A 144,179-nucleotide genomic window follows, 5' to 3' on the forward strand; every position below is an offset into this window, starting at 1 on the left:
GACACCCTTATCCAGAGCAATATACAAAATCGCTTTAAAATCTCTATCAATAAATAAATAAACATCAATTTACTAAGTTGAAAACTTGGCATACCCTCAGCCTAAACTCTGTTTGAAGAAATTACAGCACACTTTTCCTATATCTTTTAAAATACATAAATACAAAAAAACAAACAGGGTCACGTACAAAGTCAGACAAAGTAAGAGTGCAGTGAAATGCATAACATACCCTAATTAAATAATCTGATTAAATAATTATATGAATCCAATTACATAATTTGTAACATGCTGTCAATGTTGTGTGGATACATTTTTCTCCATGGTTTTGGTCCACTTGAACACTTTTAAATACTGGAAAATGTTTTAGACAGGACACTCCACCAGAATTATCAAAACCTCAACTTAAATAGCTATTTTTTCTGAAGAATTGTAAACCAGAACAGTTCTACACACAAAAATCAAGATGTAAACAGGGTACAAATGCCTTGTCGTTACATCTGTACCCAAGCAGTGTAAAGCAATGTACCTCTGAGCATCGATACTTGTTTGTACCTTATTGTTTGTACCTCTAAAATAATATTTATGCATTAAATATGTGTACTCATGCAACCATACTTTTTTTACTCAGATGTACTTTTTTTTTTGACAAATCAGTTCAGCAGAACATCAGTGAAATTCTATGGAACAATATCAGGATGTAATTTTTAACAATACCAGGACACAAAGGTACATTTCTATCACTATAGTTGCATATATATTCTTTTTGAGGTACAAACAAGAAGGTACAAAAATGTACCAATACTCAGAGGTACATCGCTAGCATAAAAGAGTACAAAGCATTTGTTCTCTTTTAGGTACATTCCTGTACCTTGATTTTTCTGTGTATAGATACTTGTAGAATCCTGCAAATGAGCATGATTCTAGCTCATAGTGGTACAGCATTTTACTTAGATACTATTTTGCTACCTGTCTGTACACACAACTGACAGTAAAACATCCCAAGGACTTACACCAAAGTACTAAAAAATTCCAATGCACAATTTCTGAGTCAAAGAAATATATAAAAAAAAAGAATTTTCAAAAAAGAATATTCATGTTAAAGATTTACCCAATACACTTTGCATAAATGTGGTTATAATATTGTATAAACCATAGCGTAACAGTAAACAAAGGGTCTTTTTTCCGCTTCTGAGGACATTATGTGAGCTGTTAATAACCACTAAGTCGAGCAGTGTGAAACTGTAAGCACTTTCTGAGGACATACTTCCACTTTTTTAAACAAAACCTAGCTTAGATATATGAAATCAGTAAGCAATAGGGTAGGCTATCTTAGCCAAAGTAGGTGAAGGTCATTAAGGGTTAACTTTATTCATGTCTCATATTCATTCAGATTTAAAAAGTCCCAAAATACATGATATTAATGAATTAAATCAGAAGGCAAATTGGCTAATACATTTTCAGAACAGATTGTTCTTAGGTCAACGAGTGTCCTTCTCTTCCTGCTCTTTAATATTTTGTCACTAATTAAGGTGTAGTGGTGAATATATTTCATGAATTAAAATAATTACAGAGAATCTGGTTGCCTAAGTCATCGTTGATTTTGATGGTGTCATTTCTGCGATATCAACCTCCATATGTACCTATAATATCAAGTGAGGGCTGTTTTTCAACAAAACACTATAAAATATCAGAATGACTTTGGCTGTGGCACAGTTGTTAGTGCTAACAGGCCAGTTTAGAGTAAATAAAAAACTTGGGGCTATAAAAGCAAAAGCTCATGTGGACCCCAGACAGCCAAGAATAGCAATCTAAGACTTTAGCAGACACAATCAAACAGCCAGACTTTGTAAATATGAAATAATATGACAAAAACAAAAACATCTAATGACTAGATAAAAGAATATTAAAGATACAATATGTCAAATACCACATATGTGGTTATACACTGATTAAGCAGTCAAGAATAAAAAAAATAAAAAATACTAAAAGATTTTTATTTGTTTTAAACATTTTCTATATGCTCAAAAATCTTATAACGTGTGTGATTGTAATATAAAAGTAGTATAATTTCATGGTTTGGTCTCTGTTACAAGACAATTAAATCCAAAGTCATGAAAATTGCAATATACTCATATATGAATGTAGTGTATGAACCCCCACAGTGCAATATACTAAATTACTTAATCACTTAGATTAATTATTAAGCACTAAATTATTGCTGTTGTGTAGGAAATTTAATGCAGCAGGTAAAAGACACATCAAACTAACTTCCCTTTGACATCCGAAGATGTCCAGCAGTGCCATCAGTAAAGAACTGGCAGAAAACCAATGAGCCCCAGATATATATAATATCCAGAAAAGGCAGGCCTGAAGTTTTCTTCATGGAAGAGTTGCTAAGTGACTCAACTATGCACAAAAACATAGGAATTGGGATGCAGAAAAATGGCTGCAATTGCTATGGTCAAAATATAAAAATATTTGGCAGTAGCAAGAAGTTGTTTGCCAAAGATCTGGAGATCGGTGCAATAATGAGTGTCTGCAGGCAACAGTGTACCATGGTGGAGGTTCCTTGAAAGTTGGGGTCTGTATTTCTGCAAATGGAGCTTGATGTTTGGTCAGGATTTAAAGTGTCCTTAATGCTGAGAAATACAGGAAGATACTTATCCATAATGCAACATAATCAGAGAGGCATCTGATTGGTTGCAAATGTATTCTGCAGCATTGCCATTAGGAGCTTATTTTCACTGTAGAGAAGAACAAGGAGTCCTTAAAGTAACAGTTTTGGCTCCCACAGGGTCCTTAGTTTGTCTGGTATTACATAAAGCGACAGAAGGATTTGAGGCAGCCTAAATCCACAAAAGATTTGTGGTTAGATCTCCAAGATGTTTGGAACAACCTACTCACCAGGTTCCTTCAAAAACTGTGTGCCTAGAAGAATTGATGCTGTTTTGTAGGCTGTTTTGTAATCAGAGGTGTAAAGAGTGGCTAAAAATCATACTTGAGTAAAAGTATAGATAACTTACTGCAAAACTTACTTCATTACAAGTTAAAAAATCTATTCAAATATGACTTGAGTAAAAGTCTCATGAGTATCTGATTTGAACAGTACTTGAGTAATTGACTTGTATTGAACGTAGGGTCAAAGATGCACTAGTCCTCAAAACCAAGACATGTGTATGTAAAAAGCCAAAACCTGTTCATTTGTGAGGTTTCATTTACAAAAATAAATTGTACACCTCAACACTTCAGTAAACAAGATCAACACAACATGGAACTCAGTCTCAAAGAGTGGCTATATTTTTATTCAAATGGCTAAAAAGTCGCTCACGGGCAGCAGATGCAGGAAGGGGAGTGTTGAGCCTTAATGACATCTTCAACAGAGGTGCAAAATGTAATTGATATCGCTCATTGTCTATTAAAATATAGTGGAATCAAAAATACATATACTGAATCATAAATGCAGTTAAGTAGAGAGTTGCTCATATATTTGAAACTCAGTCAAACTAGAAAGCAGACAAAAATTACTTTAAGTACAATAACGAAGTATTTTGACTTAAATACTTCACACAACTGTTTTTTAATGATGTTATGTATTTTAGGTTTGTTTTTGCTCAGGAGTGTGTATCATAAAAAATTTAACCTGATAAACATGATTGGACACTAGCCACGCCCCCTCGCTGTTAGGCCCCGCCTCCACCTGTACACGGTGAGCGGAAGCAAAGATGGCGGTGTTTCTGTAACGCAGGGAGACGGAGGATCAACGTCAACACGCAGAAATAACAAGAAAACAGACTTTACAGCTTTCCGTTGAATTAAGGACATATTTAGTTACAGTTATTGAAGTGTATCTGTTTGTAACGCCGTGTATTTCCGATATTGTGTTACATTAATAATGACAGAGCAATAACAACACAGGACAGGAGGAGGGCAGGAAGGCAGGAGTGCCGGAGACGAGATTTGGGTTGTTTTTGGGTTCCCGAAATGTGTTTCAGGTAACGTGACATTATTTGTGGTATTTTTAGTTTTTATAAATATAAAATATCCTTCGAATGCAGAGTGTCATTGTGCTTTTCAACGCTGTTCTCGTGACACTCGTATGCTGACACGTAGGCTGCTGCTTCTGCTGCCGCCTTGAACACTGGACCTACTTTCCTTGAAGGGATTTTTGTCAGATATATTCTTAAAAATAAATATATAAAGATACGAATTATTTATAGAGTCAAACATCAACGTTTCGGTTGCTATTCCGTGTCACTATTTTGGGTTTGTTTATTTTAAAAACCAGGTGGCTTTTCGTACAGTATATGGAGTCTATTATTTGTGACTCAAACGTTATAAAACCTTTTTATAATTCATTATAACGTCGTGTGTGGCATATAACCTTAAATAATAATCTCTAAACCAGTGTAGTGCATTAGGGCCCATTTTAGCCATGCTTTTAACTTGACTAGTCTCATGAGGCGAGATTTATATGGGTCGTGCAGGCAGTGTTTTGCATAAGTGACTTCCTCAGGTCAGGTTTTCAGCCTGAAAATTCCTGTATTCATTTATTAATGTTTGCTAACAAGTTACATCGTTTTGCATTTGTTATCCCATATACAGATCAGACCCCAGACAGATCTTGGACTTGTTTTTAATTCTAAGTCATACCAGACAAAACCTGTAATAAATCAATGTTCCTCTGTTTTCCTATGAAGTGTATTATGCATTGCAATAACAGGACCAGTTAACAGTAAGAAGGTGACGGTGTTGTGTTTGCACAGACGTGCTGATCCGATGGTTCTTCTTGTGATAGAGAGAGTGTGTGCTGTATTTGTATGTGCATGCAAAACCTGGGGTAGGGAGAGTAAGAACGAGTGAAGTACACTCGCACAAGTAACCACAAGGAATACTGGAGCCGACATTCCTATCATGTGCCGAATAGCAGAGTGGCACAGCTGCAGGAGACAGCTGCAGGTTCATACGACAGTATTAGTGCACTGCAGATTTTTCTAGTTTAGGTGTTGCAAGAGCAAAAACAGTGGCGGTCACGAGCGGAACGTGACGCAAGGTGAGGGCTTTGAGACTTTTCTGAAACCACAACAAACAACTAGTCTTTATTTGATCAAAAACAAAGGGATAGATCTTTCTTATATTGAAATTAGATAAATACAAACAGAAGATTTAGTGATTATAAAGATGATGAACTCTCTGGGTTCTTCCACATCCTCAAAATATTCCAGTAGCTGACTTTAAATCGCCTGTAGATATGAAAGTGTGTATTATTGGTTTGTTGCTTATAGATAGGTGTCCCATTTATTTTATTCCCATCTCACATCTAGTGTTCCTGTGGCAGGTTTCAGCCGCTACCCAAGATAAAGCAATTAATAAAGATGAACGAGTAAATGATAAAAAATCTGTTTTAAAAACTCCTATTTGATAATCAGTTATTTGATAAATGAATTTAGTCTGTTAGACGTAGAAACGTAAACATGTGTAATCAGATTAATATTACATTATAACCAGTGAAGGGAATAACACTGATTATCACTTCATCATGACACCTAGTAGTAGTCTGTGAGATATATTAGGCAGCAAGTGAACATTTTCTCCTCAAAGTTGACGTGTTAGAAACAGGAAAAATGGGCAAGCGTAAGGATTTGAAAGAGTTAGACGGCTAGACGACTGCAGCTCTTGTGGGATGTTCCTGGTCTGCAGTAATCAGTATCTATCAAAAGTGTTCCAAGGAAGGAACAGTGGTGAACCGGCGACAGGGTCACGAGCAGCCGAGGCTCATTGATGTAGTGGGAAGCGAAGGCTGAACCATTTTGGACTCAAATTGCTGAAGAACTTAATGCTGGTTCTGATATAAAGGTGTCAGAATACACAGTGCATCGCAGTTTGTTGCATATAGGGCTGCTTAGCCACAGACTGATCAGTATTAAGTATTAGGTGGTCATAATATTTTGTCTGTAAATCTAAATTTGTGTTGTTGCAAATGCAGTCAGTAAATCAAAGCTTTATAAAACTTGGTGAATAAGAAACGATTAGCTCAGAGAACTGTAGCTTGACTGGAAAATGTCATAAATCATAAATTTCTTCCGCACCACAGGTAATCACTTCCTGAGTTCCTTTATTTTCCGTTGCAATGTCGTCCACCGCAACCGTCCCAGCACTCGACAACCTCTCCGTGTCCTCACTGCTGTCTGGGGAGCTGGAGGATGGGAATGAGGGCGAGGACGGTGAGCTGGGTGACCTGGAAGTGAACCCTTACGATAGTTTGCCCTTCTCTTCGCGTTATTACGCGCTGCTGGAGGAACGACGGACTCTGCCCATCTGGGGACTGAAGTATAATTTGCTCGAGCTTCTGGAGACTCATAGCATGGTGGTGTTGAGTGGAGAGGCCGGCCTGGGCAAGAGCACACAAGTAAGAAGCTCTGAACTTCTCTTGACCAAACTTGTTAGGTTATTAATAAATATTTACAGTAATTACAGTAATAGCACTAGAAAACATTTCGACTGTGACCTTTTTTTGAAACTTTAACCCTCATACACGAGTGTGTGTGTGTGTGTGTGTGTGTGTGTGTGTGTGTGTGTAGGTGCCCCAGTGGTGTGTGGAGTATGCTCTCTCTCTGCAGTTTACCCAGGGCCTAGTTTGTTGCTGTCAGCCATACTCAGAAGCAGCTTGCAGCTTAGCCATTCGTGTCGCGGATGAGATGGACCTGAGTCTGGGGCTTGAAGTTGGTTACAGGATCCCTCACGATGACGGCTGCACACCAGACACTTTACTACGGTAGGCTGGGACCCCTACATACGCAGCATACACAACACACACATCCCTATTTTTACATGCCTTTGTACAATGCACATACCATATTTGGTTAATTGTGGGTGTATCCTAATTAAACTAAGTATTAATATGCAAATAAACATGGTTACATGTACATACACTCATAAGCTGCTTCTGCATGTTTGTTGAATTCTATTGAAATGAACACATTGATATTTCCTTTTATTACTATATATATATATATATATATATATATATATATATATATATATATATATATATATATATATGATTTTGTTTGTTTACATATATTTTTCCTTTTTTATGGTAATTTTTTTCAACCCCCAGTTTTGTCACGGACACACTGCTTCTGGAGGAGATGATGTCGGACCCTCTGCTGAGGCGCTATGGAGTTCTGGTGGTGGATGAGGTGCAGGAACGCACCGTGGCCAGTGACGTGCTCCTGGGTCTGCTGCGTGACGTGTGCCGGCAGCGTACAGAGCTCCGCGTGGTGGTTCTCGCAACTCCTCCGGTGGCTAATACCATTGCTGATTTCCTGGGCGAGGAAGTGCCTCACCTCAAAGCCCCCCCTGCACCAGGCCGGGCTGCTGCAGAAACGCTGTACAGAGACCAACCAGCTGGCAGAGAGCCGGCCACAGCTGCATGCCACATGGTCCTGGATCTCCACCGACGAGGAGAGGAAGGAGATATACTTGTCTTCCTGCCCAGTGCACAGGTAATAAATTGACATGTACACATTTATCAATTGCTTAGTTCAGAAGAAAGGTCTTCACTGTAAATCATTTGCTGTTGTATCGCATCTGCCATGGTTTTCAGTGTATTGTGTGTCCTGATTGCTTTTTCTCGCTTACTATGGTTGTAAAGAGTGCTTATTCGAATTAGTACAGCTTTTCTGTACGGTCAGATCAGTCCATTATACTGATATATACTGATAAACCTCTCTCATTATCTAAGCACTTCCAGCCTGCTTCTTCACTTGATGTTCTTTGTTGTTTGCACATTTTGTATAAGCTCTAAAGACTGTTGTAAATAAAAAATTCTATGAGATCAGATCTCTCTCGTGATAATCTTAACATTGCTATTGAGCCAGAGCGCTATGTGTTAGTGTGAGTGAAAGGACTTCCTCCTTCTTGTCTGTTCTGAAATGTATCTGTTATAGTGGCTTGAATTACGTACACTTTTATGTTCTTTGTATGCTATGACAAATGGCTTTGACAAAGAGGCAAATGAACAGTAAAGGAATTTAACGAGCACAGTATTCATAATTTCCACAGGTAAATCATAAAAAAAACTATATATATATATATATATATATATATATATATATATATATATATATATATAGTCAATTGATTAAAATATTGTCATTAGTTAATCGCAACTTAATCGCACATTTTTATCTGCTGTAAATGTACCTCAAATAAATACTTTTCGAGTTTTTAATACTCAAATCAACATGGCAGGATGCTTTATGCAAATGCATGATTATTTGTGAAACCTTGTAGCACATCCTTTCCAGCTCAGTCCCTCTGCCTCGCCATTCGCTACAAATCCTTTTCTCCTTTCTTAGTGTCGAACTTCTCATACAGCTCCTCATATGCCTTTTCCTTTGCTTTAGAAACATCCCGCTTCACCTGCAGTCACATCAACTTGCACTCCTGCCTACTTTTCTCATCTCTCTGCCTATCCAAAGCAGTACAGATTTACTGTCCTCTGAAAAAAACTCAACATACAGCCATTATTGTCAACATAGCTGGCACCAAAAGTGAGTACACCCTAAGTGAACAGGACCGACCTCTATCTCGCACTGCCTAAATCCTCCTGGGTATGGAATTCACCAGAGCTGCATAGGTTGTTGCTGGGATCCTCTTCCACTCCACCATAATGACATAGAGCTGCTGGATGTTAGACACATGGCACGATGTTAATAAACCATGATAAATATCCACTGGTCAGTATGAGAGAATTGTACTCAAAGCACCAAACTGCTTTAATACAAGAGACACAAATTTGTATGGTGCTTTCATGCAGACAAAAACATGAACATGATGAATAGGACATGTGGCTTTGCATGCGACATGCAGCTGTTATCAATTAGGGTGTACTCACTTTTGTTGCCAGCTATTTAGACAATGGCTGTATGTCGAGTTATTTTTAGACGACAGTAAATCTGTACTGCTACATAAGCTGCACATTTAGTACTTTAAAATATATCCAAGTTTTATTTCTATAGTATTGTCCTTTGAGAAGATCTTATAAAATGAAGAATGAAATGTGAGGGGTGTATTTACTTTTGTGAGGTACTGTATATACTGTATAAGATACCAAATGTGTTTGTTTTGGCTCACCTGATCTTATGACATTTTTGGGTCAATTCCTCATTCTTGTTATTACTTATTTAATCACTTATTTAGTCTTTCCTTCTGCCAAGTACATTTTTTCTTTTTCAGCAGCATTGTATCTGCCGAATAGATCAGGTGTCGGACACTAAGATCACTTACGTTTGCTCGAGTTTCTCTGTATTCATAAATGGGTGTATTTCTAGATCACCTGCTTTTCCCAGAGGAATATCAACATGCTCATGCCCAAGAAATCATTACAGCATCTGTTCATGTGACTGGCACACTCATACACATGCACTCGTATAGCTACACCTTTTGTCAATATTTTTTTACAGCACGGCCCTTTTCCTTATCCTAGCTGTCATTTCAGCAATGCCTTGCTGTGAGTTGCTGTATAGACTTCCAGCTTAATCTTTCTAATTTAAAGATGAATTTACGTGTTTGAGGACACATACATTTGAAAGCAAACACTCACGTTTATATTTTGATTAGGGTTACGGTATATCCTAAAGGATTTTGAATCAGTTATCCTAACAGATGTGCCATTCATATGCATTCAGTCATCATTACTTGATTTCTATAGCAAATTGTGTATGTGAAATTAAAATATCTGCTGACATCTTTATTTCTTAATTTTTTTCCCAACATCTGCAGGACATCAGTGATTGTTCGGCTCTGTTGGAGAAGGAGTGTGTAGCTCTGAGCCCACAGCTGGGCGCGCTGCAGGTTCTGCCGCTCCACCTGAGCCTCGATGCAGCCGCTCTGTACGTTTACACGCCAGACGGAGATGACAGCCAAGCTGAAACAAAAGAAGAAAACAAGGCTGGACCGTGTTTAAAACGCAGGGTCATCCTTTCAGACGCTCTGGGAGAAGCCTCGTTCTCTTTGCCCTGCATTCGTTACGTCATCGATACAGGATTGGAACTCAAAACAGTACGCGTTTATTCATACGAGTCTTTGATGGATTTCAAAGCCATTTCAATATTCACTCTGTTTTTATATATCAGTCAATTCATATTTTCTGTTTTCTATCCAAGCATAGTCTACTGTAAATGTTTTTACACACAGTGTTCATATAATATTCACACATGATTATATATACACTAAGATTAAGGCTGCATCTACACTAATCCGGATACATTTATAATGGCGTCTTAAAATTTTTTTTCAAACATGCTTTCTTGTTACAAAAAAATCCAGGTGTACAATCCCCAGATTCGAGCTGACTCCCAAGTCCAGCGGCCAATCAGCAAACACCAAGCTGACGCCCGCTCTCAGAGAGTGAACAGCACATTGCCAGGTGAGGCTTCCTCATAGAAGTACCGCATCCAGAAGTCTAGTAATGATTAACTTATACTCTTTATTGCCTTGCCCAGTGGTAGACTGAGACCTGGGATGCGGTAAATTATTGAATCATATAAAACTCAAAAGGGCGGCACTTGTCTGCACTAAACTCAGAACAATTCATTTACATTGTGTACAGTAGAGCAAAAAGAACAGTATTAACACGAGGCTGAGATTTGTGAACCACCAAGCTGAGTGCACTTAACTCTCTCTTTTAGGAGTATGTTTTCGTCTCTACCCCCAATCCCTTTATGAAGAGGGAATGCCTGAAGCTCGGTGTCCCGGAGTAGCTGAGGCTAACCTGAGCCACCTGGTCCTCTTTCTCAAAAGACTGGACATCGCCGACATGGGCCAGTGCAAGTTCCTGGATCGGCCAGGTCAGACCACTTTACCTTTTTTAGACTGGCAGTTACTCATAGTTATAACTGATAGATCTAATTACTATATAGATTCTTTTTAGTCTTTCCAGGGTTTTCTGCAGGGTCAAAAAAAAAAGTCTCAAATAAAAAAATAGACATTTTAGGCCTTAAAAACTATATAGATCCATGAAACTGATCATTTGATACCTATCTTCATTTTGTTTACAAATCAGTGCATCTATTTTGGGGGGAATTATGTAAGGTAATTAATGCCTATGATAATTGTTTCTTCAGCACCAGAGGCACTGATGCAGGCTCTTGAGGACTTGGATTACCTGGCTGCTCTAGACGATGATGGCAACCTGTCGGAGGTGGGCATCATCATGTCCGAGCTTCCTCTGGAGCCACCACTGGCCAGAGCCCTTATCGCAGCCTGCGAGTTTGACTGCGTCAGTGAACTTTTGACCATCGCTGCGATGCTTACAGGTCAGGAGCAAGTCTTTCCAACTGAATGCATGCATATACATATACATATATATATATACACACAACACAAGTTACATTTAAACCATATTTTCAGCAGTTTTCTGTACTTAAACAGGATTACATGTAATGGCATTTACAACTTCTTATTTTGATTGTTTCATTTCAGTTAAAGAACAATTTAATCTTCTTCACACATTGTTGCTTTGTTTCCTGGATACCACCAGAGTAAACAAACCACTTTTTTCTTTTCACAGCTCCACCATGCTTTGCGACACCTCCAACCAATAAAGAGGAAGCAGCGTTAGCTCATAGACGCACACTTTTGCACCAAGATGGAGACCATTTGACCCTTATTAACATCTACAATGCCTACTTACAGCGTGAGTCATAGCAAAACATCCACAGGTTCATTTCAGTGAAAGTTTCATACAGTATCATAACCAGGGATGATTTCCAGTGAGGGCCCAAGAGAGCCCTTTAGATGTTGGATTTTGGTATTTGACAATCTTTGTCTAAACTTCCAAGGCATAAGCACATTTTTGAAGGTTTGTTGGGCTGTCAGAAAGCTGGCAATCATTATAGATATGGGTCTCAGTACAGTGAACTGTATTTATATACAGATTTATCTTAAATAAAACAAGTTATGCGTCTGTATGTGAACCTATTTAAAGAAAATACTATTTAAAAGTGGTGCCTTATGTTGTGAGCAAATATGTTGATCTGATATCGTTTGCTAATTTAGGACCACCCAAATTTCCAAATAGAAATTCCATATGCAAGTGGTAGTTCTTTAGTTTTTCCGTGTTACGTGCTCTAGTCAAACCCAGCATTAGTGGACAGCTTGGGGCTATACTGGTGTAACAGCTTGCTTTTTTGTGTTTCGTAATAGACAACGAGGACGAAGCCTGGTGTAACACTAACTTCCTGAATGCAACTTCACTGCGATTGGCTGTGGCTATAAGGGCGGAGCTACTCGAGGTGATGCAGCGAATCGAATTGCCTGTTTCACCGCCTGCTTTTGGCTGCCAGGACAATACTACTAATATAAAACGGGCTCTCATCTCCGGGTTCTTCCTTAAGGTAACATGGGTCATTAAAAATGCTTTAAAGCGCTTTAAAGTGCTCTCGTGTTTATTAGTTATAGAGTCTTGAACTTCCGCCTTCTTTAGGTTGCCCATGATGTGGATGGCTCAGGGAATTACTTACTGTTGACACACAGACATGTGGCTCACCTACACCCCTTCTCCTCTTACTTGAGCCGACGGCCACAACCCAATCCCCCCAGCTGGGTCCTCTATCACGACTTCACTATCTCTCATGACAACTGCATCTGCATCGTCACTGCAGTTCATCCGCACATGTAAGTGTTTTAATGGTCTGCTTGGGTCTACTGCACAGGTTCCCAAAGATGGTCTTGGAGAATCCCTCCAGTCCTGCACAGTTTAGGGTCAACCATCAACATATGCAGTGCATCCGAAAAGTACACAGTGCTTTAATTTTTAAACATTTTGTTATGTTATAGCCTTCCCCAAAATCCAATCATTTATTACAAATGAAAAAAATGAAAATAATAACATGTATTCACAGCCTTTGCAAATCATCCCATAGTGTATAATATAGCCCTCTCCGTGCAGCAAGTAGACTTACATGTAAAAAAAAACCACGTGGTGTCAGTGATTTGCCTCTAGAGGCTGCTTTCGTAATGACAGCGAACCGCAAGCCGGAAAAACTATCAATATAGATTTAGTTCCAGCAACTATCTCTGCCATTATCCTCAAAACTGATTAATCCACCGATCTCTATCTGTTATAACTTTAATTCTTACCCTGCAGGTTGGTAGAACTAGCCCCACAGTACTATTTGGAGAACCTTCCCCCCAGCGAAGGCAGAGACCTATTAATGGACATCAGACAGAGTGTTTTCCCACCAGAGGAGCAGGAGAACGGCGAGGCTGAACATGAGCGATCTGGAGAGCATCGAGACCATCACAGTACAGAGATGTGTGTTCTGCAGTGATACACTCAGGGGTACACCAGACCCTCAAGTTGCACTTCGGGATTTTCTGAGCCGAATATTTTACACGTAAAAAAATAAAATAAAATAGATATAGCGGGTTTGGGTTTGGGTTTGGTGTAGCACATAAAAGCAAGCGCTGAGCAGAATTTAACTGTAGCTATAACGAATCAGAAATGCACAATTTCAGCTTTTACACAGCACAGAATCTGCACAGATTCAACTTCAGTTAGTTTCTTTCATTTTTGCTATGACGTGCTTGTCTTAGACCAGACAAGCTCATGTGATGTCTACTTGATCCTGTTTATGCAGGAAAAACGGCACAGATTCAAATACTGGAAACACTCGAGCAATAATAAGCATGATGTCAAGACCTGAGCTCTTTCTACACCTAAATCACAATATTTATAAATCTTCTAATGGATGGTTTAAACTTCGAACACGTTTTACAAACACACTACATTTATTGAGACGAGAATTTCAGCTTAATCAGATCTTATAATGTTTTAATCCAGACTGTATATTTTGCTCTCTATTGTCTTTTTGTGAACAGATGAAACGCAGGTCTTTCCCCTGTCCTCTTTAAATGGATGTATAAAGTATTTTAATTAGAATAATAATTCAGGATAACCTGAGCCTCGAGATCCTTTTCTGGATTCTCCTCAGGGTTGTTTACACAAACCCTTTTGTTGGACGATGCTTCCGTTTTATTGCCGAAGGATGTTTTTTTTTTCTTACTAAGTACTCTTTGTAGTTCGTTTTTATCTTTTTCTGAACAAACCCGCGGCTACTTTAGTTAATTTATCGAGGTTCAGTGTGTAAATTATAGGTGTAAATACTTATTCACTCAAAAAACACAACAAAAATCTGTGCTTTATAGGCAAGCTGTTTCTCTCTCTCTCTCTCTCTCTCTCTCTCTCTCTCCTCTCCCTCAGCATCTTGTACACAAACCTGCTCATGAGATGTAGAAATAAGACTTTTTGGGACATGTAATAAAAACACCACATTTCTGCTGTTCACAGTCGATGGGATTCTTTTGATCTTGCAAAGAACATCATTATTATTGTTTTAATGTAAAGTGAAAATATTTCCAGCCAAAGTAAAATAAAAATCTGAAGTAAATCCAAGTAATCACGGCACTAAGGATTTATTAAACCTCACAACATTAGTTTTATTTTGTTATTTGAAAAGAGTGAATTATAATGCAGCTTTCACATTCAGTGAAGTCCAACAGCAGAATGTCAGTGAAAGAGAGAATCTGTGCACTGGATGGTCAGAGGATTTAATTTTTTTTGTAGTTGAATCTGAATTGTGTTTCTCACAATATTATAATTACTCCAAATACAAAGGCTTAATAATCGAGGCTAGTTTTTCCGGTGAGGTCCAGATTTTCAGCACTGTTGTACTGTTGGCCGAAGGAGGAAAAGAAGAGGAAGAAGACGTCTACAGAGACAGCAGGGAAAGGAGAAGTGTAGGAGACTGGAGGTCGAGTTGGTACTTTAAATGTTGGTACTTGGTGACTGGTAAAGGGAGAGAGGTAGCTGATATGATGGAGAGGAGAAAGGTAGGTTTGTTGTGTGTTCAGGAGACCAAGTGGAAAGGGAGTAAGGCCAGGAACATTGGAGGTGGTTTAAACTGTTCTTTCATGGTGTGAATGGAAAGAGAAATAGTGTAGGGGTGATTCTGAAGGAAGAGTACAGTAAGAGTGTAAAGAGAGTGTAAAGGTGAAGAGAGTTTCTGATAGTGTGATGATAAATGTAATCAGTGCTTAAGCTCCTGGGTTGTGAGATGGAGGAGGAGGAAAACATCTGGAGTGACCAGAGTTTACTTTAATTGCCACTATCCATCCAATCATACATTTCTTAGTGGTCTACAAACTCTTCCACGTCTCCAGGCTGCAGTGACATCCTGAAAGTGTAAAAACGTTATTATCATTAGGGCTGTTAATGCATTATTGGCAAAAGCAATCCAATGACTTTATTTGCTATTCTTAAAAGCAAGAAAAATAATTTAAGCATTTCAAATGGCACCAGACCCACACCATTAAATCTACAGGGTTCAAAACAAAGAGTAGTGGGTAAAACAAAAGTGGCCATTTTAGCATTTTAAAATGACACCTACGTTACTAAATTTTATACATTTAAAAGAATGAATGTATAGGAAATTTTTTACTTGTGTCCTATAATAAACATATTTACAAGGTGAACCTGATGCGCATTTTTTTTTGTTTAACTATTAGCAAAGATGTAACATTTTTTGCAATTCAGAAATGTAAAAAAAAAAAAAAAAAAACTCTTCAGTCCAAATTTTTATCATTATAATCTGGTTGAAATATTCATGAGTTTATTGTTTTACAGTATAAACATTACAAACTGATAAACAATTGTTCTGTGATTTTTTTTTTTTTTAAGAACTGTGGGTTTTGGTCCAATTTGATAACAATACTGGATACTGTATGTTTTAGGATTTGCTGATGGCAATATAAATAATATTATAATATAATATAATGATCGTTTACAGATTGTTTGGTACCCCACAAAAATATTTATACAAGAGCAAAAAAAATACATTTTAGTGCCACCTTATAAAAATACCATCTTAGATTCCGAGTCGTAGCAATAGGAGATTGAAGTGATAATATTTGGAGAAAAATCACAGAATTAAGTGAAACTTTTCTGTTTTGCATAAACGGAATTTTCCGTTCTGTTTACGAGTGACGGGGAAAACCTGTTGGATGATGCATGTTGGTTTATCCAGCGGCGCCCCCTAACGTTTACTCTCAATCATTGCAGCTCTGATAGACAACCGTTCAAATGAGCATTTATCCATTTTCAGGAATCAGCATCCAGAAAATACACCCTGGATTACACTTTAGTCCAATCATAAAATCAATTAATTTCTTCCTTTTTTTATTTGGAAGCTTTCTAAACACCCATTTGCTATCAATTTGCTAAAAATCGCTGCTGTCTATCACTCTAGACCAGGTAGCCCGCAAGGACCACATGAGTAGCCGGCGGGCCTTTTCTAAAAATAGCTGTTTCCTACTTTGTTAAATCATTGTTGATAATTATTATGAGAAAATTTGGATTTGTGTGTGTAACAGTTTGCACTACATTAATCTTAGTATCCCATTGATATACACCATTGATGCTCCACCAGAACAGGTTCATTTTGAGCTACTGTTAGATATTAGTTTTTAGCTCACCAATATATTTGATATCAACAATCACTGTATATGAGTCTTGTTTCATTGTGACGCACCAAGAATTACTGGTACCCTTAACAAACTGTGTTTTCTAATACATATCACATTTACATTTAAGTTTACAGCATTTAGCAGATGCCCTCACCCACAGTGACATACAAACAATGTGCTTTGAGTCACAATGAAGATTCATCAATGAAGATATCAACATTGGTTCGCTAGGTTGCAAATTTAGTATACCAGCCTAAAATCTGTTGGGAGGAATTATAGCACTTTTTTTACATAAAGGGAAAACAACAGGGGAAAAAGTGCTAATTCAAGTGTTTCAGGAAGAGGTAGGTTTTATCTATTTGGACATTGGGGGGATGTTCATTCCACCACCTCGGTGCCATAACAGAAGAGTCTTGATGTATATCTACCTCTTACCCTGGTGGAACCTGTTGAGCAGTGTGAGAATCTGAGGAGGTGTGGTGCAATGGGAGGAATGAGGAGAGCTTTGAAGTCTTTTAAAGACCTTTTTCAGACCATTAAGAATGGAATTTAAGACCTATATCACAACATAAAAAACACACACAAATACATTGTTAGCATTTGCCCTTAACCAGAAACTGACAAGAACCTGTCACATTATCAACATGCGAGTAAAAGGGCAGTTGATTGTCTGTGGTTACGACGAGGTTGTGATCAGTGGCTGAAGGGGAGATCAGAGATCTGGCAAATTCTTTGTTTTTTTTCACACAAGCCTCAAGATTACAAGGGATTTTACCTCTGTGGCATCACTTATAACATCAGCTCAGACACTGGGTAAAGGATGTCTTGTTTGTTTCAGAGAAAGACAGAAAGACACAATGAAGTGTTTTAAATCATTAACTTTATTTCAGCCATCCATGTGGTTCATGAACCAGAGATCAACACAAAATATTTTCCAGAGTGGCCTGTTTTATCCTAAGCAAACAAACATTACCAGATCCACAAAGGAGTAAGGGTTATCAAAAGCTAAACATCTAATAGCATTTTCATTAAGATTCAATGGCCTTGGAATAAACGGATGAATGAATGAATGAATGAATGCTTTGGTCAGGGATATAATCATTTTTGAATTAATACAGCTCAAATATAATATTAACACCTCCCTGGACACTCATATGGATGTTTGTGTTTCTTCTAAAGTTCTGAATGCTCATATATAATACTAAGGAAATGTGTAAACAATGCGAATCAAAGAAATCCGATTTATAATAATAAAAAAAAAATGTAGTAAATTAAATTGAATACTCAGTGGTTTGGTGGTTCTGTGATGTGGTGAAATTCGATTTTCTAGTCATTGTGGAAATCTATCAAGAAAACGTCTTTCTCTAAAACTGTACTAAATTCAGGTAATCATGTAAATATGCTCTATATTGTGAAATACTTTATGGCTTTATGACTATTTAGGATTTTCCAAAAAATCTTTCATGTGGAAAATTGGAATAATAAAGTAAACAATATGTCAGTGCAAAAGTTTTCACAATCCTGAATAAATCATATTCCATTGAAAGGGGAAAAAAATACTACTATCAACTATCATCTGCAGACTCATCAGGGATTCTAAACGTAATTCAAGTGGTCAATAATATAAACAGGGAACATATTTGAAGAAATGTTAAGATTTTTTTTTTTAGTGTTCTCTAATGGTCCTATTTCTCTTATCCTTCCCTACTTATATCTTCGTTCTAAAATTGTCCCTAACCTGAACATTCTAATCTTGCAAAAAGGAAAGTGTTGCTCCCTCTGGTAAGAGGATTGTGTGTGCATAAATTTGCTTATGTCCTAGTATCCTGTGTGTGTCCCAGTGTGTGTTATTGCAATGTCACAGTCCAGTTGGTCCCTGCATTGACGCCGGGTTTTCGCAGTGTTAACACTGATGCAGCAGAATCGAAATCAAACTCCAAAACAGATTCGGCACCATCTAGGAAAAATCATGGACAGTAGTGCATTTTAACAAGCTGGATTTTAGCTGTATATATGTATATATTTTTTACATTAATAAGCCAGTCATTGCATCTTTGGAAATTGATGCTTATGTAAAATATGATCACTAGAGGGCGACCGATTCATCGTTGTTTTTTTTTTTTGCTGATTAATTGGCACCGATAGTTGATTGTTGGAATTATTGGCTATCTGCAAAAATCCATACTGATAGTTTTTCCGGGCTATGTCTATAGGTGGAGTGGCTGAGAACATCTGCTGTCATTATACAGTACAACAGCGGCATCTAGAGGCGAATCACTGACGCTATGTTCTGTTTGTTTTGATACGTGAGACTTCACGATCAGTATCGGTAAAATCCATTATCCACTATCGGTCGCCTTTTAGTAATCACTTACTCTAATGTTAAAAGTCAGTCTTGTCAAACTCTTAACCAGCTGTTGCACTTGGAAGCCCATCATATTATTAACATCATCTAACATAGCCAGTAACTCTTCATCAACATTTCCCAAAACAGTATTTTACTTATCCATGAATGTTAAGTGTAAATCCATTAAAATGTGTCCCGCTTCATTTTCCAGATGTTGTACATTGGAAAATATGTGACCGCATTTCCTAAGGCATATTTTTGAACAAAGCTCTTGATAGGATCATAAAACAACACAAAAAAATGGTTAAAACCCTAAACACACTGACCTGCAGTCTTCAGGGAGGCTGAAGATGGAGGAGTGGCTCCAATTATTATCACCCTCTCGATCCATGCTGCTGTGGTGAAATTTGAGTCTGGAGCCAGATTGCTGAGGAGCAAAAGATTAACTCATAATGGGAGAAAGAAAGAAAGAAAAAAGAAAGAAAGAAAGAAAGAAAGAAAGAAACAAGATCTAAAGCAAACGAAACCCTCCAGATGGGATGGAAGAGTTCAAAGAACAACAAAATGATCAGTCCATAACTCAGGGAACCCACAAACACTGACAAGCGAAAGAGCAAACAAAATGGAAGGAACAAAACTAGAACAATACAACAGTTCCAACTACAACAACGTAAATAGAAAAACAAGTGGAGGAAGGTGCACACAGGTGGATTATGTTTTATGTAGGAGAGGCAACCTGAAGGAGATTGGAGACTGTAAGGTGTTAGCAGGGGACAGTGTAGCTAGGCAGCATCTGATGGTGGTCTGTAGGATGGTTTTGGAGGCGAAGAAGAAGAGAAGGAGAGTGAGGACTGAAAGAAGAATAGGATGGTGGAAACTGATTGAGGAAGACTGCAGTGTGAGATTCAGGGAAGAGGTCAGACAGGGGCTCTGTGGTGGTGAAGAGGTGCTGGAGAGCATGAGGAGAAAGAGGTTGGTGAAACAGAATTGGAATTGGCAGAGTGATAAAAAGAGTAGGCAGGAGAACACGGAGATGCAGCAGCAAAGAGAGATGTGGCTAAAGCCAAGGAAAAGGCGTATGAGGAGCTGTAGGAGAAGTTGAACACTAAGGAAGGAGTAAAGGACTGTGGCAATCCCTAATGGGAGCAGCCAAACGAAGAGGAAGAGGAAGTACTAACAAATACACGTCGACCAATTAATTGGTTTTGCCGATTAATCTGCACTACTAGTTAATTGCTGAACTGCCGCCATCGTCAAAAATCCATACTGATAGTTTTTCCGGCCTCCGCTGTCATTACAAGAGCAGCCTCTAGAGGCGAATCACTGATGCCACATGTTTATTAATTATATAATTAAACTTATATATATAAATATTTATTCCCTTTAGCAAATTTTCATGATTCAGTACTGTTTTCTTTTTATTTATTTTTGTAATAAAGTTCAGTATTATTTTACATTGTTTGTTTTTAATTCAGTATTAATTTAAAAAAATATCAGTTGAATAATCATTTATCAGCAAGTACGATCCAACCTACCTATCGAACCTACCTATCGGTTATATCGAATGTTTGTGGTAAAAAAAATAAAAAAAATGTATGTAATGTTGTGTAATCTCAAAATATCTGCTAATTTATTTCAGCGTAAAAATGACAGCGATCTATAAGTTTGGAGGACATTATATTCGTATGTGGACAAAAAAGAAACACACCTGGAGGTAAGCACATTATCAGCGAAGTGCAGTCGCCTGTGGATAAACTGCTTTTCTTGTTCAAATTTGAAGGTGTGGAAATCATCAATGTAGAGCTCTCCTTCAGCAGTACCCTAGATAGAAACCAAGAGAAAACTTTTTTTTTTGCTTCCATTGGTTATATATGAAGTGATTAAATTTTTACCCTCATATTTCAATCAATCACATATGCAGCAAGCTACAAGTCTGCATCTCTGGAGCCACAGTTTTTTTTATTTAACACTAGAGCACTCTCTCCAGTGAGCCTACCTGAGCACTCAGTGTCACGTAGAGGGTGTAGGGGTCATTCTCCATAGAGGACGAGGATCTCCTGATACGGTCCTTCCTGCAGATGATGGCACCACCACGCTGGAACACAGGGATCTAAGGAAAAGTTCAAAGGTTTCCGGAATACACAAGACACACAATCAGAAAATCTGATTCATTCCAAGAGCGGCCTCTAGAGGCGAGTCACTGATATAACGTGCTGTTTGTTTTTACACTCGAGACTGCGCGCTGCATGGAGAGTGCTATAGTAGATTTATTATTTATTAATTATAAAATCCACTATCGGTCAACCTTTGGTCAACTGACTGTAGTATTATGTTCAAAAGTATTATGGTAAAAAAAAAACTAACAAAGGCACTGCATTGTTCTACTTACAGAGCTCATAGTGACTGGAATGTGGAGATTCTGAGCCCCTGGGTGTTTTTGGAATGTGTGAACATCGTACCAAACCTGTTAAAAAAAAAAAAATAAATAAATAAACAAATAAAAAATGGGAATATTGTTAACAAAAAAAAATTAAGTATAAATACAGGATCATTAGTGGTATTAAACATGAACAGCTGGTAATGGGGGGACTACCCTAATAGAAAAAATAGGCACATTGTTGACTAATCTAGCTCTGTATCCTTTCTAAGTTTTTGTATGCATGCTGTGAGGTCAAAGTCAATTATTCATAAGCTCAATATTCTAATTCATCTAAATACAATTTACAATCCTTTTTATAATTCTCTTCTAGTTGGTTGTGAGATGACATATTATAACAGGACCCACGAGTCAAAATATTAAGTCAAACAAGTGCTAAGTGTTTTAAAAAGATGTTCAACACGGGAAAATTGTAAATAAGTGTCCTAATATGAGCATAATAATATATATATAATTACAGCAGCAATTATTAAGTACAAATCTACAGTATCCAAGTGAGAAGTGAAATCATTCACTGAAGCAAGGGTTAAATTTAGGCATAAAAATGTTGAATTTTAATAAGATTATCATATTAATTCCATGCACCTCTCCTTTCCCAGGCAGGTAGGCTGTGATGCTCTTCGCACCTTCGTCAGTAACAGGATGGACGAGCAGATCTTTACCTGTCAAAAATGACACGTGAGGTCTTTAATAGAAAGATCAATTCTATCACCATAAGTTTTAAATCTGGTACAGTTTGTTTTCACTCACCAATTAAATATTCATCCTCAATGGCAAATGTGGCTTGTTCCTCAGGAAAGTCCACCCACAGGGGCCTGGGTGTGACCGAAGCGATGCAGAGAAAACGTACAAAGATGTATGAAGTTAAACATATATATGTGTTCCAATAAAACATTAGGACTATGTACTTCCATACTACAGAAATACAAAAAAAAAAGAACATTAGTGGTTCTGAGTACCAACAATAAAGATTTCTTAAATACTGTGGCAAATATTGTCCATGTCCAAAGCTGTACTTATGTGTCAGAATAGCATGCCAACCATAACTAGGTCACTATTAGTCTATTATTATTGTCATACTGCAGTGTTTAGTGTTATAGAATAAAATTTGAAATGCCATGCCCATGTGCTAAATAGTGAAACAACTCAGATTTCACGTAGAGAGACCCACCTCATGACAGGCTGTCCGGTTTGATAAGCATGATAGAAGAGCTGGTACCAGTAGGGTAGTAGGGTGTATCTTTGGTGTATCGCTTCTCTGATCAGAGCTGTGTTTTCTGGCCCAAAGAGCCAGGGTTCACGCCGTGGGGTGTCCAAGTGGGCATGACCACGAAAGAACGGTTGATACGCACCGGCCTGGTACCAACGCACCAACAACTCAGCACTCGGATGCTTAAAGAAACCACCGACGTCGGCTAAAGACAGTGATAAGAGCAAGTCATTTAATGTACGGCTAATCATAATTTTCTGTATGTAGACTGGAATTTCGTTAATCCATATGAAAAACAGTAGAGATCGACCGATGGATTTTACAGATCTTGAGAAAAAACTATCGTTATGGATATTTGCATATAGCCGATAGTTCCAGCAATTAACTGTCCGTGCTGATTAATCGGCAAAACCGATGAATCAGTCGACCTCTAAATAACAGTAATACACTATTTATTATCATTATTTGTATTAGAATTATTAAAATGTGCTAAACTAATATGTTGTTCTTTGACGTTTTATAAAATTTACCTGATTCCTAGCACTAATTCATTTGGTAGCACTGATAAACATGCTATCTGTTAAGGACATACGTGATGAGTCGACTTCTATATTTTTTTACCTCCACAAAAGGAAATGCCCACTAATCCCAGACTCAAACACATCGGGATAGATATCTTCAGATGGCCCCATTCAGCTGCATTGTCTCCTGTCCATACTGCCCCTGTAAAGAATAAAAGAGAATAGAAAAAAGTAAAAAAAAAAAAAAAAGTAAATTGAAATACATAGATTAAATAAAAATAAAAAAAAATAAAAAATTTATAAATATACCTGCCAAAACTCACCATAGCGCTGCGATCCTGCAAAAAAGGCTCTGGAGAGAACGAACGGTCTCTCGGTGCTCCCAGAGCGCCGGATCAAACCTTCAGCGGTCGCCATGTGCTATAGGTTAAAGAACACCGCAAACAGAAAGCCAATGAGTCATAAAACCTCATTCTAGCCAACATTGCTTACGACTTTTTTGCTTCATCACAACTTAAAGGATTAATAAAGCACCGTTGCTGTGCTCCAAATGGCTTATTTTATCCTGTCTATACTGCATATGGTATAGTACATAATAATCTGCATTGTTGTATTTAATATGTACAAATTATTATCGAGTCTTAACACACACACACACACACACACACAATCACACACAATCACACACACACACACTCATTTAGATTGGGGAATTTACCTCAGACTGCACCACCAGTATACTTTCACACCTAATGTAACCATAAAGTGCTAATTTTTAACAGGTTAAGTAAAGAAATACTGCTATAAAGTGGATGATAGAGGTTAAAATCAGCTTTAGTCTTCAATTTAGTTTGCGGTGTAAATATAGTACCCAGTGCAGCTAGCATAGATAGCTAAAAAAAAAATAGTATGAAGCTATCCAGCAGTTATATATGTACTGAAGAGCTTCTGAGGAAAAAAAATACTAATCAAATGTTAATTTCTTGGTAATCAATTTAGATAAAAACAGCACACTAGCAAACTATTGACATCTTGCTAATAATTGCTAGTTAGCATGAACTATATTAGCTGAGTGGTTAACTGCACTCGCGCATTGAAAATGTACACAGTAGAGTAGTGTTTTCTTTGTAACCCACATTTTAGAGCAAGTGCAAGAGAGAAGAACATTTATTTGTCATGTACACATTATAGCACAATAAAATTCTTTCTTCGCATATCCAAGCTTGTTAGGAAACTGGGGTCAGAAAACAGGGTCAGCCATGATACAGTGGCCCTGGAGCAGAGGGTCTACAGTGGCAGCTTGGCAGTGAATGGGGTTGAACCCTGACTTTTAATCAATAACCCAAATGATACCATTTTAAACACACCCAGTAATCTGTTTAAAATCAACATGCTTCTTGGATTTCGAACTTTCAAGCTCCAATCACTCACCCTAATATAAATAAATAGGAAGAAGCAATTCTCTCACCACATACAACCCGTAGAGGTTGTGCACGTCTCTGTTCTCCCATCTGCCGAGCAGCATGTCTTTGTGCATGGTCACCTCCGGCCCATTAAACACGGACGGTTCGTTCATATCGTTCCAAGTATACAGGTTCTCCATGGAACCCTGGCCAGTGAAACATTAATCCTTTTCTTCGAGGCTGATATTCCCATTTCATTGCATATAATTATATTCCTGCAGCATGCATTATAATATAGTTTTCAGGAAAGAGGAGCAGAACCAAGCTCAGAATACAAGACCAATGTTAACCCTTAAAGATTGAATATGGCATTCTTACCTCATATTTGTCATAGGCAAACTGGCTGGCCCACCAGGCTCTCATCTCTGGGTTGGTGAAATCAGGATATCCAGCGCTTCCTGGATAAAAAAAAAAAAAAAAAACAGCATTAAAACACACAACAGCCTGAAATGAGCATTGCTACAAAATATAAAATCAAGTAAAAGAAAAAAAGTAAAAATAAATTAGCTTGAAAAGTGTAGCATTCAGCAAGAGTCCCAAGTGTAATTTTTGGCGGGAAATTTTTATTATTATTTTTTTTAATGAGAACTCAAAACATAACACACGTGAGATTAGGCCTCGTTTTTAAAATGTAATAATGACATAAAAAAATTACTATTGCTGTTTTGCACTGTTTTTTGTTCAGCACACTGCACTGTGTAATATACAGCAGGTTTACTGGCGGTGCTATTTTGTGTTTTGTGTATTTGTCCGACACTGTCTTGTGTCGTCTTTGCACTGTCTGTCTCGCACTGTTTGCACCAGGTTGCAAATGATGCACTTTATGTAGCGAGGACACTTACTGGTCCTTAGCCTTGTGTTTTCTGTAGCTTTATGTTGTTAAATGTAGCACCAGGGTTCTGAAGGAACGTTGTCTCATTTCGCTGTGTACTGCGTCAGCTATATATGGTTGAAATGACAATAAAAGCTTCTTGAATTGACTTCTTGACTTAAAAAAAATTAGAAAAATACATAAAGAAAAAAACTAAATCACATGGTCTCCCATTTATACAAAGTACAGCTGCACAAGAGGACACTTCTTTATATTGTGTGTAAACATTCAAGAGAAGACCCTGGTTTGTGCTCTATTTAAGAGAAGAACCATTGACAACACAAATGAAAGTGATCTAACCAACCTGGCCAGCACCAGCCTTCATAATCTGCTCCGTCTTTGTTCTTGACATAAAAGTTCTTGGCGCGTATTTCGTTGTAAATCTGGTAACCACTGTCCACTTTGATGTGAGGGTCTACGATTGTGACCATCTGAGGAAACATCATTTTACATATATTATCCTTCTCTAAAATCTCATTGATCTGATGGCGATGTAATATGAATGTTGATTATATATATACTGCCAAATGTATGTCAGAAATGCACACCAAGGCAAACTCGTGCCCACACACCTTGCGTCTCTTTTCCATGAGCCCTTGGAGCATTTCTTTGGGCTGTGGAAACTTTTGTGGGTCCCAGGTGAAGTAGCGTTTGCCATCGGTGTGCTCAATGTCCAACCAGATGAAGTCATAAGGGATGTCGTGCTCATCGAAGCCTTGATCGACTGCTTTAACATCTTCCTGATCGTTGTAGTTCCAGCGACACTGATGGTATCCAAGAGTGGAAAGAGGAGGGAAGGCCTGAGTGCCTAGAACAGCAAGGAGCAGAGATTACTGTGGGTGTTTTCACTAACAGCTCCATACACACATACGAGAGTATACACACAGGCAGTGTGTGTATTTGTTAGAAATTTGCATGTTGTGTGTGTTTATGGATGTGGGTTTTTAATGTTTTAATGTTATATAATGTATCTACACTATCTGTAGTTCTTCAAATAATCGTATTTGTATCCAGATTAAAATGCAAAGTGGGTGTTAACTGGACTTTTTTTTTTTTTTATAGATGTGTTTTTCCCCCTGCTCTCACAGCTACTATTTCTTCTGTGTGTGTGTATGTTTGTGTACCTGTCAGTGAGGCATATTGCATGAAAACGTCACTTGGGGTCGGTCCAAGCATGATGAAAACATCGATGATGCCACTCTCAGAAATCCAGCGCACATCCGTCTGCGGGACTTCACTCGAACCCGGGACAAAGTCCGCCATCTTACCGAACATCGTCTGCAACATTCACACACACACACACACACACACACACACACACACACACACACACACCAGTATTCAATTGCACATTATATTTACTGTCCTGCATGAGTTTGAAGAAGCACACAGCCCTGGTGTCTCACCAATGTGCTGGAGCTGATGTCCACCCAGGTCTCGGCTGCATTCAGCCAGAAGACACCCATGGTGCGCTGAGCATTGTGGGATATGAGCATGGGCACGGAGCCATACAAGGCCATGGGGTTGTGCAGCTCATACTGGAACACGTCCAGGTTATAAAGCCGATATGGGTCACTCCCGCTGAGACCACACAAAGAAGCGAACACATTTAATCAACCTGAAGATGCTTCGTTCTCTTATACTTGCAGTGTGTAAGACAGACGAACACTTACTCTGTTGGTTTCAGTTTCAGAGTGTCTGCGTGCTCGGGAATGCCGTAAACATGTTCCACACCCGGAAATGAGAAGTCTAGACTAATGGATGTTGGACCTGAACGAGCAGAAAATGAAGAGCTTGTTTGCATTAATGTGTACGATAATAAATGAGTATTTATATTAACTGCATCTGAGCGAGTACCGTTAGGCTTTGAATCAGTGTGGGTTTTAAATGTTTCCTCCCACATGCCAGGCTTCACTTCCTCTTCTCCATCTTCAGCCTGAAATAAATAAACATTAAATAGATGGCTATTTAACAGACTGACATACAGACAGCCAGATACAAAAAGATAGATAGATAGACAGACACATTTATACATGCACAGACAAACTGACATACGGTTTATACATGGATTGATACATAGACAAAAAAAACATAGCGACAGACAGACAGACAGACAGACAGACAGACAGACAGACAGATAGTTCTCTTCCGTCAGGGATAGATAGATAGATAGATAGATAGATAGATAGATAGATAGATAGATAGATAGATAGATAGATAGATAGATAGATAGATAGATAGATAGTTCTCCTTTGTCAGGGATGGATGGATGGATGGATGGATGGATGGATGGATGGATGGATGGATGGATGGATGGATAGATAGATAGATAGATAGATGATAGATAGATAGATAGATAGATAGATAGATAGATAGTTCTCCTTTGTCAGGGATGGATGGATGGATGGATGGATGGATGGATGGATGGATGGATGGATGGATGGATGGATAGATAGATAGATAGATAGATAGATAGATAGATAGATAGATAGATAGATAGATAGATAGATAGATAGATAGATAGACAGTTCTCTTCTGTCAGGGATGGATGGATGGATGGATGGATGGATGGATGGATAAATAGACAGACAGACAGACAGATAGACGGACAGACAGACAGACAGACAGACAGACAGACAGACAGACAGATTTTTGTACCTTATCACCTGCATTCTCTGATCCACCAGCTCTATCTGTGTCTTGTTTACTGAAACACACACTTGTAATGAATGCCATGATAAAAAATAAATAAATAAAAGCTCATATTTTTATTATTAAACTCATACTATTTATACACCAGTGATTACAAACAGCATCATATAATTCAGGCCCCAGTTACACCCTGGATGTGCATGCCATTGTTCCTCTTAATGTCTGATTTGTCCATGTACAACTATGAGGTTTTCAACTATGGAATCTAAATGCACGGTACAAATTGAACAAGTTGAACAGACTGAAAAAGAAATCTTCAGAGATGCACATGATCAGAACACGATCAGAAAAGACACAGGAAAGACTTTACCTAGAGAACGCGCTCTTGATCGAGTCCCACATGCTACCGAATGTGCTTGTTATTTTATGAGAGATGCTGGAGAGAAAGAAAATAGAGAGAGAGAGAAAGAAAGAAAGAATCCAAGAAAGGTATAAAGAAAAAATAACAGAAATGGAGAAAAAAGTGGAGAAAGTTGTTGAAACTTTATATTAAGGCAAATATTTTTTATACCATCAATTCATCAGGAGGATAACAAGAAAAATGCAAGAAACAAAATAGGTTCGAATTACCATTGAAACTTGACTCCCCCCCAGAAAAAAAGTTATGCAAAATAAATTGTGGATATAGAGTGTGATTATGGTGGTAACTCACGTGTCTTTGCGCAGGCGCAGGTGCTCGAAGGCCAGCAGGCCACGGGAATTGAGGGACAGCAGCACCTGAGGACCCTCTACGATGTCGAGGCGGAAGGGCCGTGCGCTGACGATCAGCCGCTGTTCGTCCGCACCCAGAGAGAGCACCACGCCGTTCTCGTCCCGAGTCACCACCGTCATCCTAAAACCAGAAACAGAAGGAGCAGAAAGTCCAACACTGTTCATTAGGATCTTTAGCCACACCTCACTTGACTCACGGTTTGGTCGGAGGATCGGTGATGAGGACGTCCTGGACCTCGTAACGAGGCCTGAGCGGCTTCAGCTCGTTGATTTTAACCCGTGTCATGTTGCCTTGCAGCCTGTACAGCTCCAAGAGCAAACGCACCTACACACACACACACACCAAAATTATTTCTGTTTATATTCACCACCTTCTTTACAATAAAAAAAAAATCTATATAACTGATATAATAGTACAAACTTACTGGCCACTTTAAAAGGAACACCTACAGCAGAGCAACGCAATACTCTAAAAACAGGCCTGTCATTCGTGCTCAAATATCAGAACAATCAAAACCATAAATGTTTGGAGTCAAATGGCTCATACCCTGTGATTTTATTCCATACACATCACTCTTTAGAATTTAAGCAAAATGGTATGGGGAAGAAAACTTCAAAACCCAACTCCCCTCAACCCCTACCTCCTCTAATTTATACAATATCATGTAATACACCTGTAAATTAATTTTCTCCGCCTTCTTAACTAACTAGAAAATCACTGCACTGTATCTAATTCTGTCATGGCCCAATCTGTTTTGTCTTCTATGCTTGGTCATTTAGCTGTAATTGTATTTGTCTATATCATGTTTCAGTCCAGAATTGCTGTGCAGTGCCTCTATATAATTGTACACTGTTGGTTTACTCTAAACCGGAAACAAACGGGTTGGTTGATTGCTGGAACTATCGGCAAAAATCCATACCAATAGTTTTTCCTGTCCGCTGTAATTACAAGAGCGGCCTCTAGAGGCGAATAACTGACACCTAGTGCCGTTTGCTTTGACACGTGAAACTGAGCGCTGCACGGTGAGGGCTATATTATAACTATATTTATAATTTATATCTATAGAATGTGCAGGTGTTGCTAATAAAGTAAAAGCAAATACAGATAATAGGTATTACGGTGTATAAGGAACGTATACGTGCACTGACCTTGTTATTATCGTTAATGAGCTGCAGGGTAATCCTGGAATCGCTGAGCTCTAAGGTATCTAGCAAAGCTCGGTAGGGAGACTGACCAGGCTTCAGCTCCCTTTGACGCCTAGACACACACACACACACACACACACACACACACACGTACCACATCACATGTTTTTACTTTTAGGTTTTCATTTTGACACTTCTTTTTTTCGCACTCACTTGCAGAATGCGCTCTGCTCACATGTCTTGAAGTTGCCACGATCGACGGCCTCGGCACTAAACAGCACCAGCACCAGCAGCACTAGTAGCACTCGTCCCATCCTGTACAACGTGAAAATAAGATTAGATTAGATTAGATTAGATTTAACTTTATTGCCTATGCACGTGTTAAAGTACAAGGCAACGAAATACATCTAACCAGATGTGCATTGGTAGCAGTGTAAAATATTTACACATGTACAGGTTGCTAAGGCTATGATATATGATATATATCAGGAATAATGATAATGAATTAATACTATGATATGAATAAAATGAATATATAAATAAACATTACACAGAAAGGGGATTATAACAGGGTTTCTGCAGGTGTCACCAAGTCGAATTTAAGACATTTTAAGACTATTAAGAATGAAATTAAGACCAATATCACAACATCAGAAACAGACAAATACGCTGTTAACAACTGGCCTTAATCAAGCCCCAAATTAATTTGTTTTTCAAGCCAAGTAAAGTTCCTTATAAGTGAAAAACACAAGACCTGTTAAAAATGATTTAACACATAGAACACCCTAATTTTAAGACTTTTTAAAGCCTCGTATTTAGATTTTTAGATTGTAGACTTTTTTTTTAACTCCACAGAAACCCTGTATATACAGTGAGTACAAGGGTCATGATTAGTGCACATGATGTGATTACAATCACAAAATTGACAGAATTTGGCAATACGTGGTTGAATTTGTCATTTGATGAGACATTTGACAGAAGTAAATGTAACAGTGTCTGCACATTTTTTCCAATGCCATAACCTTAGAACTATTTACTTGTACTTCGAACTCATCACAAACATACAGTTTAGCATCAGTTCAACAGCAAGTAAAACATTTAGAGAGGAATAAATGATGGAAGAAACACCTGACTCGAACATGCCACAACATCAGTGGTCTTATTTGCACTATTTATTTTTAAGTAGGTGAAAAGAAGGTTTTGGGCTTGTGATAATAAATGTTTATTAATAAATATCAATCAGTGTTTGATTTAATATCATTCTATTAATGGATCGCATGCTAAAAGTAAGTCTCTTTACATGAACTGTGTTAATTAAGCAAAGAGACTTGTGACAAAAAAAAGATAATAGGAACATAATAATATCCATAATAAATCCACCATTGGTGGAAACTCCTGACTCGAACTTGCCACAACATCAGTGGTCTTATTTAGGTTTTTTTTAAGTAGTTGAAAAGGTTTAGTGCTCATGATAATAATAATAAAAAATGGATAGTCCCTTAGACCACAATATAAAGTATACATAATAAAGATGATGATGAAGTAAAACAATAACCAACAGTGAAAACCTGCACATACCATAACCAATTGAATCATTTGCATAAACATTTAAATGTCAATTGATGACAGAAGCAACACTACAACTATTTATTTGCATGTTTGCTTAGATCTTCTTTGAATTACTAAGTAAAAAAAATTATCATGTTACAGATGTCTTACTTAGCATTAGCGCAGACAGCTAGCTAGCTCGCTTGACCATCCAGTGTTATTATGCCAACGTCTATTGTTAAACAACCGGAAACAAAACAAGCTATACCTTAACTTTAAAAGCACGTGAAAGAAATAAAGGAGATTTTTTATATATAAATTATATTAAAAGCGGTATAATTTATTATAATTTTTTTTTACTTGTTGACAGATTATAAATATAACCCCACTAAAATGCTCACAATGACAGTACCTGTCAGTGGAAGGCGCCATATTTGTAGCCATGAACTTTGACCCCAGATTATTCAAAAAAAATTTAACAAGCAAGAATTAGACTTTATATATATTTTTAAAACTTTTCTTTAAGGGTCACAATGTGGTTGAAATAAAACCCATTGGAAATGTATAAGGTTTGATTTTTTATATAAATTAATACCAAAAGACGATAGAGGATTGGTTGTTGTGCGTGACGCGAAAATGACGTCAAGGGTTGTATAAATAGTAGAGCCTACTGCTAGCCTCGGTCTTTTCGCATTAGATGTCAGTTGGCAAGCCGTAGGGCTTATTTGCAAGCGTATGTTCCTTTGTTTGACGCGAACGACGTCGATAAAATCCAAACAATATTTGGAAAAATAGTAGACGGTAAGCAGATTTTCTGTTATTTTATTCTAAATAGCTTTGGTTTTGCGCATCTTTAGTGCTTATATTATATACTTGGCAACACGTGTCCTCATGGACGCCATTTTGAACAACCCCTTATTACCCCAGACTTATTAGGAAAAAAATGGCTCAATTGGCTCTTATGTAAGAGTTGTGTAGTTTTATATTAATGTAGAGCTTAGTTTTCTGAAGCCTGCCTATTTTTGTGTCTCATAAGTAAAACTTGCAGTTATATGCCCATTTTCTTGTGCGCATGCTCTTGGACAAACTAGCAGGGGTGTATATACTTTTGGAAAAGCCTTTTTTTTTTTGCATTTAAACCCTCCTTTCTTGGCATGCACGTAGTTTGCTCAGTACTCGTGTGTGTATGTGTGGAGGAATAGAAATTTCCAGTGCTATGTCTTCGGTGCCAGCAAGATCCCATCAGCTGGTTCTATCCTCAATCACTGGTACAGCTGTTGCACTTTGTAGAAAAGGACTTCCTGATGTGTAAAATTGTATTCTCATATTCATTGATTTCTAATCATTTTGTTATTTCCTATTTCAGGTTGATGTTGGTGAATAGACCAGCGTTGGATGATTGACGGACTGTTTGGAAGTGTTCGGAGATTTCATATCTACAATGAACAAAATTATAAACACTTGTTTTTGCCCCCATTTTTCATGAGCTGAATTTATGCACTTCTTCTTTTGCCCAGATGATCCATCCACCTCACAGGTGTGGCAGATCAAGATGCTGATTGAACAGCATAATTATTGCACAGATGTACCTTAGGCTGGCCTTAATAAAAGGCCACTCTAAAATGTGCAGTTTTATCACCATAGGCCTTTTGTGTACACAAAGTCTTAAATCTTTTGAGTTCGGCTCATGAGAAATGGGGACGAAAACAAAAGTGGTTATCATTTTGTTCAGTGTAAATGTGACCTTGTGGGTAATCACAGATTTGCCAATTACATAAGTTTTTGCAATATGTGAAGGTTGAATTCTCCTGTTTCTGTCTAAATGGGGTTTGGGAGCTTCAATGTGCAACACGGATGATTTTCAAGACTTGAAAGAGGATGTGCAGTCTGCAAAGAGATTATGGTGTGTAAAAATTTGCATCAACAAAGAGGGGAAAAAAGTGAAGGTATTCCCCAACTTATGGCGATGCATTGCAATGACTCCGCCGTAACTTAATAATGTAGGTTGTGAATCCAAGAATCTTCAGTCAGTATGGAGTAGTGTACTGTAATGTTATAAATTAAATCATTCAGCAAAACAGCAGTTTATAGTACCGTAATGTATCAACTCTTTGCTGTGTTGGGCGTGTGAATGAGGGGGCGGAGCCCGACACGCAATTTGAATATACTCTCTTCAAAAATCGTACGTTGATCCGACGTAACTTGGGGACTGCCTGTACACCTTTATGTGCACTTATTAGAAAGGGGTGTTTTTGTGTGTTGGCATGTTGGGATTATGTAATACAAAGACTTCGTCTTAGATGTATTTGGTTAGCACTCATTATTACTGAGTTTGTATGTACATGCTACATTTTTTGCCAAATTGATCAACCCTGATAAAGCAATTATTAGTAATGGAGAAAATGTTTGCCTCAAGACTAATTAATATTTGACCAGAATGAAGAGGTGGAGATTAATTGTAAATTGTAGACGAATTAATAATACAATGAGTAAATGTACACTGATGCTATTGGAGATGGGCATTGAGTCAGTGTGGGTTTTAAATGTCTCTTCCCACATGCCAGGCTTTACTTCCTCTTCTCCCTGAAGTAGATACACAGATGGCAAGCAGATTGACTTGACAGAAATGTAGTCAGACAGACTGATGCCTTGTACATGCACAGTTGTAATGTATAGACTGATATGCATAGATTTAGATAGACATTCAGAGATTACCTGTTTGAGATACAGGTCTCAGACACTAATATAGATCACATGCAGAGTTTTTTTTTTTTTGGTTGCATTTTTGTTCAAATTCACCTCCTCATATTGGCACACGCTGTGTTTCCTGTGCCTGTGTGTGTAATCTAAGGAGGTACATTATCTTGTCATTATATAGCTGGCATCAGGAATTGTTTCCTGTGCCAGCTATTGCTTGGCGACAGTTTGATAAGATGCACATGAGCCGTATCTAATGCAGAGTGTTTCTTGCTTTCAGGTCCATATGGAGCTCTTCATTTAGGTTGGTTCTTGTGCTACTGTATATGTTGTACCTGTGCAGGTTTTTTTATGTATTTGGTTGTCTGATGCTATGTACATGCACTTAACAATAAATATTTATTTTTGACTTCCTTTCTGCATTCATGTTTCCTCTGTTTGTTTACAGAAAGTAATTGTACTTGAAATGTAGCCCAGAGTGGCAAACAAACACTCCTGAGGCTTGTGCTGAATTTTGAGACTCTTCAGTTAGACCTTAGCTGTGAGGTCATTTATAGCACAGAGGGAAGTGTCTTGTCTTTCAAATGTTTGAATTTATGCACTTGTGATCTTTGTTGTGAACATACAGAACACATCAATAATGATCCTACTTGACTCTGGAATGATGTCTGGATCAACAATCACTTCCTAAAGATGTTTCAAATGGCAGGGCTTCTGCAGGGTATAAAAAGTAAAAAAATAAAATTTAGTATTTAAATTTAAGCAGGTCTTAATTTTCCAATGTTCATAAAGTTACATCTAGTGCTCCATGAAATGCTTCTGCTGCCTCTGTGACCTCTAATGCTCAATGAAACGAGACCAACAGCCAATCAACTTTTATTAGTGCAAATCTTTTGAATTGTACCACAGACAAAACAGGTTTTATTTTTTTAGCTATGGGGAAGTGCAATTTTAGGGATACTTGGCTTGAAAATGAATGAATTTATGGCTTTTTTAAATCCAGTTGCTAACATTTTTAAAATCTAGAGCTTAAATTTCATAAAGGATTTAAGTTTGCTTTGGTGAAACCTGCAGAAACGCTGAATACATAAGATGCATCAGACCTTCATGTGTGATCTTGTAAGTGAAACTGAAGTGTCAGTGAGGGTGAAACAAAAACCTACAGGATCTTTGTATAAAGTTCATAATTTAATAGTGAGTGTGACACGAACAGAGCAAAAAAATTTCCCGTTAGCTCAGAATCACTTATCTAAACAAGAGATGAATCCTGTACAAACTTGAGCGGCTGCTAAGAAGTCCATATCGTACAGTGTCTCATACATGTTGATCCTTTTGAAAGCAAAGAAAGGAAGGGGGAAAAAAAAGTGCAACCAAGAATGTAATGTGAACGCAATATACCAGATTTCTTAATGTAGAGTAACGCTTTACATTCAGGTTCCCTTCCCTACAATTATTTACTGTTAGTTAAACCATTACATCCTCAAATCTGATTGGTCAAACATTTAGCTGCATTTAAATACCCTAAATGGATAAATGAATTGGTTATATATTAGAAATGTCTGATCAATGGTGTGGCCAACGTTTCTAAAGGTTTATTTTTAACATATATACGAGTCTTCAGTTTTTCCATTACAGGAAAACTTCTCAGTAACATGTCTTATTAGCTACAATACAGAGGAAAATAGGTGGGTGGTGAGGGAACCACTGCTGTAATGTAAATGGTGAATGCAATCTGACTTGCATAATTCTTTATCATTACCAAATTAAATGCATTTAAAAAACATTGCTGCTGTAGTATACATATATATATATATATATATATATATATATATATATATATATATATATATATATAAATAAAGGAATAAATCACTTGAGTTTAATTGCTTTAGTGTTAGTGTAACAACAGGCAACTGACCCCCGAAACCCTCAATTTATGTTTTATTCTTTACCTACCAAACCATGGTACAACTGATTTAGCTGTTCTACTCACTTCATGACTAAAATTCAATTGAAATTGCATTGCAAAATTCCCTGAATTATACCTTGACTATTACAACTACATACTTTTTCAATTACTAACCGCAAGCATATTCATTATTGGCTCATTTTGGTTACGGTGGGATTTAATTAAACGTTATGTACGTTGATGAATACAGGTATTTTGAAGCTTTACAGCTTGTTAAGTACATTAAATAAAACCAGGCGTGTGAACCTTAATGTAAAGCGTGATCAGATATACAACAAAAATTCAAAGCAATCCAGTTCTGTGGACTGTATTCAGTTTTAAAAATACTTTACACAATCAACATTGGAATATACAGAGTGGGCGATGTTTAACCGAGTTATTTAGAACACGGCCATTTTTAAGCCACAAAAATATGGCGTGAACCATATTAACGATTGTACACAAACACTCACACACACACGTCTCTCGTTTCTAGCCGGAGCTACAAAGGGCAGATTGGGGATCTCACACCATGAAACTGCAAAGTGATCTTTTGAAATGAAATTATTCAAATTAGACAATGTTTTTTTTAGAATTTTCTCTTCCTCCCACCAAAAAACAACAACCCCAAAAACACACATACCCATTTCCAGCATTCACATAGACATGAACGCACTGCAAAGTGTTAAATACGCTAAAATTCAGATTGCCATCCGGATGATTAATCAAACAAGTTCCTTGCATCTGGTCAAATTAAGCAAAAGGAAGATGGATCATCATCATCATCATCATCATCATCCCTCCAATGATAAAAGGCATTTCACACATTGGTCCTGGTCCTTAAAACAGTCACGCTATGCTGCATTTCCTGCCTGTTTACTTCTACAGGAGCCACGCTTGGTTCACATGTTGCCCACTCTGATATTAGGGTTAAACAGGGGGTTCAGGTTGGGGTCTTCGTCAGCAGAAGCCCGGCCCAGCTTAGCCATGATGACGATGAGGGTAAAGAAGCCGATCACTCCGAGAATGAGGAGCATGAAGATCCTTTGCTTTAGTGTGAACGTCCGTCTCTTAGGGCCCAAGCGGTTCCTGACAGAAAAAGCAACAATAAAAACAAAAAGAAGTAATGAAACGTGGCTAAAATTACAACGATATAAGTCAAATATGCAAGCACCAGTATATCTGCTGTAAAATGCCTGCTTGGGTGTCTCTAGAACAGGCTTTCCTGGACACTGAAGGTGAGGGTACATTTTAAAGGACTACAACTACGTCAGGTTACAACAGGGATTGCATGGTACTATGCAATACTACATGGTCAGTGGTGTTATTTCCATTCATATGAAGTCATATGCAAATAAGCCTTATGCAATACATCTTGGTGTAGGAGCTGAGCAAGTTAAAATCGTACAGGAGATCATACATGACCGTGAGTTATCCCTCGAATATACGGCAATAGCACTTACGGTCTTTTAGTCAACCGTCTTTTTCTTCTCAATATATCATCCAACTGACATTAATGAAAAATCTTTGCCTTTTGAATACTCCAATACGAACTGAACTGGAAGCCCCGCCCTTTTCCTTCTTCACTTCTGGAAAATTTAATCGTTTATACTAACTATCATTTAATATGTTATCATGAGCAGTGAAGAAAAATGTTCCACAACCTACTAATACGTCTTAATTGTAAACTACACTATATAGACAAAAATATTACCACAAAGTTTAAGGCACTTCATACAGAGTATCATAGTGACAAGAAAACAGAGCTCCAGAAAACGTATAAAAAACTAGTTTTAGAAGAGTTTTAGAACTAGATTTTAGAACTCTAAAACTAGTTTTAGAAGAAGATAAATTAATTTATTACAATTTTAAACTTATCAAAAACTACTTTTAATTTAAAAAAAAAAATTATTACAAATTAAAACTAGGTTTTATTAAATAAAAAAATATATATTGGTTTCTTAATGTTTACTACATCCACCTTAATATTATACTGTTGTTACTTCTTGGGTTCTTATAAAACTATAATATAACTACAAAAAATGATACTATAAAAAATTCCAGATTTTAAACTATAAATTTCAATTTTTATTTGTCATTTTTCAGTTTTATTTGTCATATGTACAGATGTCCGTGACAGTTTGTACAATGAAAATACTATACTATAAATACTACACTATATAATACTAGACAAATAAAATCGTATTTATAGGAGAAGAAAAATGTACTTGAAATATATATTTTTTGCTTTGGGGGTGCGGGTGGGAATACAGTCAACCCCTGATCAACTTGCGGATTAAAATTCGAGGTATTTGGTCAAATACTGTACACTATTACGTTTATAAAGTGACATAATGTCTAGATGAAGGTACCCTAGGAGATGTTGGGGTGCGTCAAAAAAAAATTTCCAATAAACAAATCGTGAAACTAATTTTTTTTTTAAGCCAGAAAGACTCCATATAACAGAATGTTTCGTGCATCAGGCTGAATGTGAACAAATTTTCCCACAGGTTTGTAGATGTATTTAAAGAGGAGTTTTTCATAAAGATTTATGTAGAATACTATAAGTGTTTCCAATAATTGTACTAATGTTTATAAATGATAAATGACTCTCAGTGAACTTTTCTTTATACATTATGACTGCAGGTCCAATCTGTATAAAATGGTCACAGGAAGTTTGAATACAGACCCTCATTTATACACAGAATAATAGAAGTAGAAATGGGAGGAAACTCACTTTAAGATCTGTGCAAACCAACTGAGTGCTGGCCTCCTTCTGTACTTATCTTCATCGAAATCGATCTGGGTGGCCGAAGTGTGGCCTGATTCTCGTGTGTCGTACACCTTTCTAGGTGATGAGGCTGAGAGACAAAAACAAGCATATACACAATTCAATAAGTAATAAAGATGCACGCTCACACAGTGTAAATTAGCATGCCTGAGGTTTTTATACATACACCCTGAATTCGTTTACATGGCATTTGCAAGATGCTCTAATCCACAGCGACTTACATTTAAACATTTATACAGCAGTGAGGCATAAGAGCTGCAGCTCTGGGTTGTTGACTTTGGGATTTGAACTCATGACCTTTTGATCGGAAGAATGATCTACAAGTCTACCATATGGGTCTGACAAGTCCATTTTTAGGTTTGTGAAATTTTATTACTCAATTACGATTTTTGGTTTAAATATACAGAATTTATAGAAATAGTTATAACTGAGAGCAGCAGTCACACAAACACACAGAACTAGGAATGAATAATATATATAAAAAAAAGCATTTTGTATTTATTATTAACTTTGGTATTGTTATTACATGATAATAATAAATTAGATTTTAATTTCTACTAATAAAAAATGTATGTTAATAATAAAAATATATTAATGCTGATATAGATTGAATTCTTATATAATTTTTTTAGCTTTACATTGAGAATTTTAAATAAAGGACATTTTCCCGAAGCGTTAACAATGTAAATAGAGCTCGACAGTGGCGAGGAAAAACTCCAGGAACCATGAGAGGAACCAGACTCAAAAGGGAACCCGTCCTCTTATGGACGACACCAAATAAAAATTCATTACAGTTCCATCATTGTAGATGCACTTCCACTGTAATGAAAATGTTTATATTAAATACAGTCCAAATGAATGGAATTTCAATCTCCACCATATGGGAGGGTTAAAGTTCATCAGATTTCTCATCTCATCTCATCAGGCTGCTCATGTGGAACCATTCTTAGCTGCAGTGAGGGGTTTCCAGTTGAAAAGAACCCCCACAATGTACACGTATCCTTACATTTTATTGCATGTAACCTTAAAAATAATATATTATCAAATAAATTAAATCCACAAAAAAAAATAGTAATAATAAATAAGGCCACCTCATGATTACTTCATTGATAAAGAACATTTTGAATGAAACATTAATGAAATGTTACACTGTGTCATGCTTGTGTGTCCTACACCAAAATTTCCAGAATCTTTCAGCCAAAAATCTACTTTTTAAAAGAATTTGGTAGCCATTCTTATTTCCTGTTAAATAAATTGAGCATCTTCTCATCATTAAATACGCAGCATTCCATACCTTTGTTGATTACGATAGTGTCCGGTGCGGTGGCCGTGATCATGTCAATGACGGAGTGTTCCTGGACGCCCGGTCCTCCATTATTGTGTACACCGTGGCTGTGTCCCACGTCCTGATGTGAACATGCCGGAGTGACTGTTGCCTCTGGGGTGTACGAAAGTGATGGGGCAGAAATGGAGGTCTCAGCAGAAGGCGCTGATGTACAAGATGTGAGTTTACAGTATAAAAAAAGAGAGTGAAGAAAGATAAGAGCTCAGTATACAGTATGTAAACCTAGAAGACATTTTTAATTACAAACATTAAGCTCACCATTGAAGGTCCAGTCTGTATAATCAGTCACATCGAGCGTTGTACTTGCTTGGACCTCAGGCTGGTCTTCAACCTGGAGATCAGAAACTCTTTTACCAGCAGAGCTGGAACTTGTAGCATTTCACATTTCAGCAACTAATTCATTACATCTGCTCAAGGGACAATACTATAGAAATGAAACTTGGATATATTTTAGAGTAGTCAATGTGCAGCTTATGTAGCAGTATATATTTACTAGAATAACTGTCAACAAAATTTGTGTGAACACCATTGTTATCTCGCACTGCCTTAATCCTCCTAAGTATGGAATTCACCAGAGCTGCACAGGTTGTTGCTGGGATCCTCTTTCACTCCTCCATAATGACATCACGGAGCTGCTGGATGTTAGACACATGGCTTTTCTCCATCTTCCGCTTGAGGATGCCCCCCAGGTGCTCAGTAGGGTTCAGGGCTGGAAACATACTTGGCCACTTCTTCACCTTCACCTTCCTCATCCATGTTTCCCCTTAATAACCGCACTCATGCAACCGATGCTAAGACCACCACTATTTTCTTGGTGCTCCTCACCAGGGTGTTGCCACACATGCTGGACACCATCTGAACCGAACAAGTTTATCTTAGTCTCATCAGACCACAGGACATGGTTCCAGTAATTCATGCTCTTGGACAGATCGTCTTCAGCAAACTGTGTGCGGGCTTTCTTGTGAGCTAGCTTTAGAAAAGCTTCGTTCTGGGATGATGGTCATGCAAACTGTCTTGTTGCAGTGTGTGGCATATGGTCTGAGCAATGACAAGTAGGCCTTTTGCTTCTGCAACCTCTAAAGCAATGCTGCAGCACTCAGGCGTCTGTTTTTTTAAGTCATTTTCTGCACTTGACACACAGAACGAGGATTAAACTTTATTGATGGACCCTTGCAAGGCCTGTTCCGGCTGGACCTCCTCTCTGTATGACCCTGTACTTTACTGTGACTCAGTTTTTAAGGCTGTTACTTTTTATAGCCTTTGCCTTTTTTGTGGAGAGCAACAATTCTAATTATCAAATCCTCAGAGTTATTTGCCATCTAGTGGTCAGTATGAGAGAATTGTACTCCAAGCACCACATTATAAAAGCTCTAACAGAAGAAACACGAATATGTATGGTTCTGTCAAACAGACAAAAACATTGTTAACCAAGCCATAAATAAATTTTATTCAAACAAATATCGCTAAACCCCCATATTCCCCATAGCTGAAAAATAAAATCCCTTTTATGTTTTTGGTACAATCCAAGAAAGATTCTCCCCAATAACAGAAAGCTGATTGGCTGTTGCACTTCGGTCTCATTTAAATTAGGACTGTATTTGTTTTAGGACTGTATTTGTATTCGGACTAAGACTGTATTTGTATTCGGACTAAGACTGTATTTGTATTCGGACTAAGACTGTATTTGTATTCGGACTAAGACTGTATTTGTATTCGGACTAGGACTGTATTTGTATTCGGACTAGGACTGTATTTGTATTCGGACTAGGACTGTATTTGTATTCGGACTAGGACTGTATTTGTATTCGGACTAGGACTGTATTTGTATTCGGACTAAGACTGTATTTGTATTGGGACTAGGACTATATTTGTAGGAGGACTTCCAAAGAAAGAACTACACCACCACACAAATATTCTCAAGTGCTGCAGGAGCATTTCAATGAGCATTAGAGGTGGCGTTACATGGACATCGGAAAATGTAGACCCGTTTAATATTATTTAAGACCTAGAACAGAAAAATTAGATTTGGATTTTTAAAAGTTACACGCTTTAAGACTCTGCAGAAACCCTGTATAAATATACCCTGATGCTCACCAGTGGAAGGCCCAGACCTGCTCGTGCCCAGTTCACTGAGGACAGTTGTGTTCTCAGCATGTCGGCCACAGGGCTGGCGAGGTTGGTGGGAGGAAAAACGGGTCCCTGGCATGTCGGGCACTGGTAACCCGCTGGTGCCGTATACAGGGGCAGTCGTGATGCCAGTTCATTCAAGCAGGACCAGTGGAAAAGATCTGAGAAGGAAAGAAAAGGTTGTTTGGATTTCTATTTCACAGATAATCATTGTTTTTTTTATTTTTATTTTTTTATTATACAATACTGTGATCAGTGGTTTTAAAGAGGAATCGTGCGAAATTAGAGCAACAAGGGATTACTAAATAAGTGTTCCACTGTGTGTGAGTGAACTGGGTATTACACAGACAAACTAAAAGATGACAAGTATACAATATTATACAATAATATGATACAATATCTACCTCAATACACGGTTTATCTTGTGTGTAAGGGGGATAAGAAGAAAAGGGGATAGTGTAAATTAATTCTATATTTGAATTACTGTCAAATCAGTAATCGTAGAAGTGGTATCTTTGATCCGAAGGTCGTGAGTTCAAATCCCAGCCACACCATGCTGCCACTCCTGGTCCCCTGAGCAAGACCCTTAACCTCATAGCTGTTCAGTTGTATAAATGAGTTAGATGAGAGCTCTGAATAAAGTGAGTCAGATCAGAAAATACCCTTCACACTCTCCACACTTTGTATATACACCTCGGTATCTGACTCGGATGAATGTATAAATTGTTACTTCGAAAGCGACTCACCATAGCAGACTAATCTCACAGTGTCCTGGGAATTTAGAGGCTGATTACACAGACTGCAGTTAGGATTGTAGTCACTGTCCTGGAGCCACTGAAGGTAGGATTGCACTATACACTACACAAAACAGAAGCAGAACAACATGAGTCAGTGCAAAGACGTTATTTTGTCATTCCAGCGTGACGGGGAAGTGGGAGCTCGCTGGTTAAGGCTCTGGGTTACTGATTCTTCAGGGTTTCAAGCCCCAGTATCACCAATTGATCGCCACTCTGGGCTCTTGAGCAAGACCCTTAACATGGCCAACCCTGCGTTCTGATCCCAGCAACTATATTGCCAAAAGTATTGGGTCACCTGCTCATAAGTGCGGTATGGGATTTTTGAGCATTGCATTCCACATTTAGTCCCGATTTGCTCTTATGATTCCCTCCACTCTTCTGGATAGATGTTCCACTAGATTTTGCTTATGGATATTTATGTTAATCAGCCACAAGGGGTGTTACAAAAGGCAGGTACTGATGAAGGTGAGGAGACCTGGGGTGAAGTCAGCATTCCAATTCATCCCAAAGGTGTTCAGTAGGGATGAGACCAGAGCTCTATAGCAGGCCGCTCAAGATCTTCCTCTCCAAAGCATGTAAACCGGATCTTCAAGGAGCTCACTTTGTGCACAGGGGCATTGCCATGCTGGAACAGGTTTGGGTTTTCAAATTCAAGTGATTGTGTAAAATTATATTAAAACGCACCTAGTACAACTGAGTGCATGCAGTTTTGTGGTAACAGTTTGGAAAAGAACCAGATATAGCAGGAAAGGGCTGGTGACCCAATACTCTTGGCAACATAGCGTACATGGTTTGGACTGTACTGGACAAGTTATAAAAGCCCATTTAAACCCTTTTAGAAGAAATGCTCCATCATGGAGGCAATTAGAAAACTGACCTTGCTGTGATTGGACACCAGGCAGTGTTCACACACATTGACGCGATGCTCGAAGCAAAACAGGTTCGTCACCTTCCTCTTCGGACACTTACACAGACCCATGGTCTGCCTGTCAAACTGCACATGAACACACCCATTAGGCCTTTGACAACCGCCATTAAATTATTTAATAGACAGATTACTAAGAAATATCTAGCAAAACATTTATTATTAGTAGATACTCATACTTACAAACAACAGAACGCGATATGACGATTGCTCTGCTAGTTCTCATGTAATAATAATCAGCTAGCTACACGTTTTCAGGCGAACTGTCAGAGATCAGACACTTAATAAACAAATATAAACCCTTCTTACTTACAGAGGGATTTCAGGGAATCTCCACAAGCTTGTCTTCTCTTAACTGAGTCGAATGTTCCAGTTTAGTGATTAAGCTTCATATTTGAGCACTATATTCTTCCGGAAAGGATTTTTTTCCCTTCTTGCCACGTCTCTTCCGCTGTCGTCGCACAGCAGTGACGTCACACGGTGTCCGTTCATGCCACACTCAAAAACAAAACAAAAGAATTTTCATTGCGTGTAAATTGTTGTATAAACTAAAATTTAACCAAGATATAATATAAAATCCATTACATTTATTGAACATTTTTTAGTTTTTTTATTTTTATTTTAAGAGAAAAAAAAACGAACAACTTCGTAAATATTTGTCGAGGTATATATGGTCCAGGTCATAATCACGAATGAAATGCGGTAATAAATTATATTATAAAGTCACAAATATTGATGATTTATTCTTATGTTTAATGCATTCAGATATGTTTCATTGCTTTAAAAAGCGGAAATGATGTATGACTGATACAAGAGTGCGCAAAACGTAACAGCAGTTAGTATTATTAAAATATGTATTTATTTACTTCTGTACAAAACTGTCTACTAGTTTAATTATATAAAAAGTTTTAAGTCGAATATATTTTAATCGCAGTACAATACAATAAAATGATGAGCCAAGCCGAAGCCCCGCCCCCTGAGCCGCCATTTTTATTCAGGCGCGCAATTTTGAATCGTTGCCGGAGTTTCCTTGAACTCAGCGCTCGGATTAATGCATTTACAAGCAATTTATTTAGTTTAAACCCATTTTATACATCTGTGGAGTTTTACGGAACGATTATTGCGCTCATTCGTGTGCGTGAATGTCGAAGTAACTGTTCAAACACACGGAACTATTTGCTTTTTGCAATATGAGCGGCAGAACACCGAGAACTGCGTCCAGCGGACAAACGAACAAAAACAGTCAGGAGAGCAGGAGTAAGTAGGAACATATCTTTTATTTTTTTAATTAAAAAAAAACCAAACAAATGCATTTCCTATTATTTTAATTTTCTATTCTAAAACACGTGCTCGAGCTCAAATTGTCATTGCGTGTCACTTCTGCAGCTTCCGTCTTCTGGGTTTATTTTTTTATTATAAACATATAAAATAAATAATGTAAAACAGATAAAAAAAAAAAACAAGCCAACAACAACAAAAGTACTAATTTCAATACATTCGTCTTCCCTGACAGTAATAATCGTTTGTACTCATTTCCAATTCAAGTCCCTTAATGTCTTCCATGTGCCTCATTATGTTGTATTTTCCAAGATACATGGTTTTTGTATCCTTGACCTGAATACATGACCTTTATTTGGCAAACACGTTCACACCAGTGCGACTTACATTCGAAAAGATTTTTGTAGGTTCATGGGTTTAAAGGACAGAGCTCTGGGATTCGAACCCACACCCTTCTGATTTATAGTGTAGTTCATTAAAGTTCATGTGACTGGGTTTTACTTTTGACACCGGTTTCCAATTCTGGTCTTGGAGAACCTGGTGGGATGCACAGGAGGAGACCACGGGCGGCATGCATTAACTTAAATTCATTTTTGGAGAGGTCTCCGATGCGGTTAGATGCTCGTGGTCTCCCACACACCAGATTTCATTGATCGACCAAATCTCTGGAATTGACACACGTATGTGCGTGGAATGAATACAAATGTCCATCCCACCAGGTTCTCCAGGTCCAGCATTGGAAAACAGTAAGGACACTGAAATATTCAGGCCAGAGTGTTTATGAAAATAGAAGAGTCGGGAATCCATAAAAAAAAAGAGCTGTACTCGTGTAACCTAAATTCACAGAGTGGTTTTTCTTAAAGGGGGTAATTAACAAATGAACCCTAATGTGTGGACCAAGAAACATGTGGCGCATTTGGCAGACATCATATCCAGATCAACGCGTGTGTGTTGTATATTTTATATATAAAATATAGCACTGCATTGCACTTGAGGGTTAGGGGGCTTTGGTCAAAAGCCCAACAGTGGCAGCTTGATAGTGCTGAGATTTAAATTGGCAACCCATCAACATTAAATTTCACAAAAAATCCAAAGAAGCAGAAGACCTGGAACATTACTCATTTAGCTTTCTCACTGTCAGTTCAAATTCTTCTCAAGTCTGCTTACGTATCGGCGATGTTCCAATAGAAAAATGCAGCGAGGCAAATAATTGTTTTCCATTTAACTACACATTAAGCACTCTGTTTCCCCACGGATTATTGTTACCGCTGCACCACTCGCTAAACCCTGGAACGCTCTGTATAGGTGAACACAGAAGACCCCGCACAATGCAAAAGGAAGAGCGAGGGGTGAGGAGAAGATTCAGGCCAAAGAAAAGACCAAGTTTCCAAAGTTTTGGGATCATTACAAACTAAAACATTAAAAAAACATTTTTTTAAAGTTGATTAAAATAGATTTTTTTATTTTTATTTATATATTTGGATTTTGATGTAATATGGTGATAAAATGCATAAATGGGTTTAGTTTTCACAGATATTCTTGTATGCAGTTTTAGCAATAAAATGTATATTTTTCTAGAGACTCGAATTATAAATTACTTGCTGGTTTTGAGAGACATTTCCATTTTTTTCTCTTGTATATTTTTACTATTGCATTTTAATGAAGAAAAAGCTCTTCATATCCAATTAATCGATGGAATAATTAGTATAATGCTCGATTACTAAAATAATCGAAAGCTGCAGCGCTATCCATCCATCTATCCATCCATACCTACCACATTTCATCCCTTGCCTATCCCATCCCATCGTAAATATTTTCTATTTTAGTATCTTTAGATGCACTTAGTTGTTATAAAGGAAGAAAATGTCAACACAGATTGTTCCTCTATGTACTGTGCGTTGGTTTTGTATTTGGAAAGAAATAAAGAATGCAAATTTGTGAGTGTAAAAAGTTGCAGATGTTCAGGATTAACTACAATCCAAAGACTAAAATGTAAGAGGAGAAAATGCAAAAAGATGATTAATAAAAATGGCACATTTTATAAAAAATAAATGATTTAATTCAAATCAATTGAATTTCTCGTTCCGTAGAGTCGGATGGAGGCGTCCCACAGCGGCGGCGATCAGCACGGCTGTCCGCGAATGAAGAACACGTTCCTCCTAAAGCCACGGTGAGAAACGGACATCGATGTTCTAGACAAGAGTCAATTTGATGGCTTTTCATGTGTATAAATTCTGTTCTGTTGTCCCCCTGACAGGCTCCATGTGTACCTGTCAAACGCTCGATCACTGTGAGAAAAATTGCACCAAGGAAAACACAGGTGACTATTAAAAGGACATGTATATAATTCAGTGAATTTGCTCCTAGAAGAATTTGATTGATTTTGCTCTGTGTGCTTCTCACAGGCCACATCAGAGCCTGATAAGGAAAATGTGGAGAAACAAGTGTCCAGTGAATCTAGAAAAAGGCCCCAGACCTCAAGTCCAGCCCAAGCTGAGACGACAGTGTCCAAGCCTACGATTCTCTCTCCCATCCAGGCCTCTGCATCCCCCTCTCCCCATACAGGACAACCCGAACAGGACCCTGTGTGGTCAAACAAAGTTCGCCGCTCGTACAGTCGCTTGAGCACGGGCGACCGCTCGTTCGACAGCACCATCCCTCAGTCTGCCTCGTCCCCCACTCGCAGAGAGACTCTGTTTGGGTTTGAAAGGCTCCAGACCCCAGAGGTGGTCCGTAAAGTCGACACGTCCAGAGGAGCATTTTCCACTACGTGCGTCGGATCCTTCAACCTCTCGGCAGCTGAGGAGAGCATCTCTAACCCCCCAGAGCCTGATCTGAACATTCCTGGGGTTTGCTTGGCGAAGAAGAACGCACGGAGGAAGAGGGTTCAGCAAATAAAGGTAAGGGAAGGACGGGTTCATAGGGTTAATACGCATTTTGGAAATGTATGGAATTTGATTTAATCGATTTTTACAGGTCTGGATTAGTATGGGGAAATAAAACACTGAGTAATGAAGAAAATTGTTTCCATACTATAGTTAATTTTTTTTCAATAAAACAAATTCTACCTTGACACTAATAAAAACAACTTTGAAAACGCTACGTTTTTGTTGGCTGGAGGTTTACAGTTTAAAAATGTAATTAATAAAAGATTAACATTGCACTGTTTTAGAATTGAAGTTTTGATAAAATGCAGTGTGTCGAACGTGATTTGATGTCTTATAATATGGTCTTAAAAATCTTTAGGGAGCTCTGCATATTTTAGGTCTCAAATGTGTATGGAATTTTGAAATAGGGAAAAAATGTGTTCCTTTTTAATAGAACATTTCCACGTCGGGTGTCTGGCTGATGCCTTTATCCAGAGCAACTTATAAAAGTGCATTCGTGTCCATCAATATATTCATTCCAATCCTGGTACATTAGAATGTGTTTAGAATGGTAAATTTATTCCACACCTCAAGTGAAGGTTCATTCTTCTGCCTAGATGCCAGAATAGAGATGAGTCTAAAAGCATGTCTTCCTTGTACCCCAGTGACACATCTTGAGCAGTGGTTGAGGATCGGAGGGAGTGTGGTACAGTGTGAGTGAGAGGTGGTGTGATGTATAGAGAGAATTTTTTTTTTTTGCTTTGTACATCAAATTTTTGAATCAGATTCATGCAGCTCCAGGAAGGCAGTCGAGGGAATGTAACAGCGGGGTAGTGTGGGAGAACCTAGGAAGGTTCGACTGCGGCTGCATTCTTAATCATTTGCAGAGGTCGGATATCTTATTAGAGGCAGACTTGCCAGAAGCAATTTGCAGTAGTCCAGTATTGAGATGGTGAGGTTCTAAACAAGCACCTGAGTGGCCCGTGTGAACTTCTGACTTATTTACAATGACTTGAGTAATTGTCTGAGTGTGTATAGTAATTGCATTTGTACCTGAATGTGTAGGTAGTCCCTGCCTTATGATGGAGATGTTTTCTGATCACCCCATCATAACTGGAAAACATGCCCTAATCTACCCAGGAGTCTTAGAGCACAGTGATCGGTATGCGATGGTTTACTGTCATTTGTAAATAACTGAACAAATGACAGTAAATAATTTAGCAAGACAGCAATTTACAGTACCATAATGTATAAAATTTTACGGTATATATACTGTATGTATGCGGGTGTGTGGATGGGTGTGAAAAACACTTTTTTTTTTTAATACAGATTTATTGATTGAAGTTGTATAATGGTCATAATATCCTGAAGATTGCTTTGCAAACTTAGTTTCAGCTTTACCTCTGACTGGTCCAAAGTTTTTATTCTGGAGACTCCTTTTTAAATAATTCTTACAGAAAGCTGCACCATATCAATGATCTCAAATACCTGTAGCGTAGGATTGCATCTTTGATATCTCCAAAGTTTCTTTAGTATTATCAGATTAATAAAAGACCGCGCTTTACTGTTCTCTCCGAAAACAGCCGAGTTCTTGGAGGCGTGTCGTGGGAGGAGCTAAAGACAGCTTTTGCATAGCAATCGTCCTCAGTGTTGACATCGCTATTAATAATACAGGAACATAGTTCATTTAACATTATAAAGTTTACATCTAACATTCGGATTCAGCCGAACATATTTGATCCAGAATTGGATCCTGGGTCTAAAATTGAACATTAACAACAACAATGACTACGGCAGGGGGTGTTTAATGTAGTGAGAACTGAACAAGGTTCCCTCTCATCCAAAAATACAATATTCAGGAAAAGTTCTTCTCTCGAAAACGAATGAAGCACGGTGGTGGGTGTGTTCTTGCACTCGCTCTGGTTGCTGTGTGCATATGCTTTCCCAGATGAAGAAACAATACAAGGAATTCTGCAGTATTTAAATGCTCGAAAAAAACTTTCTGAAACTTAAACAAACCCAATAGGGATGTATTTCGCACAGAAATAGTCAGTCATAAATTTAAATTGTTTTTTGAAACGACCTTTAGCTTCACACACACACACACACACACACACACACACACACACACACACCCCATTTCAAAGTATACATTTGCTATAGAAAAATAAATACCATCTCAAGTCATAAAAAAACACCAATTTGCAGTCAAATCAAAAAGCTTTTATTGTCATTTTAACCATATATTGCTGACGCAGTACCCGGTGAAATGAGACGTTTTTTTCAGAACCCTGGTGCTACATCACACAACATAGAGCTACATATCGCAACATAACGCAGCATCTGACATAGAGATGTAGGTTGTCCTCACCACATAAAATGTGCAAACAGTGCAAGACAAATGACATTTGACCACTCAACACAGGACAGTGTGAAACATGTACACAAATGAATCAAAACCTTACGCCCAATCCAACTTTCAATAGCGCTTTTATATCGATTTCATCAATTTTCTGACACTGTTCACTCTGCCACGATTTAGATGTCGGAACTGGACGTTTTGGCTGCAAAGATGAACGCCGAGTTTGAGGAGGCGGAGGGCTTCGAGCTGGTGGTGGAGTGATGTTTCGGAGCTGCCACAGAGACATTTTATACCCCAGGGACAAGTGAAGCCAGACACAACCCTGCTTCAGCACACGGGTTCATCACTGACGACAGATCAAAAGACTTTGAAAACGGAACAAGCTATTACGTTTGAGGAAAAAATGTTGCTCTGTAATAGGTTGTGGTTTCTTTTTTCACTGCTGTCAGCAGAGCTGATCAGACTGTAGAACTGTGCTCAACCCCCCCACCCTGTGTGTGGTGTTTTTTTTTTTTTTTTTTCTGTTGTCAAAAACTAAGCAATTCTGCCCATGTTTCTGCTTTCATTGTTTGTTTTAGGTTTCGTTGTATTGTCTGATTCTCTAGTTCTGCTCATTCACGTCATTAGGACATGAAACTTGGCTACTTAAAGCGTCTAATGTAGTATTCATGTTTTCTATAAACTAAACAAGAAGAAAAAAAGAATTTATTGCTAATTCTAGTCATTGTTCACATTATATCATCATTCACTCCGTCTGACTCCGTCATTTCAAGATATTTATGACGTTACTAGTCTCTCAAAATCTCAGTATGATTGTTTGTGTGCGTGTGTGTTAGGGTGTCAAATGAAAACCTTGAAAGTGTGACCATACATTAGAGAAAAACCTTTTTATTTTGATTATGTGGGGAAATTATACTATTTTGCAGCAAGCAATACATTGTTTATAAAAAAAAAAAAAAAAAAAAGGTTTTCAATTGATTTCCCTTGCGTATGTACAATATAAAGCTCTGGTGTATGTTCATGGACCATTTTATGAGGAACACTTGTATACCTACTTATTCTTGCAATGATCAATGTGGCTAATCAAGTGACTGAAACTGGGTAGTTTAAGTTTAAAATAAAAATAAAAAATAAAAAACAAACCAATGTCGGATTCGTGTTTTTGGCTGATCGAAATGGACCCTGATTTCAGTTTTCTGGTTTAAAGTGTTGTGAAATCTGAAATCCGTTTTTGTTCACCACCAAAATCTTTTCCATTGCTCATTGAATCATTTTTGTTGTTGTTGTTTGTGTTCTCTGTAAACTATATACTGTTGGATCTGAATATTTTTATGCATTGTACTGCTGCCAAATATCCAACAGCCAATTGGATTAATGAGCCGGTGTGCAAATGTTCCAAATAAAGCTTGAAAGTTTAGTCATGTTCCCATAAAAACAAGGTATGTGGTCGAAAAGATACTGCAGCTGTCAAACTTAGAAGGAATGCCCTTTTTGCAGATATATAATAAAAAAAAGAACTGCTGTGGACGTGTTATTTTTTGCAAATGTCATGGCTGTAGCTTTTTGTCCTTTCACTCTCTTTGCTGGAGGGTAACATCCCTGTTCTAAACTCATTGATTATCTGGAAAGGATGTGCTGTTTTACACAGCTGATCATTGATTGCTTCGTAGGGGACTAAAAGAGAAATAGAGGCTGAGCACCCACTATCAGAACAGCTCACGTCTGTAGTAATGGAAAAGACGTTTTGGTACTGATTCTAATTGTGGATTAAAATAAGCTTTAATCTAATGTGAAATAATTATATTTCAGACACCCCACAATTAGCATACGTTTTTATTCTGTATGCAGTTTCCCCAAAGTCGGAAAATAAGGCAGCTAGAAGTTGCTTTAGAGGAAATCAAAGCACTGGAAATCTAATGAATGACAATTCAGCCAAAGCTGTGCTTCAAATTCACGTTTTCAAAATGGCCACTGTGAGATATTTATTTGCTTTCATTCATTAAAGTGTTTGAAGTCAAAACAACATTAAACAGTATTAGACGATGTGATGTGTGAACTTCCAGGTAATAACATCAAAATAATGCAATCGCATTCAAGTTCAAAATGTCTTGCAAATATATTTGCATAAATTATAATAAAAGTTTTGAATAATAAATTAGTGCAATTTTTGTTGGCAGTTTTAATGTATTATTACATTTTTTATGTATTACCTTTTTTTAACATCCCATTCCAGATTTGCTGTTATAATAACCTTCACTCTTTGGGTAAAATACATTTCTGAGTGAGTTTATAGAGATTTGTGCTCATTCAGCCACGAGTGCTTTAGTAAACTCAGATACTGATGTAGGGTGAGGAGGTCTGGGGTGCATTCAGCAGTCCAATTCATCCAAAAGGATTTCAATAAGATTGAGTTCAGCACTCTTTAGCAGGCTACTCACGAACTTCCACTCCAACCCATTTAAAGCATACACTATATGGACAAAAGTATTGGGACATCTGACTTTTCCAGCCATATGCGGTTCTTCCACAAAGTTGGAGGCAAACAATTGTCCAGGACGTCTAAGGATGCTGAGAATTACATTTTTTACCTTCACTTGAACTAGGAGATCCAAACATGCTCCAACATGACAATTCCCCTGTGCACAAAGTAAACTCCATGAAGATATGCTTTGCATGGTTTGGAATGGAAGATCTCCAACCCTATTAAACCCATGTGAACTCTGACTGCACCTCAGGCCCCCACACCTCACCTACACCAGCACCTGATTTTACTGAGACCCTTGTGTTTGAATAAGCACAATTCTCCACAAAGTCTCTGCATTCCAAAATCTAGGGGAATCTCATCGCCCCAGAAGAGTGGAAGGAACTTTTGGCAATAAAGTGTATCTTCGTGCAGCTGGATTGTGCACAGGGGCATTGTCATGCTGAAACAGGTTTGAGTCTCCTTGTCCAAATAAAGGAAAAAATAAGTTACCTCATCGAAAAACATCCTTGAATGGGCCCAATTTTGAGGTAACAGTTTGGAAATTTCAGGTGTCCACAAACCTTTGTCTATCTAGTGTACATAGTGAAACGGTCACGGATGAATAAATATCTGTTGACTGAAATGCATTGTGGCATTGCTGTAATTTAAATTGATTCCCAATAATCCCATTTACTGTATGATTGAACGTCCTTTAGGCATACAGCTAAGAGTGAGGAATGATCTGGATAAACCAGCAACACTTTAAAAAGAAATAGTGGAACCCAACACCTGTGAGAAATCAGCCAGAATAAATATAAATATTGTTAAATCTTTACAACCAGAAGATTTTATTTCACATATAAGTTGTTTTGATATGCATAAACCCCTATTCAGGAAGTCAACTCGCTCCGAGATTGTGTTAAAAGTGTGACATGTACTGTGATGTACTGTGGGGAAATTTTGCTAGGGGCATTTGTTTCTGAGCAGGAGTTATTGACATTTGGCGTGAGCTTGTATTGAAAAACCACAGACAGGAAAATGGAGGGGTGTGGTTAGAGATCGGGGCTGATAGAAAGGTTGTGATCATAGACCGTTTTTCTTCACTTGATGTAAACCTCGTAAGTGTGCTGCATCGTCAGGATTGGCTCACCGTAGGCGTAATGAATTGTGATTCTTATATTTAACCATTTTCTTTCCCCACTTTTCAAGTTCAAGTTCATTTCTATAGCGCTTTTCACAATGAACTTAAAAATTAAAGTAAATTATGTGTATTTGTTCCCATTACTAAGGTAAGTCATCTTCTTTATGCAATTTTTGGTCTTTTGCTTCGATTTTCCTTTTTTAATGTTATCGATATTAAAATGAAATTTTCCAAGCCAGAATATCTTAATATGAGGATATTTACTGTATGATTGTTACAAATAGCTAAAACTGGAGACTTCTTCCGTAAATGCTAAATAAACGTCTCCTTACAAAGACTTTATCATATTATATACTTATTTCTTTTATATATAACGTTATCTGGTTATTATTAGTCTTTGATGGCGTACGTAGATTGTTCACCGTACACGTCCCTGTGAATTAGTTGCTACTATTGAAATGACAATGAATTTGAACAATCGCAGTAATGTAAAGCTTTCCTTTGAATTAAAGCCAGCAGTAGAAAATGTAAAAAATTTGACCAACAAGCCTGCCCAAGACCTAGAGGATCGAAAATCGTTGGAACTGTCACTTGAACAATGGCCAACTTCCAAACACATCATCATCATCATCATCATCATCAATATAAGTCAACTCATCACCAAAATCCACACGGCCATGGATCCCGCCTGACCGAGAGGTATGAAAATCACTGAAGGGAAGTGGTTTGAGCATGGACCACATAAATAATTATACATATAATGTGATAAAGGTAACAAAAGATCATTGGTATAATGTGTAGCAGATGCTCAATGGTGAATTGGTATTCTTTCTAGAGCACTGATGGACAGTTACGAAATAAATGAAATTCATTATTGTACTTGAGTAGTACTTTTTCACGTATCTGCACTTTACTGACGTGTTTCCATTTGAGGAGACTTTAACTTCACTACTGTATGTTTTAAAGTCAAATACAGTAATCCCCCGCTTTACCGCGATTCGAATCCCCGCTTTATCGCGGAATTGCATTTGCCACATAACTCATTTGTTTGGCTGATTTTCCCGGTCTCTCGCGGATAGCACGATAGACCAAAAAACTTATAGGGAATTGTTTTTATGGAGTTTTATGTTGAAATAATGAAATTTATGAAAAAAAATATATAATTATTCATTACAAAAAATGAAGTAAAATCTTAAAACAGTACAGTACTGTATACATAAAATAGCATTTAATGGGTTGGCGTCCGGTTATGGAACGTAACCGCCGATATAAACAGGGTTTATAAACTTTTTTCTCAATTACACTTATGAGTGGATAAAAACTGGTCCAGCACGCACAGTTTTGAACTTGTTTAAATTTCCGCTTGTTGGCATCTACTTAGCACGAACATGCAGATCATCATCAGTTCAACAGCAAGCAGAACATTTTGAGAGTAAGAAATGATGGAAGAAACTCCTGACTCGGACTCGCCACACCACCAGTGGCCTTATATAGATATCAATCAGTGTTGGACTCATTAATATCATTCTATTAATAATTTGGTGATTTAAAGAGTAACATTAGAGTCTTTTTACTAAACTGAGTTGATTAAGCAAAGAGTTTTGTGACAAAAATCATAACAGGAACATTAAAGCAGTAATAAATCAGTACTTTGGATACTTTAAAATACTCAGGTAAACGTTTAAAGGAACAACTTTTACTTTTACAGGAGTAATATTTTACCTAGTGTATCTAAACTTTACTTCAAGTGCATGATTTGTGTACTTCGTCTACCACTGGTCTAGGGTATACTCTGGCATAAGCTTCAGATTCACCATAAGAGAACAAGTTATGATGTAATACTGAAATATCAGCATTATATTAACATGATATATACCATGAATAACATGACTGATAGTTTGGAATTAATTATTTTTGATTGTTTCGGTCATTCACAGCCCTAATTCATCAGAACGAAGCAATACTGACCACCTTCCTCATACCCACGATAACCATGAGCATGCTGATATTCACCTTCATACCAATCCCCAGCATAAGCAACATAGCAAACACTGCAGTAGCAGTAAAAAATTCCATCACAAAACATCAACCATCTCACCAGATCGCTCCATGTCAGCTGCTGGTTGTTCCTTATGCTCCTCCTTCTCATCATCAGCATCATCCACATGTTCTTCAACTTCAGGGTCATCGTCCTCTTCATCCTCTTTTTCTTCGGCATCCTCTTCTTCTAATTCTTCGTCGTCCTCCTCTTTCAGTTCTTCTTCCTTCTCATCTTCTTCATCAAGCTCATCTTCCTGGTCTTCTGACAGCAGCCTGGAAAAGGCCAAATTTGCTTCTAAGTTCAAGAAAGGCGCTCGTCGTCTGGAACATTCCCAGTCCTGCACTGACATCTCCAGGCGAAGGAGAGCGTTTGAGGAAGATGAAGAAGATACTGTTCCCTTGTTGAATGAGGATGGCCATGCCAACAAGTCTGCAAGTCTAAAAAAGTACTGCTCAGTGAAGAAAAAGTGTGAAGACACTAATAAGAGGCCAAACCTCTCCCACTCCCAGTCTAGAAAAAGCACCTTTAAAAAGGAATCGTGCCAGAGTGAAATAGTTCGAAAGGCAAAGTCTATGGAGGTGCTGCCAATGCAGAACAAACAGTCTGGTGAAGGTGAACTAGATGAAAAAGAAATTGAGAGAAGGAAAGAGGAAGCAAGAAGGAACATTATGGAGGAAAAAAAGAAGTTTTCTGCCTTTTTAAACGAGATCACCAGGCAGGTAATAAGTCCCTCCAGGCTACAGACTCTCGGTGTAACAGATGCCCACAGGGCTATAATCCCTGCTAAATCTCAAAATTCCGAATGCAAAGGACACAAGAAACCGAACCATTTTTCCAGACGATCTGGAAGTACAAACTCTGTGTCATCTAGCGCACTTTCTCACACCAGAAAGCATTCTTCTGGACATGTAAAGTCTCTTCAACCTTGTAATTCAATCGAACATCACCATCACCAAAATACCAAGCATAGAAATCCCAAGCATCTTCACCATAGCTTCAACAGCCACACTAGCAATAAAACTGGATCATCTAAAAGTCATTTGAGAAGGTCAGAACATGGCCATAAGGCACGCAAAAAGCAACAAGCTCTGTCCAGTAGTCATTTAAAGAATGACTCTTCTATGGATACAAAAAGGAGTACACAGAGAACTGACTCTCTCTCACCAACCTCTCATCATTACAGTCACATTAACACCCACAGAAGAGATCACCTGAGTTTATCGTCACACCCTCATTCTCCATCCCATCACCCCCATCGCAGAACTGACCGAAACCCAGAACATCGTTCTTTGCAAACTGAAAGTCATCATTCCTATTTGGAATCTCATCGCCATCATTCAACTTCTCTATCACGCCATCACCAAGAAACAACACATCAGCATGTTCCGCGTGCAGAAGCTCACCACCACTATCATTCCCATTCAGAATCTCATAACCAACCTCATCATGATGATCACCACAGCCAATCCTCACATAAACCTTCTCCATACTTTGACAATGACCATCATGCCTATTCAGAATCTCACCACCATGTTCCATCTTCACCATTGTACCACCACTGTGACCAAAGTCCCTCATATTCAGGAACTAATTTTCCACGTTTAAAAACTCAAGTTTATTCCCAGCCAGAATCATTTCATCATTCACCTTCTCCTTCACATCAACATCAGTATAGTGACGCCAATCATCAAACCCGATCCCCACATCAGTATTATTTATACTCAAAAAAGTATGATCATTTCCATTCAGAATCTCCTCACCATTCCCCTTCTCCTTCATGTCACTTCCATCATGGAGACCAGAAAAGCCAATCTCTTTGCTCCTCTCCTTCCTCGCTCTTGAAAAGTCAAGACCATTCAGAAACTCCTCCATTGCACCACCTTCATAAAAACCACAAAAATACAACTCCACATTATTATACTTTGCGCTCTGAAACCCATGGTCTCCATTCTCCTGCAGAACTTAATTACTGTGATTCTTATTCTAGATCACATCATTCCTCCCTTCCCGATATTCAATACCATTCCTCTAATGCTGAATCCTCTCATCCCATGCTCCAATCCTATTCCACCGATCAAGATTTTCAACAGTACCAACCTCCTTCCCAAACTTCACATTATTACGATAACTCCCACGACTCTTCTTCTGATCATGATCATCATTTGCATCATGATTCCACTCATCACCAATTTCATGGCCAGCATCACTCCTCTTATCCTGATGTCCACCACCATCATCATCATTCTAATCCCCCTTCTGATAACCATCATCACTCTTATCCAAATGTTCACACCCATTCCGAGGAAGGTCTAACGAGTCCCACTGATCATAAACCTGGCAGATGTTCTAACAGTCTTTACACAGACAGACATCACCAACACCGTTCTAATTTAGACCATCATCCTAATCCTCGTATTGGGGATTCAAAACCTTTAACACTTAACAGACATCACCATAGTCTTGATAGTCATTATTCTCAGCACCACCCTCACAGCCTAAAACACACTGTAGGTCACCATCAGTTTTCCCATCCAGATTCCCACAATAGTACACTTTCAAAATCTTATCACCAACATGATCATCAACAGTCTGCCCATTATCATTCCATTTCTGAAGCCAAGTTTGATCATCACAAAGATACTGACTACCACCACAATAGCCCAGAGTCCAACAAAGATTCACAACACTACATTGTACTTCATCACAATTCTCAACCAAACCACAAACACCAAGAATTTCCTAACCATTCCCATACGGAATCCCCCTATCATCAGTTGCATACTGAATCCCAACACTATCTGGAACATTCCAAAACACACCAGCATTCCCATGTTGAATTTCCAAGGTCCTCCCACTGTGACTGCCACAAAATGCCCTCCCATATGGAGTCCCATCATCTTCATCATCATCAACATCACCACAAGTATTCAGAATCCCATCACCATTCCCATCCAAAATCTCTCCATCATAGTTCTCATACTGAGATACCTCTTCAGTATGGTGCTCCAAAATCCCACCATCATCATGAGGATCCAGAATCCTATACCCATTCAAAAGCTGAACCCCAGCATCACTCGGATGTTAAATGGCAGCACGATCACCCAGAGTCTCGCCATTACCGTTTCCACACTAAGGAACATCACTATCATGGTGGCGATGCCAGTCCTCTTCGCCATTCTCCAGTTGGCGAGAAGGCCACTTCCCCTTGTTCTAGCAAGTCGGATTCATCCAGAAACACAGAAAGTCCTATTAGCCATGATGATCAGTCAATGGCCTACAAGGAAACAGCCATGACTGTCAAAGTAAGAACTTTTTTTTGTTTATCTTGTTTAGTATTTGATATAGAAACCAGATAATGTTCTTATATAGTAAACTCATATACAGTGTAGCTTTTAAAATATTTTCTCTTTTTATTTTGCGCAGGAAAAAAAGGGCTCTGAATATGAGAGGATCATGTGAGTTTCATTACAAATTGCATGTGTTTGTGAGTTTACTACACTGACCATGCATAACTTTATGGCCACTGATCAGGCATAATATTATAACCACCTGCCTAATATTGTGTTGGTCCCCCTTTTGCTGCTAAAACAGTTAACAGTCAACAGTCATTAACAGCAAATTCTTCAACAATTTGAGCGACAGGAGCTCGTCTTTTGGATCGGACTACACAGTCCAGCCTTCGCTCCCCACGGCATCAATTACCCTGTTGCTGGTTCACCAGTGTTCCTTCCTTGGACCACTTTGATAGATTCTGACCACTGCAGACTGAGAACATCCTTTAAGAGCTGCAGTTTTGGAGATGCTCAGACCCAGTGGTTTAGCCGTCACAATTTGGCACTTGTCAAACTCGCTCAAATCCTTACACTCGCCCATTTTTCCTGCTTCTAACACCATCAACTTTGAGGACTAAAAGGAATAATCATGTTATTTACCTCTTATTATGTTATAATGTCATAATGTTTTGCCTGGTCAGGGTTTTTAAACTCCAAAAAGTTCTCACATAGCAAAACCCATAGCAATACACCCAATACCCATATTATTATATTCTTGTATCAAATGGTGTTGTTCATCCAGGCCCCCATGACCTCCATTCTCTCCTATTCCTCACCACTCAGGATGTTACAGGAACAAAATGAAGACCTGCACAATACTTTGCGTCAAACCGTGGTGCGTATGGAGTGCTTAGGAGCTGAGTTTATCACTGAACACCATCAGCTGGAATCAGAGCTACAGAGAACTCGCGTAGAACTGAGCAGCATGATGGAAAAGTTTACAAGGTCGGGGCGAATTTGTAATGACATGAACGAATCTTAAAAATCTTATTTCTATGAAAAACATCTGCATCGTCCTGACATCCTTTTAAATGTGGTTTGCTGTTCTATCTGTTCATCTCTTTTTTTTAGACTTCAGGCTAATTATTCCTCCATTCAGCAGACTGATGATTTCCAGGAGAATGAAACACACTTTATGGTAATCACATCATTTAAATTTTTTTAAATAAGAATAAACCTATGATTAACAATTTAGTTTGTTTTTTGAGACAGCTTTTACTTAATTATAAATAGTTCATTGAAATCCAATATTCGCTGTTTTTGTTCTTCCCCTTGATTATTTTTTCTTTCTAAGGATGAACATATGGATGCTGAACGTGAGAAACTGAACCAGCAGATCTCGGAGCTGACAAAACAGCTGTCAGTTGCCAAGACAACCATTCAGAGCCTGGGGACAATTAATGTGAGAGCTTGATGACAGGAGGACATATTGTCTCAAACGTTTCAGGCTGAATAGAAGGGGGAAATTATGGAGGAGTATATAATTGTAGCCGATTTCTTTATTCTCACCAGTTTATTTTTTTAGCTCCCCAATTTTATAACTACTGTGCAGATGGAAAGTTTAGAAAGCCATAACAAGTTACTCTGGTCATATGTAAAGTTACAGAGGTTAAGCTAGGAATGTTTCAGATACAGGCCAGCTTAGCATTTGTGTTACAGTGTATGAATATGGCAGCAATCTAGCTAGAAGACACTGGAGAGAATCTACTGCATTGTTATCTAATCTGTTCTGTTAACTGGTTATGACTTTTAACTAGCTATACAGAGCTATATTACACAGTCGCCATGGCTTGCTCATCAGGGACAAATGCACACCATTCACCTTCACTGTTGATTTCTGTAAAGCTACTTTGAGACAATGTCTGTTGTGAAAAGCGCTATAGAAATAAACTTGATTTGACTTGACTATATTAGATTGATGTTGTATAGTTTAGAGACAGTGGCATTGAGTAAAAGACAGGAAGTGGAGCTGGAGGTAGCAGAGCTGAAGATGTTGAGGTTTTCGTTGGGAGTGACGATGATGGACAGGATTAGAACTGAGTATATTAGAGGGACAGCACATGTAGGATGTTTTGGAGACAAGGTGAGGGAGGCGAGATTGAGATGGTTTGGACATGTGCAGAGGAGGGACATGGGGTATATCGGTAGAAGAATGCTGAGGTTGGAGCCACCAGGAAGGAGGAAAAGAGGAAGGGACCAAGGAGGCGGTTTATGGATGTGGTGAAGGAAGACATGCAGGTAGTTGGGTTGAAATGGGCAGATGTAGAGGACAGAGGGGTATGAAGACGGATGATCCGCTGTGGTGACCGCTAATAGGAGAAGCCGAAAGAAGAAGAAGAAAAAGATACAGAGCTATATTAGATAGCTAGCTCATTTCTATGGTCTGTGACAAGGGGAGCCTATCTTATTTAGCAAAGGCTGTTATGGTTGCAGGTTTACATTTCTATTAACCAGGAGCCACACCCAACTCAATCTTAGCTTTCAATAGACTGAAAGGTGTGGCTTTTGTTTGGTTAGAATGAAAACCTGTGCCAAGGCCAATTTATTGGTATTCCACATATTCTGCAGGATTATGTTTCTTTTCCTGTTACTTTTTCAACAGGTGACATCCATGCTCCAGGAAGCCCTTGTTAAGCATTTAAAATCAGATGATCCTATCAAGCCAGCAGTCGCACCTCCTCCATTTCAGTTTATGGACAGTGACCATTATACCAAAAGCTCAGTAGTTGGAGATGAGGAATCACTGGGTCCTGTCCTAGAAGAAGATGAAACCGATTGGTCAGAAATGGGTGAAGAGGCGAAGGACTGTGCATGTAGTAGTTTGGAGAGAGGTCAACACAGATGTAAAGGATTCTCAACATGGCAACAGGAGCAGGGTTGCTGGGTGAAGTCAGATCAGTACAGAAGAGGAGACGGCGATACAGAAAGTGAATCAGGAGGTGAAAAGATGGCCCACAAACAGGGCCTACAGATACCCCACCTACAGTTCAGCATTCACCCTGAATTCTTACCAGTGCCTCTAGCCAGCTTGAAGCAGAATCTGGATGGCCCTGGTGGAAATGAATACCATATTTACACTGGATGCCAACTAAGCTCTCCTATTCGCTTACTGTCTGCAAGCTTGGAGGGGATCAACTCTACTGGCTTGCAGCAAGTTGAGCATCAAGGTCATTTAAAGTGCACGAAAGGAAAGCTGGATTTACACCAACCACATCAGAGTGCTGATGAAGATTGGACTGAAGATGAACTTACTCATAACTGGAAGGAGGCAAACAAGCAACAGACTGAAGATAGAGAGAAGGGGGCAGGAAGCAGTGTCTCAGTGCCAATGGCTAATCTGGAGTCAGCACAGAAGATGCTCAACCATTTTATACAGGAGGGTGAGAAGACAAAACTATGAAACAACCTAAAAACAAAGTCTGTTTGAGGCATATAGTATAACCTGCTCTGTAAATGAGATGTTAATGCTACCTGTAGCTAAACAATATTAAATAATATAAACTACGTATGGTTTTGTAAAAAAAGAAAACAATGTACTCCAAATGTTGATTTATTAAAGTAATTGTGATCAGAGATCATAATTGATATTGCAGCCACAAACAGACATAAACAACACAAGAAAATCTAAAGGAGCAGGCCAAACACAAAAACAACTGATCATACCAAGGAAATCAGAATTGCAAACAGGAATGAAGGCAAGACTGCAACTGCAATTTTATGGCTGGACTCTTCATAATGTGATTGAATGAAGCAGTGATTGCAAGCATGCTAGGTAAAACAGGAAGTGTAGTATTCTGGTAGTGGGGACCTCCAGTAATATGAAATTGAATGATGAAATCGATACATACTAGAATGATGAATTCTTAGACATATTTATAATAATTATTGGTTCCTAGATATGTTCATACTCAAGATTCCCCCTTTAAGACAACAAGTTCTCATTCTCATAGACATTTGTTTTGCCCTTACAGCCCACCTTGGACCCATACATTTCAGAGTCTCTCAATTCTCCATTGTCAGGTTTTAGCACTAGTTACTAGCACTAGGTAAAAGTCTAGTTACAATCTCTTTCTGGATCAGTCCCGAATACGCAACTAATATATACTTTTTAATGTTTAACCATTATTGATTTATTTTTGCTGTAAATCGAACAAAGCATGTTTTGACATGCATCACAGAGAAATCTGTTTTTGAATTTGGAGCAAGGACAAAAAAACTTACCTATTCAATTGTCTTTTTAATTTTTAAAATTTTTTATTAATTAGAACAAGCAAATCATCAGTTCATTAGAGCAGAGAAGGTAGCTAAATTGAACCCTGTAGCGAGTCCATGATCTGATGAGCTGTTTTCCACAAAATATCCAACAGCATAAATCCATGTGACTGGATAAGCCAATACGGACAGATTTGCTACAGAAGCTAAGCTGGTTCATGTTTAGAAAACTGAAGTTGCTTGTTCTGCATACAAGTTAATGACCCTTGCCCTCATAAATCCTACCCCACCCAGTACATTTACCCCTATGATCTAATCAAACATACTTAGATCATATAATACATATGGTTTAATTATAGTATAAAATTCAAGAAATGTAAAAGTAGCTACAGTGTTCAGGTTGTTAACTAATGCAGTAGCTCTAAGCACTCTGTCTGCTGCTCAGAACAAGTTTTCTATTTGAATTCTGAGTCTGGGTTGTGAGTTCTCTATTCACAATCAAAGATATGCCCATGGGTGACTGGTAGCCCCGCTGAGGTAGATGCTTTGATAAGTTCTAAAGGCAACATCAAATAGAAGTGTGGTACTTTGATTTCACTTGGGTACGAGACATGGTTGCCCTTAAAGAGAGTGGAAAAATAATTTCCAGCATGAAGCTCACACCCTGTTGATCAGAAATCAAAAGCTGATTAATTCAACATTTGTTTAGGGTTTTGAAATGTCCTGAAGCTGTGATTTTTGGGCTGCTTACAATGAACTGAGATCCATTAACATACATAATAATTGTAGCTCCTAGGATAATCAATGATTCCGATTTGTCATTCTGGTCTTTTGGCACAATGAATAAGTTGTAAAAGAAAAACGATGAAAAACAATGTACATTTGTTGTTCAATGAGGTTAACGTATGCTTGTACATCACTGTGATTCCTCAGTCTGTGTTGAACTTCAAGGTAGTGGTGATATCTGTATTAATTATGTTCATATATATATATATATATATATATATATATATATATATATATATATATATATATATATATATAGTGTAAATAGTAACTTGTGGCCACTGTAGTCTAAGATTCTTGTTTATTGCTTTATTGGTGACAGGAATGAAACTTCTCCTGTCAAAGTTTGACATGTTGTGCTTTCTGAGATGGTTTTTTGTTCACCACAGTGGTAAAGAGTTGTTATTCCTTTCCTGTCAGCCAAAATAAGTTTGGCTATTCTCCAGGAACCTTCAAGAAGTCAATTCCACCTGCAGAATTGCTGCTTCGTGAATGTTTTTTGTTTTCTGTGCCATTCAATGGAAACTTTCAATGGAGATGTTTAGAGTCATTTTTTTCCCTATAATTCCTATTCCTATAATAATATTTGCTGTGAACTTTTACGGAATCCCTGTCTTTAATATACTTATATATTGCCACAGAAAACTTAAACACAATTCCTTTTGTATTCAGTGTTTTTAGTATGTTGCTCCACTGAATTGCTCTAGTGTTCAGACATCTAGAGTAGTAAAGGTAATGAAATATGTTATATAAGTGCAAATTTACATTCAACATAATGATGATATTTATTTATTCATGTGTACACATTTTTCCATGTATTATGAAATGTATTTGTGCATATTGATTTGTCTCTTGCTTACAGCTCAACACACAATAATAGTGTCATTTTAATAGATTTTTCTTAGTTGAAGTCATGTCTTGTCTTTAATAAAAGCAGTGAGAAGTGAACCCCATACCTGAGCAAGACCTTGAATCTGATTTTAAATTCCAGCTAAAACAAGAATGGACTAGCTTGAAAAACATATTGAAAATTTTAAATAATGTACAAATAATTAAAGACGTAAGTATGAAAAGGCAATCGTTCGTGTCTTTGTTACTTTGAAATTCTATACATCCTGTTAAGTGGATAACTTTTTAAAATGTTGCTAAAATGAAACAAATATTATCTATCAAGCATTAATTATATATGGATATACTGTATTTCAATATTACTACTAGGGGACAACACAAATATAACACAGTTTTGTTAAAAATTCTAGAGATTTTGTGTTTGTGTGATATTAATTTAACAAATAGTCACCACATATGATAACTTTATTTATTTATTAATTTATTTTTTGCAGAATCAATATTAGGTCAATATTTTTTTAAGTAATAGCCATGTTACAGCTCTATTACTGCATCTGTCCATACCAAGTGGCAATCTATCTCAATCTGTGCTGAGCAAACAGTTCTCTAGCCCATTGGAGAGGGCCATGATAATAGGATAGGTAAAGGATTACAGGTAAGATGCCCCAGATGTCCAGCTTTAGACATATCTAGTGTGTCTCTCACCCAGGCATGGGCTCGAAGGGGCAAATATTACCACTCTTTTAGTTGAGTGGGTAACTGGAAGATCATTAGCACTTCACCTAGGGAAGGGATCACCACATCAAAACTCAAGTTGACCACCACAGAGGAATTTACCACCCGGACAACAAAAAGGAAAACCTGTTTGGGCAGAATTCCTCTGGACATACTAAGACCTTAAAAGGATTTAACTTTGGATTTTGGATTACAGTAACATTTGTGAGGAGGTTTCTTCTTAGCAAAATATACATTGTCCGATCAAATCTCTAAATCCGTAAAAGCTTCCATTTTCAGAACCAGACACCTGGTCGTCTTTGCAGCAAAAAGCTTCTTGTAGCATAACACTTCTCTGCAGCCATCATGGTGTGGGCTAAAATGAAATTCCCCTTTGAGAAAAGGGTGAAGCTAGCTCAGAGTTTGTGGCTGACCACATGGCTGGCCACTTTAGGTGGAGCAATCACCTTCTGCCTTGGATGTTTCTTGAAGACAGAACTACGCAGGAGGGCAGAGGTACCTGAATTCACCATTTGTTTCAGTTTTTCACTTTATCACACACCAAGCTTGTGTAACATCTTAGGCCAGAATGAGATGTCTGAACTTCAACTGGAGAAAAGCAGAACATTTTAGAATTTTACATAAACATCTTAATAACAATGAATTTATTGAAAACACGTTAGCATGCATGTATGCATGTTAATGTAAACCTCAAGGGACAAAAGAACAATTTCTTTGGCTAATCCATCAGGATTAACCTATGCAAATATAAATATTAGTCAGTTATAATAGGCTTATGAAGCTGTTGTCTTCAATAAGCTGTCTAATCTACTACATGGATCAGAATCTAGGTCACAATAAAGAACCTGTCTCATATATTATACTTTAACACATACAATTTTTATCATTTATTCTGCATCGAACAAAATGTTATACTGATTGCATGTGTTCAATTACAGATGCACAAAGCAGTTAAAAAACAAAGGCTTGATAAAGGACTGGATAAAAGTTAAGGAATTATAAAAAAAAATAACAAGTATTAACAGACTGGCACCTCATTAAATCCCATAATACAGAACAAGTGTGTATTTGCTTAGAAACAAAAAGAAGATGTAATATGTAACCGATCATTTCAATAACATGGAATCTAACAGTTGAGTAAACCCAAATGTGCCCTGTAGGTGATGGACAACACAGAGATCCACATTGTCCCAAACACACTCATTGTAGCTGGACTGGCCTCCATTGGAATCAACTGGTTTGCAGGTCGGATTTGCCAAGATGCCCTGGATGCCAGCCGCTTCCCACGCTGGAAGACCTTCTTAAAGCCCTACTTCTGCTGCGCTATCTTCTTCACCACCTTGCTCCTAGTTGGAGTAATCCTAAGCTATGCCATGAAGGGCAGCCTGGAGGGCTCGCTAAAGGTTGGCCTCAAGAATGGCATTCGCTTCTACAAGGACACAGACACCCCTGGGCGCTGCTTCCAGAAGCAGACCATTGATCGCCTACAGATGGAGTTCCAGTGCTGTGGTAACAATGACTACAAGGACTGGTTCGAGGTGCAGTGGATCAGTAACCGCTACCTGGACTTCAGTTCCAAGGAAGTTAAGGAGTAAGTGAGGGAAAAGTATGAAAAGTTTGGATTGGCCATTATGTTTCATAAACACAAGTTGATGTTTTGGGATAACTCTTCAAGATTCTATTTAGAACTTGACAGCAGAGTCTGTATTTATATAAGAAAATGTTTCGTGCAAAAGGACACAAGAACTCCATTACAAATTCAAGTTACCCTTTAAGAGCTTCCCCTAAAGGGACTTAGGGTTCAAAACAGAAGCAATTTTATTTTTATCAAGGATGCCCTAACATGCATTAATGATCCTGAGAACCCCTGAAGAACCTGCTTGTCTTACGGCCATTGTTGTGTAGCTTTGTTGTGCAACCATTGCAAGTAAAATGTATTTTCTGCCACCTATAATTTTGTTTTAATTAATATATATGTTTGTCATTTAAATGTTCTTTATTCTCATTCAATTACCTTCTGTCCCCAACTCTGTCTAATTTCTATCTTATCTCATTTATCCAGTCGTATCAAGAGCAATGTGGATGGGCGCTATCTGGTGGATGGTGTGCCCTTCAGCTGCTGTAATCCAAGTTCTCCTAGACCATGCATCCAGTACAAACTGACCAACAACTCTGCCCACTACAATTATGAACACCAAACCGAGGACCTTAACATCTTCATTCGTGGCTGCAGAGAAGCTCTGGTTGGCTACTACATGGGCTTGATGAACAGCATTGGTGCTGTAGTGCTGACTGTCTTTATCCTTCAGGTATCAGTAGATAGGACTGTAGACTGTATACTGATGCTTACTGTATACCAATTTTAGATGACTATCTCAACTAAACTATCTAGTCCAAATCCCAACATTGCTTCATCCTCCATCTCTCCACAGAGTACAGTGGTTGCATGCCTGAGGTACCTGCAGACCTCCATGGAAGCTGTGGTTGGACAGGAGAACACCGAGGTGGAAACAGAGGGCTACCTGCTGGAGAAGAGCGTGTCAGAGACCATTATGGAATACCTGGACCCTGTAATGAAGCTCCTGCTAATAAACCAGGTGGAAGATGGCCAGGCCAAGGCAGAGGCAGGAGCTGCTGGGACATCAAGGGCAACAACTTCAGGGTCCTAAAGAGTCACATCTATCTAATTTAAATAGTAATAAATGACCCAGAACAACTGGTACTTAGCAAAGGTATCTCATTTCATTTCTAGCAATGAATCTCACAACTGTAAATAATACACTTACTTGACAAATAATATATCTACATTGATACTTAAATCAACCCACGCAATGTCTCAAATGTCACTCATTTCTGTTCAGTGGTAATAGAGTGTGTATTATAATGGTTGTTTTAACATGTGGCGAAAAGTCTGTTTGGTTTATTAGTCTACCATGGTAAAGAACGTTTGTAAGACATTTAAGTCATGATGCAAAAGCTGCTGATATCATATACGAAGGCACTAAAGGTTACGGTTTGTTTCCGAGCCACAGTTTTTTTTCTAGAACTTCTCTGTTATTGGATGCTGCTTAGTTTGTATATAAAATAGCTCAACCTTCAGTTTATTAGTTGAATGTAAAGAAATTGAACAGCTTGTAGCACTTGATAGCTGGCAGAATAATGGAATAACTGGAGATATTAAATATCTCTTGTGCATCCAAAAACAGCATTTGAGTTGTAAAACCCGTTGTAGTAAAACCATGCTCTGTGCTCGGCTAAGCAAAATTCAGAACTACTGTTTGAGATAGCAAAAGTCAGACATGTTAATCGCGTTGTATTGTGTAGTGCACTTTTATGTAAATAGATACGTGTTGAAATATCTCTTATTTGTCTCTGGGTTTTTGATTTTTGCCTGTGAAAATAAATCATTCTCCCACAACCATACACATAACCACCCACACACACACACACACACACACACACACACACACACACACACACACACACACACACACAGACCAAAAAAAAGCTTGCAGGCATACTAAGACACATATACTCATGTTGCAACACAGAGTTGGACTTAAGCATGTAGGAGGGACCTGCACTTTATTACTCATCAAATTCGGCACACATGTACACAATGTACTATATATGACTGGAATAGGATTATGGGGAATCATGAGTAACATCAGTAACAATGACAGTCAGTAATAATGACAGCCTGCATACCGATGGCCTTCTATCTGATATCTTACAAAGCAACTATAATCCAAGCTGTTAATGCGCACACTGCTGTCCAAGCACCTGTCCTGCCATATCCTCCCCCTCACTGTATTCTAATTCTGATTAACCCTTTATATGTAAAACAAGTCAAGACAAAAGCAACAGTCACATGAAATTAGTCATAAGTGAAACCCGTTTTTTTTTTGTGTGTGTGTGTTACATTTTAAAGCTCATAACGAGTTAAATAGACATAATACATTTGAGAATTTGAATGTTATGTATCAATTTAATCACTGGATTTATTTTTTCATTGATTTATTCAACTTCATATATTTTATCTGGGTCAGAGTTGCAGTGGAATGAATCAAGAAGTTGTAATACTGTAAACCTTGGGGGTTACAGTCATTTCTGATTACCACACACACATTCACACACTCATTGGGGGAATTTGGCAAACTCATTTAATTTCTTTTTTTGAAACTGGAGGAAAACAGAGTACATTGGAGGAATTATCTATCTATCTATCTATCTATCTATCTATCTATCTATCTATCTATCTATCTATCTATCTATCTATCTATCTATCTATCTATCTATCCCTGACAGAAGAGAACTATCTATCTATCTATCTATCTATCTATCTATCTATCTATCTATCTATCTATCTATCTATCCATCCATCCATCCATCCATCCATCCATCCATCCATCCATCCATCTATCTATCTATCTATCTATCTATCTATCTATCTATCTATCTATCTATCTATCTATCATCACAGAAGAGAACTAAGTCTCTCTCTCTCTCTCTCTCTCTCTCTCTCTCTCTCTCTCTCTCTCATGATCTGACCTACATCTGTTGCTTCCTGCACTACTCTCGGTGCCCCATTTGTCTACACAACTTTTGAAACCAGCGCTACTTCAGGGCTCGATCCAAAACCCTTCTAGTCGCCTACAGTACCGGAAGTACCGCCCAAATACTATCGCTGGTTACACTGGCGCACTGTTTAGGACGGTGATTTGCGGTTTCGGACGGAGCCCAGCCCAGGAGCGGCTTGTGTCTAGAACCAGTTCTAGGGTGTGAACTTTAAGCTTAAAGAACTTCCCTTTCCAACCTTCCCGGCGCGCCTCTGAAAACATCTCGGCTTCCGTAGCTGAAGTAGCTCATTTGTAGACTTTTTTTTAACCCACCCCCCATTTTAATTATTTTATATGTTATTGATTTTTGCTATTGCGTTTTTTTAGGCGACAAACTACCGACGTGAAGCGACAGAGGATAGAGAGAGAAAAAACGCGAAATGTCATTGGGTTTATGAATTCAGTGGCAGGGCGAATAGAAAAAGCCTGTTAGCTTCCCTGTTAGCTCGTAGCCCACGCTACTATGGTTTTTACTTAATGCTAACTGTTAATGCTAACGTTAATGAAGATGTTGAATGTGAGTTAAAGTGCTGAGTGGAGGGGAAGGAATAAGGAGGACACATCCGTGTGGCTTTTCTCAAAACATTTACTTGAGAAATTGAACATTTGGGAACAGATCGCTAACGCCGATAGCTCGAAGTAGGAAATACGGTGATCGTGTCTTCGCATTGGACCTCAGATAACAGTTTCTGCTCCAGATTTATTTATTTAATAATAATAACAATAATAATAATAATAATGATGATTGAATATACAAAGTTATCCCTTATACAAAAGCTGTGATATTAACTGTGAGATTGCGCTTGTTTTTGGGGGAAACAGTTGTCAGTCTGTGGACATGTCAAAAGGGTTTGTTAATTGACTCGAGGGAATAAAACAAAAACAAGCATGTCCTTCATGCATGCCCTGGTCTTCTGATGGTGGTGATCATGGACATCTCAGGTTATACAGATAGTTTTGATGAGCTCTCTCACACTGTGCGCTTGTAAATAAGTGTGGTTCATGTAGATGTTTGTACGCCGGAAGAGATCAGGGTCCAAATCCGTGCATTTGCGAGGACACTGAGATTTCAGCAGAGACATGTCCGGAGACAGCAGCAGCAGCAGCAGCAGTGGGGAAGACTCGGACAGGGAGACGACCCGGAAGAAGACCTGCACCGTTAAACATGAGATCACTAACGGTGGGTGATCACATACTTTCATTTCAATCCATAAACCCCCCCAGAAAACTGCATTACTATTTGTCTTGTCGAGGGGCTGGTGCTATCAAGGGTCTCGCATATCTGGTGTTTAGGTTTTGCTTCAAAAATATTCCTTCATCTGTCTATCCACTCATCCATCCATTAATTTATATGTCTATCCAATTTGTCTGTCCATCCATTCATTCATCCATGATTTCATGCATCCATCCGTCTGTTTGTCTGTCAGTCTATTCGTCTGTTTATACAGCCATCTATCTATCTATCTATCTATCTATCTATCTATCTATCTATCTATCTATCTATCTATCTATCTATCTATCATTCCATTTGGCCATCCATTCATCCATCTGCCTGCCATCCATCCACCCATTCATCCATCTATCTATCTGTTAATCCCTTCATCCCTTCATCCATCTTTCTGTTTGTCCATTCCTCCATCCATTCATCCAACATTGGGGTTGTCTATCCCTCCACCCATTCATCCATCTGTGTGTCTGCCCATCTATTCATCCATCAATCCATCTATCCATCCATCCATCCATCCATCCATCCATTTATCCATCCATCCATCCATCCATCCATACTTCCATCTATCACGTTCTGTGGTGGACTATCAACGAGGTGATATACACCCTGGATGCTGCATCACATACATACACCCATCCTCATTCACATGTTTGCTCTCTGTGAGAGGGGAATACACCCTGAATGGTTCTAAATGTGCATCACACACACACACAAAATACATCCACATATTTACTCTCCATGAGGTGGAAAAACACCCTGCATGCTGTATCACATACATATCCCCAAACACACACATATAATCACACATGCATTTACACACACACACACACACACACACACCTATCCACATTCACATCTAGGAATGATTCCAAAAACCTAGAGGAACCCCTCAGGCTCGAATCATGAAATATGAGTACAACATCATGCTCAACAACTCTGCCCAATAAATCCATTTAAATCATATTAATGCTGCACTAATCGATATTGATTTCAAATAAAACCATAAAAACTATAAAAAGATGTACCCTTAAAGAAATCCCTCCACAACAAGGACACTTTTCCTGCACATTTTTCATCCCGGCATAATGTGTCAAAACAAAAAAGTTTATATTATTATTTATTTTTGTTAGTTGTGGCTTAAGTGAGTGAAAGACCTGCACTGTATGGACAAAAGTATTGGGACACCTGACTTGTATCATCACAGCCATATGTGCTTCTTCCCAAAACTGTTACCACAAAGTTGCAGTCTTACATTTGTATACGACGTCATTGGATGCGGTAGCATAAAACTTTCTCAGAAGCCTCTTTGCTCAAAGCCAGCTTCATTAAGATATGATTTACAGTCGAAGTGGAAGATCTCCTGCTATAGAGCTTTGACTTAAACCCTAATGAGCACATTTGGGATGAGTTAGAACCCTGACTGCATTCCAGGATTTATTTTTTTACTTTACTAACATCCTTGTGGAGCACAATTCTCCACAAACACACTCCAAAATCTAGTGGAACATCTTCCCAGAAGAGTGGAGCTTATTATAACATAAAATAGAGACTGAATGTGGAATGGTTTGTTCAGAAAATGCACGCAAATCTTACAGTCAGGCGTCCACAAACCTTTGTCGGTATAGTGTCTGAAGACGTTCACTGCAGAACAGGAGTTATTTTGTAACAGATGCCTGAGTTATTGGACCAAACTCATGATGTCTGGTCTAATGTTCAGATCAGTGTTACATGTTGTTCAGTACTTTGTGTTCTGATCTCACTGTTGTATAAAAGAAAATGCTACAATTCCCAGTGATATGTTTTGTATTCCCCGACTAAAGATTTTCATAATCAAATCAGAATTGTGAAGATATGCCTATAGTTGACTGACAGTCGAATCCATAGTAGAATTTTTAGAAGAAACTGTAGAAAAACAATTTGGATAAACAAAAAAATAAATAAATAACTGCATAAAGGCCTCACAGGGGACAGGATTTGCATTTCATATGTTGGCAAATTAAATTAAATCGGCGAAATTGACTGCGTGAGAAAAACAATGTACAGAATCAAATTGCAACAGAAAATACCTTTACAGAATCTCCCAGTTCATTATTTAAATCCCTGATGTTTGTGTTGGTCATGAATCACGGATAAGTGAATGTTATACACACGTTAAAAATATTTATAAAAAACCCCTCTTTTTTCAGTTTTGTATTTACAGCATTAAGTGGCTCTATATTAATTTATTGTATGAATAGACATTGAACACCCCCATATAAATAAAATGGTATGATCCTCGTTTCATAATACCACTGCAAAGATTCGACTGTGAGATTGGTAGTCTTTTTTATAATATGTAGTTCTGAAGTGTTTTAATCCTTTTGTATGACAGTTTTTTTGTGGTTTATTGATGAACCATGAAAGGCAACCATTTAATAGTCTAAGAAACAGGTTAGTTTATTACTTATGCTATAACAGCTATAAACAGTCACTGCTTCATTTACCACTGGAGACTCCAATGGCACTGGAAATACATATTGTCACTGAAGACTCCAGTGGTGCTGGGAAAGTGTACTTTCACTGGAGACTCCAATGGCACTGGAAATACATATTGCCACTGGAGACTAGTGGCACTGGGAAAAAAAGGTACAGCATTGGAAAAAGTTACTGCCACTTGAGACTCCAGTGGCACTGGAGATGCATATTGGCACTAGATACTCTAGTGTTCCTGAAAAAAAGGTACTGGCGCTGGAGACTCCATTGGAATTGTAAAAAGGAACTGACACTTGAGACTCCAGTGGAACTGACACTTGAGACTCCAGTGGCACTGTAGATGCATATTGGCACTAGATACTCTAGTGTTCCTGAAAAAAAGGTACTGGCGCTGGAGACTCCATTGGAATTGTAAAAAGGAACTGACACTTGAGACTCCAGTGACACTGGAAAAAGGTACTGGTACTTTAGACTCCAGTGGCACTGGAGAAACATTCTGGCACTGGGGAGACCTGTCTACTTACAGAAAGACTCAATATGTCAACAATGACGTTCTTTTGTTTGTTATGTAACAGCACATCTATTATATGTTTATTATTCGATTTTGGGTATGTCGATTGTCTGCTATCCAAGTTATTGTGTTTTTCCAAGTTGTTACTATGGAAACAGGCACATTAACATAAACCTGCGATTTGCCTCACAGCCGGGAATACTGTCAAAGCGGATGTACTAATGTTGTTGTATTTGTCAATCTCTGTGCCACTTCTTTCCCAGTTTTGTTATTTATTCTTTTATATTTTTATGCAGTTTAATTTGGGTTTTAAGTCATCAACAGTAGAAATGTATCTCAGAAATGATTATTGAACACACATGAACTTTAGGTCTTTCAAGAGACAGTCACTGCAGGTTTGCCGTTATGGACTGTTCTGCTTCTCAAAATCGGTGGAAAATGACGTATGATCGATATAATTATTTTTTAAATGTGACATTAATTTGGCAACATTCAAATTAGATTTCAAAACTTGACTAGTGTGGAATGGTCAAACCAATCTGGCAACCCTGCTCTGTTCCTGACATTGATACTATCAGTGTCAAGATGACAGTCAGAGAAAGACAGACTGTGTGTGTGTGTGTGTGTGTGTGTGTGTGTGTGTGTGTGTGTGTGTGTGTGTGTGAATGAGAATGCGATACTCCCTCTGACAGTTCTCTGTTGATCTCCACAGCGAATCTCACAGGACACACTGAGAAAGTTGGCATGGAGAACTTCGAACTTCTCAAAGTGCTCGGCACCGGAGGTGAGACGACTGTCCAGATTGTTGCTCAACATTCCGAGCGTATTTCCTCCCTTTCGTCTGCTCTCGTTCTGTTTTGGCTTTGCAAGGTCATCGTCACATTTTGTTCCGAGAAACGAAACGGCGTCTGAGCTGCTGCTCGTCTGGAGCTTGGAAATGGCCCGTGTCTAACTGAGATGTTAATGACCAAACACAGTGGATATAGCGGTTAGGGAAACATTTTAAAAACAAATTACATCAGTGTATAATTTTTTGTGGCTTTGTACCACATCGAGGCCGATTATTACATGAACACCTTCATTGTGTTTTTGTGTTTTAAATATATACACACTGTAGGTTGACTGTGGGTAAAATTCACATCGTTATTTTGAAGATCGTATTGTTTACTTAAAAATTTTTATATACACCATATGGACAAAATGTTAGGACACCTGATTTCCAGTCGTGTGGTTTTCCCCAAACTAGGAGGTGGTATCAAAGTTTCAACACAAGCTCTGTTTACAAGAAAGTACTTCAATTATCTATGTTTACACACTATCTCTTATCAAAAAAGTCCCCTTGCACAGCAATACAGCTTTCCCAGCATTCCTGCCGCTTCTGGAATGCGTCCTGGAAGTCTTCTTTTCGAAGTTTGTCCAGCACCGATTCCTTTGAGCTGAATCTTCATCTTCGGGAAGAGGGCGAAGTCCGCAGGAGCCGAATCTGGGGAGTAGGGTGGGTGCAGAAGCGGGATCACATGGATCGTTCTCCGACTATCATTATGCACAAGCAGCCGAATGGTTTCGATGATTTTCGGCGGTTGAGCTCGTTTCAGTCAGGAAGACCTTTTATTCGTCTTCCTGTTCCAGCATCTCCTGCTTTATTGCGACAATTATATTGAACATCTTTGGAATGAATTAAAAAGGCAAATAACTTTACTGATACCCTTGTAGGTGAAAGAGCACAAATCTCCAAAAGCACATGCCGATGTCTAGTGGAACATCTTCCCAGAAGAGTGGAGGTTACTAAAACAGTTGATGGGGATCAAATATGGAATGAGATGTTTAATCAGGTGTCCACAATCCTTTGTCCATTAAGTGTATTGGAGAGAATGGAAGATTTATAGTATGCGTAATTACATTACTGTTCATAATCACATAATGAAAAGATAATTAAATTGCTCGTCTCGTCTCGTCTCGTCTCTCTCTCTCTCTCTCTCTCTCTCTCTCTCTTTCTTTCTCTCTCTTTCTTTGCCCCAGAACTGAACTAAATGATCAGCCCCTCTCCCCCCAACTTTAACTGTCATTGTTTGATTTTATTTGTCTGTGTAACATTTTATTTGTTTGTTTGTTTATCTCTTTATTTAGGTAACTCGTCAACCTGATACAATTTAGTATTTAACATGATTGTTTTAAATAAAGGATTGTAAAAATTCCAAAAACAAGTCTCTCTCTATCTCTCTCTCTCTCTCTCTCTCTCTCTCTCTCTCTCTCTGTTTTCAGTGTCTCTTCCTTTCTTTTACCTTCTGTTTTCTTTCTCTGCCTGTATCTCTCTGTCTGTTTCTCTAATCACCCCCCTCTCTCTCTCTCTCTCTCTCTCTCTCACCCTGACTGCAAAATGTCAGTCTGTCCTCAGTTCTTATCTCGTATCCAATTATTCACAAATAAACTGAATCAGCCACATCTCTCTCTCTCTCTCTCTCTCTCTCTCTCTCTCTCTCTCTCTATGTGCCAGCTTACGGAAAAGTGTTCCTGGTCCGAAAGATCAGCGGCCACGACGAAGGCAAACTTTATGCCATGAAGGTTTGTTTTTCCCATTCAGTCATTACAGCACCTACGCATACTACCAGCATTACCGCCAACACACCACATACGATTTCATAACGAGATTACTACAACCCCTTTCTTCACTTCTTCACTTCACTTCTTGTCATTGAGCCATCTCTTGAGGAAGGATGTTGATTATGTAACAGCAGGATGCTGTTCCTGACTGCGAACACTGAGCACATGGAAATGGCGGCCAGCGCAGTACGCTGTGCTTCAAAATTGAATAGAAAAACTTGAAAGAGCTGTTGTCTTATTAAGAAAAAACAACCAGGCGCTTTTAAAAATCATAGGAAATAGCAGAATGGGACAGAATCCAGGCCAGTGTTGCCAAGTTGAGCGGTTTCCTCCACTTGATTTAAAACCTTTTCAGTATGCATTTTCGCCTAAAAATTAGGGGTCGCCACAGCGGATCATCCATCTCCATACATCTGCCTCTTTCAACCCAACTACCTGCATGTCTTCCCTCACCACATCCATAAACCTCCTCCTTGGCCTTCCTCTTTTCCTCCTTCCTGGTGGCTCCATCCTCAGCATTCTCCTACCGATATACCCTCTGCCCCTCCTCTGCACATGTCCACACCATCTTAATCTCGCCTCCCTCACCATGTCTCCAAAACATCCTACATGCGATGTCCCTCTAATAAACTTATTTCGAATCCTGTCCATCGTCGTCACTCATCTTCAGCTCTGCTACCTCCAGCTCCACCTCCTGTCCTCTTCTCCACCCACTCCACCCTGCTTTCAATCTTTTCTTCACTTCTCTAACACACTCTCCATTACTTTGCACTGTTGACCCCAGGTACCTGAACTCCTCCACCTTCTCCACCTCTTCTCCCTGCAACCACACCACTCCACTGCCCTCCCTCTGATTCACACACATGTACTCTGTCTTACTCCTACTGACTTTCATTCCCCTTCTCTCCAGCACATACCTCCACCTCTCCAGGCTCTTCTCAACCTTCTTACTCATGTATTTATTTATTAAATCTCGCACACTATCGCGATGTGGTTTTCTTGTCCCCGGAAAAGCTGCTTGAAATTTTCCACGCGTTAAATCCGTGTATTTGTCGCCAGCTTTAAAACGCGTGCTCCGGTCCCGGCTCTATGCCGCCACTGCGGAGGGACTTTTTGAACGCACTGTATATCAATAAAAATGTAAAAATCAAGTTCAAATTACTTTAAAAACGGTAACCGCACTGTATGGTGTTTTCTTTGTTTTAGTTTGAAAAGAACCTCAATTTCTTTCTCTTTATTTTGCCTCGATGATCCTGAAAAATCTTGTGTTTCCTGATGAGTCTATTGTATATCGATGAAAAAAAAAACTATTTTAATATGCAGGTTCTGAAGAAGGCAGCGATCGTGCAGAAGGCGAAGACGGCAGAACACACGCGGACAGAGAGGCAGGTTCTCGAACACATTCGCCAGTCGCCTTTCTTGGTCACACTGCACTACGCCTTTCAGACCCAGACCAAGCTCCATCTTATCCTGGGTGAGACTCGGACAAATGTAGCACCATTTAATGAACATGTAGCAAAGGTTTTGTTAATGATTTAATAGTTTATATTCATAGCGCAGCGGTTTTTGAATTCTAAAAATCCGGTTGGTCAGAAGGTTTTAGGTAGTTTTCTTTAACAGCAGTGTTTTATACCACATAGTGACAGAATTTCCTTGTTTATTTTATTGCATTGAATCATTTCTGTGTTACTGAGTAAGTGATGCAAGCTGTTTTCAGCTGTGTGTGTGTGTGTGTGTGTGTGTGTGTGTGTGTGTGTGTGTGTGTGTGTGTGTGTGTGTCAGAGGTGGCAAAAGTACTCACATCCTTCACTCAAGTAGAGGTACAGATGCTCATGTTTTAAGAGACTGGTAAAAGTTAATCTACTGTCTACACTTTTTTACTCAAGTTAAAGTAAAGAAGTTTGGGCTCTGATGATGTGATACTGGAGAAAAACAAATGTTTACTAATTAAAATTGTATTTTTTCGGTGTTTGTTTATTTTTTAGTACACGAAAGAAGAGGAAAGGACGTTGTGAATAAACGTGTGTTGCGTTTAGATTTTAATTTCGCCTCTTTTATATTTATTTATTAATACATTTAGTTTTTTATAACAAATGGTCAAACAGAAATGCACGCTGCATTCATTATGCATTAATAAAACCAGTGCTGTTAAAATGTATTGCATTTTTAAAAGCCTTAATATATTAATACAAAACTAATTTTCTATCTAATGAATGTATCCAGGTTACACATCCACCATATATAGGGAAAGTAGTAGCTCAGTAGTGGTTAGGGTGCTGGGTTACTGATCGGAAGGTCGGGGCCCCAGTATCACCAAGCTGCCACTCTTGGGCCCTTGAGCAAGGCCCTTAACCCTCTATGCTCCAAGGGCACCGTATCATGTCCCATCCTGCGCTCTGACCCCAGAAAGGCGATTCTATACTTCTATTGTGTTCTATATAGTACACAAGCAGAGAAAAGATGATCAGGTGATCAGGAACGTCTCTGTTCTCAGTCATGTTTACATCGCCGACTGCCTCGTCCACGTTACCCCCACATTTCTTGTTGCCTTCCGTCTTGCTCATTGTCAGCTTCATAAACTAGTCTACGTCTGTGGTGTTTGAGAGCCAGGAAATGATACACCAGTGGTAGATGGAAAAAAAAGCTGTGCAATGACAGGAAATAGATTGATGGGCTGAAAACCCTACCTACCATACCTCTGCCATGTTAATCTATATTTTCTGTGACTCTCAGGACACGCCTCTGTCTCTGTAGTGTTGTTATACGTCATATTGATGTAGAAACAGTGAGGAGAAATCACTCTACATACAAAATATTGGTCACTTTCTAAATAATAAAAGTATAGCGCATCTAGTAGTAATGATGTATAATTATTACTAGATGTGTGCACATGCATGTTTGATCTGTTGGTGTACGTTTAGACTATGTGAGCGGAGGAGAGATGTTCACTCACCTCTACCAGCGTGATCACTTCTCTGAGGATGAGGTGCGAATCTACGTGGGAGAGATCGTGCTTGCGCTTGAGCACCTGCACAAGGTGAGCGGTCCGGGTTCCGCTCACACAATTTGCTTTACTTTGCAGTTTTAGAACAGCTGCATATAACAAAGCCAGATGTTTCACTCCGTTGTAATTTTTTATAGAAACAAAACCTCATAAATTTCACACAAACAGTTGGTGGTTCATTAGATTAAAAATAACCTGTCGCTTTTTTTAACATCGTTTGCAGCTCGGCATCGTGTATCGGGACATTAAGCTGGAGAACATTCTGCTGGACAGTGACGGTCATGTGGTGCTCACTGATTTCGGCCTGAGTAAGGAGTTTTTGGAGGAGGAGGTGAGTAACACAACCAAATGGTTGGATGAGGATGGAGTAGTGGGTGGTATATTCATGAAAATGAGCCTTGGATAGAAATTTGTCATCTGCTATGCAGTTTCTCTTGCAATGTAACAAGCTAATGTTTTTACCTTTAATGCAAATATTGGCTAGGCTCTTAGCTCCGCCCCTAGTTAAAACGAGTTGATAAATCCGGCCCATTTGCTTTACTTTCATCCAGTGTTCAGAATCAGTGACACATTTGTTGTTCTGGCTTAAACAGTTATTTCCCAGTTGCTTTGGAGCATTTCTCAGATCAGAAATGAAATTCTCAAGACTACTTGTTCAACCTCCACATCATTTAGTCATTTGTGCTCATCATCAGCTTTGATCAATTTGCAAATGCTTTTGTACATTCATTTACCGTAATTTCCGGACTATTAAGTGCACCCAAATATAAGCCGCACCCACTGAATTTTACAAAGATTTTTATTTTGAACATAATTACGCCGCACCTGTCTATAAGCCCCAGGCTTATAGACTAATGAACTAATGAACTTTACACAGGCTTTAACGAAAAACAGTGCCTACCAAGAAAGTCATTGTTCACTGTCTTCCTCCTTCCTTTCACAACTATTTCTCTCGGGAGTTTATCTTTTGGCATTGTCGTGCGTTTAAAAATCACCATTGGTGAAGCTTTTCTCCCGATGCCGTGCAGCTCAGAACACAGGTGAAGTGTGTTTTCATGCCCGGTTGTTTTCAGCGTGACGAATGATTCGCATTTCCTGTAGACAGTCCGAGTGAGCGGCAGGTCAAAAGTCAGAGGAACCGCATCCATATGACGTGGTGCGTCAGTGGGAGCGCATCTGATTTAATATTAAGAGTTTCATTGGTTCACCTGAACCCGTTCGGCAATTTCATTGGTCTAATAGTATGGAGCTCAGTTTTTTGGCTTGAAGCTTGTAAAACTGGGAAAAACCCAGAAAAATCCATAAATTAGCCGCTTCGTTGTTTAAGTCGCAGGGTTCAAAGTGTGGGGAAAAAAGTAGCGGCTTATAGTCCGGAAAATACGGTAATCGATAGTGTACAAGTGTCTGCTGTTTCCTATATTATCAATTGTTTTTCATGTTGATCAAAATATGTTATACTGGTTTCACCTAAATAGACTTAACCCCCAAAACATGTCATTGAATGCAAAATGGTTTAAACCAGTTGTCATCATCTGTCATCTAAAGTTTCTATTAAACTTAGTTTTTGTAAATGTTTCTTGAATTGGTGAATTGTGCAGATGAATCTTGAATGTCTCTAATGAAGGCGAGTGAACGGCATCAGATCAACCAATAATCAACTAGTTCTCTAAAACAGGTCAAAGGTGAACCTTGTGAATCTTCAATTGGAGAAGTGTATACAGACAGAGCAAAACAAAGAAGTATAAATTCTGAAAATGGATCAACAACTAAAAAACAAACACTTGTACAGTACATTAAAAGTGTGAATCCTGTCTGGTCTCCTGCAATCAATATACAAATGAAATATGCAATCAAATAAATGAATTTCTGCCGCTGAAATTCATAAATGCCAAACAGAAGGTAGTCAAATTTTGTGCATTTTCAAGTCACTGTGAGCCAAACCATAGTTTATATCAAGAAATCCTGAAACTGTGCGCCATCATACTGACAACACGACTTAACATTTTGATGATTTTGTTTGTAAACAATGACAAAGCAACTTTTTATTCTGATGCCAATGAGATGTTACAAATACTTATTTTTGAGGTTTTGCAAGAAATCAGCTTGAATTATTTTCATCTTCAGTTGTTGCTTGTGGCCGTTTCTTCCCCATTGACTGTCATTATAACGACATTTTTTTTTTCATTGTGCCACCATTACATTATATATGCATGCATTTTTGAAGTCTGTAGAGCCCCTGATTGGAGAAGGTTAAATTTGGCGTTTTTTTTTTTTATAACTGTTGAGTACTAAATGGCACCACGAGACCTTGCAATAGAGCTGTGGATAGAAAGCTTAGTTTCTGGCTTTCCTATAGAGTTTTCTATGGAGTTTTATCGTATGTGTGCGTTTGTGATTATGTGGTAGTTTTAATAGAAAGATTTGTTTATAGCATTGTTCCACTCTGGCAGCAAAATAGCTCCTTTAAATAATTTCTCGTGCTAAAGCTGCTGTATGCATGGATATGTACATGTGAGCACTTTCTGCTTTTGGTGTTTGTGTTCCATGAAAGGATGCAATGTTTTTTTTTTTTTTTTCATTCACACACAAAGTCTTTGCTTTTCCTCATTCAGACTGAATGCAAGAGTTTTTTTGTTCAAGCATGTGCATATTATTTTATGGATAATGACTCGACACATGCTCTCCTGCGCTAACAGAAAGAGAGGACCTACTCATTCTGTGGAACCATTGAGTACATGGCACCAGAAATCATCCGAGGAAAAGCCGGTCATGGGAAGGTCAGAGCAAGTGCTCCTTATAACATCTGCTCAACTCTTTCTCTTTCTTTCACTTCTTTCCTGGTTGCTTTTGTTTTATTTTCTTCCTTCCTGTTTCACTGCCCTTATGCCTTCTTTCCTTCCTCCTTTCTTCCTTCCTTCCTTCCTTCCTCCTTTCTTCCTTCCTTTCTTGCATCCTGCCTCACTGTCGTCTTTCTTTCTTTCTTTCTTTCTTTCTTTCTTTCTTTCTTTCTTTCTTTCTTTCTTTCTTTCTTTCTTTCTTTCTTTCTTTCCTTCTTTCCTTCTTTCTTTCCTACTGCCTCACTGTCTCTTTCTTTCTTTCTTTCTTTCTTTCTTTCTTTCTTTCTTTCTTTCTTTCTTTCTTTCTTTCTTTCTTTCTTTCTTTCTTTCTTTCTTGCCTCCTGCCTCACTGTCTTCTTTCTTTCTTTCTTTCTTTCTTTCTTTCTTTCTTTCTTTCTTTCTTTCTTTCTTTCTTTCTTTCCCTCTAGCCTGTTTCTTTTGTTTTTGGATTGATTAATTCCCAGCTAACTTCCTGCATTTTCTTCATCCTTCTTTTTACTCACCATTAATCTTTCTTTTGCTTTACTTTCTGTGTCTGTAGTCAGTAGATTGGTGGAGTTTGGGGATTCTCATGTTCGAGTTGCTGACTGGTGCGTCTCCGTTCACCTTAGAGGGTGAGAGGAACTCTCAGAGTGAGGTGTCCAAGTAAGTCTCTCTCTCTCTCTCTCTCTCTCTCTCTCTCTCTCTCTCTCTCTCTCTCTCTCTCTCTCTCTCTCTCTCTCTTTTCTCTTTCTCACTCTCTCTGTCCCACACACCCAATTTTGATCTATTTTCCTCACGTCCATTTCATTCCTGCAGTCTAGTTCCAAATACACACCCCAGTGTTATTACATGCACACTCTCCCACACACACTTATTTGTTCTGCCTTATTTTCCCTGTTCACTTATAACATTATCATCTTCTGTATCCCACTCCATAATGCGGTAAAGCTTCTAATGAATTACTTTAGGAAGCACTTAAATTAGCTTGTGGAGGAGGATTGATTCATTTAGAGTCCATGCGACTCTCTCGTGTCTGCATCTCTCCTTCTGTCTCTTCATTTTTTCCCCCATTTGTCTGGCTCCCTCTGATTTAATCTCTTTCATTTTTATCTCTGGATCTCTCTGCTCTTCCAGACGTATCCTTCGCTGTGATCCTCCTTTCCCTTCTATAATCGGGCCTGTAGCTCAGGACCTGATCAGAAAGCTCCTGGTAAAAGACCCACATAAGAGATTGGGTTCTGGGCCCAGAGGTGCAGAGGACATTAAGAGTCATCCTTTCTTCAAGGTACCGTGCATTCATTTCTACTTCAACTCTTTTCTTTGTGTTAGAGGAAGCTTGAAGTCTCACTTGGTTGTTTCTTGCTATAGGGTTTGAATTGGACAGATTTGGCAGCAAAGAAAGTCACAAGTCCGTTCAAGCCAGAACTACGTAATGAGCTGGACGTGGGGAATTTTGCTGAGGAGTTCACAGGCATGGAGCCGGTCTACTCCCCTGCTAGCACACCTCCCAGCACTGACCGTCTCTTCCAGGTATACACACACACACACACACACACACACACACACACACACACACACACAATTTCTTTTTTCTTTGCTCATTAATAGAATAAGCCAATTTTTTTAAATCTCTCTCTCTCTCTCTCTCTCTCTCTCTCTCTCTCTCTCTCTCTCTCTCTCTCTATATATATATATATATATATATATATATATATATATATATATAATATTAATATTAATTAGTGTGGGCACCCTAAGCCTAACCCTATGTATATATTTATACACTACATTGGCAAAAGTATTGGGACACCTGACCTCTCCTGCCATTTGTGGATCTGTGTTTTAAGTGTTGTATAATAACATTTTGCTGTTCCAACATGACAATGCCCCTGTGTACAAAGCGAGCTACATGAAGATATGGTTTTCATGGTTTGGAGAGGTCTCTATATCAGAACCTGACTGTACTAACACCCTTGTGGTTGATTACCACAGATCACACAGCCCAAACAGACAACTAACACAAATCTAGTGGAACATCATCCTATAAGAGTGGAAGGAATAATAAGAGCAAATTAAGACTAAATGTGAAATATGATGCTCAAAAAGCACATACTAGGACCAGGTGTTCGCAAACCTTTGGCATTATAGTGTATATATCAGATACCTAACCATTTGTATGTGCTTTTGAACATCCCATTCAATATTTATCCCAAGGATATTCAATAGGGTTGAGATCAGAGCTCTGTAGCAGGCCACTCAAGAGCTTCCACTCCAACCCATGTAAACCATATCTTCATGGAGCTTGGATTGTGCATGGGGGCATTGTCATGTTTTTTCATGTTTTTTGTGAAGGGCAAATGTACCACATTTAAATACATCCTGAACAGTTGTGTTCCTCCGGTTTTGTAGTAACAGTCTGGGGGAAAGTCGAGCATCCCAATACTTTTGTACATATAGTGTAGGATTAAGAAAAAAAAAACTTGAACGGGGAGAGCAGACTTTTATAGCGTAGATACCTAAAAGGCAAGCTAACTCATTTACGCACATCAGAGTTGCTGTCAATTATGTGTAATCAAATAATGAAGAACATTATCTATCTGATTAAATTAGGATTCATTGCGCTGAACAGCTTCAGCTAAGCTGCCTTTTATTAGAGAAAAGAAAGAAGAAAGCCATGTTTCCACTTTATTCATGCAACTTGACCTAAAACTAACCATAGCAAATAGTTACAAATGAATTTCTGTTAGATTTTTGCAATAAAAGGAATCCTTATGTCAGAATAATTGATACTGTATTTAATAGATTGTTTGATCTGTATGACATTAAATAAAACCGTATACACACTCCGCACTCAACTCTACCCAAACCCATCACCCAGACTGCTGTTTCCACATAAATGCATCATCTCTTCCTCCCTAACTCCTTTTTTAATGATTGCAGGGCTACTCATTTGTAGCTCCATCCATTTTGTTCAACAAAAATGCGGTGATGGGAGATTTCCTGGATGCTCCAGTGAGTGTAGAGCGACCTGGCTCTGCTACGGTTCAGCGTAGTGCCATGTTAAAGGTACATTTCTAATCTCCAATTTCTTCATGGAAAGGCTGAAACCTGAAATATGCAACGGTATTATATGTTTCTCAGATAAAAAAACAAAACAACAACAGTCAATCTTTGGAAAACAAAGATAAAATAAAAGTTTAATTGATTATTTTTTTATACATCAGAAATGGCAAGGTGAGGGTTTGTGCTGTAAATTATATTTGGAAATTTGGAAATTTCAGTAATAATGGCAAGTTGTTAAGGCAATACTATTAGTGCCCTTTATTTATTTGATCATTCAAAAATATATATAATTTTAATATAATTTTTTAAGAATATGTATATATTTCTTTCTATTTTTTAGAAAAAAATTAAGATTTTAGGTCACCTCCACAGAGGCTGGAATTGTAACACCTGGCAATGTTTGAGACATTTTTGAGATTTTATTTATTTATTTATTTATTTATTTAAATTTTTTTTTTTGTGTGTGTGTGCTTGGACTGCCTCTATTCCAACACACGTTTTTTTTCCTATGAATTTTATGGCCAAATCATAACCTACTGGAGATTTTGAACTGAAATTACTAGGTGTGTAACATGATTCATGATGCCACCACCACCATGTTTCACAGTGTATATTATTTATGAGGTCTTTTAACTTCAATCAACCCGTTTAACAGCAGTGGTGTATGATTGTGATTATGGAATCAGCTAAAATGTAAATTCTGATGCTAATCATTCTTACTATTGGGGGAATTGTTCGCAATTGCCATGGAAGGTAGCAGTAAATCTGGCGTTGCAGGGTAATTCTAACTATATCTGTTTGGGCGCTTTTTTATTTCTCCATTCTTTTCTTTCTCAGGAGTCCCAGTTTTTCCTTCATTATGAGCTGTGTCTTCAGGGGTCACCGCTGGGCGAGGGCAGTTTCTCCGTCTGCAGGAAGTGCAGACACAAGCAAACTGGGCAGGAGTATGCCGTGAAAATCATCAGCCGCAGGTTTGCAGAGCAAAGTAAACAAGTCTTTAGGGGAAAAAAAAACAACAATTTAAAAGCAGATACATAGTGCTAAAAAATGTATATTATGATTAAAAAAAAAGTTTTTTCAGATGGGAGTCTCAGCGTTTGCTCAAATATTCTTGGCTCTAGGACATGTATTGTATTCCGAGTAAAAGCTTTCTGCCCATGCATAAATAATAAACTGGTGTTTGCGGTGTTGCTGTAGGATGGAGTCCATGACTCAGAGGGAGATCGCAGCACTTAGACAGTGTGAATCTCATCCGAACATCGTTACTCTCCATGAGGTCTACACCGATCAGGTATTTTACACTCATATTGTCACTAGAATGCCACACTTCTATCCGGAAGTCATTATTTACCAGTAATCTCGCTGCTCTCAGTATCACACATATATGGTAATGGAGCTCTTGCGTGGGGGTGAGCTGCTGGAGCGACTGAAGAGAAAGAAGCTGTTTGCCGAAGGGGAGGCCAGTCAACTGATGAAAAGCCTGGTGTCAGCCGTCAGCTTCATGCACGAGGCTGGAGTCGTGCACCGAGACCTTAAGCCGGAGGTGAATATATGAATAAATGAATAAGCGATAGATGAACTGATGAAATAATTTCGATAGCAAGACTGATAGATGATGAACTCATTTATTTTACACCACAAACGAGATCGTAATTGCTTTCTTTGCAGGAAGGAACAATGCATTTGCATACGATTTGCATGTAAATATAGGAATTTGCCTGATGAGTAGGTGTGCAACATTCAACCCGGATTAAACACGCTAAATAAGTGCGGTCAGCATTGCAACAATGGAAAATGTCCTAAAACCCAATAAGCCTTGGAAGCATATAACTACAGTATATAACACAAATTAGACTTTTTTTGTCTAATTTGAAATGTCACATTCTTCTCACTAATATTCATAAAGGAATTTCTCCAACATGTTTATTATCTGAATAATCATCTTACATAATAAGTGACTTTGTCCATTGTCCATTTGTCCAAGTTCATTGGTTTTCCAGTGCGCTCTTGGTATAAGGAAGTTTCTCTCGGGTGTAATCACACATAGGGAACAGATCTGCAAGATAATTTAGGTGGAAATTGCAGAAGTTCTTATTTAGATTTAATAAAGGCTGCTTAAATCCTGTGCTCCGTTCTTTATTCATCTCTAATTAATCCAATAGAAGGTGATGATGGGCAAATTGCAAATTTTATATATATATATATATATATATATATATATATATATATATATATATAAAAACAACAACAAATAAATTCCAAACAGACCAATTTGGTAGTTTTTTATTCACACCTATCAGTTTTTGAACTGATTTTTAATAACGTTGGTGCTTTTGTATTCCCACCTCTTTCCTTCTTCTTGCTCTCTTTCTTTGTCCCTCTGTCAGAATATACTTTTTGCCGATGAGGCGGAGGACTCGTTGCTGAAAGTGATTGATTTTGGGTTTGCGCGCTTGTTTCCGGCGGGCAGTGCTCCACTGCAGACGCCATGCTTCACGCTGCAGTATGCTGCACCCGAGCTTTTTCACAAGTCCGGATACGACAAAGCATGCGACCTCTGGAGCCTTGGAGTTATCCTGGTATGCGTTGTGTGTGTGTGTGTGTGTGTGTGTGTGTGTGTGTGTGTGTGTGTGTGTGTGTGTAAGTAGAAATGAAGAATGACGATTGGTAATTTGTTTTTAAACTTTGCCTTTTTGTGTACATTTTTTTTTTTAACAGTACACCATGCTCTCTGGACAAGTCCCGTTCCAGAGTGAGAAGAAGGGAATGACTTCTTCACACGCTGCCGACATAATGCACAAGATTAAAGAAGGAGACTTCTCATTGGATGGCGATGGTTGGAAAGGGGTGTCCGAAGAGGCAAAAGAACTAGTCAGAGGTAGGTTCTCCGGTTTCTATAACCTCACCACATAATGTGCATATACACTCTGTCTGTCTGTCTGTCTGTCTACACTATATGGACAAAAGTATTAGGACATCTGACCACAAAGCTAGAGGCACACAACTGTAAAGAATGTCTTTGGATGCGGTATAATAAAACTTTGCGTTAACTTGAACTCGGAAACCTGAACCTGTTCCAGCATGAAGATATGGTTGGAAGAGGAAGATCTTGAGTGCCCTGCTTTAGAGCTCTGATCTCAACCTTACTGAACCCCTACGGGGTAAATGGAACACTGACTGCATCCCAGGGCGCCTCACCTACATCAGTATCTGACTTTACTAACACCCTTGTGGCTGATGAACACAAATGTCTAAAAGCACACTCCAAAATCTAGTGAAACATCAACCCAGATGAATGGAGGGAATAATAAGAGCAAATTGGGACTAAATGTGGAATGCGAAGCTCAAAAAACACATATGGTACATTGGCAACATAGTGTATCTGTCTCTCTCTTTCTTCGTCGTCTACTTCTTCTTGGTCATGGTTTGTATTAATTTCGTTACAGTTAGAGGGGAAGAAAGGCAAAAGAATAAAATTCTTATGCGCTATGGCTTCTTTAGCGTTTTATGTCCAGTTTCAAGAATTTCATTTAAAAGTAGAAAATCCTGACAATTTCACATATCGTGGGAGTGAATGAATGAAAATGAAAGAAATGAATCTGTTAAGGTATGCTGAAATAGGTAGAACATTTTATTAGATCACGTTTTTAGAAAATTCTATATTAAACACACACGTGTATTTCTAATTTTTAAATATTAAATTTTTTCATTTATTTAATCAATTTAAATGTTGCCAATTTAGTTGATTATTCAATTTAATCGACGTAATAAAGTGTGTTGCATTAATTTGATTTATTCTATTTGATTTGTATAAAATATTATGACTAATGTTAGTAGTCATTAAAGTGTGGGTGGCTCTTCAATAGGTTAAAGAGCTGGTAAGTTAGGAATCAATGCTAATAAAAAATATTTAGAAGTATGGTCTAAACAGATGGAGAAGCTCAAAGGGAAGCTGTTAAGAGAAAAAATTTCTTAAATAATATTTGGTTAACCACTGAGCTACCAATCCCCATTTTGGTGTTTCATCCAGCTTTCCATATAATCCTGTGGGATTGAGGTTTAGTCTTGATGCACTTTATAGCCATTACATTATTTTGGAGACCTTAGAACAGATAACCTGTTTCTTTTAATGTAATCTATCTCTCTTTCTGTGTTTTCTAGGTCTTTTAACAGTGGACCCCGAGCGGCGACTGAAACTTTCAGATTTAAAGGAGAACGCATGGCTGCAGGGTGGAGGCGTGTCTTCTACACCTCTCTGCACCCCTGATGTCCTGGAGTCGAGCGGCCCCATTGTCCGCACCTACGTCAATGCCACGTACAAGGTTAGCCAGCAGCATCACTATTTAACTTAAAACAGCTTTCCAATGGATAGCTTTCAACCTGAGTTTCCGCTGAGTTCGAAGACAAAATAAAAATCTCAAGAAATAAAAGACCTTCGAGTGCATAATGTGACGCGCTCATCAGCGAGTGAATTAGTGTCATCACCACTAAAAGGCAGCAGATAACGAATTCCTGGGAGTTTCAGAAATAAATAAAAAATTACTTTAATAGGACGACTGTTTCTATAAGCTTATATTTCTGGAAAATCTAAATGCTACCTCAGGTGCTGTCTCCTGAATGGAGCGCAGAAGACACTTTGGACTATTTGAGTATAACAAGGGTGTGAGTTGTCGGTCATTCAGTGTGTGATAAGAGAGTTCTCCTGTCACACTGCCCTTTTGATGCCCAGTCACACAGACATCTTGTAGAACAAAACATTTGTTATAAGGTGGTATCAAAAAGTTTCACATTTTTCAAGATTAGTTTTGTAACACGCCAACAGATGGCAGCACAAGGCTGCATGCACAGTCACAGGGAGCACCGACCTTCATAGGTCAGTGTGCCTAAGACATCGTCCTGTGTACATCGGGAGCTCTGGGAGCACTGTACTGCTGTGCAAGGGGCATGTTTTAAAGGTGTCCGTGTGTAAATGTAGATAAATAAAGTACTTTCTTTTAAAAAAGAGCTCGTCTCGAAACTTTATGATACCACCTTGTATCATCTGTAGCAGGAAGTTAATTATTTTGTATTGTTTTTTGCAATGATAATGGATCATTTTTTTTCTCTGTCGTCCTCAGGCATTCAACCGGGGCAAGCGAGAGGGGTTTTTCCTGAAGAGCGTGGACAACGCACCACTGGCCAAACGCCGCAAGCTGAAAATGACCAGCACGGGCGTGGAGACACGCCGCAGCTCATCGTCCTCGTCTTCCTCATCGTCCTCCTCTGCTTCTCACGCCAAGACCCAGATCCCAGACGACCCGAAACTGTGACCTTGTTGACGGAGCGCACGATCCGTCAACTCACCTCGAACGCCGCCTTGAGAAACGAGAGGTCAATGAAGGAAAGCATTAACTCGAGACGGCGCAGGATTGGTACTCGTGAAGGGACTTTGAGTCGAGACCGATCACTGGACAGTCGTTAAACTGAGAATGACGGCTTGAAAACTCTTGGCGTATGAATTTATAAGGGGCCATAAAGTGCCAGGATTATTGTAGCCAGCCGGAGGCTGAGTGATACATAGAAATAATTTTTAACTTCTCAATGTTTGATCATGACGTGAGCTTTTCGATTCGAGTGAATGTACACACTTAGGAAACGTCACCTTGCACGAGGTCATGCGAGGTCTTTTTTTATTTTTATTTCATTTTATTTTAATATAAAGTAGAATAGAGTTTTAGCGAGAGAAATTATTTTTCAAAAAAAAAAAAAAAAAGGGGGGGGAAATGGAGTTATAACAAGCCAGGACCGAAAAGCCATATGCGAAAGAAGGGAATTGATTTTAAAATTATTATATTTAAAATAAAAAGGAATCGATATTTGTCACTGAACAGAGCCACATCTACAGAGAACAGCTTTATATAAATCGTATACTGTATACTTTTAGGATGAATAGTGAGTGTCACTGTATAAAAACGTGCTAAACGGCAATACATGCATGACCTTATTTATTTTTTCACAAGCTGAATCACATGGTCTGAGCAACTTGAAACGGTCACCAACTCAACGCTTTAGTTCCGAGCCTCAGACGCTTCGTCACTTGATCGGTGCTACTTCACGTAGGAGGAGGATAACGATCTGAAAGTTAGGATGTGGCTGTGATGTTAAAGGTGCAATAGGTAGGAAAACAATTGAACAATCCTTTTTTTTGGCTTCCAGAAGCTGTTTTCTTTCCCTTTTTTTTATTGATCTTTTTTTGTGATAGTGCTCGATTTATCTCCAGTAATATGTTACACCTTCGTAGCATTCACAACAGTCTCTTTAAAGAAAAGGGATTTCGTTTGCGGGATTCTTTTTCGATCCGAAAGCAAAATTCCTACTTGTCGCTCCTTTACAGTCTGTTGTTGTTTTTTTTTTAGTTTTGCGCTTCAGAAGTAGTGACGTGTGTGTGAACTTGCATGCCAACTCTATAGAATCCTCAAAACCGAGGATGATTTCTTTTTCATTTTTAAACACATTGTACAAAAAAAAAAATCCACCTCTTTTTTTTTTTTTTTTTGGTTGCAAAAATCTGCCTGAATATTTTTAAGGGCTTCAGCACACCGAGCTGTGTGTTATCTGGCACTGTGAGAGACGGAGAACATCAAGAAGCAAAGCCGTCTTTCACTCTTCACCCCATCACAAGCTTTTCAGGACTTTCCGGAAGGATACTAACAACGCACAGACTGAGTAAAGGTATTAAGGAGAGGGCACGAGGTCACCGCAAACACTCATTAAACATTCATGAACACCACGTCGCTGTCCTCCTGCATGGTCCTGAACTGCAGCATTCTTCTCATTTAACATGCCAAAAAGAATTTCACACGTTTCAAGAACACGCACTTGGCTTCGAAAGACGCAAATTGGCGAACAAAGCACTAGCACTCTTCCGTGGCTTTTTCTTTTTCTTTTTTTTTGCCACTCGCGTATCACGCGAACAAACCATGAGTTTGCTCTTCTGACGGATTTCCAGTGTTTCGTATGTGACGATGCCAAACGAGTCCGACGCATTCAAGGACACTTTTTAAAACCCTGACTGATGAACATACTGATGATACACTTTGTTGTTGTCGATGTTGATGTTTTGTTTTTTTTCTTTTCTTGATTTGATTAAACCATTCTACGTTTCTACGCATTTGACGTCGCACAATTCGAGGTCGAAACAGCGTGGACGTGTTCCCAGCTTTAAAAACAATTGCGGCTTACGTCTTTTACATTTATTGTTTTGATTTGGTGTTATTTTGAGCAATGGCTTCCTGCTTGCTTTATTTGGGTTCTGTGTTTTTTTGTTTTGTTTCTTTTTGTAAAAAAATTTTCGTGTCTATATTTAGTGATGTACTTCCTTTGCTGTAAGGAACATTCTATTCTTCTTTGCTCCTACAAGTCCGACACACTGCACTAAAAAAAAAAAAACAAAAACAAAATAGTATTTGTGGAAATGTTCATGATTTCGATCACAAAGCGTTTATTTGTCGTAATGATGATTTCATTGTCTTTGGTTTCTCTTGTTGGTGTTTTAAGTCCTTTTATATGTATCTTATGTATTTTTTTTTTTATTCTGAATTGCATGTTTTACTCTCTTACATTTTTTATATAATAATTAATGTTCTGTCTTCAGATAATGGTAAGAATTGTTTTTATAAGAAATGAGCATTATGAAACTGAAATCAAATGCACTGTTTGATAGCAACATGAGAAAATCCTTCCTGGTTCTCTTCCTTCTGATCCCCCATTCGACGCTGTTAAATCTTAAATAACATTAAATATAAAGCACCTCACTATTTTTAAAAATCCTCTACTCTCTTATTTGGCAGTGTAATAATAACAAAACCTGTTGAATGAATCTGGAACATGTCATCCTTTCCTGTCAATATTGTAAAGGATGAAAGGGATTTAAGGGTTTTATTTATTCCATTTTTGGGTTGCAAACGGATTAAAAAACAAAATTCATTGTAAATATATTTGAATTGTATTATTTAAGCCCATTTTCAGGAAATTTACAGGCTCCTTTTTAAAGGGTCAAAGTTCAGATCTAAGTTTCAGATCAGATTTTTTGAGGGATTTTGGTGGTTTTGAGGTATGAAGTTTCTAAACTGGTCCAAAACCCAGAAGCTTTTCTAAAATGAAAACACTTCTATTCATAAAACAACCTGAAAAAAAAAAAATGGTAGATACATCTACCGTTGGTAGATTTACCAACGGTAGATGTAGAAGCATGTGGCCAAGATATACAATCCAAAAAAAAAAAAAAAGATTTGAATGTTATAGTATCGAAGTAAATATACTATTCTACTAAATAAAACATTTTGACAAAGTGAAATGTCCTTAAAAGGGAAGTTACAATTAAAATTTATTTCACTTGATCCTGACTGGTCAGATATTTGAAAGATTGTGCATGGATGTGTTGTAATCATGTACACAATAATATTTCAATGACTTGTACTTTCCACAAAAAGGATTTCAAACAAGTTAAATTCTTTCAAAAATATTTGTATAATATTTAAAAATATATATATTTTCTTAGAATAAAAAACACAAGTTCTTCATATGTGTTCTAGTTATCAAGCTTTAGATTGAGAATGGTCTTGTGAACTAAAGCAGTGCAATAAAGTCCAAATAAGTATAAAGGCGCAGGTTTACATTATGATAGCCTGATAATAGTAAGGAAACGTATGAAATGACAATCTGAATTTTAAATTAGTGTTATCTATCTATCTATCTATCTATCTATCTATCTATCTATCTATCTATCTATCTATCTATCTATCTAATCACCACACCTCTGTATCACCTTTATTGCCAAATATTATGGGTTGCATGTACATAAGTATAAATAAAATAGGAAAAAAGTAATAAATACATTGTACAGTTATGTTAGTGCAGGTTATGTAAAAGTGCTAATATTGTCCAAGTAACTCTAAAGTTGCACGGTTGCAGAATAGTAGTCTTTGTTGCTTGCGTTAATGTAACGGCAGAGGTGTAAAAAGTACCTGAAAATCATACTTGGGTAAAAGTATAGATACCTTCCTGCAAAACCTACTCCATTACAGGTTAAAAATCAATTTAAATATGACGAGTAAAAGTCTTAGAGCATCTGATTTGAACAGTACTTGATTCTTCTTCTTTCGGCTGCTCCCATAAGGGGTCATCACAGCTGATCATCTGTCTCCATACCCCTCTGTCCTCTACATCTGCCTCTTTCAAATCAACTACCTGTGTGTCTTCCCTCACCACATCCATTAACCTCCTCATTGGCCTTCTTGTGTCCCCCCCACCGGCAGCTCCATCCTCAGCATTCTTCTTCCTATATACCCCAACTCAATCTCGCCTCCCTCACTTTGTCTCCAAAACGTCCTGCTTGCACTGTCCCTCTAATAAACTCATTTCTAATCCTGTCCATCCTCGTCACTTCCAATGAAAATCTCTTGAACCATACTTGAGTATTTGACTGATATTTTACAGGTTTAAAGGCGCACTTGTCCACACCAAGACGTGTTAGGGAAAAGCCAAAAACTGTTGATGTGTAAGCTTTTATTTCCTGAAATACAAATTGTACACATCCACACTGCATTAACCATTAACACAACAGACCTGACCTGATCGATCGACCTGATTCATGTCCTGATGCTGAGAGAAGAGGACAAGTTCTCCATCCGTCCATCTATCCATCCATCCATCCATGTATCTATCTATTGACTAACTTTTATGTCCGTATTACTGACAATTAATATATAGTGTATATTGTGTATAGTGTATGTAACTTAGCTGTAAATCATGATATGGTTTGGTATGTTTTTTTCAAATGACGTCATTGGCGAGCCTGCGGGAGCTGCAGTACACGATTGTAACCAGCAGGTGTCAGTAAAATCCTTTATCGCAGCGCGCAGAACGCTCCGTACTCGGTCCGGGGAAACGCGCGCGTCATAACGCACATGTCACGGCGCCATTAATCAGCGTGATGGAGGAGCGGAATCATTTGCATGGGAAATTGTGATGTATTGAGCATGACACAGATGAATATGAGCGCACGGTAAATCAAAACAGTCCCATCAATTACACTCTGCAGTCCTGGACCTGACCCAAGTCTTGGCTTTGGACATGGGATTATAGTGCACTGAGGTGTTAACACTAAAACAATGAGCTTCTAAAACATCAGTTTTTTGTTTGTTTTTTTTTGTTCCAAGAACTTTTGCACACCGGTTTCTTTTGATACTACCAACCGTTGTCTATATTTGATCAGAAATCACATTCATAAATTTAGCCAATTAATAATACAGGCAGTGTTCCATAAACCTAGTTCAAGGTCATGATTTCAAACCTGGTTCATTCACACATCATTTATCCATCCTGCAAACGCCTTTCTAGCAGCTTGACCAGCTCTGTCTGTGTTATAGCAGCTGGTAGCGTGGACAGACCAAGCTGTTTTATCAGCAGGGGTCAACTCGGCTAATCACTGACAACGACAATGAAAAGAAAGGACAAGTAATACATACTCAACATAATTGTAAACACAATATAGCATCTGCAACATTCGCCAAAAGCGATAAAACATATCTTTTATTACTCCACAACATTCAAGTAGTGACTGTGAGTTTAGGTAGTATTACATTTATATACAGTCTTCTCTCAAAGACATTCCGGTTGGAGATCAGAATTTCAGCTTTTTTCTTATTGGATAATAATAACAGATTGATATTTTGAACATTTGGTTACACATTTCTTGCTTGGAATAAATGCATCAATATGGCGCATATCAAACTCTTCTCATATGATGCTTTTCTCAGCTTGTTTCACCAAATCTTCTAGTATAGTTAGCATTTATTACAGAACATCCAGCATCTGTCAGAAGACCATTTTGACTTTATGAAGTCCTACTACAGTTTGCATGTTTACTCAGGGGCAGTTACATTTCTGAAATTCTGAACAAATTATAAATGATTACTTTATTTAAACCTACTACAATTACTTATATGTTTGTTATGCTGTGATTAAACCCTACCGTTTAATTATGCTGTGTTTGGTGTTAATTACCATAGCACTGTTGACATTTCTATTCTGAAAAGTCAGAATATCTGTCTGTTACAGCAGTTCTGACAATGATTTCAACTGAAGATCTAACCAGAGGCTTATACTGCATGTTAAATATTAATAAAGTATTTCTGACCCACAGTATTGTCATTTCTATATTTGGAAATGCTAAAATACTGTGATGGATGCGTAACATACTAGAAATATCTGTAAAAGTTTAATTTTTTTTACATTAAAAATCACTGATATCATGAAGTTTTCTCTAAATAGGTGTTTATTAAACTATTAGGGAAGGAGTCTCCAGTGTCAGCAATTTGTCTCAGCAGAGTTTCAAACTATCGTGGCTATTAAATATTTGTGAATACAAAGTATGTTTTTTTAAAAGTGACACTTGCATGTTCCTTCTGATTTTAAAACAAAAAATTAGGTAATTTAAAAAAATAAATATTTACTTTAGTTAGTGTCTCCAAATATTCAAATGAAATACTTGTACATGTAAAATTTGCCAAAGGTCTTCTTTGCTAGTTCCATGTCTACCTTGTGCCAGTTCTTCCCAGAGCAGTTCAATAGGATTTAGGTGTGGTGACTGGGCAAGACAGATAACACTTCAGCTGAAGTTTGCTCTCTAAATAAAGCTTACAGAGCTTAGACATATGCTTCGGGTCATTGTCTTGCTGTATGGTGCAGTTGGTTCCAATTAGCCGCAGTCTAGATGGAACTGCATTGTGTTGAAGTATGGAATGGAAGCCATGTTGGATCAGGAATCCTTTCATCCAAAATAAAGTCTTCAACCTTCTCTGCTCCAAAACAACCCCAAACCATTACACTTCCACCTCCATGTTTGTCTGTGGGTGTGAGGCAGTCTGCTAACATCTTTTCTTCTGCTCTCCATCTTACATAAGTTCTTCTGGTAGAGTCAAAGAATTTGAAATTTGAATTGGCCCACTTCCTGTCATTCACTGTTCAACTTGGCTTCATTACATCATGTGACTGATAATTATTTTCAGCACGATTGTTTTATTCCTTATTTAACTAGGACCTTTTGTAGTCACTATAGCAACACCATAGATGCATATCTGTATGATCATATACTGTATGTATTACCGTGTGAGTTTAATATGTGATTTTACTTTATTTATATTACAATCAACTAAGAATTCTAGGAAATGAATTGCAAAACCAAAACCTGCAAAATCAAAAACAGGCACCAGACACACGATTAATATTACTTTCCACACAAATTCCCACAGCTTCTTTAGAACTATTAAAAAGACAAATTTATGATAAAAATACTGTAGTAAAACATAGAGTTTGCAAGAAAATTTAATCTCAATGAACATAATAAATGCGGTCATCGTGTCACAGTTCTCGCAGAGCTTCAAGATCTTTGATGACACTCATCTCCTGACTCGTTTTTGGATTCTTATATTTATGTATTTATGCACAATGCATTCTTCTTTTTCCTTTTGACCACAGACTGTAACGTTTTTGTGTCTAGAGACCAAAATAATTGGAGTCAGATAGCTTTTTATACCTGAACTTTCCACTCACGGAGCATACACATTTAGAGTTGTCCTCTAATGACCTGTGAAATAGACTGTAATAACTATAAGAACTCTCTAATTCATGTCATAAATAAATGTAAAAATGTAATGGTGGGTTGTCCTTTTGGACACTCAAAGTCATGCACCCCTCACTGGCTATTCTTCACAGACCCCCCATAGTCCACTTTGAAAACTGTAGCTTTAAGGCAGTGGTTCTCAAACTTTTTACAGCCAGGGAGCCCTTTTTTCTCTGTAAAATCAATTTCACAGAACCCCTTTGAACATAATCAAACTATTCACATATATTTGCTCAAAAAAATGGGCGCAAATATTTTAGCTATTGCGGCCATGGAGTTTTTTATTCCTGAACTTTTCACAGACACAACACATTAGCATCACGATGGCATTAATTATAGCCTGACTTGTGTTTGAATTATTGAGGATTGGATTTAATTCGAGTGATCTGTCAGATAGGCTAATTACTATGAGAACGCAGCAATAAATTTGAAAACTTTAAGATCCATTGCTCTGATGCATTGTGAAACTTTATTGAATTTTCTTCACTGTGCTTTTAAACAAAATGGCAAAAAAAAATAAATCTGTTCGGCCTGAAATAAATAGAGTGCAGTTATTGACGTGACAGTAACCTCCTTTTGTTAAAAAACGTTGGCTTATTCTTTTTCAAAATGTATTTTTTAAAGTATACAATATTTATTGGAAACAAAATGCAGCTTGACTGTGTGTAGCATATTGATTACAGGTTTATAAGGCCAGTCCAGGAAACCCACCTACACTGTTTCACATTTTATCCCCCTACTCATGAAGATCTGGATCAAGTAAATTGGAATAAAACTCCTAAAACCATGCAAGGAGGTCGGCTCTCCAGAACTGGAGCTGAGAATATGGATCATTTGCCATTTCCGGTGTTTTGTCCATCCTCCCACATACTGACCCCAGTACTTGCCCTTATTGAAACAAGCTCTGAAGTTAGTTGACTTTTCGCATTGCATGGACTTTACACTATGCTCGCTCTCTGCACTGCTGAATATTTCAAGACAGCGAGCATGAGTGTTGCTGCTGTACTGGTGTCGCTTAGTGCTCTGAGGCTGATTTCATGGCAGATCTTCCACTTTCTTGTCTTCTTTCATCAAAATTTTATCCTGGCTTTCCAAAAGCATCCTCTATTATTAAGCAGCTAGGCATGACTAGCATGCCATGCAAAGTGGGTGTGTGTGTAAAAAAAAAAGAAAGAGAAAGATAAAGAGAGCGAGCCGTGTCCTCGCTCTGACTAGGATCACACTCTCGATTAGTGTCCTTCGGGAAGTATGAGTCTTTGATGCTTTCAGGTAGATTGTTGCAAGAAGCTACAAATATAGCATGGTTGGAAGGACAAGGCCCAGTTTATGCCAAGATCTTATTCATAAAAGCATTTGTAGTACTATGTGACAAAAAGTGTAAATAATGTGTACATTAGTCCATTTTGAACAAAGCTAATATGTACGGGATAATCTATGGTTAGGCATTACATGATTTTAATGGAGGGGGTGGAGTTAAAATAAACACCTGAAATGACAGTAAAAATAAAATTCTGTCCAGTTCAGTCATACACAGAGAGTTGTAGATACAGTAATCCTCCGTTTATCGTGGTGATTACATTCCAAAACCGCCAGCAATAAACGAAAAACCGCGATAAACGGACGCCATCCCGAAAATGCTATTTCATGTATACAGTACTGTACTGTATTAACATTTTACTTTATTTTATAATGAATAATTATAATATTAAATAATAAATGTAACTATTTCAACATAAAACTCCATAAAACAATTCTCTATTAGAGAAACGGGGAAAATCAGCCAAACAAATTATTTATGTGGCAAATGCAATTCCGCGATAAACTGCAGACGCGAGATTCAAAACGCGGTAAAGCGGGGGATTACTGTATTATTAAAAATGGGATAGAGAAATTTGATTTTATGTGTGTGAATTACATATGTCTGTGCCATGTTTTTACTAATAATGAAGCGGTTGGTGTTAACTTCTTTCATTATATTTCTCATTTTAACATTCTCTCCTGTTAGTTAAATGCATCTTGGCCCATTTATCAAAGTTGCCATATTCGCCATATAAATTGTATTACATGCAAAACTCATTCATTTAGCTCAATAAAGGAATTATAAAAAAGTTTTCAAAAGCTGCCACACTCTGTACACAACTGAACTGTATCTGTGTTACTGTGGTTACAACTGCTTCTTAGGCATAACATTAATGTAGAAAAGTAATTAAACCAACCAAAACTTTCTATAAGTTTATTTAACCAAGCACCTGAGGATTAAGGGCCTGGATCAAGGACCAAACGTGATCGAAACAAAAGCATAGCTATCAGTTTCACAACACTGTAAATCATTTCAGACAATCTATTTAATATACATATATATTATATATAAACACCATAAGATATGGCTTAGAGGTGTCATGTGCTAGCAGTTGATTGGGCCATATAAAAATAGTGAGAGAGCTCTGTAATGATGTTTGCGTTTGCACTCCTAAGGGTTCTTGACATGACAGTGGGTAGCTGACAGACTCATCGTCTTCATGATTGGGTTGAAGGCTTGCTGAATACTGCATTAGTCGACTGCTATGCTCACACACAGAGGGCCTCCAACACTACTTTTTCGTTGTCTTGTTCACTCCTCTCATCCTCTCTCTCTCTCTCGCTTACACGCTGAGCTCATTTTGTGACATTTACACAAGGCACTTTAATATTGCAACAGTCAACATCTGGGAGTGGATCTGAGACGTCCAACTCTGTCTCTGAGTACACAGCAAGACCCAATCACCCACCCACATACAAACACACACTCGCACACCCACAGACAGCCATTTCTTACCTGGCAACGCCGTACCCTGTCATTGATCTGACAGTCATACTCTAATAAAAATTGCTTAACTGAGACAAAAGAACACTTTGCTTATTTATATCTCTATTGAGAAGCTTGAACGATTAACACAGGTTCTGCTTTTTATTAGGACAGTTTGCCATTACAGACAGAAATACTGCATTTTTAAACATTTGTAAGGATGTCCAGCTTGGCCAATTGTTTAGCTTGTTTTTCTGAGTGAAAAATGTTTATTGTGGCAAATTAGGTTGGGTAGTTTATGGAAACAAAGGCACCTTGATTTGTAGCCGCCTATACATATCATGATTGAAAATGTAAAGTCATCCTGAGTCACAAGATGCTTTAGATTGACTGCTGGATTAAAGTGAAATAAAATGTCAGGCCTACATTTTATCGCGTTTTTTCACATGCCGTAAGAAATAACTTGCTGCCATTAATATAACGTTCACTGTAGCAACATCACTGACATGAAAAATGTTGTTGTGTCACTTGTTCTGATATACAAGAATATTGTGTTCCTACAGTTATAAAGTAAGGAGACAGCCATCATAAAGAACATTTGGTGTGTCCATGTGGCAGTTAGCTAGCATCGGTCTGTAACAGTCCATTTATATCAAACCTCTTTATAGGAAAGATGAAGAATAGGTTTAAGATAACAATAACCTAGACAAAGAACATGCCTCATACTTTTTGTACAGTCAATCAAGGATGCCATGAGACTAATGTTTTTTTGGAGTTTGATGACTCTCAGTTTAGTCAGCTTTTACAAATGGCAAAAATCTCTTCAGAAATCCTGTCAGATTATTTCATGTTATCTAGATGACTAGTTTTTGCAATGGACATTAACATTTAAAAATGAAACTTTAAAATCTACTCAGAAATCCTTCCATTACTTTATTTTAGCTAGCTGACTTGACTGGAATTACTAATGAAGACTGAAAATCTTTAAAACAGTGCATGAAAATTCTCTCAGAAATCCTGTCAGATTAGCTCATTTGAATACCTTTAATGCAACATTTACAAATTTGAAATAAATATCCCCTCTGAAATCCTGTCAGGTTAACATGTTATTTAGCAAACTAATATTAGCAGTGATGACTGTGAACATTTACAAATAAAACTCAAAAATCCCCTCAGGTGCCCTGTCATGTTAGCTTGTGTTTGCTTTTTAACTAGTATTAGCAGTGAAGACTATGAATTAATAGACTGAGACTTCAGAATCTCAGAAGGCCTGTCCGGTTATCTCATGTTTGCTAGCTGACTAGCACTATGTGGACATTTTTAAATTGTACTTAACATTCCCTCAGAAGTCCTGTCAGATTAGCACATTTGAGTTAGTTGACTAGTATTATTAGTAAAGATTAACATTTACAAGTGAAACCTAAATTCTTCCTTAGAAATCTTGTCAGATTTGCTGATTTTAGTTTAGCAGTCAAGATTAACACTGACAAAATAAATCAATTAAAATATTTTCTGAAATCCTTTCTGAATACAGTACTGTATATGTAAGATATCTGACTAGAAATGTTCATTATGGACATAATACTTTCCTTCAGAAGTTCTATTAGCATATTTTAATTGGCTGACTAGCTTTAGCAGTAAAGACAAAATCCCCATTAGGAATCCTGTCAGGTTAGCTCATTTTATCTAGTTGACTAGTATTAGCAGTAATGAAAAACATTGACAAATTAAACGTATAAATATTCTCGTAGAACCTGTCAGGTTAGGATGACCACGTTGCAATCATTCACTCGGGTGCTCACCGAGTTCCAAATATGGGCTTAAAGACATACACATGTTTTCATATATATCACTAGAACAGACCTTTTTGCTTTACAGAGACCACATACTGTACAGACACACTAAAATCATTTCCCACTGAGCTGGAGAGATAGTTTCAGGTGTCTCATTTTAAAATAGCTTTTGATAGCTGCCAAAAGTGCTAGAAAGAAATCTCACATGATGTTGAGTTAAGAATGGTTGACCTTGATACAACTTGGTTTTGATGAATTAATGACACTTCTTTTATAGGAATTGACTGGTTGACAGTCAAGTCTAAAGATTTAATTACTTCTTATAGCGTACAATTCTAAAAGCGTAACACTAATGTACAAAGTATTTCAAGTAATATAATAAATTCTATCGATCTTGTTCCTTTGTTTAACTCTATTTGAACATGATTAGTTTTACACATCTCAGTCTGGGTTAGCGAAAGAGAAAAAAACAAACAAATCCCAAATTACATCAGGTTTTTTTTTTAGCAATGATACAATAATTCTACCTCCATTTGGCTTGAAATCTCTTTGATTTTACAGGCAGAGGATGTAGCCCTGGGGAGAGAGGAAAGAAAGGGTGCAATCATGCAAGCTGATTGAAAATGACAATTCTAATGACAGCTAGAGTGGATATAAAACCCAAACAGACAGACAGACGGACAGACAGACAGATTTGGCCTGGATGTGTTTAGAGGTTGATTGTGTAGAACAGAGATTACTGTATTTAAGGTTGTTTATGCAGCAAGTAATATTTTGGTTTGCTACCTAGCTGTAATATTATTGTTGGTATTAGTATATCTAATAGGAACAATCTTAATTTTATTGATTTTCTAATGTGATAAATTGAAAAAAATAATGATTATATAAACTGAGCAAAATAATATACCATATGTTATCTATGTTGCATGCAGAGATTTACAGACCTTTGGCCAGAAATGCAGAGACTTTTCTTTCCAACTGTATTTCTTTGCATTTATATTGATTTTTTTCCCTTTCTCCTGAAAAAGAGGGAAGACATCGATGTAGTTTCATTCTGGGATTAACAAAACCCATTAAAACAGAATTAACGACACGCGCCTCTAAATGTGTGCGCAAAACACATCAGTAATTGGCAAGCCAAATTAATCAGCGTCAGCCCAATCAGACAAGATGGAGAGGAATGCCTGCAGCCAATCAGAATTCAGCACAAAACAACTGGCACAAGTTAGATGTATTGTTTTTAGCCTCCAGCAACAGGGTTCTTAGCTATTATAGGAGACAAAACACACCACAATGACACTGCATTATGATTTAATATCTTTACAGTGCTTGAAATGTATAACTGCTCCTGGCATTTGCATTCTACTGAAATGCCTGAAATGTTTTATTGATGTTTCTACTTTTCATTTTTATGAGCATCTGCAGTAGGTGGTGTAGTGTCAGAAAATACTCTAAATATATTTAAGCATCATATCTGCTTTCCAGTTACAATAAACACAAAAAGAGTGTGTTTACACAAGGTAATACTGATGCCAGCGAAGTGGAAAAAGTACCAATCATGTTTTTCATTGTAAGTATATGTTGTGCTCAATCATTCGAAGTATATAATTTCTGTCCTCAAGGCTTAATTTTATTTCATATTTGTAGGTTGCAAGACATCAAAACGATATTGTTTTATATACAGTAGGTCCACGATGCACTAGGAAGATAATCAAAGTTTGCTTAATCAATCAAATCAGTACACATACCATTCATTTATTAGTTTCCTTAGTTTGGTTTTTAGTGATTTTAATTAGAAACTCTGCTTTTTTTAGTTTGCTCAAAAATAGATACCAAAATAACGAAGTTGAAACATCTCAACATTCATGTCCTGTTTGACTTTGACACACTTAGCTCAAAAGAATTCAGGTTTAATGTTTAGTCAAAGCAATGTTTATTCTGGTGATGGCACTCACATTCTAAGCAAAAAAACAAAACCAGAAAGCAAAGAATTATAATCAGGGGCAACAAAGGTGGTGAAACAGGAAAGACAAACTGACAAGAAAAAACCTATGGAAAAAATTAACAATACCTGAAACAATCAAAACATTGTTCCTAATGGCATTACCCTGCTTGTTAGTACACAGGATCTGCTAAAGTTTTTGGGTTTAGAGTGTAATTTAAACGCTATGTTTGTTGACCAAAATTTCAATCTGTACACAGTATAATCAGAATCAGACAGACACTGGTTTGGCTCCAGGGCATGTTATTGCATATTATATTAACTGGAAGCTGTCTGGTGGGCCGCTTTAAACATTGTAAATGGCTGTGTTTGAGACGCCGTATTTATAGGCACCTGGTTTCATATAAATCTGTTCACAATGAAGTGGAGCTGAATTGTAAATTGTTGCATAATGGATTGGACCTGGCATGTACCCTGATGGAAGGAATAGCATACAAACAATACAGTCTACATGTTCAGAGTAACCTTAAGGTTTTAGAGCAAAAAGAGCACTAAGGTTTTCACCTTCATCGCTTGGAAGCGTTGAGTCATCCCTTTTTGGCCATTGTCCCATTTGAACCCTCTGCTCTCTTTCATTTCTATCAGCCTTTAGTATCTTGATCCCTTGCTCCTTTTTTCTCATTTCTGTTCCATCTGTCTTTCAGCCCAATGCCCCCATATTGCACATCCGACAATTTTCTGGTTCATTTACGGGATCTGACCCCGTTTGTTTCGTTTGCATCCTCAATCTCTTCGTCGGCCTCATTCTCTCACTACAGCATTCATCCCAATGATCCCTGTAATTCTCTGCTGTTCTCTATTTGCCTTTGCTTCACATAAGTCTCACATAGATAATGATAATATTTTTAAGCACCATGCCCTTGACTGCAGCAGAAGAGGCATGGACCGATGCCAAGTCTCTCTCTGTCTCTCTCTGTCTCTCTCTGTGTTCATGGAGAGAGGAGGGAGATGGCATACTGACCCAAATGGAGCTGTCTGGATTTGCTCTACAAGCCATTCTAACAACTGACAAATTTGAAACTATGTCATCGGGATAGATTTAGGTGCAGTGATGGATCTATAAAGTTTTCCAGAACCTTTAAGCAGTGTGCCAAATTCATGCATGAGTCTATGTTTGCTCTAATTACCTTGTGCATCAGGGTCCCTTCCAGCAGCTGTACATATTATTTTAGGGTATGAGAATGTGGGATTGGCAATTAAAGTGGAAAGAAACCTGGAAAAAGGGTATCTACCACTTCTGTCTGTTTTGAAGCTCTTTTTTTTGTAGTGACTTCTCTTAAAAGACCTTTAAAAAAGAGCATGCAAACATTATCCATTCAATCTGATTATCATACTAACTTCTGTACTATTGGCCATGTCAACCTTTTGCCGGCTAACTTGTCTTTCCTGGATTCTGTGCTATGCATTATCAGAAAAGATCTCATTGTGGCACCGTCCAATCCACCTTTATCGAACACCCTTCCTTTCTCATTCTGTCCCAGTAGGATTGCCGCCAACTTTAAGGCGGCACGAATAAACAAATCCTCCAGAACTGGAGTAGATCTTGAAGCAGAGACATGCCCAAAGATTTGCTGTGTCAGATCTTAGAGAGATGTAAAAGCATGAAAAAGAGAAGGGATGTCAAGGAGAGTGGGAGATGAATAGAAAAGGTTACGTTTTTCTCGTGTCAGACAAGTCAGAAACGTTTTGGAAGGCAAGAAAAAAAAAAAGGGTGGGGGGGTGATGATGAAATCTACTCAGTTGTCAGGCTTAAATAGTAATGTGTTATCTTCTCTGCCTTTATACCAGGCAAGCACAGTTCCTCGCTCACTTTCTCATTCCATCCTTCATTTGTTCATTTTTAAGTGCACGTCCCGTACCGTTTCACAAGGCTGTGTGCAGTTTATTAAAAAGTCATTATGAATGTGATGATAGACTTATACTCAGTTATTCCCTATTGCTTCCTTGCTGTGGCTCGCTTCTCCTTCCCTGTTGCACTCGAGCCCCACAGGAGAGGCAGAGTGATGGAGGAGAGCAAATTTAAGACAAGGTTAAAGAGAGAAGGAGCGGGGGCTGGGTAAAAGAGACTGATGGTCAGGAGAGAGAGAGAGAGAAGCACTGCCAAACAAATATTTTAAGCTCCCTCTAGCTTGCACAGAATGTACTTGAATACATACTTGAAGGAAATGGACATGGCTGTTTGTCAGAGACTGTTTTTTTTTTTTATCCCACAGTGCCCAGTGGTTTCCTTTATTTCTGCAAATGTAACCTGACACACTTCTATGCCCATAAGTGCAGGTTTAATATATTTACATTTTCGATCAAATGTATTTCATGTTTCTTCTTAGGATGTCCAAAACCCTGCACTTAAGATAGTGGATCAGTTTATATCATTGAACTGATGGGAAGCTTAAATAAAGCTACAGATCTTAAAGTGTAGTCCTGACACCTCCAGGGGACCATGAAATCAGAACCGACTATTATCTCTTAGACCCATGCCTTGATCTTAAATCCAAAGCAAAGGAACTCTAGATGGACTTTTCAATGAAGTTAACTGAATACAAATGACATGTTCTAATAGAACACTTTAAATATAATTTACTCGGAATGGTTTTTTGAAATCATTTAAAGGGGTGCATGGCTCTGTGCATGTTCTAATAATCTGTGTAATGCTATTATTGATTAGTTAACCTGTAGAATTTCAGTCACAATTATTTTAAACTGTATCTACATTGTGCCATTATATATTGGCATTAATACTAATATTTTTACTAGTTACTATATTGCTGGGAACAACATTGATTAATTATTATTATGAGTTTACTAAGATACCCAACATCCACAGCACCACATTCTCGACTCTTCGAGAACAATGCCGAAGGTGCACATGGTGTCTCATTAGAGTGACTTGAGATTTAAATGTAAAATCGATGAGCACTTTAGTTTGAGGGCATGATCATTCATTTGGCTGGCACGTGGCCTTCATAAATAAGAAACTGTATTGGAATTGCTGTCCTTAATCATTTAATTACTGATGAACTGATCACTCACTTCCATGTTCCTATAAGATGTAGATATTTTACAAATTATTTAAAAGGATCCATCTTTTGTGAGGTAAAAGGATCTGCCGGTGCGCATGAGAATTCATGCTACATTTTCATGCTACATATTTTTTCACCATTAAGTGTATCCTGAATGACGGCTGGTTGCACGCACAATGCTATGACTGGCAGCTGACTTTGACAGTATTTTGACTGGGTGCACAAATTTGGCATCCCAATCAGCTGCCACATGGTGAAACAGATTTTTGTGGGTCTCTCAAATGCACAGAGCGAACATCATGGAGAGCTGAATAAGGAATAATTGGTAAGGAGTGATTTATGGATTTAATTTTATTAGGATATTAAGAACATTAGGCGTTTTGCGCTGCTGGCTGGCGGACTGGTTTCTTGGCTCAGCACCTCTTCTTTGTTCATTATGATTTTTTGTCCTTTGGTTTGTTATATAACAATTTACATAATCTTTTTCTAAATTATAAGTCTTCAGTGTCGTGTTTGATTTAAATTAAACTTAGGACTAATAGAGTTTTCCAGTTCCCATTTTTAGGTTGCAGTTCCTTTGAAATTTTGTGTATCATGATATACAGTATAGTGTTATACTGTTGTATGTCCACAATTTTCTAAACATAGTGATATAAATTATTATATACATGTTCACCCAGAGCAAAGCTATATGCTTAAAAAAGGCTTGGGTGGACAGTGTCTTGTCTGGGGTAGAAGAAGATGCTGGTGAAGTTCCCAGTGTTAGCTCTTCCAGAAGATGCAGTTGACAGTTCATTACCAGCCCTACAGTCTATACCATCTGGCTCATGCCGTGTCTTAGAGCCATGACACCAGAACGAGTGCCAACCTAGGCAGACTGACAGTTGATTCTTTTTGCCTCCTGTTGCCTCACCTCCTTTATGAAAAGTTGTACACCAATACACTTAAGACGACAGCTGAAGGCCGACATGTACATGCCTTCGGCACTCGGTTGAATAGAAATATCTTTCCACACCAGGAGGGGGTGGTTGTCGGTATTTGTTGTTGAAAGAAAGAAAGAAAACCAGATGTCCCTAAGTATAACAAAAAATGCCTTACGTGGTACACATTTCACATAGTTCTCTGTTAACCACTACGTCAGACTAAGATCTATAGTATTCAGTGGCGGGCGGTTAGGGCCAGCAAAGCCTTCTCTGCTGGCCTATCAGAAGCACTGACCTACATTTACAACCTAAATTCTAATATTTATTCCATGATATTGTATTAATTTATTCCTAACAGTCTTATCTCTTCATTTCATAGCGTTTCTCTTGGCTGCATTGTTTCCAGTAAGTGTATGTGGATGTCTAATTCTTTGTCCAATCAGATTTTAGCCTCTATGTGCTGCCATGTCAATCTAATCTGCCCAGGACCTTCAAAGTCTGTACTGCTGGCCTTTTTACCGTAAAGAATATTATCAATGGGTATGTTTCTTTAACCAATCGGATTTCATTTTTACCTCACAGGGCCTTTTCAGCATTTTCAGTGCCTATGAGGTGTACCACTGGCTTACAGCCTTTGAGGAGCGGTGCAAATTATGAGTATGCATCTCTAGTAAATAGGTTGTATTTTAATACAATTTTTATGTTTTTGTCATGTTATTAGACAAATATTGATTCTGAACTGCTCCAGATGATTTAGGTGCACAGTTGTGGTTGTAGTGTAGAGCAGCGGTCCCAACTTTTTTTTGCACCACAGACCGATAAAATGTCACACAATATTTCCACGGACCGGCCTTTAAGGTGTGGCGGAAAAAGACAACAAAATAAAGTGATACGATCGGCATAAAGCTTGGGGGGTTTAATTTAACGGTAATGTATTATGTGTTAGCGACCGGAGCAACCCCTTTAAGAAGGTAGCGGATGTAGGTAAGACATGTGACCAAGTAACATCTTGACATGCATCAAGAGTGAGTCATAGACAGATGTGGCGGAGAGAAACCGGTAATTTTTCAAAATAAAACATCGTTCAAAATCAGATAAATAAAACTGAAATAATGTAAGCTATGTATTCTTTCTGTGCAGCCCGTATTGCGTTAGTATCGATGGTTTCTACAATTGCTACGTGATAGTGGTGGTATTAAGAAGTGAAATAATTCGGGTCCCCACTGAAGGCACAGGTACCAAATGCACGGCCCACCACTGATAGTATATCACTGTGATACGTACTATTCTAGCCAAGTTAAATAATCTAGCTACCATATTCTCTTCACTGTGAGGCTGTAAAACTGTCTGCTCAGAATTTCAACAATATGTCCAGCCACTTTTGTTGTCAAAAAGATAAGTAAAGCAAATGGGAAGAGGTTTTTCTGTCTCTTAAAGTTAATAACAAAAATGACCCTTCATCCAAAAGCCTCTCCTGTGCCGATAAACCCCTGACTGTTATAGAGTTCTGTTCTTCCCAGAAAACTCAACCATGTCAGTCTTCAGACATGTTTTAATCTAGTTTATGTCAACATCCACCATACAATCCCTGTGTAAGCTGCTAATATAGAAACAATAGCATATTAGCAAGAGCACATCTTGTAAAAAAGATGTCTTGTCAAAACTATGGTTACAGCTGCTGGAAAATGAATTAACACCTTCTGATCAATCAGACATCAGAATTCAAAAGCAATTTGGTATAATTAAATTAAACACATATATATATATATATATCGTGCGGTAGCACGAAAGACCAAAACTTTAATAGGGAATTTTTTTTATTGATTTTTATGTTGAAATACTGAAATTTATTCATACAAATAAAATTCTTAATTATAATATAAAGTAAAATGTTAATATTGTACAGTACGAGTACTCACTATAAATGTGATACAGTGTACTGTATTTCTAGGAATTTACACAAAATTAATCTCGCTATATTCTTGCAAATGTTTTCTGTGTGTGTTTAAAGTGTGTGGGAGGATGATTTACGACTTAAACAATAAATAAAAAGCATTTTTGGGGTGGCTTCCGTTGGGGTGGCTTCCGTCGTGCCTTTTTGGTTTATATATATATATATATATATATATATATATATATATATATATATATATATATATATATATATATATACAGGTGTGTGCCTTTCCAAATCTTGTCTAATCAATAAACCTTTTTTTACAGGTGGGCTCTAATCAAGGTGTGGAAAAAGATCAAGAGAAATGGGAGGCACCTGAGCTCATTTTCAAGTGTTGTTGTAAATGGTCTGAATGCTTACAGTATGTATATGTGATATTTTAAGGTTTTCTATTTAAAAAATGTGACACATTTCTAGAATTTCTTTTTTCACTTTGTTATTATGTTATACTGAGTATAGAGTAATAAGAATTTTTTTTAGAACGATTGAAGTATCAGGTTGCAACATAATAAAACTGAAAAGTGTGACGGGGGTCGTATATACACACTCACCTTCTCACCCAATATCAGTACTGGACTTTACTAATGCCCTTGTTGCTGACTGACCAAACATCTCCACAAGCACAGTCCAAAATGTAGTTGAAGTTATTGAATAAATAAATAAATCTGCTTTTATAAATTTGTTATTTGAAATATATTTTTGTATCTATTTGTTCACATACTAATGCTTTATACAATTCAATAGACAGTAAAACAGAAGAGACGGACAAAAGACAAAATCTAAAACATTTGAACTTCCTTTATCTTTTCTTTTCTTTCTAAATGTAAAACCGAAACATTTAAAACTGACAGCTGATCATCATTTTGAAACCTTTACATAACATTCTTTCTGACCTATAGTCCACTACTTCAGAAAGTCTCTCTGTATATCGCATCCTATTAACACATGCCACCCTGCAAAGGCTAAAAAGGACCTATAGATGTCATGTCACATGCCACACGTCCCCTGACACAGTGCATGGAAAATTCGGGTCATGAGCATTCTTCTGTAGAAGAACTGTACAGCAAGCAGGCGGTGAACAGAGAGAACAATAGATTCTCTATGAGGAGGATGCTGCTCTTCTGTTAGCTTGTCACATCTCTGCTGAGCTGCAAGGGCAACTGGGAGGGTAAAATGTCAGGTGGCATTTCAGTAAGCCCCCAATGCTGGTGCAAGAGCATGTCACAAGTGCTTTTATTCTTTCCATTGACAGGAAATGGCCTGTACTCTTGGGAATTTGTTATGGAGAACCTGCAATGTGTGTGTTTCTATGTGTGTGTGTAAGTCTGCATCCATAGTGGTGTTTGAAAGGCTTTTTTTCACAGAACTGTGGTGTTAAGTCTATGTGGCCCCCTTTGTTTTGTACACAAACAATGACTCTAAAAACACTGTTGTGTCTGGAGTGAGTCAGCAACTCTACCAGCCTGGCCAACATTCAGACAGCGCATCCATTTTCATCAAAACAAAAACGCACAAAAATATTCGAATGACAAAAATGTAAAGAACAATGCGATGCATATTTAAAAAAAGAAAAAAAATGTTTGCTTAGCTGTTATATTATAGCCTAGTGTAGATAAAGCTACTGGTATTTTCCCTATTTCCCCACTCTGCATAAAAGCGCCCGGTACTGGAAAAGAATATTTGTCTAAATTGGCACCGTGTGCACGCCTGGCTTTTGTAAACGGGTGAACATTATCTCATCTCTCCACAGCAGACCCCAGACCAATCCACTCCACCGTAATCATGCCTTTCCATCTCATTTACATTCCAATTCCTATCTTCAGCCGTTGATTCATAAATAAAGGGAAATGGGTCTGGATGGAGGCAGCCTTGGCGACTATTATCAGACAGCAGTGTGTGGTGGACAGATGGCTTCCACCGTTTATCAACATTTAGGTACAAAAAGAGGAGCTTAGCTGGGACATTGGATTCAATTAAAAACTATCTGCCAGTGTGCATCTGTGTCTGCATCGAGTATTTAACCAGTGGGTCAGCTAAGTGAGAAGGACAGCGCTGATTAATTCTCCAATCTGGTGAAAAGGAGGAGATGAACTAGCTATAACAGCAGCTCTGACAATAATGCCTACTGCAATTCAAATCAACGGTTTATACTAATGCATTCATTTTAATACGTTATCATCTATTTAATTGCTGTAAATGGTGAAGCTTTTTGGAAAAGAGGTGTTTATTTAAAAAGTGTCCAGCATCAGCCGTGTAATATTTCTGTAACAGTAAAATCTTCAGCACAGATTAGTCTGGTTTTCAGTTAAAAGCAACCAACATTCATTTTAGGTATTAGAAGAGACAGGATATAGAAACAATAACTTTCATTTATAGCTCTTATAACAGAAGTAACAAGAGGAAATAATTGATCTCATAGATGCTCCATAAAAACTAAATGTTACTATAAACAGATAAAAGTGCAATGTGTCATTTGATACTTAATTAAAATGAATCATTGGGAAAATGCTGTGGAAAAACAAAGGCAATCTATAATTATTGGAACATAATCTTCATAATCTTCGGTGTAGTAACAGTAAATACACTTTCAGCATCACACCACCCTGTCTTTGATTATTTTTCTATAACAGCATGACCCTGAGAGTTTTATTCTTTAAAAAATGTATAGAGTTATAAGTTAAAGTGTTAAAAAAACAAACATGTAAGGAGTACTAGGTTAGCAATCCAGTGGTTGTAGTAGAATGTGGGTATGGCTTTGTACTGGATATCCTGGGATTTTAAGTTCACAGAGACCTGAGGATTTATGACAGATGCTAGAATTTATCTGTCCTTTTTCCTTCAAGTAGCTTTTTTAAAATGTTTTTTTAAGATGACAGATTATCAATAGCAAATATGGTTTATTTATAAAAAAACATCAATATGTACATTAGGGATTTCATCATGATGACAAATTAGCTTGACCTAATTGTTTTTCATCATGGTTGCCTAGTTTTAAGATTTCTGGCTGAAGACTAAACCACACAGGAGTCCAGTCCTGCTCTATAATTCCACAAAATTAATTAACAAGTTTAATAAGTATAGTTTGCAATTTATATAAGTCTAATAAACTGTACTGACCTGACAGATTAAATTACAGGCGCAAAGTGTTAGTATTGTTAAAGGTCGAAATCAAAATGGCATTTTAAAGCTGTAAAGTGCATTCACTGAGGTTAATCTAGAGTCGGGCTAATTGTCAGCGGGTCCTTTTTTTTTTAACACCCACAAGGTTTTAAATGGAGAAACTGTGAAATTATTTCTTGCTAACACATGTGGTGTAAGGCCTGCAGGTAGGATAAAGTACTTACTAATAGAGTTTCCATTTGGCTGTAAATCTGGAGGTCTGCACAGTTGGGAGTTCTAACAGGTCCACTAAAGCATGTTTTTTCCCCCTTTGTGTATTTAAATTCATTATTAATCTTGTTTCTGCCACATCTGAGCAAATATGTTTTATCTCACAATTGTGAATTCACAATAGTCTTCATTTTACTGCAATCTTTGACGCACTTTTTTTTTTGACAATTAACTTTTTTCAAATAAAACTTGCATCTGCAATCTAATATAATAACTGTGACATTATACGTGATGAAAACAAGTTAATATTTTTATCTAGAATTTTTTATCTAGAATTAATCTCTCAATTGTGATATTTTCTTTCATTGTCCTGCAAAGTGCAAGTAAAAATTTTACAATTGCAACTTTATAATCTTGCAATAACTTGTTAATATTTATACTCTAAGCTTTTAAGATATAAAATTAAACAATACAAATGCACACAGCAGTGTGTAAACAAGGAATTTAATTTAACTGTGAGGTAGTATTTTCATAAAGAACTAGCCTGCAGTGTCAGTGTGGCTTGGTTAGAAGTAGGAGATTGCTTAATAAGCAGACGAACAAAGTCACATGGCTTTCGAGTCCACAAAATAGGCTGCATCTGTGAGAAAGTATCGATATTATTATAGATTAATCTAATTAATATTTTCTTACACACTTATTAAATCTTGTCTTTATCAGCCTGTCTTTATCAGCTATAAGGATCTTCATTAGCAGGATAAAATGTGGTGACAATTCTGTCCACATACATTCATATAAAAAATATGTTGTTGTTATATAAATTATTTTTTGTCAATATTTTTTATTTTTAGCTGCATCATTGCTAACTACCTAATTATGAGTCCTTTCCAGGTATAAACCAGATGTGTAAAGGGACATTAAACTAAATGCGGCTCTAAAAGATGATGTACATTTTTCTCGAAATTACAGATTTCTCTCTTTCAAGCTGCACCATCTATATTCAACCAGTCGCTGTCATTTACATGCATGAGTTTTATACAACAGCCAATGAGAATGGATAAAGGAAAGGCTTGTATGATAGATTGGATTGTGTGTGGATGATTTATTTCTAGCTCTTCCTGACAGAACAACAACAAGGCGCTCATTTAGCTCTGCTTAGCTGATGCTGTCTTTCCAAAAATCTGACTTAGGATCAGCATAAACAACAGAATAAAAAACTGGCTGAAAAATACAGCTGTCTCTGGTCTGTGCATAAGAGTGATTTCGATTTGAATTGCTAACTCGACCTTTACCACATGCAGTCTCATGTGTCCGCTGCTTAGAATACGGGTGTGTATTTTTATGAATGCGAGGAGTCGTGTTGTGAATCCAGCCATGGTTAACAGGCTTGCTGAGTGATAGAGAGAGATACAGATAAAGAAGGAGAGCAAGGGGGGGACAGAGAGAGGCTGTGCAAAGACGTAGGCTTATGTATTATTGTGTGGCGGTTTCATTACAAGCGCACTGTTTATTACAGCGAAGCCACAAGGGTTCAGTGAGTCATCCAGCAAAGGCCCTCGCACTCTCTCTAATATATTCCACCCAGATGATGCAGTATAGCTCCAACCATACGTATCTATGGCAACTCCTGGATCCTCCTCTGCACGCTCCTCCTCAGGAGATAGAGGAGATGAGGAAAGGGAGGACGGAGACCAAAAGCCAGTCAGGGGGAAAATGAGCTATACGATTGGGAGTTTTAAAGACAGATTGTGAGATTAGTAATTGCACTCAACTCTGGAGGCTGTGGGGGAGAAAGAACTGAGTCTGTATTAACTTTAGGAATAATTGCTTTAGGCTTGAGGTTTGGACACTAACTTATGATAACTGCTTGAAGATAAGGAACACCCAGGCATTCCTGCCTTCCTCTTTTACTCCTCTCCTCTTTTTCTTCACCACCATCTCTCTCTCTCTCTCTTTCACTCTCTCGGCTTGTGTTGATATATGGGCTATGCGACAGGTAAAACAAACAGAGAGCCAATCAATGCTGTAAACAGCAGTGCAACGAGGCAGTAAATAAACCACAGGACAGACCAAAGAGGGGTGGAGACCAAGAGGAGGGAAAAAGAGGAGTTCATCCTATTATTTCCCAGCCCTAATAACTCATTTACCTGTCAGCAGCTCCCATAAAGTGGCACCACTCGTGGTTTATGCTGAGCTTTTTCACAGGACAGTGTGGTATATTACTGTAATATTGTAGCGTAATGTTCTGAAAGAATTGCGATTGATGCATTGAAATAGAAGTCAACTAGTATAAAATAATTAATAATAATAATAATAATAATAATTAGAAAAGATTAATACTTTAGATTATTTAATGGGATAGCATAGTACAGACCAAAAGTTTGGACACACCTTCTCATTCAAAGAGTTTTTTTATTTTCATGACTATGAAAATTGTAGAGTCACACTGAAGGCATCAAGGGCTATTTGACCAAGAGGGAGAGTGATGGGGTGCTGCGCCAGATGACCTGGCCTCCACAGTCACTGGACCTGAACCCAATCAAGATGGTTTAGGGGTGAGCTGGACCGCAGAGTGAAGGCAAAAGGGCCAACAAGTGCCAAGCATCTCTCGGGGAACTCCTTCAAGACTGTTGGAAGACCCTTTCAGGTGACTACCTCTTGAAGCTCATCAAGAGAATGCCAAGAGTGTGCAAAGCAGTAATCAAAGCAAAAGGTGGCTACTTTGAAGAACCTAGAATATGACATTTTTCAGTTGTTTCACACTTTTTTGTTATGTATATAATTCCATATATAATTCCTTCTTTCTTAAATATCACAAACCAAACTTACAGTCTGTTGAATAAGTATGAAATGGTTCTCGGAGATTCTAAAAGGTTATTTCTCAGCCTGGCTGAAACTGATATTTAGCTTGGTCTTTGCATTTAAATGCTTTCTGTCTTTCTGAAGCCAAATTCTCAATGCTTTCCAATATATTTGATCATTACATATGGTGTAACACAATTGTATGCTGTACAGTATATTGTTGCTGTAAAATCCTACATTGTCCATTATATGTTCAATTTACAATAGTGAATTTACATGTGCATACAATTTTACTAATTGTAAAAAACAAAAACCACTCACTGTAACTAATCATAACAACGTTAAGCAATTGACAATTGTGATACGGTTCTGATCAAAGTACAGATAGTCCTGGTTTTAGTGAGGTGGATGAATTATAAACTATGTGCTTTCTTAATAAACACGAGGTACACCGTCATGTCCAACTCACATGGTGAACATGCATTTTATTCTCCTTCCACCCCAAACCCCCATACATCATCACTCCCCCTGCTCTCCTGTGCATTATGGGTAATGCAGTCCCTATTGTTAGAGTGGAAAGTGCAAACTGTAACCATAACAACAATCTTAACAAAAAATATAAGTCTCACATGACACAAATTGTAACCATAACAACACTTTTACCGGTCCAATTTAGTATACATAATTACCCTGGTTTAAGATCTACTTTAAATTTATTGTCGAAAATGAAGATGAAATACAGGTAGGCTTGCTTGCCTTTGGTTATGGAGGCAGAAAAATCAAGAGTTTAATAGCTGCTTGTATAACTAAAGTGTATGCAGCTAAATAACTGAAGTTGCTATTTTTGGTTATATTTTGCTCCATATCAAGTTATTTTTATCAATGTTTGAATATTGTTGATGAAATAAATGCTTGATTATCCTTGTCACAAAACATCCTTTGCTTGCTGTCTTGCTTTTGTTCTTTCATAATGTCATTGTTTTTCTCAAGTTCAGTTTCTCTTGTCTATGTTTAATGTAAATTAGTATTTCATTTATTTGTCTACGTTTCTGTGTAATGTAAATCTGTATCAAAATAATGTAATTATCTGGCAGCCATATTTGTATGCTGTGGTGTGTTCTGGAAAAAAGAGTTTTAGGAGGCTGTTGAAATTTGTCTGACAGTCATTAAAATGACAATTTCTTCTGCTTTGGTGTAAGATCTAGTCTAGACTTCTTGTCAATAATGAGGATGAAATACAGGTTTAACTTGGCAAGGATGCAAAAAATCCTTTGGATTTGGAGGCAGAAAATCAGGAATCTTTAATAAAAAAAATAACTGAAATTTCAAGGGGGTGGCATGAGAATTATGGGATGTTTGCAACAATGAACCAAGCTTTATTGCATGATCCTTGTGGATTTAACGAATGAAATACATATTTGGTGTATACGATGCGGCTTACATTTATAGATTGGTCTATGAAAATGAAATAAAGACTGATGTGTGATTGACATGAACCTGATATCTGGATTGGAAAGACATAAATTATATGGTACAGTATATTATACTTCTGTTTCTTGAATTCTATGCAAACCTGTAGCGAGTTCAAATATATGCCATGTATATTTATAAAAATACTTTGATTCGTTAAAACAGGCAGACTGAGTCATTTGTTTATGATCATTGATCAGGCTGGTTGCATTGAATGTGTTTAATTCACCAAAATGAAGCAGTTCATAAGAGCCGTTTGTTCAGACCTTGGGTTAATAGAAAGACGAGATTTCTTGCCAATATTTACAGGCACACACTGAAGCCCCGCTGCTGTAAATTGGTTGAGGAAACTGATTAAATTAATATTTTATACATTGGTATACCAGTGCTGGGGTGGCGCATGGGGTGGCAGTTGCCACCACATGCCACCTGGGTAGAGCTGCCCCAATCAAGAGTAGAATAACTGCTTGTGCAACCAAAGTGTATGCAGCTACATGAATGGGGTGGAACTGTTCATGTGCTATGCTATAGTTGAAGTAATATTTAGTTATATTTAGCAATGTTGAATATTGGTGATAAAATATATGGAATATTTTTAACGTTCCTCATCAGCCACTGCACCTAAAGGCCCAACTTGCCACTTGCTATACTTATCACTCACACCTGTTTCACCTAATTAGTGTCACTAACTAATTTCTGGATTCTGTTCATTATTTTCTTCCTTTCATCCTTGTTTTGCTCAAGTTCAGGTTATATTTATCATGTCTGTTTCATGTAATTTAGTAGTTTGTTACTTTTTGTCTATGATTTTGTGAATTTTATATTTGCACCAAAAAATAAATTTAAATTATCTGCACTTGTATCTGCTTCATCTTGTTTTGTGACAGTCTTTACGAAGTGTAGTCTCTGGCAGCCATATTTGTATGCTGTGGTGTGTTCTGGTAAACAGAATTGTCTGAGGCTGTTAAAAATTGTCTGACACTCATTACCAGGGCAATTTTTACTACCACTTTGTGTTCCATGTTTGGACAATTTTTTTCTAACTTCTGTGACAAAAAACCCAGAGACAAATCGTGGCATGAAATGGGATTAATGCAAAAGATCAACACTTTATTATTATACACCTTGGTCAGACTGTAAGCCACAGGATTACTAGGATCTTGTTTACAGTCCCACTTTAAGCCTTGGTATTCACAGTTCAGCGGGGTTTGCTAGTATCCTTCAGACTACAAGCCCCAAGGTACTAAAGTTCCTCAAGGGGTTTTGGGTTGGAAATGAGAACAAGCAGCATGTATTATTTTAGCACACCACAGGTGATAACACACTCTCATGATTGCCTTCCTGTCTCTGACTCTTTTTCAGTGCCTCCGTCTCCCCGTCTAGATCCCTTATCACAGCAGTAGCTGATGCCAGGGGGAGTGGAATAGGCATCACACAGGGAGCGTAGCGAGGCACAGGGGTGACTTCGCATCAGAGCACACGCCTCTTGGGGTTCAGAAATCCCAAGCAAGAGCAAAAAAATTAAAAATTAGTGAGTGAGAGGGTGAGAGAGAAAGAGACAGGAAAAAGGATGCGATAATGTTATTTAGTCAGGCATTTGATTAATCTGATTCCTTATTCACAGTAACTACTCCAGCCCCCAAGGCATTTACCTGCTCTAATTTTAATCAAAGAATCTCAAAGGCAAATTAGTTTGTCTAGCAAGTGCAAGCATGTATGTGGGTGTATTTGTGATTAAATATTTTGGCATCCAGTCTTTGAATATGGATGTCCTTATGGGAATGTGTTTATATGAATATTCTGCTGTTTATGCCTTACTAAAGCTTTATCCTTAATGAATACTTGTATATTCATGTACAGATTGGATATTTCACTCGAATGGTGAAGGTCCATCTGAAAAGACCTGGAAAAGGCCAAGTTGTCTCAACCCTCTTCCTCTCAGTCATGCTTACTGAGGCAGAAATACACATGCACATGCACCCAAACACACACACACACACACACACACACACACACACACACACACACACACATTTTCAGCCCCGTGCTTTGCCCTCAGGCTAGAACTCTGCAGGCCGTAGATGCTTCTTGTATCTTCTACGTTTCTGCTTTTCATATTTTCTCTAACTTCTTTCAGTTTAACTACTGAAAAGACACATGATGGAAGAGTGAAAAGAAGGACAACATTTGAAAAGATTAAAAACAGTTTTCCCTGGCCTTTTCTGTGTCTGTCTGAGAACTGCATTCTTCTTTATCTTCATCTGAATGAACGTTGACCCAGAATCTTTTGTGACTGTGAGGGTTTAATGCATCTACATAGAGGCTTTAGCTCGAAGGCATTAGTCTGACAAAAGAGCATGTTGTAATGGAGAAAAATTCAATATCGTAATGCATCATTGCAAAATGAGGGGCCCTTTTTTTATCTATGTCAGAATGCACTAAGTGTGTTAAAAATATCAATAGTTGTCCCTTTCAGCAGCTGTCACATATTCAATAAACAAAACTGAATGAATTGCAATCGCAAGATGGGCATGAGAAATGACAAATTATAGGACTCCTAGTGCAGGTTCTCATTGATACGTATCTGTATATAAATCTGATTCTTTCCCCTGGAAATGCAGAACACTTAGCTAAGAGGTTTAATCAGGTTTGCAGTTGCCAGACATTCAGTATCCTAGGAGGCTGCAAGAAATCTGATTCAGTTCTTCAACTTCGATTCTTTTTCATTCTGCCTAATAACAGCCAGCACGAAATTGAACTTACCACAGAGGCCCAAATGAGTGGATTACAGGGGGATTCAGTGGGGTTTACTGATGACCAGAGTGTCTGCAGGTATTTGTTACAAAACCTGCACAAAACCTCCAGGTTCCACTAATGAGCCTTTCCTTGTGCACCAAAGAAAAGAAGCCAATTAGGCAAAATGACTTAGGTTTGTGCAGAGGGGATGTGAATACCTGCAGGACACCATGACCAAGTTCAGTAACTCAGATCTAATAGTCTTACATTTACATTTATTTGGCAAACACAAGGCAGTGTGTCTTAGCTGTAAATGTCTCAGCAACTAGACATACTGTTTGCTTTAAAGCATTGTTACCGCTGACTCAGGCCAACATTTTTAGTCATATCTGGCCTGGTTTTGGGTGGAAAACGCAGTTTGGAAATGCTAATACTTACGTATTTTGTAATGTAATCTTATAGTAGTAGCATTAATGTTAATAATATTATTAATGTTGATTATTGTGCTTTATATCACACACTAATTCTGATAGTGTCTAAAATCCAGCTGGAATTCATATCACAGTTTATATTAATAAACTGAGAGCATTCCTAGGAAGTCATGCCCACATTCCGACTGAGAGTAGAGATGCTGTTTGTGTACTAATGTTCAACTGCTCTCAGAAGTGCTCTTGAATACAAACAGTGGTTCTCAGTCCAGCCATTTTAGACCCTAGCAGTTTGTTTCTGCCAAAAAAGAACCTGGTTCAACTCACATCGAGTGTTTTAATTAGCCAATGAGTTTTTGAACAGGGCTGTTTTGGGTTTTCTAAGGAGTGCAAACAAAATTTTTGATAAAAAGGTTTGTGCCACCTGAACAAATCTCATTCAAAGTTTATTGATAGTCAAGGATATTTAATGAATGGAATCACTGCCATGATCTCCAGGTTGACCCTATGGAAAATGTTACAAATTTATAATCATAAAATATTGTGAAATGAATATGTAAATGAAAATGAATCTTAAGTACCCAATTTATCTCGATCATTGTTATGGGGATACATCATTTTTACTTTTTTTAAAAGCAAGGTGGGGATGTAATGCAAACATTTAATGCAATTAAGATGCATACTTTTTCATGCCTAGGAGAAACTTAAATATACCAGTATCAAATTAATAGGTTTGTGCAAATCAGAGAACCCCCATGTGGACACAGGAAGAACATATGTAAAACAGATTGCACCACATTACCAGCTGCAGAACTCTCATTTGGGATGTTACATAGATATTGAAAGCAAGATGTCAATTTTTTTAAAACAAATTATCTAAAAATGTATAAAAATCAATAATCAATAAAGCTCTGACAAAATACAGAGCTATTAACAAGATAAATGTCTACATGTTTTAGGTAATGTAGGAAACCTTATAATTTGGTATAAAGTTTTCTTATACAAAGAGCATATGCACTTTAAAAAATAAGAATATTTGTGGCTTATTTTCATAGAAAAGTAACTAAATGCAAAAGTGGAACAAGTGATCAACTTGGATCAAGTGATATTTTCTTTATTTTAAATTTTATTAGGAAGCTATCTGAGAGGGCGATTGCCTTTCTGTATTAATGTTTTAATAGTAAATTCTTCTTCTAGGATTGGCTTTTGAATAGCTTTCAGAAAATAAAAAAGTTCACACTTCTATCTGTCTACAAAGGTTCTGACTTGAATAAGGAATAAAGCAATAGAGAAAAATACTTTACCTTTATTAAGCAGCTAGTGAAATCTCTCGCGAAATCCAAACGGGAATTTAAAAAATGCAATTGAATATTGTTAGAAAAATGTCTGAGCTGAACTTATATTATGTGCCTGTTTGTAAAGTAAGCGATTTGATTGACTTTTTATGCTTTGAATTTACCCAATTATCCAATTGCAGCATTCTGTGCCAGTTACCACCTGTGTCAATGGGCATAAAAAAGACGAATATATAAAACGCTGTTATCAAATGACTTAATTGTGTGCTTGGTTTATTATCAGGAAAAAATATGGGCCTATTTTTGCCAATGATTGTAGTCAGTAATTATATTGCCATGTGTGATTTCAGAGCACCAGAGGAATAGAGACAAAAAGAGTAACACAAATAAGCTGAAATTCAGACTGACTGAATGATTGAAAAAGAGCAAAAGACACACACAGAGGACAGGGAATAAAGGACAAAGCTTGTGGGATTGATGTTAGTTCTTCACTCATATTAATTAGACACAGAGGGCGCAGTGTCCGGCTGATAAGGACCCAAAGAGACGAGGTGAATGGGGTATAAGATTAATCGTTTCTAATGCTACGTCACTGGTTTTTCAGGATCTATTTGAGCCTGGGTTTACTACATAGGGGGCAAGGTATTAATTGAACTTGTGTAGCTGTCTTTTAGTCTAAATAATCTCAAGTATTTGTGCAATGTTAAATTAGTGTTATGGCTACACAGATTGGCTGAGAAAATGCAGTGTCTTGGCTTATTTGCTTTATAATTCATTCCAAAACAGGACTTCAGACTCATTTCTTGGCAAGTTCACATCTACATTTATTCATTTGGCAGATGTTTTATCCGGTGAGACATAGCAAGTGAGGCAAAAATCAATCTAAGCATCTGTCCATCAGAGGAGCTGACAGTGACACAAGTGGGGGGCAGGATTAAGTATCCAGAATATGGTACAAGATTGTTGTCGAATGAACAGAAGGAGCACACCATAATTGGTTTAAAAGGCTTCACATTGATTTCTGAGTGGCACAACAGAAAAGTTTTTACATGATTATCTGGTGATCTCTAGTTTGAATCCCACCAATGCCATGGCCTTCTATGGCCAGGATTCTAATAGGGAGGGGTGGGATACTCTCTGTCATTCACAGCAACACAAACCAATCACAGGATCTCATGGATGTTAAAGATGGCAGATAGCAATTGTCTCTTAATATGTTATAATGCCTTGTAATGCCTTCTTCACATGACTTTATGAAATAGTCTTCAGTCTAGAGAACTGTCTAATGGATTTGAATTGCAAGACAAAATTATGAGGATTTTGTATAAATGTAAAGAAGACAAGCAAGCTGAGCATACGGAAAATGATTCTTAGTGTTTTTATCTGCAAACATTTGTTCAATGACACCTTACTTTCGCCAAAAACTTGAATACCACACAGATTTCAACAAACAAAGCAATCAATCAACTTACATTAACGGTGAATTTAATCATAATCTAGGCAAAATCTTATTTTGTAGTTATATCTAATTGTGAGATTTTTTTTTTTTTTTTTGGGTTTTTTTTATAGTGTTCCCATGGAAAATTTCCTAATATATAATAATAATAATAATAATAATAATAATAATTATTATTATTATTATTATTATTATTATATTAATTCAAATTCCAAAAAAGTTGGGACACTGTGTAAAACGTAAATAAAAACAGAACGCAGTGATTTGAAAATCTCATAAATAAACCCAGTTTATTCAGAGTAGAACATAGAAAACATGTTTTTTTATTTTTATTTTATTTTACACAATGTCCCAACTTTTTTGGAATTGGGGTTGTATATACATATTTATGTATATTGTCATTAAAAAGTAAACAGCAGTGTTGTTAAATGCTCAATTCTGACTGGTCAGAAGGTGCTAATGAAGTTTCTATAATACTAACTCTGATTAATGCTGGCTATAAGTTTTATATTAATCCTCTCATTTTATTCTGTAATCTTTTCTTACAACATCTAAGTACTTATCAGATTTTGAGTTTTTTTTGTACTTGCAGAAATTACACAGCTTTTGTTAAGAAGAAATTTATTTCTTATAAATGGAAGGAGATTTTAGTATCAGGGGTAAAGCTGTATCTTGATCTATGACTTCACCATGTATGACTTTGCAAATTCTTAAAAACATGCAAAACTAAATTTCTCTTCAAGAGTGATATAATAAAGAGAGCCTGATGAGGTGATACAGAATAGTATATGCAAACTTTAAAGATATTACAGTATGTTCTTATATAAAATAATTGATATTTGGCACAATATTTGCTGTGGATTGGTAGATATATTTTTTAGGTATTGTCCAAATATTTTCTTTGACTTGTGACAGCCTCTGAGTTCAGATAAAGTACAGAGTGTGAGTTTAGCGAGCTACCTTTCACACATCACAGTTCTCAATTGATTTTCTATCTTTGACTTCTTGGGTATCATACCAGGCTATAAAACCAAAGGTTAAATCTGTTATTGATCCACAGATACAAGTGGCATCAGTTCTTTACACCTTTAATCACCTTCAAAGTAAGAAAAAGAGCAAAACTCAGGGTGACACTTTTGGAAATAAACACTCAGGGCAAGGGAGCTGTTGGTATTTCTGCCTGGATATTTGGATGTCTACATTTTAAGGGGTTTCCAAAGGATGTAAGGGAATCGGCAGAGTAAACAAAGCATGTGGTACATTCCCCCATTACAGAACCACCAAAGAGAAGAGTCTGGTATTGTATACTTAAGATCATAAAGCTTAGGATGGAGCATACACTCTTAGCCTTTACACTGTTAGGGTGCTTTCACACTTGCTGTTATTTTTACTGAAAAAAAGCCCTGGCACAAACATCTGCAGCCAGGAGCCAAGGGAGCAAAATTGGCCGTGCTCTCTGAGTGGGAGGGATGGAATTACTTTATCTTTATTGTCAATCACAGAGACACTATACAATCTATGGTATCTATCAACTCATATATACGGAAGAGGGTAGATAGAGCTTTCCTGTATCGCAGCAGATTGAAAAGACATGGTTGGCAGGCTTCACATGTCTTGGAGGAAGCATCTGTTAGTCTTCACGTGTTAGCTGTCTTGTGATACAGTAGGAGAGAACTAGCTGGTGGGTGGGAATTAGCAGGTGACCAAACTGGAAAGTAAACTGGGGAAATTCGAATTCACATACATTCACATTGCCTGGCAAGACTCAATTTCTTTTGACACTTTGACTTCCATGTTTGTTTTGATCTCTTCTTAGTCAAAAGGTTTTTTTTTTAAAAGAGCTTAATATTACTCAAAATATTGCTTTTCACTATAGCAAGCTCTTCAGAAACACATTTTTTTAAATCTTTCAGAGGTTTTTCAGATGTTCTTCAGGCCACATGAACATGAATTTTCAGTGAGCGCTTACTGTGGATTTCTAAAACAGCTTGAAAGCTTTGTGTGTTTGAAAAACTGAGCCCACTTCATCCCTTTTTATTCACTCTCACACTCTGTAGACCAGTGTACATTCTTGCACTCTACTCTAGGTTAAGTATATGGAATTCAGTTGAACACAATAGAAAGAGATTTTCATATATAAAGAGAACAGAATAAAATTGGCATGGCATAATGTATATATATATATATATATATATATATATATATATATATATATATATATATATATATATAGATAGATAGATAGATATAGATATAGATAGATATAGATAGATATTGGGAGTGTATGGGAATGAATAATTGAGTGGTGTTTATAAAGGCAAAGTAAAAGATATGACTTTCTGGACAGTCTGGCATGATGATGATGGAATTTGATTGGTTGTGGGTCAGTTTCTTCTTTTTCCAAAGTCAAATACACACAAATGTAAGCGCTCCACACCTTGATCCATCTTTAATGGAAAACCACTTAAAGTGTAGTGGTGGGCTTTCACACACATGCTTTCCACTCTGTGATCTCAGTTCACTGTTGGAAAGAATTGAGAACATGCTAAAAAGCCTTTGCATATTGCACTCCACTTCACTTTAAGCACCATGAATATCTGCACTAGAGAAAAACAGATTAGTCAGGCACTTTACTGATCATGACCAGCCTGCTGGGTTGTCTTAATTAGATGTATCTTCATTGGAATCTCACTTATAGACATTTTTTTGAGAAGATGTAATACAGCCAGTCATACTGATTTATTTCCAACATATATGCCCATGATTTTTCCCATGTATATCTAAAAGGTTTTGTTGAAATAAAAAAATGTGTTAAATTGTCACCCTGGATTCTGTTATTAACATCATTCTTAAACAATGATTAAGCTCCATGATTAGCTGAAATTATATGACTGCGATTACAAAAAACTGTAGTATTATGCTACATAGGTCTAACTAAACAACCTGAGAGAGACAGGCTGAGAGAGAAAGCGAGAATACAGCACAGTAAATGGTAGCCATTTTGTGAATGCATCAGTATAATGGAGGTAAACTAGTCTTCCATGTCCTCAATTTCTGCTCCTAGCTCAAAGAGTAGTCATTATCCGCATCAAAACATGGTCTGTCCTTAACTTTTTTTTTTGCATTTATGCTTTGGTTTGAACTAGGCATTGAAAAGAAATTCAAGCAAAAAAAAATTTTTTCCTATAATCAAGGCATCTTCTTACTCTGTCTTCTTTCTGATATCAGATTAAATATTTATTTACTTGGTTATGTTAGGTGTTACTTCTAGTGGGTGGGAGTTGATAATTATTTATACCAGTAAAAACATTAAATCTTCTGAGATACTGAAGATCTGTCAATTACTATGTTTTTTCCCATGGCATGAAGGAACTGCTACTGTAGCTACATTTTTTAAGATGCTGTACTTCTAAATGTAAGGTCAAGAGTTCAAATCCCTGCAACCCCAACCTGCTGGGCCCCCCGGGAAGACCCTTAAACCTCATCTGCTCACTTGCATGGTATAATAGCATGTCACTCTGGTTAAATGTGTCCTTGATACATATGCATATTCCTAATTACATGTAAAAGCTATAAAAAGCACCAATTTTTTATGCCTGAACATATCGCTGTGGGAATGATTGACAAAATGATTGCTCCTTCTCCACATAAAGATCTCCCTGATGTTCTAGAACTTGAAAAGCAGGAAGGAATTTCCTCACATTGTTACTGCTTTCTATTTCTCTATCCTCTCACTAAATTGCTTACTATCACACTTATTGCACAGCAGGCACTAGGGATGCCAGGTAGAATTATATCTACAACTGTCGATTTTCTGTGAACTTGAGTCCACTGTAGCTTCAGAGTATAGACCTACATAGAACGGATTTTTCAAATTTTTTTAGGTAAAATGTATAAGTAGTTTCATTTTCAATGCACTGACTGCTTCTTCCTGCTACTCTACTTTTCTTTTTATTAGTTTCACTTGCATCTCTTTTGAATTTAAACAAAAATGAAAATAAAAATAATAAAACGTTTAATTTTATTTGAGTTTGACTTTTTGTGTAAATGATGAACTTGGACATAAACAAGAAACTTTTCAGAACATAGAACATCAACTAAAACGAAAACAAGGTTTTGTTGTTATGTATGTTCCTTTCTTTAATAATGAAGTAATACCTGTAGCACTCAGTAATTCAACTCTGTCTTGAGCTTCAGACATTTTGCCTCGGGGTGCTTTAGTGGTCTACCGCGCATGAGAGTTCGCTTCCGACCTTGTGTCTGTAAATCGTTTTATTTTAGTTTAGTTGCCATTGTTGCTTTTGTGCTGTAGATACATAACAGTTTATTTGTTTTTTGTAATTTATTATTAAAAATATATATTTTTAAGACCATTTTGCATGAGCCCCACAAATAATTTTATTGTCCTGCACACGCATGAGTATTTACGGCCAGCACCCACACTGACCTGTCAAATCTTATCCCGCATTGCACTAGTTTGCATCGTGTCCCACGGGTGCAGGTCTCTACTTTAAAGTCCTGTTCTTGGATGACAAATGTGGAACCCAATTTAGACTTTTTTTGCTATAACCCATATATATCAAGTTTTCACATTTATTTGTAAGTTTTGAGTTGCTTTTCTGCACACAATGTTTGTAAACAGTGGTTAAGTTGGTGTTGCCATTCTATCATCTCAATCCTATGGTAATTCTTGGACCTTTCTCATAAACAATGGATAGTATTTTTGTTTCTTGCACTATTACACCGGCCAGACATAACTTTATGGCCACTGATGTTCACTTAAACAGCAGATTGGATTGGAGGACCAACAACAACGCTGCTTATAAGATGGTTTTAAGCAGATTTACTTTCTTGAGTAAGCTCAGATTTTTCAATGTATGCAGCAGGATGCTAGAAATTTTTCATCACTCTGCTGTGGCAAGTGTCCTTTATAGGGCCATGGTTTGCTGGGGAAGTAGCATCAGTGCCAGGAATGCAGGCAAGCTCAATAAAATCATCTGCAAGGCTGAATACATAATCGGACAAAAACTTGACAGATTGGAGACAGTAAGGGGCCAACAGGTCACTTAACAAACTTCCGTCAATCATGGAAAATTCATCCCACCACTTACATGATCCCATATAGAGGCAGCGGAGTTCATTCTCCAACAGACTGATTCAGCTTCGCTGTCACAAAGAACGGTTCAGGAAATCATTCATACCGTATGCAGTTGCTCTGTACAATGACTCACCTCTATGTAACAGATGATAATAGTAACTTATATACATATCCCATTATTCACTGTCACTTTACGCAGACTTACATACACTGACAATTTGCATGTTTCATTTCTTCTTCTTTTCTTTCTTTTTGAATTGCCAGTTTGCACTTTGTTTTTTTTATGTTGCATCATCTGCAATATTGTATTTATTTATTTGTTACAGTTACTGAATTTCATAAAAAAAATTTCCCCCCTACTACCGTTTATGTAACCTGCTGCTGCTGTAATGCAATAATTTTCCCCACAGGATCAATAAAGTATATCTAAATCTAAATCTAATGAACTTCTTTAGCAATTTAAGCTACAGGAGCTCATCTGTTGGCTCAAACCACATGGTCTGGCCTTCGCTTCCCACATGCACAGGCCGCCCATGACCCTGTTCACCACTGTTCATTCCTTGGACCACTTTTGATAGATACTGACCACTGCAGACTGGAAACATCCCACAAGAGCTGCAGTTTTGGAGATGCCCTGACCAAGTCGTCTAGCCATCATAATTTGTCAAACTCGCCTTTGTCACACTCGCTCAAATCCTTATACTTGCCCATTTTCTATGCTTCTAACACATCAATGTTGAGGACAAAATGTTCACTTGCTGCCTATTAAATATATCCACTCACTAACAGGGACCTGATGAAGAGATGGCGTTATTTACTTACCACTCATAATGTTATAATGTCATAATTTTATGCCTGATCGGTGTATATAAACTATATTGGGTAAGGAAAATCCTAGGTGATCATCAGGTGATCATTATGCTTTTCTATGCACTGATAATGCATGATTGACTGATTTCATCTACTTAAATGAGCAGGGGTACGTGTTCTTATAAAAGTAGCTGCTGAGTGCATATCATCCACCTACTACCAGAGGTAGAGAATGATTTAAGTAGTCCTTATGCTGACTGGTTGATAATGTATTTACTCTGTTGAATGCATGTTGAATACTGTGAATAAAACAGACCAGACAGATCAATGGCATGTTTCCAAAAGGTAAAAAAAAAAAAGTAAAAACAGAAAAATGGTGTGCATATGGGTTTAGTGGGTTCAATTTGTGTTTTCCTGGGCTGATAGTGCGACCTCCCTCTTTTCTCTCTTGCTGTCTTTATTCTCCACACCACACACACACACACTCACTCACTCAGGCTGTGTTTCTCTGCTGCCTTGCTCCCTTGCAGTGGGGTGGGAAAGCTATAAATTAAAGTGGGGAATTACTGCTAACTGTTGGAATAAATTAGAGCGCTTTTGCATCTGTAAACACAGTCTGACTGCCTAATTACTGCACACTCCCACTGTGAGTCAGAGAGAGAGAGAGAGTGAAAACGATGGGTTGGCTATAAACATGAGGAAGAGGACTGAGAGTCAGAGTAGATTGAGGAAGTGAGGTGTTAAAAGAATACTAAGAGTGATTAAGAGATGAGGTAAAGGAGGCAGAGAGTGAGTTAGAGCTGTAAAACCTATAAAAATGCATTGAAGTGTGCTTTAGTTTATGGGCCTACACCAGCTGGTGTAGAATAGCATGTATGGATTGTAGAATGTAAATGGTTTGTTGACAGCTGTACTAGCACGTAGATACGGTAACACTCATTGTATGGCTGGGAGTCAGTTCATAGTTTTGTCAATGCTTTTTATGTCACTGGGCCTTATTTACATTATTAAACTTTAAGCAAACTTTGTATTAATGTATTGTGATATCTATTGATAAGTCTCTTTCTTTTTTGTCTATTTCTTCACACACTCATGTCAAATTATTACTTTGGAACACCAGTAGAATTTGTCCGTTACTATCCACACAGGCCACTCAGGTGCTTGTTCAGTCTTTTGTCATCTTAAGACTGAACTACTGCAACTTGCTTCTGGCAGGTCTGCTTCTGAGGGACATTCATCCTCTGCAACTGATCCAGCTGCAAGACTTGTTTTCCACTCATTGTTTCAACCACACCATTGCTATTCCTCCTCCACTGGCTTCCTGTTGTTGCCCGCATCAGATTTAAAATACTAATGCTCCTCTAAAGAGCCAAAAATGAACTTGCACCCATCTACCTCACAGCATGTATTTCACCCTATAATGCACCACACTCCCTCAACCTCTGTTTAGCAGGCTTTACAATTTCTAAGGGTAGAAGGAAGACATGCTTCAAGACTCTTCTCTGTTTTGAGACCTAAGTCCACTTGATGTCCAAACTGCTGAGTTACTTGCAGTTTTTAAACTACGTCTAAAGAACTACCTTTCCTGAAGTACCTAAATTGGCACTTCTACAAAAACACAAACAAATATACTTAAAAAATAGACTGATGGTATTTTTAGTCTGTGTCCTTGTAAACCAGTCTCAGAGTGTATATATTGATTGAGACTTCAATTCTTTAAGCCATTTGAGTAAACGCACATTTGCCAAATGCTATAAATATACAACGTAAATTTAAATGTGTTTATAGGCCAAACCAATTAAATATTCCCATGAGATTATACATTAACAAAAGCATTTATGGTACTGCTGATTTATATTCATTGCCACCAAAAAAAACTCAAAGAAAACTCAACAAAGATAAAAAGCTTAAAGAGCTAAAAATAAAATGGATTGTTGCTAAATGTTTCTACACCAAATCAAATATTCCAAATTTTCCAAAAATCCAATATTCCCATGAAATTATACACTAACAAAAACATTCATGGCACTGCTGATTACATTCATTTGCCACAAAAAAAAAACACCATAAAGAAAACTCAACAAAGACAAAAATATCATCAAGATTGCTGCTAAATGTTTCTACACCGAACTGTGAAGCGAAGGTGTTTCTTCATCAGACTACGAAACCAATCAAGCTATATTTTTTGATGGGATCAGATGAAGTTTTCCTTCCATTTTTCATACATCTAAATTGGGGCTAACAGTAGTCATTAAAGATGTATTGAAAACCTAGAGAACCGAAATATAATAAGATTTGTCGAAGGAACCATTGGAACTGTTCTTTTTTTTATTCTGGGGCTTAACAGCGTCATATCTAATTTGCATACATTTTTTTTTTTTAATTCAAATGTCATTTGTCATGCTGTTGCTCTGTAGCTTTCTACAGTTGCAGAAATCCTGGCTCTGTTTCTGTCACTTTGTCATGTGCTAGTGTGGGGTGATTTGCTTTTTGTTGATTCTGGCACATGCGGTCATACGCTGAAGTGGCTGACATAATAATGATGATTAAATTATGAAGTAATAATAGCTAAATCCTGTCTTATTGTGCAGTGCAATTTTCACAGAATGACAAAGCAAATACCACAGCATGGGCTCATTATTGCACATGGATATAGTTTAACTTAATAATTACAGGTTTTGTCTTCATTTCCATCATTTGGAATTGAACAAAATCAGCTTATCGATTTATATCGGTGTAGGCTAATAAGTGGAGAAACGATTTCCGTCTATAGCTACGATGGTTATTCTGGGTCAACATCATGACCTCTTGAAGTTGAAGAGCATCAAGGCAATCAGAGAAAGAACACTATTACCCTCAGACTGCCCAATCAGCAATCAGCTCAAGCAGAGAATTCAAATTGAGGCAATAAATCAGTGAGGAGACTGAGAGAGTGTGTGTGAGAGAGAGAGAAAGAGAGAGAGAGAGAGAGAGAGACTTACTAGATCAGTGAAATTTCCTGGATTTTGAAAGTGGAAATTACCAAGGTGATTGTAGGGTGAAAACCTTGACAGAAGACCTGATGAGAGAGAAATGAGTAAGCAGAAGGAGAAGGAAGGAAACGAGGACGATTAGTGCTAGATTGATATATTAGTACTTTTATTAGAGATTTCATGATTTACAGGCTAAGCATTGAACGGAATGAGTTAGAGCACAGAGAGATGGTGTCAGGGAGAGAGCACTGTGGCCCTGGGGCAACATCATCCTTCTGGTGACATGGCCCATACCTCCAGCTTTTTTCTTTCAATCTCTCTCTCTCTCTCTCTCTCTCTCTCTCTCTCTCTCTCTCTCTCTCTCTCTCTCTCTTTTCTTTCTTTCTTTCTCTCTCACTCACTCACACACACACACACACACACACACACACACACACACACACACACACACACACACTGCTCATTAACACGTACAAACAGCCCCAGTGCTAACTTGACAACACACTAACAAGACTCAGAGGTCTGCTCAACAAGTTGTGATAAGACACATTTGCATCGCATACCCCACTATGGAGAAAGACATATGGCAGCGTGAACACACACTTTCACATCTCACTCCATTTAGTCCTGCCAAGATATTACATATGGTGTTATACTCAGGCTCAGTTTAGTTTAAAACAAGTCATGTCAAGTTAAAGATGATTTTTCTTATGTCAGCAGAAGTGGATTAAGTCGCTGGGAAACTTGTTTTAGCAAACTGATTTTTCCTGACCAGAATACTTGCTTCTGTTTGGATGTACCTCCTGTCAGTCATATTACAGAGACTGTACTATAAAACTGCCACTATATGTACTTGGGGCAGAGCTTCATTAACCTGGGCATGAACCCTTCACAGCTGTTGAATCCCCCAAAATGTAAAAAAAATACTAATTTTTTTTCTTTCCTTACTTACTTTTTGTTGCATGCTTGTTCCAATAGTTCTTTCCTTTGGTTGTTTGTATGTCGGTTCATTCCTTCCTCAATTCCTTCCTTCCTTCCTTCCTTCCTTCCTTCCTTCCTCTCTTAATTTCTCTTGTCCCATGGTACTCATGGCACTCTTTCTTTCTTTGTTTTAAATAGCTACAATAGGATATTTCCTTCCTTCCTTCCTTCCTTCCTTCCTTCCTTCCTTCCTTCCTTCCTTCCTTCCTTCCTTCCCTTTCTTCCTTCCTTCCTTTTCTTTTCTCCCATAATACACAATGGATTCTTTTTTCCCCCAAGGGAATTAAAAACTTCTTTATTTTTTCTCTCTTAATGTCTTTCTTTAAATTGTATACAAATTCAAAAGTTTTCTATAGATAGATTATGTTGATTTGAGGCAGGCAGTGTATATTTAATTCAGGGGAAAATATAAAAATAAATAGTAAATCACCTTCATTACCTGACCTACTTAACCTGACCAACGTGCTTCCCAGATGCTTGCTTTGTGTAAATTCTTGCTTGTGATTGGAGCAGAAAACTGAGCCCTTGTGTTCCGTTCAATCAGTCAACACAATTATGGCACATCTGTTTGGGTAGGTAGGAAGTCCCTGGACAGGAGCCACACTCATTAATATCAATCTCATTATTGCGAGAAATGGCTACATTTTGCATTTGCCCAAATGCAGACGCTCAAATAATTTATATAGTGCACTGTTTAGTCTCACTGCGAACACTGAAAAATGATTTTCATAGCTAAATGGTTAATGTCGGGGCTCCAGGGACCAAATCAGTTCAAGCTTTTTAAAGACAGGTTAATTTTTCTAACAGCTATGAGTAAATACTGGAAATATGAATTATCTTCACACTAGCAGTATAAATAAATGGAAATATATTATTTAATAAAGATGTTCTCATTTAAAGAAATGTTTTATTGATGGCATATTAGTTATTTTAGTGCTCCACCTGAACGATATACAGTATCATACATTTATAAACAGATAACTACATAAAAGGATAAAATGAAGTGTTCAGTATTATGATTGTTAGCTTGACCTTGCACAGTCTTTTGGAGCCTCTCAGTGTCTCAGTTACTCAATAATTAACACCAAGGTCTTTGTCTTCTCTCTTCTTTGACAGAAGCAAACACACTAAAGGAGAGGAGAGAATGATAAAAGGAGACATTAAAGGGTATATGAACTGAATATATACACCTGAATCCACTCAGCTTAGTGACAAGTCTTTCATTAAGTACAGTGTATGTACCTGTCATTTTATTTAAATGAATAAATGATTGCAGTTAAAAAAAAGGACTTGTGCAGCACGGAGAAACCAGAATTGGAAACCATATGTTTCAAGGTGGAAGGCATAAAGTAAAAAAAGAATACAAAATGTATTAATATAAGAATATTTGTTTAATTTTGAAAATCATAAATTAACACTCATTTATGAGTGAATGTTTACTATGACGTACAAGAGTGAAGAAATGATAAATTCTACAAACTAACTTACTAACTTACTAACTTACTAAGTAAACAGATATTATTTTAAAATTAATTGTTTAAAAAAGGTCCTGGCATGGTAATTGGAACAGAGCACGGATGTGTTGTGGACTGTGGATTATAAAATATTTAAAAGCTTGGAATGTAGGCTGAAATTAAAAAAAGACAGTAGCTGCAGCCAGCTGTTTCTAATTAAACACAGCCCTTCCTATCTGAAACCACACCCAAAAATGTATATGATAAAAAAAGTCATGCTGGAACAGGAACAATGAACAATCAACTATGGGTGTAAATATATGATAACATAAAAAGATTCCTTCCTGAACTAGATAATCTTCTTAGATGATATTCGGAAGATTTATATCTTTCCATAAACCACACTGATTTACCTAAATAACTATAGCATTTTTTTATTTGGTCATTTAATTAAATGGCCTTTTTAATTAAATGGCCTAATTTAAACAACAACCCAAACAACTGTCAGAGCTTCTCTACTGTAAAACTAATATAAATTAAATATTTATTTAAATATTGAACTAATATTACTTATCATCTACAGACCAATCATATTTGAGAAATTAAAGGCGGCATATAGTGGTATATATAATTGTAGACTGCATGCCTTCAGAAAATAGAAAACTGTGAGATAGAACTACATATGAGTGAGAAATTATTAATTCTTAAAAATGAATAAATAAATAAATTCATTAATAAATAAATAAGCCAGCTGCTGAATACTGATGGGTTAGTGCAAAGGTAGGACTGGTCAGACAAGCAAATTGAGAGATCAAGTGAAATTACTCTGAAATACTTTATCTTTAAATGAAACTACTTCACACAGTTCTCCTACCACTTATATCGCTTTAATGTCAATGTTTTGGCACCCACTTGTTAGCTCTTCTTCAAAGACCTTTTCAAAACGGAAATCCGAACACTCGAGCTGCTTGGCATTCACAGAGCCTGGGCAAAGAAGAAAAGGCATTTCTGCTACACAATAAAATAATGTCAATCTCTAATACCAGTGTGGCCATTTTATATATGCAGTGATATAAATACCAAATACTTCTGATGAAATACACACATATCTAAACTATATATGCGTCTAAGTATAGAAGTATGGAGAGATGGTCTGTCAGATAAGAAACGTGATGGATGAATAATTGGATGGATGGCATGTCATGTATGATGAGCTTTCAGGTGAATCCATGATTGATATATGAGTAAATGGGAGGCAGATAAATAGAGGGATGGAAAGATGGTCTGTTATATTAAAAGATAGAAAATGCATGTAGATGCACTGAGTTGTTGAGTGGATGGATGGATGGATGGATGGATGGATGGATGGATGGATGGATGGATGGATGGATGGATGGATGGATGGATGAATGAATGGATGGATGGATGGATGGATGGATAGATGGATGGATGGATGGAAGCAAGAATGGATAAATCAGTTGTTCAGTTTGTTGTTTGATTGGTGTATAATCAATGGCCTGTCAGATAAAAGGTTGAATAGGTACGATGCACAAGTTGTTGGAATTGATCGGTGGAAGAACTTTTTGATGAATGAATGGATGGATGAATAGATGGTATGCCAGATTATTGGTGACTGGATTAGTGGAGCAACAAAAGCTTACATAAATAATGAATGGATAGATTAATGGATGGATGGTTGAATGGATGGATGGATCAGAGTATGAATAATGCATTAACAAGTGACGTGAGAAAGAGGAAGGTAGATTGATGGTGAGATTGGTGGGACAGAGGGACTGCAAATTTTAAGGTTAAATTGGAGCAAAATTGGAATGGGTGCATCAGTGTTTAAAATATGGGTGAATAAATAAACTGACAATGAAATGTAAAAATAAATGGATGACTGATGGTAATGGAAAGTAAGCGAGTAAAACTTAATGTAAAAAATTGTTTAGAATGCTTTACTAATATGCAACAAACCACATCGAATGAAATTGCAAAAAACGAAAAGCAAATCTGAGTAGGGTGAAAGCAGAGACAAAATTTGATCACATTATCTGAAATCAGTTATGCCTTGGGCATCACTAGAATTTCGAAACATTGCGTAAAGAAAGCACTGAATTAAATTCATTTTTAATCTTGTGGTGATGTTTCAAACTGACTACATAAATTCTTGTTTTTTTTTCTTCTTTTTTTTGGTTTGATGTAGCGTGAAAGAGGTCGAGCGGAGCCACTGCAGCTCTCAGCACATCTGTTAAATTTGGTGTGACAAGCCATGTGTCTGTACTGGCAAACAAGGCAATGCTTAGGAATACAAATGTGCTTTTGTAACAAACAAGGAATGAAAGAAATAAAGAAAGAGAGGTCAGAGGAAAAGAGAATGTTTTTGCTGAATTAGAATTATTATAATAATTGGAATGGTGATCAGTTATCTTACAGAGACACACCAATCACAGAGTCAATGTGGAAAATACAGTGGACAATGGTGCACACATGCTGTGGAACTTGCTAATGTATGAATCTGTTATCCATGTTCATATACAGTCAAATACATCTATAACTTCCTACATACATAAAAGTCTATTTTTTGTAGATACAGTGTAATGTATATTTAAACATCTATATATAAAACATGATGCCCTTGCACTTTCTGGTTCTTCCCACTTGCTCCTTGCCACATGGTCCATCTTCATAGTCGGCATATGCAGACGCGCGCACACACACACACACACACACACACACACACACACACACACACACACACACACACACACACACACACACACACAGGAGTGTGATAATCCTAACTCCAATACCAAGAGCCAAAACGCCCTCATGCTGACAGCTGATCTGCATAAGGCCCTCTTGGGGTCAATGCGAAAGCGCAAGACTCACTGAGAGAAGGAGACACAGAGAGACGAGCTTTCCTGACAGAATCTATTACTGTGAGCATTGTTGCCCTCCGTTTGATGCCTGAGCCTAATTATGACTCTTTCCCTCCCACGGGACAGAGGTGTTAGTGTCCCCTTGGGATTTGCCTCAGGGTTTAGCTGCTTCTGCTCTCTGCCTGGCTAGACATTTTTTTAAGAATACGCAAGGAGAAAAATTCAAGTGGAGAGAAAAATTGGTTTGCAATGCCTCGTGTCATTTACTTCTTCTGTGCTCTCCTTTCTTAATTCTGCTTTTTGCCTGAATTTGCGTTGTGTTATTAACAGAGCGACGGACCGTGGCATGTTGGTATATCATCTCTGCAAGAATTAAAAGTAGGCAATGCTTCGCCTCGTATAACTATCTCAAAATGCAAGAACCGTCAGTGTATATGGGTTTGCAGTTTTCCTCTGGCATTGCAGCTGGAGCAAGTACTTTTGCAGTGAGATCCGCTGTGCTTCTCTGATGGATTACGGGGTCTGGTAACAAGTCGATAACAAGATGAAGAACCATCAATAATACTTGTGAAATGTAAAGAGCAACAGCGGTGGCTCCTCTCAGAGAATTTTGCTTCGTGTCTATTGGCGAAAATTCTAACTGTGCAAAGCAGATTGAATTTCAGGAGGAATTTTTCTAGGCTTGGCATTTTTTAGATGGTGGGGGTGACGGTGAAATGTTGGGGTGGATTTAGGGAGTGGGGGTGCCTAGACAAAAAGCAATGCTGTGACCTCTCACTTAATTTAGCTGGAATATAACCTTCATCTGCCATCTGCTAGCCCTCAGGTCTGTCCTTAGCTCTGGTCACTTGTACAGTAATCATCTGGCTAATAGGTATTGACTCTCAACTCATTTCTAAGCAGGTGCAGACTATACTAGAACCATGGCTGGGAGGAACGTTACTAACTCCACACTGCATCCTCCCCCTCCCCCTTACCCCCCATAATAACTGGCTCTGCTCCTTGCTTTGACTATTTCTGTGAGCAAATGATAATGCTGTGTATGGTAATTTGAAGCCGTAGTCATGCATGCTTGAATAAACCCATGTGGAAGAGTATGTTAAAGGGAGGGAGAGGGAAAGAGAAAGTGTGGTTCATGCAGAGTGCTAAAGCTTTGGAGAAATAACAGAAAAGCTGCCACAGGCCCAAACTCAGTCCCAACTCCCAAATCTGATATGCCTAGCATTGTTAGCAAAATTCTCTGAGGACCTCCAGGTAGACTAGTATCCAAATAGCAGGTCGTGTACCATTTCTTTCTTAAAATGAAGGGTATTACAGGGATTTTTTTCCCTCTAATTTGAAAACATAAATTGGATGTAGATTAAGATATCTAATGGACAAGGCAGCAGTGACACTAAAAAACAAACATGAGGAAAAATAACTCAAAGTTTAGTTTAGTTTATTGGTTATTGTCATAGTAAAGAAACATGTTCCCCCATACAATAAAATTTTTCATTTGCTGTCCACAATGAATGCCACAAAATAAATAAACAAATAAATATAGGTATAAATAAATGATATATAGACTAGTATATACTGTAAAGTGAACATTTGTGTACAGAGTAGAATACAAAACCAAAATAAAAAATGGAACCATCTTGTTCTGATTCTGATATACAATGAGATTGTAAAGCATTACACTTTATCAGTGTGCTTCATAGACAAACAGTATTATAGCTGTTCAGTATGATCCGATAAGAGTCCTAGGATGAGCACATGACAGATTTTCATGATAGCAAAAGCAGCTCTTTGGTGGAAGTCTATAGTAACCAGATATATAATTTTTTTTCACCGCATCAACGGAAAGACTTGGACATAAACTGCAGATACATATATTGTATCACAATCTACTTCACTTAAACCACTCTAGAATAAGAGCATACACGATAATTCATCCTGTCTCTATTTCCCTGTTGAGCTGTATACACATTCCTGATGCCTGATGTGATGCCTGTCCCTGACACACTTCTACTGCTGTGGCTCTTTTTGCCCTCAGGACCTGCTTGATTCATCCTGTTGCTCTACTTCTGCCTGGAGAAGTGGTTCTGTACTTTAGTCTCACCTTCTGCTATTGTGGGTGGTCCCACAAGGCAACGATAAAGATTTGAACTTCATAAAAAGAGCAAATCCCAAGCCAAACCATTTCTGTAGTGGATAATATTCGTTAGATATTTTAGATTTATATTTTAAAGCTGAGGCTAAATCATTTAGACTTCAAACTGCTTCAGTGTAATGATTTATGAGCTTACTATTTGGTGTCACCAAGAGGATGGGTTGCCTCTGGGAGTCTTGTTCCTCTCAAGTATTCATCCTTAGAGATTTTATTCCTTGCCACTGTTGCCTTGCAGGGATCTAAATCTACCATATCTGGATTTCTGCAAAGCTGTTTTGTGTTAAAAGCCAATGAAATTCAGCTGAAATGATATAACGCACAATCATCATAAATGAAGCGCAGTAAACCTTAATTGTTAGCACTTAATCCTAAAGTACTGCAGATTGAATAGATTCTTTAAAAGGAGCTTGAGTGAGCTCTGAAAGGTATGGTTGGATGAAAAAGGAAAACAGTTGAGAAAAGCCAACAGGGACAGAGAAGGAACCACTGTGCCACTCCGAGAGCAGGATAGATTTGCCACAGCGGGCGCTTCCTCCTTCTCTGTCTTGTCTACCATGTTCTAGTATGTGATGTGAATGAAATCTTTTGACCTGCTCCAGCAACAATATATCCACATTTATTTTTGTATGCCTCTAGTGATGTTTGAGTTACTTTTTTCCCTGAAAGCTCATGTGTGCCACCCATAAATAAATGATAAATAACCACTGTCCTTGAAATTATTGTGTATTAATGTTTCAGATGGATTACATAAAATATGCTTAAGACATAAAGGGCTGGATACTTTCTAAATACACTGCATTTCTATATATTTTCAAGCTTGTTTTAACATATTTCTAAATATGTTTGCTGAAATATTTTAAGGCATTTCTAGAATGAATTATTATATTATTTATTAAGACCTAATAATTCATTTATTTACAGAAAACTAGTTAGAAACCAAATTATTCTTACAATACTTAAGCTGGAATTGGTATGTGCAAAAAAAAAAAATTAATAATTGCTAAATTATGTGCAATAATTTCCATTAGTTTTTAACTGATTTCTACAGCATCAGACTCTGAAGGGAAATGGATGGATATTGTCCATTTGCTTTAAGTTTTAAACAAGGTTTTGCAGAGTTTTAAACCCATTTAGCCACAAAAAGCATTTGTCAGGTTAAAGCTGATTCTGGGCAATTAGGTGTGAATCATTTAATGGGTTTGAAATCAAGGCTCAAAAATAGCTTTCACGCTGTTCTTAATATACAACTGTACAAACTTTTTTTTGGCTATATGTGTAGAATGTCTCTGAATGCTGTAGTGTTATGTTTTGATACAAATTCATTTTGATTTTTATAGACATGGCAATAATGTCTATTTTCTATTACTGACATTGTTCCAAAGCAGCTTTATTGACATCCAGGTCTGATTTAGATCCCTACAGAGCAATCAGAGGAGCAGCAGTAGCAGTAAAGCTTCCTGAGATGTCATAAGGATGACATCATATGATGAATTTGAATCAGATTTAAACCTCTATAAGAAATACTGGGATTTTACTAATTAGTATAAGATTTGCACATTGCAAAGATAAATATTGGCTTTTACACCACTGGAACAAGGGGGCTTAATCTGAAACTTGAAAAACAGTCACAGACAGTCACATGTACAGATATATAGAGCCAAGGGAGGCCTTGAGCTCCTGCCCTTTAGCCCTCAGACTGTACAAGGACCTCTTAGCTGACTCATGTGATAATTGTATTTTATATAGCTGGTTCAAAGAGCAAAGATGAGCACCTGGAGTGAATCCGTGATCCATGCAGCTGAAATCCCACCCCCATAGCGCTTGTACACAATCCGCTTTGGAAAAGCACAATTGGCTTCGGTGAAGAAATCAAGGGCTTAAGATTCCAGTAGCTTCACAGCTCTTAAGCAATCTCTTTGATACAAAATCTCAGTGTGTATGGATATTTTGCGTTAACTGTGACCTGTCAATATGTAGTATTGCAGTGTATATACAATATTTATGATTAGCCTTCACAGTGGTTTAATTACAATTTCAGATTTAGAGACATCTTTTATGACCATTATGGTAATATGTTAAATATTAATTTAAATTTGATTGGACCAATTAGCTATAAGTGCAATCAAATGTAAGCTATCTAGCAAGCTATTTATCATTGAAAGCAGTCTAATTAATATTATCTTTTTTGGCATGCATAATAACTTACCATATTGGCTTATACGAAAGTCTAATTAAGTTTTGGCTAAGTGATAAATGCAGTAATTGTCTTCTTTCTTGAACACCATTAGAGTATCCTGTGCAAATATAACAAAGTCCCTGGGGCTTGACGGACTGGTATTAAAACTTTTTCTTCAATGTTTCATTAGCTGCCAAAAAGGGCCAACATTATGAGCATATGTTGTGATTATGAATAGGTTGTGTGTGGGTAGGATAGAATTTAGCAATTATTTAACCTTGAGCCTTTGCCCACCAGGATATCTGTCCACAAGCAGGCCTCCAGATCATTAATTCTTTACTGAGTCAGGTAATGTTCTCCAAATCCACACTTGTCTGTCAGCCTGCCAAATAGTAAAAATGTGACTCACAAGGGTGGAAAATGCATTTTACATTTTACATTACACTCAGTTGACAATGATTTTTACACGACTTTAAACAATGT

General features: G+C 37.7%; 7 protein-coding genes, 1 long non-coding RNA gene and 1 other non-coding gene across 13 annotated transcripts; 7 read left to right on the forward strand and 2 right to left on the reverse strand.

Annotated features, from left to right (window-relative positions):
• The first annotated feature begins 3,692 nt into the window (after positions 1–3,692).
• On the forward strand, positions 3,693–14,465 carry dqx1 (DEAQ box RNA-dependent ATPase 1). Its single transcript, XM_046838522.1, has 12 exons — positions 3,693–3,992; positions 6,092–6,406; positions 6,579–6,772; positions 7,118–7,505; positions 9,787–10,065; positions 10,333–10,432; positions 10,695–10,853; positions 11,130–11,321; positions 11,576–11,701; positions 12,211–12,401; positions 12,491–12,681; positions 13,154–14,465. Exons 2-12 carry the CDS (start codon positions 6,128–6,130, stop codon positions 13,335–13,337), a joined length of 2,283 nt encoding a protein of 760 aa, XP_046694478.1. The 5' UTR covers positions 3,693–3,992; positions 6,092–6,127; the 3' UTR covers positions 13,338–14,465.
• Positions 14,466–17,393: 2,928 nt separating this feature from the next.
• Positions 17,394–32,015, reverse strand: ganaba (glucosidase II alpha subunit a). 3 transcript variants are annotated; one of them, XM_046838519.1, is made up of 25 exons: positions 31,909–32,015; positions 30,162–30,263; positions 29,952–30,060; positions 29,000–29,127; positions 28,744–28,923; positions 28,402–28,467; positions 28,038–28,086; positions 27,237–27,315; positions 27,053–27,149; positions 26,786–26,960; positions 26,504–26,657; positions 25,952–26,187; positions 25,684–25,810; positions 24,827–24,906; positions 24,514–24,654; positions 23,369–23,465; positions 23,146–23,247; positions 22,486–22,729; positions 22,065–22,129; positions 21,900–21,976; positions 21,267–21,341; positions 20,874–20,987; positions 20,586–20,698; positions 19,204–19,304; positions 17,394–18,487 (listed from the first exon to the last, which is right to left on the reverse strand). In XM_046838519.1, exons 1-25 carry the CDS (start codon positions 31,938–31,940, stop codon positions 18,378–18,380), a joined length of 2,853 nt encoding a protein of 950 aa, XP_046694475.1. In that variant the 5' UTR covers positions 31,941–32,015; the 3' UTR covers positions 17,394–18,377. The 3 variants fall into 3 exon arrangements, with proteins under 3 accessions (XP_046694475.1, XP_046694476.1, XP_046694477.1); XM_046838520.1 differs by lacking the exon at positions 31,909–32,015 and adding an exon at positions 31,668–31,868; XM_046838521.1 differs by lacking the exon at positions 28,402–28,467.
• Positions 32,016–32,174: 159 nt separating this feature from the next.
• Positions 32,175–34,607, forward strand: LOC124378771. 2 transcript variants are annotated; one of them, XR_006924297.1, is made up of 3 exons: positions 32,175–32,297; positions 32,863–33,399; positions 34,474–34,607. It is a non-coding gene; the product is annotated as an uncharacterized LOC124378771 (long non-coding RNA). The 2 variants fall into 2 exon arrangements; XR_006924296.1 differs by having other exon boundaries at positions 32,863–34,607.
• LOC124379552 lies at positions 32,637–32,772 on the forward strand. Its single transcript, XR_006924444.1, has one exon. It is a non-coding gene; the product is annotated as a small nucleolar RNA SNORA57 (small nucleolar RNA).
• A 1,694-nt stretch (positions 34,608–36,301) lies between the features above and the next one.
• zfpl1 (zinc finger protein-like 1) lies at positions 36,302–44,593 on the reverse strand. Its single transcript, XM_046838526.1, has 8 exons — positions 44,440–44,593; positions 44,079–44,195; positions 43,151–43,262; positions 42,372–42,565; positions 40,536–40,608; positions 40,227–40,421; positions 38,879–39,002; positions 36,302–37,230 (listed from the first exon to the last, which is right to left on the reverse strand). Exons 2-8 carry the CDS (start codon positions 44,178–44,180, stop codon positions 37,044–37,046), a joined length of 987 nt encoding a protein of 328 aa, XP_046694482.1. The 5' UTR covers positions 44,181–44,195; positions 44,440–44,593; the 3' UTR covers positions 36,302–37,043.
• Positions 44,594–45,097: 504 nt separating this feature from the next.
• On the forward strand, positions 45,098–52,082 carry cdca5 (cell division cycle associated 5). 2 transcript variants are annotated; one of them, XM_046838529.1, is made up of 5 exons: positions 45,098–45,383; positions 47,495–47,574; positions 47,662–47,724; positions 47,810–48,304; positions 48,381–48,506. In XM_046838529.1, exons 1-5 carry the CDS (start codon positions 45,317–45,319, stop codon positions 48,402–48,404), a joined length of 729 nt encoding a protein of 242 aa, XP_046694485.1. In that variant the 5' UTR covers positions 45,098–45,316; the 3' UTR covers positions 48,405–48,506. The 2 variants fall into 2 exon arrangements, with proteins under 2 accessions (XP_046694485.1, XP_046694484.1); XM_046838528.1 differs by lacking the exon at positions 48,381–48,506 and adding an exon at positions 50,814–52,082 and having other exon boundaries at positions 45,099–45,383.
• Positions 52,083–54,169: 2,087 nt separating this feature from the next.
• Positions 54,170–64,799, forward strand: si:dkey-273o13.3 (filaggrin). The gene is made up of 8 exons (XM_046838577.1): positions 54,170–54,386; positions 54,751–54,937; positions 56,176–59,581; positions 59,703–59,734; positions 60,395–60,556; positions 60,683–60,749; positions 60,906–61,013; positions 62,214–64,799. The coding sequence occupies exons 2-8, from the start codon at positions 54,837–54,839 to the stop codon at positions 63,009–63,011; spliced, it is 4,674 nt and encodes a 1,557-aa protein (XP_046694533.1). The 5' UTR covers positions 54,170–54,386; positions 54,751–54,836; the 3' UTR covers positions 63,012–64,799.
• A 1,327-nt stretch (positions 64,800–66,126) lies between these two features.
• Positions 66,127–69,553, forward strand: rom1a (retinal outer segment membrane protein 1a). Its single transcript, XM_046839326.1, has 4 exons — positions 66,127–66,688; positions 67,354–67,784; positions 68,256–68,502; positions 68,626–69,553. The coding sequence occupies exons 1-4, from the start codon at positions 66,539–66,541 to the stop codon at positions 68,860–68,862; spliced, it is 1,065 nt and encodes a 354-aa protein (XP_046695282.1). The 5' UTR covers positions 66,127–66,538; the 3' UTR covers positions 68,863–69,553.
• A 1,251-nt stretch (positions 69,554–70,804) lies between these two features.
• Positions 70,805–94,482, forward strand: rps6ka4 (ribosomal protein S6 kinase, polypeptide 4). Its single transcript, XM_046839021.1, has 18 exons — positions 70,805–71,992; positions 75,736–75,807; positions 77,518–77,585; positions 78,948–79,098; positions 80,546–80,661; positions 80,852–80,959; positions 83,325–83,405; positions 84,007–84,110; positions 84,582–84,732; positions 84,816–84,977; positions 86,388–86,513; positions 87,348–87,481; positions 87,708–87,801; positions 87,883–88,053; positions 88,898–89,089; positions 89,229–89,388; positions 90,672–90,832; positions 91,628–94,482. The coding sequence occupies exons 1-18, from the start codon at positions 71,893–71,895 to the stop codon at positions 91,817–91,819; spliced, it is 2,343 nt and encodes a 780-aa protein (XP_046694977.1). The 5' UTR covers positions 70,805–71,892; the 3' UTR covers positions 91,820–94,482.
• Positions 94,483–144,179: the final 49,697 nt, after the last annotated feature.

The sequence above is a fragment of the Silurus meridionalis genome, chromosome 25 (assembly GCF_014805685.1).
Source record: "Silurus meridionalis isolate SWU-2019-XX chromosome 25, ASM1480568v1, whole genome shotgun sequence".
Taxonomy (NCBI): Eukaryota; Metazoa; Chordata; class Actinopteri; order Siluriformes; family Siluridae; genus Silurus; species Silurus meridionalis.

What these genes read in the sequence shown, in the direction of transcription:
- dqx1 (XM_046838522.1), top strand. Translation starts at nt 6,128, where the DNA reads ATGTCGTCCACCGCAACCGTCCCAGCACTCGACAACCTCTCCGTGTCC. An exon ending in GCCTGGGCAAGAGCACACAA is followed by an intron (nt 6,407 to 6,578) that starts GTAAGAAGCTCT and finishes GTGTGTGTGTAG; the next exon opens with GTGCCCCAGTGGTGTGTGGA. An exon ending in ACACCAGACACTTTACTACG is followed by an intron (nt 6,773 to 7,117) that starts GTAGGCTGGGAC and finishes TTCAACCCCCAG; the next exon opens with TTTTGTCACGGACACACTGC.
- ganaba (XM_046838519.1), bottom strand. Translation starts at nt 31,940, where the DNA reads ATGGCTACAAATATGGCGCCTTCCACTGACAG. An exon ending in CTGAAACTGAAACCAACAGA is followed by an intron (nt 26,961 to 27,052) that starts GTAAGTGTTCGT and finishes GTGTGGTCTCAG; the next exon opens with CGGGAGTGACCCATATCGGC. An exon ending in TGAAGGCTGGTGCTGGCCAG is followed by an intron (nt 24,907 to 25,683) that starts GTTGGTTAGATC and finishes TTTTTTATCCAG; the next exon opens with GAAGCGCTGGATATCCTGAT.
- zfpl1 (XM_046838526.1), bottom strand. Translation starts at nt 44,180, where the DNA reads ATGGGTCTGTGTAAGTGTCCGAAGAGGAAGGTGACGAACCTGTTTTGC. An exon ending in TGTGAGATTAGTCTGCTATG is followed by an intron (nt 42,566 to 43,150) that starts GTGAGTCGCTTT and finishes TTTCCTTCTCAG; the next exon opens with ATCTTTTCCACTGGTCCTGC. An exon ending in TACAGACTGGACCTTCAATG is followed by an intron (nt 40,422 to 40,535) that starts GTGAGCTTAATG and finishes CTTGTACATCAG; the next exon opens with CGCCTTCTGCTGAGACCTCC.
- cdca5 (XM_046838528.1), top strand. Translation starts at nt 45,317, where the DNA reads ATGAGCGGCAGAACACCGAGAACTGCGTCCAGCGGACAAACGAACAAA. An exon ending in ACGTTCCTCCTAAAGCCACG is followed by an intron (nt 47,575 to 47,661) that starts GTGAGAAACGGA and finishes TCCCCCTGACAG; the next exon opens with GCTCCATGTGTACCTGTCAA. An exon ending in TTGCACCAAGGAAAACACAG is followed by an intron (nt 47,725 to 47,809) that starts GTGACTATTAAA and finishes TGCTTCTCACAG; the next exon opens with GCCACATCAGAGCCTGATAA.
- si:dkey-273o13.3 (XM_046838577.1), top strand. Translation starts at nt 54,837, where the DNA reads ATGGCCAACTTCCAAACACATCATCATCATCATCATCATCATCAATAT. An exon ending in AAACAGCCATGACTGTCAAA is followed by an intron (nt 59,582 to 59,702) that starts GTAAGAACTTTT and finishes TATTTTGCGCAG; the next exon opens with GAAAAAAAGGGCTCTGAATA. An exon ending in AGAGCCTGGGGACAATTAAT is followed by an intron (nt 61,014 to 62,213) that starts GTGAGAGCTTGA and finishes CTTTTTCAACAG; the next exon opens with GTGACATCCATGCTCCAGGA.
- rom1a (XM_046839326.1), top strand. Translation starts at nt 66,539, where the DNA reads ATGGTGTGGGCTAAAATGAAATTCCCCTTTGAGAAAAGGGTGAAGCTA. An exon ending in AGTTCCAAGGAAGTTAAGGA is followed by an intron (nt 67,785 to 68,255) that starts GTAAGTGAGGGA and finishes TCATTTATCCAG; the next exon opens with TCGTATCAAGAGCAATGTGG. An exon ending in TGACTGTCTTTATCCTTCAG is followed by an intron (nt 68,503 to 68,625) that starts GTATCAGTAGAT and finishes ATCTCTCCACAG; the next exon opens with AGTACAGTGGTTGCATGCCT.
- rps6ka4 (XM_046839021.1), top strand. Translation starts at nt 71,893, where the DNA reads ATGTCCGGAGACAGCAGCAGCAGCAGCAGCAGTGGGGAAGACTCGGAC. An exon ending in CAAAGTGCTCGGCACCGGAG is followed by an intron (nt 75,808 to 77,517) that starts GTGAGACGACTG and finishes TCTATGTGCCAG; the next exon opens with CTTACGGAAAAGTGTTCCTG. An exon ending in GCAAACTTTATGCCATGAAG is followed by an intron (nt 77,586 to 78,947) that starts GTTTGTTTTTCC and finishes TTTAATATGCAG; the next exon opens with GTTCTGAAGAAGGCAGCGAT.